General features: G+C 41.0%; 8 protein-coding genes across 19 annotated transcripts; 5 read left to right on the forward strand and 3 right to left on the reverse strand.

The window, feature by feature from the left end:
- Positions 1–33,226: 33,226 nt before the first annotated feature.
- On the forward strand, positions 33,227–40,442 carry dnd1 (DND microRNA-mediated repression inhibitor 1). Of its 2 annotated transcripts, XM_020086495.2 has the most exons (6): positions 33,227–33,513; positions 34,234–34,368; positions 34,830–34,935; positions 37,575–37,900; positions 38,676–38,808; positions 39,678–40,442. In XM_020086495.2, the coding sequence occupies exons 1-6, from the start codon at positions 33,367–33,369 to the stop codon at positions 40,211–40,213; spliced, it is 1,383 nt and encodes a 460-aa protein (XP_019942054.2). In that variant the 5' UTR covers positions 33,227–33,366; the 3' UTR covers positions 40,214–40,442. The 2 variants fall into 2 exon arrangements, with proteins under 2 accessions (XP_019942054.2, XP_019942063.2); XM_020086504.2 differs by lacking the exon at positions 34,234–34,368.
- Positions 40,443–41,376: 934 nt separating this feature from the next.
- On the reverse strand, positions 41,377–51,015 carry hars (histidyl-tRNA synthetase). Of its 2 annotated transcripts, XM_020085204.2 has the most exons (14): positions 50,819–51,007; positions 49,366–49,744; positions 49,166–49,255; positions 48,537–48,656; positions 48,363–48,458; positions 47,001–47,126; positions 46,738–46,845; positions 46,554–46,652; positions 46,260–46,353; positions 44,645–44,772; positions 43,871–44,143; positions 43,048–43,164; positions 42,700–42,846; positions 41,377–41,955 (listed from the first exon to the last, which is right to left on the reverse strand). In XM_020085204.2, exons 2-14 carry the CDS (start codon positions 49,474–49,476, stop codon positions 41,896–41,898), a joined length of 1,569 nt encoding a protein of 522 aa, XP_019940763.2. In that variant the 5' UTR covers positions 49,477–49,744; positions 50,819–51,007; the 3' UTR covers positions 41,377–41,895. The 2 variants fall into 2 exon arrangements, with proteins under 2 accessions (XP_019940763.2, XP_019940772.2); XM_020085213.2 differs by lacking the exon at positions 49,366–49,744 and having other exon boundaries at positions 50,819–51,015.
- A 4,704-nt stretch (positions 51,016–55,719) lies between these two features.
- On the forward strand, positions 55,720–64,333 carry ugl (ureidoglycolate lyase). The gene is made up of 15 exons (XM_020079296.2): positions 55,720–55,769; positions 56,736–56,864; positions 56,959–57,177; positions 57,864–57,954; positions 58,107–58,183; positions 59,446–59,556; positions 59,656–59,715; positions 60,866–61,022; positions 61,150–61,348; positions 61,540–61,618; positions 62,322–62,414; positions 62,672–62,744; positions 62,839–62,906; positions 63,121–63,245; positions 63,917–64,333. Exons 1-15 carry the CDS (start codon positions 55,764–55,766, stop codon positions 64,086–64,088), a joined length of 1,659 nt encoding a protein of 552 aa, XP_019934855.2. The 5' UTR covers positions 55,720–55,763; the 3' UTR covers positions 64,089–64,333.
- Positions 64,334–68,457: 4,124 nt separating this feature from the next.
- On the reverse strand, positions 68,458–80,673 carry LOC109627488 (N-alpha-acetyltransferase 15, NatA auxiliary subunit-like). The gene is made up of 20 exons (XM_020084021.2): positions 80,324–80,673; positions 79,391–79,475; positions 78,322–78,426; positions 77,418–77,575; positions 77,018–77,152; positions 76,279–76,432; positions 76,051–76,170; positions 74,403–74,498; positions 73,825–73,931; positions 73,655–73,727; positions 73,334–73,503; positions 73,083–73,235; positions 72,691–72,819; positions 72,234–72,447; positions 71,424–71,617; positions 71,222–71,330; positions 71,012–71,110; positions 70,221–70,364; positions 69,605–69,702; positions 68,458–69,160 (listed from the first exon to the last, which is right to left on the reverse strand). The coding sequence occupies exons 1-20, from the start codon at positions 80,375–80,377 to the stop codon at positions 68,951–68,953; spliced, it is 2,607 nt and encodes an 868-aa protein (XP_019939580.1). The 5' UTR covers positions 80,378–80,673; the 3' UTR covers positions 68,458–68,950.
- A 689-nt stretch (positions 80,674–81,362) lies between these two features.
- ndufc1 (NADH:ubiquinone oxidoreductase subunit C1) lies at positions 81,363–84,055 on the forward strand. 2 transcript variants are annotated; one of them, XM_020079318.2, is made up of 4 exons: positions 81,363–81,522; positions 82,245–82,348; positions 83,670–83,745; positions 83,947–84,055. In XM_020079318.2, the coding sequence occupies exons 1-3, from the start codon at positions 81,477–81,479 to the stop codon at positions 83,727–83,729; spliced, it is 210 nt and encodes a 69-aa protein (XP_019934877.1). In that variant the 5' UTR covers positions 81,363–81,476; the 3' UTR covers positions 83,730–83,745; positions 83,947–84,055. The 2 variants fall into 2 exon arrangements, with proteins under 2 accessions (XP_019934877.1, XP_019934868.1); XM_020079309.2 differs by having other exon boundaries at positions 83,670–83,741.
- Positions 84,056–86,362: 2,307 nt separating this feature from the next.
- Positions 86,363–100,610, forward strand: mgarpa (mitochondria localized glutamic acid rich protein a). Of its 3 annotated transcripts, XM_069531815.1 has the most exons (8): positions 86,363–86,566; positions 89,589–89,689; positions 89,833–89,938; positions 91,622–91,639; positions 95,070–95,372; positions 97,368–98,503; positions 99,075–99,121; positions 99,314–100,610. In XM_069531815.1, exons 1-7 carry the CDS (start codon positions 86,491–86,493, stop codon positions 99,108–99,110), a joined length of 1,776 nt encoding a protein of 591 aa, XP_069387916.1. In that variant the 5' UTR covers positions 86,363–86,490; the 3' UTR covers positions 99,111–99,121; positions 99,314–100,610. The 3 variants fall into 3 exon arrangements, with proteins under 3 accessions (XP_069387916.1, XP_069387915.1, XP_069387917.1); XM_069531814.1 differs by lacking the exon at positions 99,075–99,121 and having other exon boundaries at positions 86,364–86,566; XM_069531816.1 differs by lacking the exons at positions 95,070–95,372; positions 97,368–98,503; positions 99,075–99,121; positions 99,314–100,610 and adding an exon at positions 92,869–93,790 and having other exon boundaries at positions 86,370–86,566.
- Positions 100,611–104,192: 3,582 nt separating this feature from the next.
- Positions 104,193–113,043, forward strand: elf2a (E74-like factor 2a (ets domain transcription factor)). Of its 4 annotated transcripts, none has more exons than XM_020084383.2 (9): positions 104,193–104,498; positions 105,772–105,855; positions 106,293–106,569; positions 108,180–108,287; positions 109,036–109,152; positions 110,205–110,288; positions 111,017–111,209; positions 111,301–111,549; positions 111,860–113,043. In XM_020084383.2, exons 2-9 carry the CDS (start codon positions 105,781–105,783, stop codon positions 112,428–112,430), a joined length of 1,674 nt encoding a protein of 557 aa, XP_019939942.1. In that variant the 5' UTR covers positions 104,193–104,498; positions 105,772–105,780; the 3' UTR covers positions 112,431–113,043. The 4 variants fall into 4 exon arrangements, with proteins under 4 accessions (XP_019939942.1, XP_019939961.1, XP_019939951.1 ...); XM_020084402.2 differs by having other exon boundaries at positions 105,803–105,855; XM_020084392.2 differs by having other exon boundaries at positions 104,196–104,498; positions 109,039–109,152.
- Positions 113,044–116,016: 2,973 nt separating this feature from the next.
- Positions 116,017–125,836, reverse strand: nocta (nocturnin a). Of its 4 annotated transcripts, XM_069531820.1 has the most exons (4): positions 125,588–125,836; positions 125,259–125,512; positions 117,435–117,731; positions 116,017–117,259 (listed from the first exon to the last, which is right to left on the reverse strand). In XM_069531820.1, exons 1-4 carry the CDS (start codon positions 125,677–125,679, stop codon positions 116,376–116,378), a joined length of 1,527 nt encoding a protein of 508 aa, XP_069387921.1. In that variant the 5' UTR covers positions 125,680–125,836; the 3' UTR covers positions 116,017–116,375. The 4 variants fall into 4 exon arrangements, with proteins under 4 accessions (XP_069387921.1, XP_019935115.2, XP_069387923.1 ...); XM_020079556.2 differs by having other exon boundaries at positions 125,259–125,597; XM_069531822.1 differs by lacking the exons at positions 125,259–125,512; positions 125,588–125,836 and adding an exon at positions 121,180–121,321.
- Between the last annotated feature and the right edge of the window lie 17,410 nt (positions 125,837–143,246).

Consider the following 143,246-nt stretch of genomic DNA (forward strand, 5'->3'; position numbering starts at 1 on the left):
TGCAAGTTTTTTTTCTTCTGTTCAAATCCTGGGACATTTTGTTAAAATATTCCTTTTACACAAAATTCATTTTGATTTATATCTGAAGATATTCTAAATTACATACTTAAAATTCAGGGGTGCCATTAAAATTAACCAGGATGTGCTGAATCACACAGACACAAGAATGTGTCCTTCAGAGAATGAGCTGAAGGTGAGATTCATTTTCCGGTATTAGCACAAAATAAGATCAACACAGATAACCCTAACCCACTCTTAGTGCTTTTGCATGCATTTCAATGAGGGAAACCAGGCTACATGGGTAGTCAGACACCATGTTTTAAATGTAAGCAAGCTGCTGAAAATCTGCAGATACACAGCAGATCAGTAACTAGACTTCAGAATCAGAATCAGAAAAGCTTTTATTGCCAAGTAGGTTTTACACATACATGGAATTTGTTTTGACGTTGTTGGTGCATGCAGACATCTCTTAATATAAGAAGATTTAAAAAAAACAATTAAAATTTAACAATATGAATATAAAAATATATACACAGTATGTTTTTGCAGGTAAAAAAGGAAAAATAGGAAGAGCAGCACAGCTGAGTAAGTACAGTGCTCACAGTACGCAGAGTATTTCCAATGTAAGTATATAGCTGACCGTTAATGTAACACATAGATTTGTGAATGCAGTGTCAATGTGACATATGGAGGCAGAGGTGGAGTGTGAAAGAGTGTCAGGGTGGGTTCCGGGCTTTGTTGATAAGGCGAGTAGCGGATGGGAAAAAACTTCTTGTGGCGTGAGGTTTTGGTCCTGATGGACCGCAGCCTCCTGCCAGAGGGGAGTGTCTGAAAGAGTTTGTGACCGGGGTGGGTGGGATCAGCCACCATCTTTCCTGCATGCTTCTGAGTCCTGGAGGTGTACCGGTCCTGGAGCGACAGTAGATTGCAGCCAATCACCTTCTCTGCCGACCGAATGACACGCTGCAGTCTGCTCCCCTTCTCAATTAAAAGTACTGGATCTGATCATGACTTGACTCCATGCTGAGGAACTTAGATTGGACCTGGTCTAAAAATGTACTTGGTACAGCAGTGATCCACTGGTGTTTGTTTCACAGTGACGATGACCAACCCTATCAAGATTGACATGGCAGAGGCATCCCATCATTGTCAGTAGAGTGGGGGAAAAAAACTAAATAATCAGGGAGCAGTGGTGCAGATCCAAGTGAGCTTGAAATACCAAATATCCTTACCAAATCTCACAGACAATTTCACATGAAATTTCTCCCACTCAACCTCTTCCTATATCTCACTTTTTTTCTTAGTTTTATTTCTATCCACCCATGCCTACTTCCTCTCCTCACCTCTTCTCCTCCTCCTCACTCCCCGATCTCCCCCACCTCTCTCTCATTCTCTCTCTCATTCTCTTCTCCAGGTTGCCTTCAGTCTCTTCACCTCTTTCTCTCTTTGCCATTTTATAGGCTTGTTAGTTCCACTTGAAATGCCAAATGACATACAATCTAAACCCAGTGAGCTGCTACCTCATTGCCCTCATAGAGCTGCAGAGACTAAACAAACAGGATATAAGATGAAACACGCACACAGTCCACCCCTGCCCGCCCACCATAATTCCTCATATAGGATTAAAGCACACACAAGCTGTGTCACAACAAACACAGTCATTTTTTACCTTTGAATTCATTTCAGGGTGTGAAGAGGTACTGAGCAAGGTTAGACCAGTTACTGTGGCTGTAATGTATTATGCCTTTCATGTTTGCATTTGATTCATCCCTTGTATAAATTGTGTTTTTATTTGCATTTCCAAGAATATTTTCTATCAGCTTTTCACTGTTACATCATAGTCTAAATCAGTGGTAACCAACCTTTTCAAGCCCGAGATGACTTCTTAATTCCAAACGTAAACTGAAATCTACCATTCTGATATCTTCCAAAAAACCCACTTAGGGTGTTCATATCTATTATTTTGCTATTTCTGTTACAACTGACTATACGTAAGAGCATACATAAACATAAAGAAAGACAGTAATGCAACTTTATCTATTCAGTGCACAATGTTCACATTAATATCTTTTCAACACAAACTATTCATATTTACAGCAGCTGTTAAATGCACAATAATAAGCTTCTAAGTTTAGCAACAAGTTCTATGACGGAGCTGCTTCAATAGGGTTTCCCTTTAAAAATGGCCATAACAACTGTATTTTCTTGTATAAAAGTACTACTTATGTACTCAAGTAAACCACTACTATACAGTATAAAGCCATACAACTTCCACTCCCTACACATACTTCACAACAAAACCCTTTTTTAAACAAATGAATTGATTCAGTAAACAGAAATGCTGCAGTGCATTTCCATTTCCATTTTGAAATGGGTACAGGTAGTGTTGCATGCATGTATGTTTGTGACATGAATTCAACAGATAAACATTAAAACTCCAGTGAAAGATCATTTTCTCTATTCTGCTGTGAACTGCAAGCAATGTTTATCTGTTGAATATCTCACAAACATTAAGATATACTTCCTGAACCCATTTCAATACAAAAGCATTCTAGTTTTTCTTTTGAATCCATTCATTGGTTTTGGGCTGTGATTGTTATTGTTAGACTGGAATATGCTGATCGGTTTCATACTGTTGTGTCCTGGCATTTAGTCAAGTACATAACCCAGCAAATGAAATGCAGCAGTTATACCAGCAGGTCTGCTGCAGAACTACAGCAGGCACACTGCCAGTGTGAACAACAAACAGCCACACAACCATTTTGCGACGCAACCAGCGGTAATTTCCGTGATTCATTGAAAACGCCAGGCATTCTACTCAGCCTGTGTAATTTCACATTGTTATGATTTCAGCCTGACTCGGACCATGATCCTCTCCTGGAGTTTTTGGATCCCAGCACTGCTTTGCTGCAGGAGCCAGCATCGGGTACCTCAGGTGGTCGGAATAAGAGCGCACACTCCAGCCACAAGCCTTCCTCTTTCCCAGTTTTGCAAATTAGCAGCCTGAGCAAGCTGTGATCCAACTCTGACAGAGTTTGTGCATCTGTCTGGGAAATACTCTGCCTCCCGTTGGTCCCCTCACAGTCCCTGCAAAAAAAGGACAGGAAAGCAAGCGTACTCAAAGCCCCCTAGCATAAAGCGACACAATGTGAGATTCACTCTTGGATATATTCGGCCTCTTTCCAACAGTTGGGATGCGCACTTCACTGTTGTCAAAACCAGTTCTGGTCCGAGCCTCCCCATGAATAGACTTGTGCATTTGTTGACAGGCTGGCAGAGAAGAAATTGGCAACCTCAGAAGCCAAAACCCATGTTGACTGACAAGGTAGGTATTTACATAAATATGACAGGTTTGTTTTATTTGTTGTGACACTGGAGATGACAATTAACATAAAAAGAATGAAAGACTCTTGAATAAGTAGTCAGCAGTTATCAATGTGCGAACATGAATTTGTTTGGCTAACTTGCCAACTCTTTTGAAATGGGTATACCTGGCTTCTGATGATAAACTATTGCGTTGATAACTTTACTTATACCTCTTTTACACCAAAGCAGTTATATCCATTTTTTTTAAAATGCAAGTATTGCAATTGCACGTTTTTTTTACCCCCATGTTTGACATCACAAGCACAGTATGAGTTCACCCTGGTTTTCACGTTTCCACTGCTTATCTGAGCCAGAGCCGATTAAAACCTGTGGCTACTGCAAAATCATTGACACAGGAGTAAATGGAGATTGTATCTATTTCCATTGCAGACAAAAGTCAAGTGGGATATTCATTCTTGTTTGATTTCCAACTCAGTCACATTCTGTTTTCCTCTTCATCGTTTCCTTCGACAATGTCCTCTGGTTACTTTGGTGGCTCTGCCAAGATGGCCACACTGAGAATGGCGAGTTAGTTGTCTCTTATAGCTAGCTGTTAGCTCCAGGCTCTGGTTGTGTTTGTGTGATGAATGCCATAAACCAGGTTGTAATGTTCCAACATGGCAGGAGAGCAAAGTGCAAGTTCCAGGCATCCAGGTAGCACGGACGATGATAAACATGCCATTCTCCCTATTCTAAGATTGTGTACCATCAGACTGGTTTTGAAGCTGTTACTATAAGGTATAAAAACTACCTAATGTTCCCTCAAGAAGAGAAAGATCTCTTCTCTATCTCTCTCCTCTCTCATGCACGCACTTCTGCTTCTGTTCCATGCCACTTCACCACAGAAAATACTTTGATCACCACCTTTCAATCTCTGACGGGAGACGAGCTTTTAGGGGTGTAATCATGCCAGGAGAGGAACTTTACTGATAATTACCAATCAAATGTTTCATTAGATTATAATGTATATAATGTTATAGTAAGAAACCATGAAGAAACTGATTTATAGATTGTTTTCCTTTATAATATATTTGTTTAGGTTAGGTTATTTTGTTGGTTTGACTGGTTGTTTTTGTTGGATGCGATGTTGCATCATGGAAAAATGAAACAGTAATTGGAAACCAGTCCTCATGAAAGCGTTCATGAAAAATGTTGATTAAAGTTTTACAAAAAAATCAATAAAAACATAATTAAAAAACATTAACAACCAGGTTGATCATAAAAAACATGTAAAACCCCAGCTCCCCGACCAAACATCTGCTGCCACTGTTTTGCTCTTGGCTCGGGGCCTTGATGAGTGACTGTTCCATGCTACTATCAGGGCTATCACCACTCTGTCTGTCAGTGTGTGTTGGATGCGTGTGTTTGTTTTCTATGGTGGGGGGTGTGGGGTGAACAAACATGTTCTTTTGAGTCAGTAGCTGCAGAGCTAATATTGACCAGCACGCTCTGCGACATGCTGCAGGTCACATTAAACACAGTAGCAACAGAGAACGAGGAGCCAACGACACGCCTTATCACCTGGGTGAATTAGCCTCCGTCTGTCAGACTGATCAGCAACACACCACACAATGAGAGGGAGGGAGAGAGGGGGTGAACACAAGCTACAATCATACAGTGCATGCTGCAGAAGTTCATATTGTATATTTGAATCTGGATTATGTTAGCCAGGCATTTAATTTTCTCGAGCCAATTGTTGGTCTGGAATCTCTCTGTAAATTTTCAATTTTAGAGATCTGCTTGACCAGTAAGGGAGATCACATCTGTATACCTTTGCAAGCAAGAAAACATGAGCTTGCTGATTGACCGGGTTTCCATGGCTTGAGGTGTGACGCATTTTGAAATTTTCCCCCCTTTTTAGGTGTGTATTTTTAAGACCTCAGTACAGATAACTGCTTTTTTAGACTGGGTATAAAAAACAAAAATAAATAAATAGAATAAGAAATAACGTAGGTGGTCGTGTAAGATTATTCAAATAAACTGAAGCGACTGCTGCAAGTTTATCTCATTCAGCATCTTGACACTTTTCATCAGCATGCAGGATCATAACTTAACCTGTGTGACTCCCTGAAGTCTGAAGCGTGATGTCGTAGGACGTCATGCATAACGATTTCACAGGCGGCGACATTTGACCACAGGCTGCACCCCACCGGACACTCACAGCACATGAGGCGGCAGAACAAGTGAGTGAGAATGGAGAGATGAAATACACAAGATGGACAATAGAAAGAGAAAAGGAGGGGCTGAAAAGGCCAGAATTAAAAAAATCTAAGCTTGAGTTTTTAATGATTGTTTGTAATGATAAATGTTTTTTTAATTTTGATTTAATGTCTTGAGTCAGTACCAGAACCAAGTAATGTGTAAGGCACAGGTGAGCTGTTGTACGACAGTGTGTGAACTGGCTAATTTGTTTCAATCACCACTATTTATACCAGCATATAACTAGTGGCCGATTGTGCCTTTTATCGATAATAGTAGAATGGTAAAGAACACCAACATCAAAAAGGGTGTAGGATGAAAATAATGGGAAATAATACTGGATGTTTGCATCAAAACACGTTTGCATGCTACATATGCTCAAGCCTTCCACATTGCTGTTTTTGTTGGCATTGTGATTTAACTTAGGTATAGATGAGTCTCATAAAACCACTGTAGGAAGTGAGAAAGAGAGAGCAGAGTTCAGTCAGGGACTGATCACAGAGGCAACAATAGCTCAGCAGCAGAGCACTGAACAACAACCCAAGGAAAAGACAGATGACGCTGTTGACGGCTTTGCAGCGGTTTCAGTCACCGGATTTAGATATGTTCTTTTGTTATCACCCACAACAGCCACCGAAACATCCCATACCAAATGTTTTCAACTGAAAAGAAAATTGAACCGCAAGTGGTTGTCTTACTGTAAAAAAGACTCTCTCTGTACTGTACTGTCTGTTTTGCATTTGCATCTTGGGTAAGTTATAGCCCTTTTATTAAAGGAGGTATGAAAGCCTGGAAGCATATGCACCAAAGGAAAGAGGAACGTGGAAAAAGTAAGATCCACAGAGCTAGTGCAGATGTTTATTTTATGAATGTAAAAAAGGTAGATGTAGGAAGAAGCCTGTTGACTGGCAACCAAATGTCATTTCATAACAAGCAAGTGAAGAAGAAACGTCAAGTGATAGAGCATGCAGTGGATGTCATAAAAGTTATCAGTAAATGGGGCCTTAGCTACAGGGGAGATCAAGAGGCCGCCTATAGCTTAAAAAAATGGCAAACATCCTAAGAATTATTCTACTCTTGAGCAAATATGATGTTTGCCTCCAACAGCATGTAATCAGTTGAATGGAGAAAAGTAAGAGGCAGCGTGAAACTGGGGCAAAGGGCAAAGGATCTCTTGTTATCCTGCTGTTAAAAGACATCATAAACAAAGTTGCAGATGTCAGAGGCCAACTTACAAACACCAGCTTTTTTTCATCAGATTTAGCCTGTCTGGACCCTAGAGACTAAAGTGAGTTAAAATGGGCTTCCCAACTCAGTTCCTGGGTACAGTTGGCACACTATATAGTGAGCTGTTTAGCCTTGCTTTCCAGTGGGACAGACTAAAAAGGTCCTGTCTGGAGGGTTACTCTGTCAGTAAGATGCCACAGGGAAGTGAGGACCAGGATGCTGTACTAAGCAAACCTGCTGCTCTTGTAAAGGTGGTGTCATTCATTCATGTTACACTAATGCCAGGTAAATCAGATTATGGCTGTTCTTAGAAATGTATAATGTGAACAACAAATATAGTAACGAAGTTTATACTTATGTTTCAGGGTTGTATATCTTTAGTAGTTCAGTCAGTTGTACAATCACCCATTTTTCCTTTTGTTCTCATGATGTTTAAATGTAGTGTCATAAACTCTGGAGCAAATCAAACAAACACTAAGTTACTTCATGTACTACTGATCAGGTCCTGATAATTGATGGGTGAGTGAGAGCAGGTCAGAGTGGACAGATGTCAGAGGCCAACAGTCCAGCAGGCAGGACAAAATATCTTGAGAATTTGTATAATTTAATACATTTTAAAAACAATAATGATGATTATGATGATAATTTACACAATTTATCACTATCATCTTTTTTCTTTTTTTTCTTTGGGAGGGTGGACCCTATTACCCCCTATTGACCAGCCCTCCTGACACGAACTGTAAATGAGAATCACAAAGTCTTGACCATGAATTCAGAAATCAAAACAGATAACTCCGGCACCGGGACTACAGGACCACAACGACCACCATCACCATTGTCTGCATTTATTACAAGAACTCAGCAATTCATTAATATATCTAGTCATGTTGTAGATCTATACATTGTTATTGTTATGGTTAGCCTTGATTTTGATGGTGCCAAATTGTTACCGGTCTCTCTCTCTCCACCTCATCTCTCTTCTCTCCCCCGCTTTCCACCCATCTCTCCTTTCCTCCCCCCTTACTTTTCTTTCCTCACCCCAACCGGTCGAGGCAGATGACCGCCCACATTGAGCCTGGTTCTGCCAGAGGTTTCTCCCTGTTAATGAGGGAGTTTTTCCTCTCCACAGTCGCCTGTGCTTGCTCATTGTGGGAACTGTTGGGTTTCTCTATGTTAATATTGTTTTAAGGTCTTGACCTTTAAATGTAAAGTGCCTTGAGATAATGTAAATTATGAATTGGCGCTATATAAATAAAATTGAATTGAATTGAATTGAATTGAAAACAACAATTGATAATGATAATAGCCAGCATGTGTTGAACAGTGCAGACAGAAAACAACAGCTCTGTTCTGTTCTCCACCATCATCCAAAACAATTCTGTATCTGAGCTTTCTGTTGTTGTAATCAAATAACCGAAGAAGCACAAAAGACGATTTGATTCTAACCAGGCAAACCTGAGCTCATCTTTTCCTAGAAAAAGCTGTTGCTAACCAGCTGAGTGATTACTTAGATAGGAATGGTTTGTTGGAAAACAGAAACAGCACTGTTAAAAGTTACTAATGACCTTTTCATGGCATCAGATGATGGACTTGTCTCTGTACTCATCCTGTTGGATCTTAGTGCAGCATTTGACACCAGAGATCATAAGATTCTGTTACAGAGACTGGAAAAACATGTAGGGATCAAAGGAACGGCACTAGACTGGTTTAAATCATATTTATCAGATAGATTTCAATTTGTTATCATCAACAATGACTCCTCCATGCACATGCAAGTTAGTCATGGAGTTCCATAAGGTTCTGTCCTTGGGACGATACTCCTCTCCTTATATATGCTCCCCTTAGGCAACATCATCATCAGAAAGCACCACATACACTTCCATTGTTACGCAGACGTCACCCAGCTGTACATTTCTCTGAGGCATGATGAATCTAATCACTTAGTTCAACTTCAGGAATGTCTCAAGAACATCAAGGCCTGGATGACCCAAAACTTCTTACTTCTAAATTCAGACAAAACTGAGGTTGCTGTAATTGGCCCTAAACATCTCAGAGAATCACTGTCTGACCAGATATTCACCTTGGATGGTGTTAGTTTGGCCTCCAGCTCCACTGTGAGGAACCTTGGAGTTATGTTTGACCAGGACATGTCATTTGACCAACACATAAAACAAGTCTCTAGGACAGCTTTCTTCCACCTGCACAATATTTAGAAAATTAGAAACATCCTGTCTCAGAAAGATGCTGAGAAACTAGTCCATGCATTTGTTACCTCTAGACTAGATTACTGTAATTCTTCATTATCAGGATGTCCCAGGAAGGGGCTGACAGGAACTAGGAGAGATCATATTACTCCTGTCTTAGCTTCTCTACATTGGCTCCTTGTAAAATTCAGAATAGAATTCAAGATCCTGCTCCTCACATTTAAAGCCTTTAACAATCAAGCCCCTTCATATAACAAAGAGCTCATATTATCCAGTTGTCTCAGGGTGCTGCACAAAAGATCTTAAAAAAGACAAAATCCAACTTTTTCCACATCAAGCAAGCATGAGCAACAGCGGGCAGGAAAAACTCCCAAGTGGAAGAAACCTCTGTTGAAAAGGGAGCCAGTGAAGGAAAGCTAAGACAGGAGTAATGTGATCCTGTCTTCCGGTTCCTGTGAGTACTCGTGCAGCAGCATTCTGCAATAGCTGAAGGGTTCTTAGGGATCTGCTGGAAGGGAGTTGCAGTAGTCTAGCATAGACGTAACAAAGGCATGAATCAATTTTTCAGAATCTTGTTTTGACAGGATGTGTCTGATTCTCTTTATATTACGCAGATGAAAGAAAGCTATTCTGGAGGTTTGACTAATTTGTTGGCTAAATGACAGATCTTCATCAAAGAGAACTCCTAGGTTCTTCACAGTGAGTTCAGAACCAGGCGGATGTCATCTAGGTTCACCGACTGGTTCGACAAAGTTTCTCTGAGATGCCTAGGACCCAGGATTATGACCTCAGTTTTGTCTGTGTTTAACAATAAGAAATTCTGGGTCATCCAGGCCTTGATGCACTTAAGACAGAAAAGTTATATTTTCTAATAATATTGCCTAATGGTAACATGTATAAATTAAAGAGCATTGGACCAAGAACCGAACCTTGTGGAACTCCATGATTAACTTTAGTGCAGCGTTTGAGTTTCTGAAAGGCTGCCTCTGCTTCAGGGGTCCAACGAAATGTCATAGAGGTGGAGATGAGGGTGGTTAGAGGCGTTGCTAGTCAGCTGTAGCTGTGGATAAACCTGTAGAAATTGGAAAACCCCAAGAAACGTTGTAGCAATTTCAGGTTGGTGGGTGCTGACCACTCAGTGACTGCCATGACCGTGGCTGGATCCAACACCCCACTCAAAATGTCTGATTGGGGTGTTGAATGCTGTCTTCCATTCATCCCCCTCACGGATGCGGACAAGGTGGTAGGTGTTCCGGAGGTCAAGTTTTGTGAATATAGTGGCACCATGGAGAGGGACAAAAGCAGAAATAATTAGTAGCAAAGGATACTTATTCTTCACAGTGATATTGCTTAGCCCACGGAAGTCTATACATGGCCTAAACGTCACATCTTTTTTACCAACAAAGAAGAAACCAGCACCTACCAGTGACGACGAAGGCCTCATAATACCTGCAGCCAGGGAATCTTGAATGTACGTCTCCATAGCTTCGTGCTCAGGGCGAGAGATGTTACACAGTCGGCTCCTGGGAAGAGGAGCTCCAGGCAGGAGGTCGATGTTGCAGTCACACGGTCGGTGCGGCAGCAGCGACAGGGTGTGGTGATGGCTGAACACAGGAGCAAGGTTGTGGTACTCAGGGGGTACCAATGACAGGTCCGGGTTTCTGAGATGGACTGAGGTACAGACAAAACAGGAACAAGAGCAGAATGTAGACAGTTTAAGTGACAAAAATAAATCCTAGATGTTACTTTTCCAGTGGATGTGTGGGTTACCAAGCACCAGCAGAGTGTAAGGACAGTCAATAACATGTAGGCTGATCTTCTCCTCATGATTACCGGACCGTAACAGCGTCACTGGAACTCTCTTGCGATCCACCTGAGTAAACCATTAAGGGCTTTGGCTTCCAGGGGGGAAGCAAGGAACTCAGTCTCAATTCCCAGTTGTAGGGTCAGACTATGGTCAATTAAACTTCATCATACTAATGACATGTATTACAGAATGCATGATTTCCAGTGGCTGACAAAATAGGCATACCTGGCAATGCTTTGAATCTAGCACTACAAGGAAAAGCCAGTCACCAGTCAATCAAGCTCCTGAAGTTCGCAGAGGACACCACCTCATCGGACTCATCTCTGGTTGGTACGAGTCTGCATACAGGTGGCAGACTGACCTCCAGTGGACACTGTGGAGTCATACCTTCAGCACTCAGGACCTGAATTAGGAGCTGAACATCGCCGAACACCTTAGTGACTCTTGTGGTCAGACTGATTATCTGGGCACAAGTGAAAGTAACAAATCCAGTACATTGATAGGGACGATTGTCCGTTGTCCCTACATTGACCATTGGCCTGAACAACACATAGGGAAGATAGTGGTTCAACAGACAGGCTAGACTCTGGCAAATCAAAGTGGGTGGTTTGACCAAAGAACTGTTCAGAACAGGTGAAAGCAGACCTAACTAATATACCCGCCAGGTATGCACAATGCCATTGTACCTCAAAACCTGATGGTGCCAGTAGGGCTCCTCAGCACCAGGGAAGTGTCTGATTAATCAAAGATAGTAGTCTGACAATCCAACCAAACTGAACAGATGAAATTTCTCTGAAACATGACCTCATATGTTGATTGGACTATATCTACTTTGTCTGCACTATGGTTTCATTTCACCTCACATTCAAAATGGCAAGAAAGTAGACAAAACTATGAAGTAAAACTAGATTTTGTGTCTGTATTCTCAAGTTCTGAGATTTTTTGGAAAACATTTCAAACTAAAGCCAAAAACAATCTTTATTGATATTTCCCCAAAAAAGCATTCCATTGGGGTGGCTGGTAGCATAGTGGGTTGTGCCAGCACCACATGTGTAGAGGCTCCAGTCCTTGCTGCAGTGGGCCCCAGCTCAAATCCCGCATCAGCCAGCCCCTTACTGCATGTCATTCCTCTCACTCTGCTCCCTGCTTCCTGTCTCTCCTTCAATGTGCTGTCATTAAAGACACAAAAAGCCCAAATATATATATATTTTTAAAAAAGCATTCCATTATTACAAAGCCATTTCCAAACCTGGAAAGCAGTTCATCTAACTAACTTTTCTAGTTAACCCTGTGTAGATACAATATCATGTTTACAGTATTTTTACATTCACAGATATTCTCTGTGGATAAAGGTGTTTTTAGCCAGCTAACCTTGGGAGGAAAATCAGCTTGCAGAAATATTACATTTTAAAACAGGTTTTTTTTTAACTCTTTTACACACTGATCACCTCTGACCCTCGATGAATTTATGTATGGGATTGTGATCATGTAGGAATAAATCATTTATCAGTAGCCTACTACTTCGTGTCTGTAGAAAACAGCTATGAAATAGCAGGAAATAACTGCAGAAAAACACTATGTTCCAATGTCACTCCACCATGAAAAGAAAAGGGACATTAATCTAAAATATATGCCCAATTTATGACTACTAAACAGTACCATGTGATTAATCAGTATGATATAAAAGAATAGAAAAGGATACTTACAGGCCTACTGAGAAAGAGAAAAAAAAGTAGACTTGATTTATATATTTGCCACTTATTTCAGACGTCAATAATTAAGGGGGAACTAAAACACCCTTGTTGCATTAGTGTGCAATAACTGTTGCTGGTGTATAATTGTATTTTAAAAGACTTAAGTAATTACATTACAAAGGAAACAGAAGCCAATTTACCTTTTCCCGAAACTGATGAGAAAGGTTCCTAATTACATCAGTGAAAATGAGGATATTGTTTAAATGCCTCTGTGTTATGTATTTAAATCAGAGGGTGATTATAAAAACTGCATGAACGAGAGGGTTTGTCTGTAAACAGGCTGGAAGAAAGAACCTGTGGGGTTCATCTGTAGCCTTTGCCCTGTGAGCCGAATATGTAAACGTTTTATATTGCAGACTGACTGTCTCCTCCCGAGGAGCATTGGGCATTTTAAATAATATCTCATCTCGGATTATCAAACCAAAGTGTTTAAAATGTATAAAGGTAGAGAAATATTTAAAAAATATAACAATGTTGTTCTGTTCCAAAAATAAAATATTCCCTCTGTATGACAACATATTTTGAACAAAACCTGGCCAGCAATCATGTGGTTATAATTAAGGGTATTCGTGAGTCTGATTTAGATGATGTGCATTTTAGATCTAAAAGTAAATTAATCATAAATCATTCATGAAGAATTGTTTTTTTCTCCTGTTTTTATAAAACCAGACTGAAAACTTCCAATGACTGAGTGACGACACTTCCTCATTGGTCGGCCAGCATTTCTATTACATGATTGGAACATTTTCAGACAGCATTGCAAACTTAGCACCTTTGTTGCTTGATGCTAGACTCAAGTCCATATAGCTAATATCACAATTTTTCAACTAAATGTTTTCTCCCATATCTACTTTCTGTAGACAACAGCAGTGACCTGCAAGCACAAGGTCAAGCTTATCCTCCTCATACACCTAATAAATGACATAGAATTGAATTGACATCTTACTTGTCTCTATAACTGAAATCACAGCACAGCAGTTGTCCTTTTGTGTCAGTAAGAGTTTGGAAATGGCTTGGATATCACTGCTGGTCAACCTTTCATCTTAATTGACTGTTTCAGTGACAGATTTTGATTTCATTTTTGTACAATGAGAGAAGTCTATGGTGAAAACCTAGGTTACAAATACATGGTTGTGGACTAATCCAATAACCTTCACCTTGGCTATGACTCTTAAACAGTGCAGGTGAGGGAGGTGTGAGTCGAGGCAAATATTTGTCTCTACCTCATTATTGTCTCCACAGACTCAGCCTTCTCTGCTCAGTCATTTGTTAATCAACTAATCATTTTACATCCACATGCAAATTCAATATCAAAATCAAGGTCGACCCTTTATCCGTTTTTTTCATTTCTTATTTTTAAACTAAGCATAAAATCCAAACTACAAAAAACAAACCATTACTTGTTTTTTGGAATCAGATTCATAAATGAATAATTAATCATTATTAATTATTACTTGTTTTTTAATTTTCCAATTTAGTTTTTCTATTTGAATATGAAAAGAGCAAATGATACTCAGACTCTTTTTGTTTTGTGATATCCATTTCTGAACGGAAAACCTCATGACCAAAAGATACACGGACCATGGACAGGCCATCCCAACATCAAGGTCTCTTCATCACTGAGCAGCTGTTGAACTGCAGTCAAATGACTCAAGTTGTTTCAAAGTCTTTAAAGAGTTTTTGCAGCCAGGCTCTGGATCGTGTGTATCGGTGGGGAATGAAGATTGAAAAGTGATGGAGAGTGACAGCTGACAGATTGCAGACGCTCGGAGCTCACCCTCAGGTGAGACTGGGGAAGACAGATCACCCCCACTGATGTTTAGGAGAGGAAGATGGAGAGCACAGCTGTGTTTGTATTTGAGTGTGTGTGTGTGTGTGTGTGTGTGTGTGTGTGTGTGTGTGTGTGTGTGTGTGTGTGTGTGTGTGTGTGTGGACAGAGAGAAAATGGGAGGCAATGAGCATGCAGTATAAGCATGTACATGTGCAAGCTAAAGTGCGTACATGGGAGTGTGTGCGTGTGTTTGACAGTTTTGGTCTGTGTGTCTGTTTGCACAAGGGTGTGTGTGTGTGTGTGTGTGTGTGTGTGTCTGATTGCACAAGGGTGTGTGTGTGTATGTGTGTGTCAAACAAGGCCCGGCGGCACAGGATCTGCCGTCGCTAAGCAGCTGACACACTAAAAGACTGACAGATTTTCACAAACTAATTTGACTCTGAGGATGACAACACGAGACACTCAGGAAACTTTTCACATCCTGCCAGTGGAAAATACACTGCGGTGCTCTTGATGATGATAATTAACTAACCAGCAAAACTTCAGACCCACAAACACACAACTAGTTGTGATTCCTTGCCTTCAGGTGATATTACATTGATTTACATTAATTTCCTGGAGACTGTGTGAATAGATTTAGGTCCCTACAACATGAGCAATGGCTAAACCACACACAGGCGCATATGCACACACACACACACACACACCTACGCACACACACACACACACAAAGAATATGACATTGTATGAGAGAACACACACTTCTTGTTGACGGAGAAGGTTTTTCTCAGTGTGAGAGACAGTTAGATCACCTGCAGACATGACAGCTCTGTCACTACCTGATCAGGACCTTCTATCACACTTAAGCACATATTATTTATGTCAGTTGATTTAAGAGCCATACTGTTGATGCCCGAGGCAGGAAGTTTGTGACTAACAAGATAAGGGTCCTAACTCATTCAGTGGGGTGTGATACAAGTGTGTGTGGATCATTGTCTGAAAGCTGTCAAAACTTTGTTGAGACTAACACAACCACAATATTGCACACACACACACACACAAATATATGTATATATATATTTGTTTGTATAGTTAAGTCACAATTCAACTGTGTGACATATAACATATTGTTGGATGGAGGAGAATGTTATTGCGTGTTTTAATTCATCAACTTGTAGACAAACTAATAAAAAATATTAATAACAAACATTTTAATAACTTATGTAACCCACATCATCATTCCAATAAGTGTTTCACCGTATAAATAGCTTCTACACCTAACAATAAACTAGCTGGTTTATGCTGAATGTTGAAATGTGTAGAATTTGTGCAGATATTAGTCTTTACCTGCATGTACATTAAAAACACACAATGTCCCATCCAAACAGACATTTAAAAGAAATGTTTACATCAAATATGCAAAGGCTGTTTGAACAAATCAGGAGTAAGACTTTGACCTGTATTTATTAGAACCACAGCTTTCATTGTTTCAGTGTAGCTATCTGCAGCAGCACTACAGCACCAAACACAGGGAATCTTCTATATCTATATGTATATATACATTTAATGCATTCTTCCCTGACCAATACCACCCACCCGTTATGTTTCCTGGTAATCTGCTCAGTAATTCTCTGAGAAATCATTGAAAATGTTGAAAAACACAATGTTAAAGAGAATGAAAAAATGATTCTCTGGATCTGCCCCATTATCCGGATCTGCACCAAAATGTAATGGTTGCTTCCCTGGGTCATGCCCTGCCCCTCCATAATCCATTTTGTGGATATCGGATATCCTGCTCACTAACTAACAAACAAACAGAGCAGATGAAAACATAACCAGCTTGGCGAAAGTACAGTTTCTCTTCAGATCAATGATGTCCATTCATATTGTTGAGCAAGTGATGCCAGTCAGTTCACTTAAAGTATTATAACATGTCAGATGTCAGTTAGAGGGCAGACTGAACTCCTGCCCGTTGCGAGTTGTCTTGAGTTACAAAGATGTGTCACACATAAATGACCATATTTTGATTTGTCAAAAGTTTAGAGGAAATACAAATGGTGAGAACATTTTCAGGTTGTCGGCCACCTGTTCAAAGATACAATCTGGAGTTGAAATCCTGCAGTCACATTTGTTCGGATGGCACAGTAGCAATTATGCGCAAAGTGCATGTGCTACTTGAGTGTGGGAAAAGGGGAAATACTGACATAACATATATGTACTGTATAATTCACCTCACAGCAGAGGAATGAGTTAAGTGTTTTTATGAATGATGCAGTTGAGGTGATTCATTTTATTCAGTCCAGCCCGATCGATCACAGATTGTTTCAAAACATTTGTCATGACCATGAGCAGCTACTGTCATAGCAGCATCTCCGGAAATATACGGAAACTGGTTGAACTTCACATTGAGGTGATTTGCTGAAACACCATCAGTGTTGGAGGACACACCGTGGCTTTGCACATCTGGAATATTGCTCATTTCTATAACATGTTTGACCAAGTGCATGGATTCCACTGGAAGGTGCGGATGGAGTTGTGAGCTGTTTCCCGCTGCCACTTGCACATCTTGTGGTGAAAATACAAATATGTCCAATCTTGACACTCATTTCAAACAGTACTTTAATTATATTTAAGGAGAGTCAGGACAACTGTTGGATGAGTAACTCATTCCAGTTAAAAGCTGCCTCCCTACGAGACGGCATGAAAATCCAATGGATCTGGCCATTTGTTAAACATGGCACGTGTTTTTGTGATGTTGAACAGAAATATCCTGAATAATACTTTTAATGAACGTTTGCCTGTTGGATCTACTTATATGTGTCAAGTGACCTTCTCAGCCTAGACTCTCGTCAAAACCGAGCAGTGGAAAAGGCTGAATGTGGAGAATAGCCGGGTAACAGCTGTTGCCACGCAGCCCCCGGAACTATCAGAGCTAATAAAAGACAAACAAGCTTTAAGGGTCTCATTAAAGCTCACGTGACTAATGAAAAGTTGTCTGAATATTATTTTTAGCTCATAATAAAGGTAAATGTCTTTATATTGTAGATCTACAAGAATTACGCCAAGCCTAGAATCCTCCCCTCATTTACTGGGCCAGTCACTTCCACAACGTCACTTCCTCCCTTCAAGCTTAGCTAATTGCTCAAGCTAATCTTCCCCGCTCTAAATACACAGTGATACACACAAACCAGGTACTCGGTTTTGGTTGTTGGTGTATGAGTGCTATGTGAGGTTTGGCAGTCGAGCCGCCAGGTAAAGTCCATCTATGGCAGTTAGGTGTTTTATTTCATTTCTGCTTTGTTTTCTTTCTTTTTAATTTGCATCATGTCAATTTATTTTACCTCAAATTAATTTGTGTGTACCTTTTTGTTTTATTTTGCTTCATTGCCTTTTTGTTAGTTACTTGCAAGCAAACCAACTAAATTTTTGTTTTTGTGCATGCTTTATGCTTCATTTGTTTTATTCCAGTGTTTATCCAGACTGTGCGGCTGAGGTGCAGATGTTGGTTGGTGTTGGGGTGCACTGGGGAGGTTGGTTTGCAGTGTGTGTGTGTGTGTGTGTGTGTGTGTATGCAGGTGCAGGGGAGCTTGTGTTATCTTTATCCTTTTTTACTGTATTGTTTTAATAAATGTCTTACTCTTTCCTGCCTTTTAACTTGAGTGCACATTGTTTTATTGAACATGTTGGTTGCTGCTAAACATGTATTGTGTAAATCTGACTTGTGTTAAATAAATTATCGTACATTTGACCTAGAACTCACACCTCTGACCATTTTTTGCAATTATCTGTAGTTTAGGCAGGAATAGTAAGTGGTCCAGGGGACCAGGCAGAGGTGGACTGTGTTGTTATCTTACCCTCCAGTTGGTCGGATCACACTTAGAACAAACTGTGGCTCCTGATTTATATTTAGACCACAGATCTGTCCAAGCTGACTTCAACAAAGAATGTTTTAGTTTTAAACCAGTTCCATGATAAATCAGATATATTTACCATTATCAACAGACAATGTAGTGAAAGCTGTTAGGGGTTGCATAAATAAACTTCAGCTTCTGGGCCCAGATGTGTTAACTGTAGACCTGCACTGACTTATATATTTGGCATAATCTGCAGCAGCAGTATGTATTTGCATCTGGACACATTAAAGGCTTAATAAAAGATGCCCCTAGCTCTATCGATATTAATGCTTATATTGTGTCTCTGTGGTTTCTCTCTCCTGGAGGTGAATTGAATGTCAGTTGTGGTGCTAGTGTTCGTAAAATGAAATCTCGTGCCAGTTTTTCCCAATTAGCATAGGTAAACGCCCCACCAGTGCCCATACATGGGCATGAGACAAACACAGAAATCATAGAAACTGAAAAGAGCATTTAAGAAGCCAGGAATGATTGAACAAAAATCTAAAGATGGTGCTGCACCAGACTCAAACTGTAAAGAGTTTGTTATATTTTGTAACGTCAGTAAGTCGCTTTGGATAAAAGCATCAGCTAAAGAAATGAACACACATTCATACACTGCATCTATTAGCACGGGTATTTTTGTTCTATTATATTTTTGGGTGACCTAACCCTTTAAGAATGGTTGGTGAATGAGGCCCATTGTTTCTGTTGCTGGTGATGATCAACCATACACACTGCTTTCACTGCAGGGACTATTTATTTGGTAAAAAAGTAGGTTCAGTCAAAAGATGAAAACCAAGGTTCTGTTGATTCATTTTCATTACTTTCAATAGCACAAGTCTAACTTTATTAAATCCTCTTGTACAGACATGGAGGCAGGAGTCTCAGAGGATATCTCAAAAAGTGGGTAAATAAAACCAGAACTCTATGCACTGTGCCTTTCAAAGATGGCAACACTAAGAATAACCTCAATGATTGAATATGTGATGAAATAAAATCACATTAAAGAGGGAGACACTTAAAAATGGTTCTTAAAGAAAGTTCACCACTTTAATAAAAAGTCAGAAGTAAACAGCCAGCACAGTAAAACTAATTTGAATGACTTTGCAAAGCAGCTATAGGTATCAGGCCTCTGCTCTGTGAGGCACCAAGGCCAAAGAAACAAGCCCAGAAACACATTCACTGGGACATCCACTACCAAGGAGCTTACATCCACTCATCAACCACACCACACTCACACAGCCCCTCTTGTGGGAAATAACAAGGTTGACACACAATGGCGTGTAGCAGAGTAACTTAGCAACAACATGAAAAGGGCAGGAATTAAATACCCCACAAACACTCACACACACATACACTGCCGTGTAAATCTAACCTCTATATTAACTCCGTAGGGACCCTCAGATGGTCAATAAAAATGCCCTGAGACCTTGATGCAGATCTGATTGTCCTAAAAGTGGCCTGGGCTGCTTATCTGCTGGGTGGAGATAGGCTACAGTAATTCACTTAGATCCCAGATATTTAAGATAAAGTCCCCTGCTGGGAACACAACAACAACGAGACAGACATGGCAGGAGGAAGCACTGTATTCCCAACTCAGTATCGTCCGTGACAAACCTTGTCCTCTTCCCCCCTCCTTCTCCTTTTGTTTTTCTCGGCTATCTTTCGCATCTAGGTTCCTCTCGCCATCACCTCACTCAAACACCATTCCTTGTCTCATGGATGAACCCACCCTCTTCCTCCCTTCTGCCTCCTCTTCCTTCTCATCTCCAACCTTGCATCTCTCTCTCAGTTTTTTGCCACAATAAACCAAGTGAACCACCTCATTCACTAAATGCATTACTTTAAAAAAATCCATAAAAGAAATCAGTATTTTGTGTCGTTTAATTTCTTACTAACCTGCTCCCTCAGTTCCCCAATCCTCCCCTAAATGAAAGGAGGGTGGTGGCAGTGTGTGTGTGTGTGTGTGTGTGTGTGCATGTGTGCGTGTGTTTCTGTAAACCTTCCAAGCAGCATCAATGCTACATCCTCACACTCACACACTGAGCCGACCTCTTCATTCTGTCCTTCGTGCTGTTTTGATTACATTTTGTTTAAAGACGTATCCAGGCCCTTTGTTTAAGTAAAAGTATCAATAGGCATATACATCAACAAAAAAAATTAAAAATTAAAAATCAAATAATCAATAAAATCAAATAATTCAATAACTACTGGGTGTCTCCGTTCAAATAGCCTACTGCACACCTTAATGTGTTGCTGTTTTTGTTTTGTACAGCACCAGGGTGTTTGAACATTCTGATGAAATACATCTCGTACATACAGTCTTTACATGTCAGTTATTACTGACACGTCAGGGCATGAGGACACTTTGTGTATCCAAACAACTGTACACATGTGACATTAACATATTGAGGATTACATGTGGGAAACTTTAAGCTAATAAGCTACTCATCCGTCTTCAGACATCTCTCATTACCTGGCCAAGTCACACAACTACCAGCAGCATAGAGCATAAGAGCCACCCAATCTCTCCTAAGAAGGGATTTAAATCAAGCTACAGATTTGGTGTGTCTGAATTCAGTAGGCTGTGTTCCACAGTGTGGACTCTCTTGCAGCAAAACCCTGATGTCACAAAAGACATCTTCAGTCATGAGCTGCAGATAAAGCCCAGAGAATTGGGTCTGTACTTTACCCGCATTTTACCTTTCACACACAGTGGTTCTGTTCACACATGCAGCACATTCACACCGTCATCAGCTCTTATCAGTGTCTTCTACGTGTAGGGCTCCACTTTTTCACCAGGAGATATTTGTTTTTGCGTCTTGACTGCTGTGTTCTCACATCAGATTCCGGAGGCTCTGACTCGGACATTAGCATTCGCACATTCACCTCCTGCCGAGAAAGTGCAGAGAATTTCTGGAGTTCAGTGCATGTCTGACAGCAGTTCATCTGTGATCTGGGAGTGACCAGCAGTGCTCCATCTGTGAATCTTAATGGTTGAGAGGTCACATACCAGGTCCGTAAGACATGGAGGTGTTGGAATGAGTGAGTTTAAGGCCTTAAAGGTTCAGTGTGTAGAATTTAGTGATATCTAGTTTTGAAATTGCATGTTGCAGCTGAACACCCCTCACCTCACCCTCTCCTTTCAAACATGAAAAATAAACTGTGGTAGCTTCAGTTATCATAAAAACTCAAAAGGTGTTTAGTTTGTTCAGTCTGGACTAATGTAAAAAACATGGCGGCCTCCGTAGAGAGGGTCCCCTCCATGTAAATATAAAGTATTTAAATATAAAGGGCCTTTTCTGGGGTAAAGAAAACTACAATGAACTAGTGAAAACATCATGAGGATTATTCTACATTACATTTCTGCCTTTCACCTAAATCTTACACACTGGACCTTTAACAGTGACCAGTGAAATTTAAAAGTCGAGATGCACCATTTTTGGGGAAGCGCTGGCTGTTACCTGAGTAAAGCGTGTTCCAGTTTGTGTATGTATGTGAATCTTTGTGTAAATCAACAGTTGTTTAAAATGAGCTAGTTTCAGAGATGATCTTGAGCTGGAGGAAACATTTTTACTTGTTCATCAAACAGGGGTTACAGTTATATTCCCATAATTCTCAAGCAGCCTCTCACAACATGTACAAGCCCATTTGCGATTTCAACAGTGTAACATATGAACACGAGCACTGATCAGTTGAGGCGTACATGCTGCACAGAAGTGCTCCCTTGGGGCAGTTTTATTTCAGTGTTTCCACTTATGGCTCTTCAAGGCCACATGAATGTGTATGTGCTCCTCGTGATATCAAAGACATTTATTTCCTTCTCCGTGCCGAAAGATATTTGCTGCGACTGCTAATGTAAAAAGGCTCAACTGTAAAAAAAAAATAGCAGCGAGGCAACTATTAGGCACAATTTAAAATCTGAGTCTGAATCTGCTTCACTTAACATTAACAGCGAGTTAAGTGTTTTTTTTAATGACTCCACAATTACAGGAGGCCAACACAAGATACTGTGTTTTGGGGCAGAAGAAGTAGTGTCGAGACTTGAGACTTGCACAGGCCTAAAATTGATACATAAACCTTTCCTCGATATACCATAAGTTATATTATTCCTTATTTCACCCTCACTGATTATTTACTTTCCACGATAAGGCCAAGGTTATCAAAGATACAAGTATAGCTCCCTGCAGGTAGACCAGAGAAGTGTAATATGGGTATCTGCAACACATCATGCAGATCTGTTTGTCAATATTATGAAAATGACACATAAAATGAAAACTATGTCGTGAGCTCATTAGCAACAGAAAAAAAAAAGCTTTAAAATCAACTCGTCGTTTTTCTCTGCGCCTGTATTTACGTCATTGTCGCAGGATTATGACGTACAACAACCCGTTTCTTTTTTACACTTAGTATTAATACTTTTATATAAAAACAAACTCGTTGAATGGCAATGTTAATTTAGAAATGAACTTGGTGCAGTAAACAATGTTTACATGTGTACAACAGGTCGGGCTGTTCCTGCTGCCCTCTCTCGTGTCATCTCTCCGCTGCAAGTGCAATGCATGCTGGTATATGGTGCTCGGTTAGTGACCATTGGTTGTACATTACTTTTCACAATGCATTGTGGATAAACAATAAGTCACTATATAGGATACAAAAAATTTCACTTAACGTTCGGACAGGACAAAAAGATGGCAAATTCGCTATAGTGGACAATATAGTGATAAGTGAGGAATTTTGGACACAACCTTTGTTTGCATGTAGCCTTGAGAAGTTAGTTCGTGCCATAATGCAGCTGCAGTGCGGGGCATCTATAGAGCTCAACAGTGTGGATCCAGATGTAAAAATCTCATTCATTTTCAGAAAAGAGGGGTTTGATTATCAGCCATAATATTGTAACCATCCAAGGTAGATTTACCACAAGTCATGTGTGTGACATCCTCTGTCATTGACCCTCAACAAGAGTGAGAAAAAAAACACATTAATAGGGAAAAACATAGAGACCTCAGAACACATCAACAAAATAACAGTATTTACCAAATTGAACAGAAACAAATGTTTTTGGCATCACAATTTAATACAAATATAAAAATCATTTCAAGCCCCCTATTGTGGAATGGACACAATCATTTTTTCTCCCTGTATATTCCTCACATTATCATATTATTTTAACATTACAGTCTTTTTTGTTTCTTTTTCATTTTCAATCAAATCTGTTCTGTTGTTATTTCTGTGAGTAACGGATGATAATATGTTTCCTGTGTATGAATTGAAAACATCTTTTCTCAGGATGTGTCATTCTGTTGTCGACTGAGAACTTTATTATAACTGTCAGTGCACAGCCAACAGCCCAGATAACTAGATTATATTGTAACACCATATTAACAACAAGATTCAATTCAAGGAAAAACACACTGGAAGTTTTTGGAAAGGAATTATTCCCACTTGTTAATGGGATGCATGGTTTCTTCACTTTTAAAATAAATGCATACACAGTCTTGTACTGTTTGCTTTTTTTTTCTGGTTCTGAATGAAATGTTTTATGGTCATTGTGTGGCTGAATTGGAAATTTACTTCTTGAACTGCAGCCGTTCTAAAAGTGGCACGATTTATTGGCTGAGGCAAACATAGAAAAAAGACGTTTCTTAATAAATCTCCCCGGTGAACTAGGCAATTAAAGTCAGGATAACATAACACGATTCATTCTTTTGTTAGTGTGACAAAACTCTTCAGGTCCAGTCACTAGATTTTTCTAGAGCTGTCGACTGCATCTCATCATCATCAGATGATCAGAGAACCTTTGGTCATGTGTTAATATGTAGTAGCTCATATGAGAGTAACAGGTATGTGAGACATGATATCATCCTGTTTTAAGAATACTGTGGTTAAATGTTGCATTTAGTTTGACCGTTAGACCAAACTGGACAGCTTTGCTTTGTGGGCAATCCAGCACAAGTGTTTTAGAGCAGAATGTCTGTCTTCCAGAAAGTCACTAAACTGTGCTGAGTTTCAGAAGATCAGAGAACAGTTTTAATGGTCTAATAATTCTATCTGGCACAATAACCAAATCATTGTACTTCATTTATTTCGGATTAAGACTTTTGTATGACTCTCTTGACTTCTTCTGACCATGCACAGATCCGTCCAACACTCCATGGCATGATTCTTGCTATGATGTTTTAGTTTCAATGCAAACTATGAATCAATGAGTGTATTTATAGTTTGTGTGTCCGTTGGTTTTATTATGACTGCTCCAGTTAGAAGATAGTACTTTCCTCTTGTCCCAACTCTAAACCTGAGTCCTGATTATGAGCTCAACCCTGCAAAGATTTAAGTTGTGTCCAAAATGTCGTCTCACAAGGCTGGAAAAACACACAGTACAAACGTACACAAACCGCAGAGCACAGACGGTTGTTACTGAATAAAACATTTGAGACACGGGTACACAGAGTTTTTTACCAGCTGAAGCCAGGCTGCAGGAGCGGGCTGGGCCTTGATGTGCAGATGTGACGGGGAACTGAATGAACAGCGGGAGACTTTCCCCTCTCAGTGCAGACACTCAGATAGCACTGTCTGTCTCACCTCACACGGTCACTGCAGACAGACAGCCCAGACAAGTCAAACATTTGATCAGTGTGTGTGCATATGAAGAACTTTTAGTGGTTTGCATGTTGCCTGCTGTAAGTTTTACAGGAAGTGACAGACAGTACTTTTCAATTTTACCTTTCAGTCTCCATGTAAATTGGGTAAAGAGCATATAACTGTCTGTAAACCAATAATAGATGAAATATTCAGATTATTTACCTCAGTTCAAGTATCAACTGCATGCTGTTATAATAGATTCAGAATCTTAACATTGAAATACATAGACACGATTGCAATAATAGTTTGACCTATTTTTTGAAAATGCATTCATTATCTTTCCGGCAGAGGGTTAGATGTTCAGACTGATACCACTTTTCATATCAGCCTGGTTAATAAGAAGCTCCAGCCAGTTAGCTTAGCTTAGTTTCAAGATTTTTAAAAGAGGATATGAAGGCTCTGTTCAAATAAAACAAAAATATACAGCAGCTGCTCTATATGTTTGTTTGTCATATTTTTTTAATTCCAACTGTACAAAAAGATGAACATTTCCTTAACAATATTATCAGCAAAATCTAATAAAACACAATAAAATATTTTTTGTTTGATTTCATGTAAATAATTCACTGCCTCCTGGTCATTCCTGTACTTTTCAATGGATGCAGTAACATTAATTATATACATATTACTTATTGATTATTATTATATCATTTGGGCTACTCATATCTGCTCTGCCAAACTCATCTGCTCCTCTCACTTTCTCTAAGGGGGGATGTGTCATAGAAGCAGCTGTTTATAGCTTGCAGCACTTTCTCTCTCTCTTTCTCTCTCTCTCTCGATAACCCATTCACTTCATAAATTTGACACCCCGTCATGAAAATATCATTTACCTCCTAATTCCAGAAACGTCTGTCTTTCTGTATGTTAATTGCATAATCTTTCATTTATATCAGCTTCTCTGGGAAGTGCAGTGTCGAATTTGGTGCAATATGTATATATAAATAAAAAATAAAAAATATAAATAAAAACACGACACATATTTGACCCACACACCACTATTTGCCTACCACAGATTATTTTAGAGCTAATCCACCACACATGAGCATAAATCTTATAAGAAGGAGGCTGTGGAGGGTTAGGGAGGCGCAGCAGCATGAGCGTGTCAGGTTATACTGCCCACAGTGTACACCTGCATGGATGATAATGACAATGATTGGATGTTTAATAAGCCAGTCATGGTAGACAATACTGCAAACCACTGGAGCCAATCAGTCAACACAATCTCACCTTCAGTGCTCTGCCTGAACTGACTCTGTGCTTCATTTATCTTCTGTCTGACTCTGGAACAATACAGTGCAAAGTTTTCCCGAAATATTTGAGTCATCCTTAAAGTACCTGCAGTGCGAATAGTCTAATTATGGATGTGATGTTTCTGTCGCACAAATAATAATCAATCAAAACTCTCTCTTTCTAGGTTCTCACCTCCTAAAGAAGTGTGTGTGTGTGTGTGTGTGTGTGTGTGTGCATGTGTGACTGAAGCAGCAGAGAGAGACTGTGTGTGTGTGACTGAAACAAATAGCTCAGCTGAAAATCAAAGTCAGTGGTGTGGCTGGATTTTGCTTCCCTGTTCTCTGTATAATGCAGCATTTTGCTTGCTGAAAGTGTTTGTGTCGCTGACAAAGCAATAGTCAGTTCCACACGTCTGTACTTTATCCTGCAGCACGCTGCACACAGACAGAAGGCTCTGTGTAGACGATACATGTCCTCTCCTTTTTTGACCTTACTGTTTTAAATCTTTTGTTACTTTATGTTTGAATCTTAAATATGAACTTTCTCTCTGAGCAAAACACAACACTGATGATGTGGTGGTCTCACAAAGTGGCTACCAAGGGGCTGTGACAACTGGCTAAAGAAAAAACCGTTCGGATGAATAAGGCATTAAATCAATCATCATATGAATAAATATAGACAAAATATCATGTTAAATATAACCATGGAATGAACACAAATTATTGCTGGTTATTTTTAATTCCAGCAGTTGTATTCTTCTATGTTATGTTATTTTATGCTATGTTATGCTAGGCTATGTTACATTACATTGGGTTGCATTACTTTACGTTACGTAATGTTACATGTGTGTTATCAACAGCATGTGGCTGATGTCAAGTTTGGCAGACAGTCACAAGTCAATCAGTCACTCAAAATGTATTAGTATAGACCATATTCACAAATCACAGCTTGTCTCATAGGGATAACAAGGTGTGACATCCCCTGCCCTGAACCCTCAGCAAGAGCAAACAATAAATAAACAAGCAAATAAAGAAGTGTTGGATTTCAAGCACTATTTTTTACTCTAACCATGTTGTATACAATGTGTTATTTAAGAGTAACTTAAAGGTACAGTGTGTAGAATTTAGTGATATCTAGTGTTGAAATTGCATGTTGCAGCTGAACACCCCTCACCTCACCCTCTCCTTCCAAACATGAAAAAGAACCTGTGGTAGCTTCAAATTTATAAAAACTCATAAGGTGTTTAGTTTGTCCAGTCTGGATTAATGTCAAAAACATGGCGGCCTCCGTAGACAGGATAATATAAAGTATTTAAATATAAAGGGCCCTTCTGGGGTAAAGAAAACTACAATTCATACAATTTAGATGAAATAAACTAGAGAAAACATCATGAGGATTATTCTACATTCAATTTCTGCCAATAGTTCCCTTCACCTAAATCTTACACACTGGACCTTTACAGTTTTTCTGAATTGCTAAAACACTAATTCCTGTTGTGTGAATCAATTGCTCAGTTGTCTAAACTCATTCACTGAATTGAGCATCATTTTGACAAAACCATAAACTATCTTCACCTAGTAAAACACTACTTGCAGATCTCAGTCCTTCCTTTCCAAAACTCTAAACACATTCTCTTGCAATAAAACACAGTTCTCACTGTGATGCACTTGTAATGGTAAATAATGGTAAAACCAGTGGCAAAATATGAACACAAATGAAACACACGTGTCATCCATTGAACACAACGATTCAAAATTTATCACACTTGTTTCTCTTCATGTCATGACAGCATGACAACCAATATAATTTCAGAGTGCAAGCAGTTTGGTCCTGCAAGCTCATGACAACAATGGATCAGAGACACAGAGGACGAGTGCGTGTAAGAGGAGGTAGAGGTGGAGGACAAGAAGGAGGCAGAGGAAGACGAGGGAGAGGAAGACCAAGAGAGGCAATTTCTGATGGTGGTAATATAACACTGTGTGCTGCTAAAAGCAACTGGGGTGTTCTTCACCATTGTGCCACTGTGGGGCCATATACTGTAACACCCAGCACCTTCTCACCTTTCTCGGTGCTCTTAGAGATGTGTTGTCTGCAAATGAACAGCAGGAACATGAGATGATGGAGCGGCATATTTATGTTATGATTTGGGACAATGTTAGTTTTCACCGCGCTGTCCAAGTCAGAGAATGGTTCAATATGAATCAGAATATCATTACAGTAACCTCTACTTGCCACTGTACTCTCCCTTCCTCAATGCAACAGAGGAGTTTTTGTCCACTTGGAGATGGAAGGTGTATGAGCGACAGCCCTACACCAGGCTTACAGTAAACTTCTTGAGGCCATGGAACTTTGCCTGTGATGACATCGGTGAGGAGATGTGTCAGGGCTGGGTACGGCACACTAGGGTTTTTTCCCCCTTTGCCTGACATGGGCAAATATAACGTGTGATGTGGATGAAGTGCTGTGGCCTGACCCAGCCCAAAGACAGGATGATGCTAAATGAAGCTCAATGATCAACTGTGTAAAGTACTTTATTGTGACCAATAAACATGTCTCCATGAGCAACATTCCTTGACCACGGTGTTTTCAATTTTTTGGTGTAGTGTTTAATGACAGCTCAGCAGTTTTTATATATTGACCGACTCGTGCAAGATCTGACAACATCATGACAAATAAGGCACTGGGTTAGAGTCAACAGAGAGTGATCAAAGGTTGATCAACTCAGAAACAGGATCCAGAGAGTCTAGTTCCAGAGGCAGAGTGAGGAAGAATACTGCCTGCTAGTCGGGTCGTGACAGGGAAATGGAGGTGGAGGAGCGTTGGCTTAGTGTGGCTGGCAGACAGAGGTGAATAGATGATTCCCATTAAAGAGAAACAACAGGATACAGTCAGGTGGGCAGGCAGGTATGAGTTCAGACTGATAAAAACGGTTCAGAGGCATTGAGGCTTTGTGATGGTGAAGAAGTGGTGGTCGAGTCGAGTCGATCTTCGAATACGGAGGAGGCAGAGGAGTTGACTGAGGCAGAGCAGGTGTGCAGAGGAGACACCCTGGATGTAGCATAGACACAGGTGTGTCTGTAGCACTGCACGACATTTCAAAAAACAAGTACTATATGAATACAGTTTTCAACAATGTAAGAACCGACTTACAAAGCCTGATAGTAATGACTTTGTCTGCCAGCTTGATGTGTCCTGTGATCCACGCTTCATTAAAAATGCCCAGAAGACAATTCAAACTACAATTAGGGTTTATGGCTATTTTAGGCTACAATAAAGTTTCAAAATAAATGACTCACTCTGCCTGTAGACAAATGAATGAATGATCAACATGAATTTACTACGTTATCGAAGACTTTAGCATTTAATGTCTTACTTTTCAGAACATTATCGTCATTGCCGTTTTACGTTGCCACTTCTTGCCAAGTCTTGCCAGCGCCAGGTCAGGAACATGCTCTGCTCATTCTCATAGCACAGAGGCATGATGGGAACACTACTGCACATATCCAGTGGGCCGAATGTACACAAAAAAAACCTCAAAAGCTACAAACTGTTTCGTCTCATGCACCAGGTGAGCAATACTTATAGAATTGAATGGACACCATTTTTCTGGTATCAAGGTCTTAATATACATCCATGCTTGTACCTAGCAAATATTATTTATTAAGTATAGTATAGTCAGTCAATCAATTTTCAGATTTGGCTTGAAGCATTAGTAACCAGGATAACAGAAACCCAACTATTTTTGATTATTAGTTTATTTAACCTTTAATCCCACCCATCCCAATTCTAGGTCTCTTTTCCTGCCATACTCTCCAGTTATCTTTCACTTTAGACACAAATTCTTCAATTTTTCTAGTTGTTGTTGTGTTTATTCTTTCTTAACTTTGTTTACCCCTTTCACAGAATTGGTATAGTATCATATTATAAAGCTACGTATATCTATCTCACTTGACTAATGCAGGTGATGAGTATCAATCAACAACATTACACATGTATCAGACTGGTATAACCAGGAATGACTGAGCACAGAACTATATACAGAATATGTATATATATAGTTCTCCAATAACATTTTAATCCAAGTGGGATCATTAACCTTCAACATTTATTCTATATAAACTGTGGTTCCGTGTGCAGTAAGAACTTGGGGGTTATGAAGTCACTCGTACAAATTGTCACTGAACTTTTAAGTCAGACATTTCTCATTGCAGAGATGATTCAACACTGACACCTTGTGGAATTCTACATACATTACATGAGACGAGATTCTCGTCTCATAGAAGTAGTAGAACTAGCAGTAGCAGTAGTATACATCCTGATGTAAAACTTGCATTGTGCTACAGTGGATACAAAAAGTCTATACACCTCTGTTAAAATGTTAGGTTGTTGTGATGTACCTTTAATGTGACCTGTAGCCTGTGCAATTCAATTAAAAAACAAACTGAAATCTTTTAGGGAATATCTTTAAACTAAAAAACTATATTACTGTGGTGTATAAGTAAAATATCTATAAGTGTCCAGACCCCTGTATGATTTGGGATATGGCTGTGTTCAGAATTAACTAATCACAGTCAAACTCAGTCAGCACAGACCTGCCATCAATTAAAGGGAATCTGATTACCCACAAATAAATTCAGCTGTTCTAGTAAGATTTTCTTGACATTTACTTGTTGCATCTTTCAGCAAAAGTCATGGTCCACAAAGAGGCATTAGATTTAATATCACTGAATGCTTTTTAATCCATTTTAAAAGACCAGGAAATGTCGATATTGACCAATTTTGCAGGTTGTCTTGAAAAAAACAAAAACAAGATGTACCATTGAGAACAGTACAAGTGGAGTGACATTACTAAGAACAGGACATCACTCCAATATGAAAAGACTAGAAGAAAACTGGTCTGGGAGGCTGCCCAGAGGCCTACAGCAACTTTAAAGAAGCAGCAGGTTTTTCTGGCAAGTTCTGGGCTATGGGATACAGTGGCAAGACTGAATCATTATCTTACAAAGAAAACCTACATCAAGTCTCCCAAAAGCATGAGGGGAAATGTGTTGTGTTTGGGGGTGTTTTTCTTCAGCTCGAAACAAACACCGGTTAATTTTGGCACGAAACCCTAAATGCTCTGCTAAAAACCTACAACAACGACCCAAAGCATACCTTCAAATCAACTGATGAATGGCTTCATCAGAAGAGGATTCATGTTTTGGAATGGCACATCCAGAGCCCACACATGCATCCAATTGAAGGTCTGTGGGGTGACTTGAAGAGGGCAGTGCAGAGGAGCTGCCCTCGCAATCTCACAGATCTGGAGTGCTTCTGGAAGGAAGAGTGGGCAAAGATTGCCAAGTCCAGATGTGCCATGCTGATAGGCTCCTACCCAAAAAGACTAAATGCTGTCACAAATTAAAAAGGTGCTTCGACAAAGTATTAGTTTAAGGGTGAACACACTTATGCAACCGCATTATCATATATTTTTTTCTGAATTATAGCTGGAAAAAGTTCTGATGTGATTTATCTTAATCTCTTTTTTTTTTACATCACAACAACTTGGCATTTTAACAGGGGTGTGTGGATTTCTTTTATATCCACTGCATTCATTTTCCTCCTGCTCTTTCTCTCTGTTGGGTCTCTGTTTTTAATATCATAAAAAAAATCCACCATCCTGATGTTACCTGAGATCACTTCTGGTGTGATTTTGGCTGTGTGAATAAATTGATTTGAATAAAATCACAAATTTGTACTTTTTGGTCTCAACTTTCTTCACTTATTATTGAAACTGTTTGTTTTAGTGCCTGTTGTGTTGGCTGGTGGAGTGAAAACACCATGTTCCACTGTTTCTCTGTTTAATTCTTCCTTCTCATTTACCTTGATAACTTTATATGATGACCTCTTCAATGTCATTATATTTACAGCAATTTTAACCCTGCCTCATTTTGGCGATGTAGACTACAGTACATCAGCAGACGTAGTTCTGATTATAGTCAAATAAATCAGTGATGGTGCAACATTTCTCCTTTACAAACAGAACTGCATTTAAAGATCACATATGACATGTATTCTCTCTGGGGTAATATTCACTCTGTCTGTTCTCTGTCACTTTGTCTTGGTTATGCTTTAGGCAGCATCTGCCATCCTTCAGAAGGGTAATGATTTAATTAATGTGCTGAAAATAGTTTGCATAAGAAAATCTAGGCTACCGAGTGAGTGTGACAGGAGCTGGTGGCTCATTAGCTATAGTCACTTAGTGGATTACTGTGTAAATAAAAAAACTCACCCACTCTGGAACCTTTCATGTTTCAAACAGATTCTCCCCACTCAGCGATGCACCCGCTGAGAAACCAGCTCTGGTAATTTGACTATAGTCAGATATATTCCTGGGGCCAGTGGGGGCGGCACTGAACCTTATTTAAAACTGCTGGCTGGGGATAAACCTAAATACAGTCAAATTTATTTGGCAGTAACAACAGCTGATTATGCCAGGTCCCAAAAAACGAATGTTGAGTCAATGCGTATGCTGTCTGGGCCCCTGGGAGACGGCATTCATCCCACTTTGGATGGAGCGGCTCTCATATCTGAATATGAATGATTTTACAGTCAACACCATGACGGTCGAGAGTTGAGACCAGGAGGCAGAGTGTCAGTCTCCCTCAATTCTGTGCATGTCTAAAACGGTCTAAACACTGTGGAAACTGTGTCTGCCCTGGACCAACTAAATGAATGATATCAAAAGTAAACAGACGAGGACTAATACATACAAACCTAATAAAAAACACTCTCATCTAATGTCTGATAAGTGATCATCACATTGATGTATTGTTATGAATGAAACCTGGCTCTAACAAGAAGAATATGTGAGTTTAATTGACCCAACATCAACACAATACTCATATGGTTTTACTCGATACACAGAGGTGGAGGGGTCACAACATCAGATTGACCCTTTGACCTAAATGTACTCATAGTTCATCTGAAAGCTTGAGCCTCCTACGCCCAAGCTGAACATTTCAGAAACTCCTGGGTTGGGAATTACTGTCCTGAGCCTCAGCTGACTTGTTTCCTAATGTGTCAACAGAAGCTGGGTTCCATCTTGGAGAGTGATGGTTGTGCAACATGTGTCCACTGAAAGTTTGGTGTTGGGTGATTGAATGTGATCACCTGCAGCCCCTGGACTCCACTCCTCAGGTCCTACCTGACCCACCCCCCACCTCTCTCCTGCAGCCTCCAGGTACGAACTCGCTTCCTACCTTGAATGTGGAGGTGAAGGCGGGTCGAGTGGATGAGGGTGTGGGCACAGGGCTTAGTGAGGAGTGAAGGGTGCCACTGTCCAATAATGGGACCGATCCAGATGCAGCCGCGGGGCGACAGAGAGGCGTCACAGAACCCAGCGATGGAGGAGGAGGTGATGGAGGCCGCGCAGAGCCAGGTAACGTCTCCCAGGTCCTCTCCTCGGGTCACCGCGGTGGTTCGCCCCTGTAGGTGTGGAGCAGAAGCTGCCGTGCGTCGTCTCCTCTGCGGCAGCTTTCGTGTCTCGCTTCACCAGCTGTTTGTAAAACACGTGGAGTCGAACAGGCTCTGCACCGGGACTCGTGATGACTTGTTCCCAAACCGAGCCGCTCCCTCCGTCGCTGTCTTGTTCCCCTCCGCGGTGTCTCTGTCTCTTTCTGAGGCCAGCAGCAGCTCCACCAGCAGCTCCAGCAGCTCCAGCAGCAGCAGACTGGCTCCAACACCTGCCCCTCACACACCTCACGAAGCTGCCGCCATGTTTCCTGCTGTAGTTTTAACAGGAGACACACATTCACCCTGATGCTGCCCCTGCTCTGAACACACTCTTACACTGTGGTTAAGCTTGTAACACTACTAAAGAGTTTGGACTTGAGGTGATTAGATCCAATTAGAATAAATTAGTGACCAAACACCACAGTTGTGATGTGATCATTCAAAAAAAGTTCTGCATTACTACATAATATGACATCATGTTCTGACTTAGTGATGCCTTGATGTCGTCATCCCTGCCATGCCATCATCAGTTTTTTTGGATCTATATAAGATTTAGTTTTTGTCTATAGCATGACATCTTTTATCAAATGCCATGACATTATATCTGGTTAATATAAGCTTCAACTTGTCTCTGGATTATTTGCAGAGATATCCTCGAAATGTGTTCCTTAGATATTTTTGTGGACCATGGCCTTTGACTGATCCACTCCATAACGTCATCTGGAGATATGTGCCCAGTAGTGACATTTTTTTCTCACCAATAACCAGTGCTAGTTATCAGGTAAGAGAAGGTGTTCTATACAGTCATCAATCATTTGTTGAAACAGTCTTAACGTTCTCTAGACTGCAGTGCAATTGTTACAATTATAAGAGTCTTGCACTTACTTAAACCAGGACATTTAAATGAATTAAAGTTTAATCTGTTAACAGTTAATGTGTTCAAGTGTTCTTATCAGAAAAAAAGTTCTGGCACCTTTTAGTCACTGGAACCATTTTAAAAGTGTAAATTTAACAACAGTATCTGAAAAAACTCAATCCATACCCAACCGGAATCACAACCTAATAATGACCAAAACCCAGGGTATGGTCTACCCAATACTATTATATTAACGTACAATCCAGTTATATATTAGAATTCAATACTAATAAACAGGGTACGTGAATCAGACCAAATTGGCTAAGTTCTGATTATCTGTCACAGGTGCTGTCTCTGAGGAAGTGTTCCCTCTGTTTTTCTGACAGGTCCTGAACTTTGAGCCGGTGCCAGCGCTGGAAACCTGGCTGAAAACAACCAATACACAACTGATTCAAGTAAACGGCCAGAGGAAGTATGGAGGACCACCTGAGGGTGAGAAGCTGCTGCTGCTGCTCAGTGAAAATACTGCGGCTCAAATTTATAGTGACAAAATAGAAAGGTTGCAAATGCTCGTGGGTGTAAGAAGTGAAGCAAAAATCATTTTATTTGTCATTTCACTTTTTTTCTTTTTATCATATGTCCTAAAAACATGCTGCTGTTGCTGCAGTTGATATTCAAGAGAAAGTCTTGGGCCATGATTAAACTAGGGGGAGGGTGATGCATCAGTACTCACTTAAAAACAGAATACTGTTCTAGGATAGTTTATATCACCAATCCATTAAGTTTGGACATTTTAGGTTTGGACTTTGCAGTCTGGGGTCAGAAAATGAGTCCAAGTCATTTATTTATCAAGCATGGTAGCCCATGATCATCAAATGACAATGGGCATGACAAAGATGAACACATATGTTGAGATCAGATCCAATTATTGCAAAGAGTATAAATGGAATGAGAGGTGTTGGAGGCAGCTGAGCGTCATGCACCACCCTGAGGGCGGCAGAGAGACCAGTGTGTCGTGGTGGTGGCTGAGCTCGCCAACAATCTGGTAAACATGTTGGCTGGAGCTTCATTTAACAGCAGACCACCCTCCTAAGGGCTAAGTGGTCCTGTTGGTCCTCAGCATGTGGCTCTGGTGCGCTCTGATGGCTAGGGAAGATGACACATAGTGACCCACTCGCACCACTTGTGCTCTGCTTCTACAAGATAAAGAGATTTACAGCATTTGTTTGCAATTGTATCATTTGTAAGTTGAAGTGTTTGGTGCCTGATGTGTGATAGTTTTGTACAGGGACTACACACAGTGCAAGCTCAGTGCAACAAAAGTGAGTGTACCTGGGACTTTCAAGCCTGGGTTGAGTCTAATGCAGCGAGGCTCTACATTTGACAGAACCAGTAACAAACAATAGTGAGACTTCATAAGGATGGGACAGGGTTCTGGACTTCAGTCAGCTCCTGATTATAAGCCCAAACACAGTGTCAGCAGCGGTTAGGAGGTACAGGACGACATACTCCTAATAACACTAGACGCAGTGATTTCGATTTTGTGAAGTTTTCACTCAAAACCCTGGCTCACACTCAAATTGACCCTGCTCCTGCGTACATTTTCAGCTTCAGCTCTTCTCCTCGCACCTACCCTGTCTTTGTGCTTGTGAAACGTCTGCTCTTGAACTTCTCCTCTGCTCTCTGATTTATTTTCTTTTGCTCTCTTATTTGTTTGTGTCTGTCAGAATTCACCAACCAATAGAATGCCAGGTGTAGGGATGATGGATGACATTTCCCTGCCCTTGAATTGGTTACTTTTGCTGATGGTGTTGTTCCCAATATATACAAAGGGGAAAAGAAACAGGGCATGCCAACTTCTGTGTTGTTTTTATAGTTGCTAGCAATAGTGTTCTCTTGACGTTAAAACATGATATCCTTGACTTTGGGGCTCCAGAAGTATATCTGGTCAACATGGGGCGGTGTTTACTAATGAGGAGCAGACTGTTATATTAGAAAATATGAGGAGAACAAACACATTATCTAGACTAAAAGAAACAGGTACAGCTGCTAAATGCAGGAAGGACAGCAGGTAATGTGTGGACATGTATAAGTCAATATTTTTATAGTTACACTTTCCTATCATTGCATTAATGTATTCTCATTGGGTGTTTAGCTGTTCAGCATTAGTTACGGTGATTTAACCAAGAAGGAAAAAAAAGAGCTTCGCAAATCCTGCTATGTAGTACAGGCCGCAGGGATCTGCTGAACTCCTGCTCCATGAAGTTGTGTAATGATAAAGCCATTCTATTGGTTGGGGAAATTTCACAGACCTGTTTCACAATTAAATCTGTGTAGATGACAAATCTGAGAGAAGAAGCAGGGCAAGAGCTGAAGCTGGAGTGCAGGAAATCTAAGCACAAGCAAAATATATTGGAGTGCGAGAGCAGGGTTTTGAGTGACAGTGTAACATAATCTGAACGTGAAATCAAGTCCTACTCTCCAACTAAAATACTACGGTCTTGAATCAACCTCCATAAGTGCAGTGGCTATTACTAATGGCAGCGGCAGTAAGAGAGTAAAATGAAAATCAACTTATTTTCATTGGATTTTGTTATTGCTTTACTGAAATGTAGATCAATAAACACAGGTCATTTTTATTCTGTAAGAATGCAGATTGATGGTTAAGTCAGACTCTGTAATACTTACAGTGAATTAGGTTAAAGAAAACAATATGAAAGTATTAGTCTGCATTTAAAATAATCCTGACCTGTGCGCATGTTCTCATCAGGGTGTGTATCATCTTGAACTAATGATCATTTTTTAATGAGACATTGTTTTTGCTGCATTCATAATAATTTCTCAAATGGAATAATGTTTGAAATTCGGCAGTGACCATATAAAATGTTATGATGCTCTGATAAAGTTAGTGCATGATGTGATACTTCATTGAAAATGGTGCTTCAGTAAATGTCTCTTTAGATGCCTGGAATCGTTAGACAGGTCCTATATTTCAAAAGGTCAAATAACTGCAGGCTGATTCTTTAAAGGACAAAGTATTAAAGCCAATGCTCCAAGTATTTACTTGACCTGATGATAAAGTGATAGATAAAGGAAATGATCAGGCTCCCATCTGTCCATGTTGCTGTCAGTGTGGAACGGCCCCATCCCAGGAGCCAACTGCGAGGTCTTCATCAGCCAGATCCCACGGGACGTCTACGAGGACCGGCTGATTCCCCTGTTCAGCTCTGTGGGGCCTCTCTGGGAGTTTAGGCTCATGATGAACTTCAGCGGGCAGAACCGTGGCTTTGCATATGCTAAATACAGCTCCTCGGGTTTGGCTGCTGAAGCAATCTGCCTGCTCGACGGCTACATGCTGGAGCAAGGCTCCTGCATCAAGGTCCGCCTGAGTATAGAGAAGAGACACCTCTGCATTGAGGATCTGCCGGCCACCACCAGGCAAGAGGAGCTGCTGGAGGTACAATGGCACCGAGTTATCTTTGTGATAGCATGACAGGAACTCATCGGCTACATTATCTATCAATCAATCAATCAAAATTAGATTTTATAGCCCATTTTCACAAATCACAATTTGTCTCATAGGACAAGGTGTGACATCCTCTGCCCTAAACCCTCAACAAGAGTGAGGAAAAACTTAAGGGACACTGAGCCGAAACTAATTCAGCCTTGTTATAGATCCTCAGGACTTCTCAGTACTTCTGCCAACTCATCCTTAATTAATGAAATAGTCAATTAATTTAAAAAGAACACTTTGTGCACCTTGCCTTCCTTTTTTGTTCTTTAGTGCCCAGGTTTTGCAGGTTGTTACCATGGAAACGTAGCTCCTATGCATCATTATCTCTGCCAATTATTTGTTTGTCTGTTAGTAAGCAAGATTGCACAAAAACTACTGCATGGATTACCACGAAACTTGGTGGAAAGATGTGGTATGGGTCAGGAAAGAACCCATTACATTTCAGTGCAGATCTGGATCAGGGGGCCGATCCAGTAAAAACAATTTCACTTAAACATTGTGAGATGTTGTTCAACATTTTGGTGATTTCTCAGAGAATATTTCATGGATCTTGATTTAAAAATCAGGCACGTTGGAGAGACTAATATTTATGTGTGTGCAAATCCAGATCTAGTGAATTTAAACGTGGTTTCTTAAGGGCACTGTTGAGACTTGGTGGAGCATCTCTGAAATGAAAAAAAAAAAAAGTGAAACTCATGAAACTCATTTATTTGTGCAGGTTCTGCGTGTGCTGACTGAGGGCGTGCAGAAAGTGTCTCTGACAGCCGGGCCTGGTATCGAGGGGGTGTCGGCCATAGTAGCCTTCTCATCCCACTACACTGCTTCTATGGCCAAGAAGATGCTGGTTGAAGGTAGGTGAGCTGATGCTGATGGAGTTACATGTAAACATGTTCCCATGTATGTTGTCCACTTCTAAAATTGTGTTTGTCTGTACTGGAAATGTTTAATGCCTACACCAGTCATGTGCTGTGCTACCTCGTTGAAATGTAACAATGTTAAATGTAGGAACTCATCTGGTAGAAACACAGCTGATGTAAAGTTGTTCTGCTGTGCATTGTTGTGTGTGTGTGTGTATTTTTAGACTCCACTGCATAGTCATTTTTTCAAGTGAACAAAAAGAGGCTCAATGCAGATCTCTCAGACCTTCAACATTGTGTTATGGCTCTGGCTATCTCTGTTAAATATAATAAAGAAATCCCCCTCGACAAACCTTGTCCTAACAATCAGCAGTCATGGGCTCTTTTAAGCAGCTGCATAGCTCTCTGACTATGAAGGTAACAGATGCCCACAGAGCTGGAGCTGCTATTAGAAGACAGCAATGTGTTGTCAGGTAGCGGCATGGTCAGTTTGTAATGTAATGAATAGAAGGTTTTCAGGAACTGTGGAGGTCAAGTTAAGGTTTGGACGAAAACTGCTGATAGGATTGTAGTAAAATAAACCAAACCCATGGTTGTCTGCAAAAGAGGAAGATTTATCAGACTATTTTTAATACTAATAACTATTAGTTCTTATTCATCCAGCATAAAGAAAGTCCTCAGGCAGTGTCTACTAATAACAAAGTGGGTTTAGTACCAAGCAAGAAGTAATGCAACACATTAAAGTAATATGTTTGCGAGTTAAATATTTTAAAGCAAAAATATCATGAATGTGACTTTCTGAATTATTCTGTACAGAACAGGTGTCTTCCTCACTGCTGTACTTCCTTACTTCTTGTGTCCAGTGTTCAAGAAGCAGTTTGCACTGAATATCTCAATCGTATGGCATCCAGACGAATCGCTGTCTCCAAACAAGCCTCCGAAGAGCCCTCTGGCATCTCCCCTGAAGCCACCATGCCACATCCTGAAGTCTCCACAGCCCTCAGTCCCGCCTCCACATCTCGCCCATCATTCACCCACCCCCCCAAGTTTCTGCAGAGCAGTGGGCGGACCTACGACCTTTTCACACCCTCACTGTCCCCACCACTTCACTTTTTCCTCTTCGCAGGGGGACCGAGTGCCTGTTGAATCCCCAGTGATGCTCCTGAGTAAGGTGTGTGAGGTGACGGGGGTTGGTCAGCCACGCTATGAGATGTCCTACAGCCACACTGGAAGAAATGGATTCCTCTACTTCGACTACACAGTGTGTATCCCCAGGATAACCACTCCTTTCAAAGGGCTGGTCATGACCTTGCCAGGACCCACTGCCAGCACCGTGCAGGAGGAAGCTGGGCAGGCTGCAGCCCAACAGGTCCTGAAGAGAATTTACAACAACCAGTGATCCGAGTGACGAGCTCATCAACGAGAGCCTCCTCCTGTAGCACTGTTCCAAGACAAATGTTAATGTTGTTGAGGTTTGTTAGTTCATTTCTGCATGTTTTTATTAGAGTAATAGTTTGTCTTGTTTAAGATGTGTGGTTTGTTTAAAATGTGTGGTTTGTTTAATGCATGCGTTCTGTGTGTTAGTTTTGGATTGTTCCTCATTTTAATAAATGAGAATTTAAAAAGAATGCAATGGTGTTGCTCCTTTATAGAGACGTGAGTGAGTTGGATGAAAGATGAACTACCCTGTGCTACTGTGTAGTCAGGAGCAAGGAAAAAATTTTTTCATTTACCCTGATAATTTACCTGTAGCACAGCACATACTGTTGTATACACACACAAGTCAAGCTATTTTTAGGAGTTCCTTATTAACTAGTTACTTTCCTTTTCACTATTAACAGGAATCATCAGAACGTAAAAATAAGGGTTCTGTGAACTGCTCACTTCCTTTTTTGGAACTGGGTGGGCAGAGGTCGAGCAGGGAGCGTGAGGTTCCAACCCTTTGTCTTCTGTTGTGGTAGAAGTTGGCCATTGTTGGCTTGCAAGTTTGTTTTGGTTCAGTGTGTCAGATTTATGTGTATATAAAATGATCCTTGTGATGTTTGCAGTAGTTTTATTTAAATTGTACTAATTGTTGTTTTCTTAACCCTAGAATGACCCTTTATATTTAAATACTTCATATTTAAATACTTTATATTTACATCAGTAGTGGGTCCTCTTTGCGGAGGCCGTCATGTTTTTACAGTAGCCCAAACTGGACAAACTAAACATCTTTTGAGTTTTTATGACAACTGAAGGCTACCACGAGTTCTCTGTCATGTTTGGAAGAGGAGGGAAGACATGACACTTCACCACTAGATGTTACTAAATTCTACACACTTAACCTTTAAAGAAATCCAGTAAGAGATTTTAGAGTGGTTTAACCTGGTTTGGAATTTAAATAATGATCATAGAGTCACTTAAACCAATTTACAATAAAGAGAAAATATGAAACTTATTCACCAGGTTATTAGCATGTCCCCTTCTAAAACAATAATATTAAACCTCAGCATGGCTTGATTACACTAAGCATGCAAAGAATGTTTTCATTGTCAGCACAGCAATCACGATGAAGTATTGTGATGACTGATGAATGTGTTTATTTTAATCACAGGACAGAAGCAGCATGTTTGATACAGGAAAAAATGAAGCGTTTTTGTTGAGAGTTCAATTTGAACTGCAGCATCTTATTTACTAACTACCTGAAACCATTAGATGAGTCCTGAGCAGATAGAACACAATTGTACAATGATGACACTGAAAGTAAATAAATGTCTTTCAGAATCATATTACATTTCACTATAAGTGTATCATGTCTTTTGGATGTTCTTTCAAGACTGTGTTCGCTTTTAAGAGGCACATCATCTCAGACAGCTTCACTGCTTTTGGCTTCATGCTCTGTCACAACATGTAACAAGCACCACCTGCTCCATGTAACACCACTCGAAGTAGCTGCTGTGCAAATGAATGGATGTGTGTTCTCAGAGCTGCATGATTTCCAACATGCTCTGTAAAGGACTAGACGAAAAAGTGATTCTGCAGAGTGTGTGTGTTTAGGCCAATCAGACGTTGTAGAAGTTCAGATGTTGAAGAATAAAGCAACTAGGCCTCAGACGTCCTCCTCCTTATCTCGCCAATGAGATCGGCTCTGGAAATATCAAACTGGACAGAAAAGACACAATAGAGGCAGCAAGATTAGTCCTGAACCATCTTCTGACCAATATCACTTAGACAGACAGACCCCAACACTGTATATCTCACATAACTCATAGGCCCCTGTATAGCATTCAGTTAAATAGCAAGGCTAAAAGTAGCTGCAATGGATAAAATCCTTATTTATGGTGTGCACCATTTCAATGGCAAGATTGAATTCTCATGGAAGAGAATATCGTGTGTACAGCCTGAGCAGGTAAATTGACTCCTGACATTGGTTTCTTTTGTTATTGGACTGAGAAACTAGTAACTGGGAAGATGGTTCACTTTTACTGCCAAGCTCATGATGCACTACATGGTATGAAGTGTTTAATCCTAGAAATCCATTAATACAAATAATCCCAACCCCAGCAATGTCCAATACAACCAGTTTTTGAAGGGGGAGTTACAGCTGTACATCAAAATCTCAGAGTTAACAACTGTACATGATGTCATGGTATTAGAATCATATTGTCCAACCAATTGAAACACTGCACTTTGTATAGTGCAGGTGACACCAGTGAATTTGGTTCACATCAAGCAGCTGCAGACATGTTTTATGATGATTTTTTTAAACTTGTGAAGATAGCTGGATATCATTTATGAAATGAGTTACACACTTATGTGTACTGTGTGTGTGTGTGTGTGTGTGTGTGTGTGTGTGTGTGTGTGTGTGTGTGTGTGTGTGTGTGTGTGTGCGTGTGCATGCAGTACCTCCTCTCTGGTGGCCACAATGCGTAGTTTCACCACTCCATCTTTAAGCTCCTGTTCTCCCAGTATGGCCACCAGGGGGATGCCTGACTCCTCACAGTGCTGCAGCTGACTTAGCAGTTTGGGGTTCTTCTTTTGCATAACCTCTGCCTGGACATACACACACAGAAGTCAATTCCCTGTACCTTTTAGAGCTTCACTGTCATCGTAATCATCACGGGACAGACTGTCAAAGCCTGCTCCTCAAGGGATGAAGAGGACTAAGTAAGTGGGTAAGTAATAATGATCAAAATGTTAAATGTAATGAAACATGTCACACCATGTTAAAGGAATCAATAACAATGTGCAAACCTTAATGCCAGCATTCCAGAGCTCAGTGATGAGTTTGAGTCTCTCCTCCAGCAGGTTCTTCTGAGCAGACGCCACCATCACCTGAACCTCTGTGGTACGGATCTTCACTGCTGACGCCTGAACAACACAACAAAGTTACAGTCTGGACACACACTCAATACATCGATACACTAATTGAGATGTCAACTTAAAAAATTGGAGGAAGACAACTCAAACAGGACAGATTGGCATTAGTGTGTAGGATGTAGTGGCATCTAGTTGTGATGCCGATTGCAACCAACTGTATAATGACAGATGTGTCCGGCCATGTCTAATACTCAAATCTAAAACTAGAGCCCAAACCATACTGGTTATTCTTGCTCTACATAGGTTGCTAAAGGTTGTTGGTCCATTTAGATGATAGGCATTTTTTGTGTTTCTGACAACCTGCTCAGGGATGAAAAGGACTATAAACAGTACAAGTGTATAAATGAAGAGGTTGTGTTCTTTGCTGGATCAATAAAGACATTCCTATATCACCCCAAGCATCTTTTCTGCTGAATGTTTTATAAAAAAGAAAAGTTATGTCAGTCAACATCTACACCGATACTGATATATCTGTAATAGGCTAATATAAAGTTAAAATAAAACTGCCTAATTGATAGATCAGTCAATTTGTAATTGAGACTTTCTCTAGCGTCAGTGTTTGGTTTGTCCATTCCATTCTGGTCTACTGTAGAATCATGGCACTGAAACAAAATGTACATAAACCCAATGATTCTGAATACACATAAATGTAAACATAATCAGGAATATTCTATTTTCACTATTTATTTCAGATTACCTCAGCCTTCTGCTCCATGATGGAGAAGATCCTCTCAATACCGATGCTCACGCCCACACACGGCACTTTCCTGCCCTTAGGGTCGAACATGCCAACAAGGCCATCGTAGCGACCCCCTCCAGCCACGCTGCCCACACTGACGCTCTCCTCTGAAGGTGCCCCGTTTTGGGCTTCGTTGGAGACTGCGGCCACACCTGCCTGAGTCAGCACTGCCTCGTAAATAATTCCTGTATAATAATCCAGTCCACGGGCCAGACTGAGGTCAAATACCACCTGGAGATGTAAGAAAAAAAGACCTGAGTATTTGACAAGGTACAACAAAGTATCAAGGAGTGAGTACGATGAAACAAAATAAATGTAAACACTTTTCTTTAAAGGTTCAGTGCAGAATTTAGTGATGTCTAGAGGTGAAGTTTCATGTTGCAGCTGAATACCCCTCACTTCACCCTCCCATTCCAAACATGAAGGAGAACCTGTGGGAGCCTTCAGTTGGCATAAAAACTCAAGTGTTTGGTTTGTCCAGTTTATACGACTGTTAAAAACATGGCGGCCTCCGTAGAGAGGACTCGCTCCTGATGTAAATATGAAATATTTAAATACAAAGGACCCATTCTAGGGTAAAGAAAGCAACAATTCATACAATTCAGATGAAACACACTTGTGAAAACATCACTAGGATTATTTTATATTAAATTTCTGCCAAAAATACCTTTCACCTAAATCTTACAGACTGAACCTTTAATTATTACTATATAACTATGATGCATTTCTCACCTTGTCTGTGACCTGGAAGAGTTGCAGGTAACTGAAGAGCAGCTTGATGTCTGTGAGGCCAGCGCAGGCCTGCTTACTCTGAGACATTTTCTGGTCCTGAAGGAGGCGCTCTGCTAAGTCCATTCCGCCTGCAACACAAAGTTGCCTGTTTACACGTGGAAATTCATTTGGAATTGTTCATCAGCTCGTCTTTAATTGCATCTGTCTGCTGTTTGATTTTGAGCAGGTAGTTCACAGTCTGTCTCTAAATACAGCTTCCTTAAGTCTTAAGATGAAGCCTAAAACCTCAGGTTGAGGTAAGCCTGGAATCATCCTTTAGGCGAACTCTGTGTAAACCACATTTTTGTTAGAAAACTCGAACGATCTTTCGCTAAAGAGGTATTTTGGTTCTGTATCAGTGTTTATCCCCGTCCATACTAACACTCCTAAAAACACATACCACATAGACACTCATGCACACAGGGCATGTGCATGTGAATGTAAACAAAAATACATGTGAGTCCTGCTGGACACAGGAATTGTCTCCGATTGCTAAAATGATATCTCGTCTTCTACTAATGAAAGCAGTTGTATTAATGTAAAATGAAGAAATTGACTGCACAGCAGCTGCTAGCAAAGAAAACAGGGTCAGCAACATTCGTAATTGACTATCAATGTTGCATTTTACACTGATAGCCGAGGGTAAGGCTGATCGTTTTCTTCTGGAAAGGCTGTCATGTTAGGGGAGCTTGATGAATCAGTGTAGGCTACATCATGTCCAATAAGACCAAATCAGCAACTGGCTATGAGCGTCTACTTCATCGTTTCTAAACATCTCCATTTTTGCCCGCGGAGAATAAAATGGGTGTGGCAGCCTTATCCAATTTTTACATTTTAGCAGCTCTAAAACTTCAGAGTATTGTGGACTCCAGGCGTATCCCTAGTAGAGTTGATGCGTTTGCAAAAGTATGGTTTAAGCACTAGTTAGCCAACAGGTCTAGACTGCTGTGGAAACTCCCATGATGCACTGAGCACTTCTCTCTTCCTCTGTCTATCCTCATTCTGCACGTGACTCCAGAGCTGACACTGCTACTCAACATGTAATATTGTAAGGTCTCAAACTTGTAAAGGTCTCGACCTTATCATGTAAAGTTTCTTGATATCATGAATGTTGTGGTTTGATGCTACACAAATAAAACTGGGTTGAATTAAATGTTCAGATGTGTTTCTAATATTCTGCTCCCCTCAAGTAAATGGGAAGGAAACGTTGTCTCGGTATAATGTAGCACAAAATCATACCACCTTTAACTAAGAGCTCAGTAATGAACTATGTGACTTTAAATATTTCTGGTGACGTGAACAAAAACTGACTTCATAAAAGATGATAAAACGACCTCTGATTGGCCACTTTAGAAAACATCAAATCAGTCAAGTATTACAGTACAGACATCAAAAACGTATTGCAGTAAACAATTTCAATGTGAAGGAGGTACCAAGGACTGTGCTGCTGACAGGTTCAACAGGTCTGAGGCCAGTGAGTAAGTGAAGGTTGGAGTTGTTGAGGATCAAACAGATGAATGGTTTCTCATGTCAATGTGCCACCGATGTCTCTGATCTTGTGTGAATTGAGACTCACCCTTCATACTGACGTACTCCCCAATCTGGTCGGCAGCCTCCTCTGACAAGCCCTTCTCATTCACCATCTCCTTCTTTACGTCCTCCCACGCCATCTAGAGGAGGAGCATGAAGAATTGGGTCAGTGTCCAACAGCGACTGGTGACTGAGAGAATGTGAAAGACACTATTGACGAGTGTCTGGCCCTCATCATTGCAGTGCATGCATATCTACCTGAACTTGTTTCTATAAATGAAGAGATGAGTGAGTCTAGAACTGCAAAGCTCAGTATGTGTGTAGCAGTAAGTCTCAATACCTTGTCCAGTTTGTCCACAGTTGAACAGATGGTACGAAACTTGTCATCCGGAACACCACACACAGCAAACATACCATCCAGAATGCGTCTGTCATTGACCTGGAGGTGGGGGGGTACGGTTACAGAGCTGATGCTTAGAGGTCATACCACATAGCAGTCATTCTACTGAATAGATGTAGCTAACCTTGATACAGAAGTCTCCGAGCTCCAACTCACTGAGAATTTCATGGACAATCTTCAGACACTCAGCATCTGGAATCATGGCATCATACTGTCCTGCTATGTCAAAATCCTGACACACACAGAGGAAAAACAAAACGATTCATTTAAGTTTCGCAGCAGGTTTTTAAAGTGTATTTAACCAGATTCCTATGCATCTAATAAATCAGTAAGCAACACGGTGGCCGAGGGCCCTGCCAGGAGCGAAAACACCCCAGGAGTACTTACACATTGATAAAACTCTCGGTAGCGTCCACGGGTCATGGCTGGGTTGTCACGGCGATAGACCTTAGCAATGTGGTAGCGCTTGATGTTGGTTATTTTGTTCATTGCCAGGTAGCGGGCAAAGGGCACCTGAAAGAGGTTGAGTCAAGGAAAACCCCACTCCGCTTTGGAAGGATAGAAACATGCAGCACATAAAAGAGATAAACCTGTCAAAACTTTCTTATTGAATTCACATAAGTCAATGTCTCAGTATTTTTTTAATTAAAGCACAGAAAACTCTAACTTTTGGAGATCTAAAGAACAAGCTATCAGCTCTTCTTCTGTGGAATCATCTTCAGTTTTAGTTCAGAGCTTCTCTTTCCTCCTCTTCATCACATTGTCTCATCAATACATGTTACTAACTTGACTTCTTCCCTGGAGTTCTTGTGCTTTAGTGTTCGAGGATTGCTGCTGCAGCCACACTGTGGATCATAATCGTGGACTGTGGTGGTATCTGATAATGTATTTATGATTACAAGAAGGGGGCAGCAGCGGCTGAGGGGGTAGAGCGGTTGTTCTCTACCCGGAGAGTCGTTCAGTCTTCCCCATCTCCAAGATACTGAACCCCAAATTTGCCTCATAGACAAAATGCTGTCATTGCAGCTCCTTTCATCTCTGTCAGACTTTTTATTTTGTATTAAAAACTTGAAACATTCATACATTTATCCATTTAAGTTAGACACTGTCTTTTCTTATGAATGTTGTAACCAGTGTTTTGTGCTCTGTTACATGCGACATCTACTGCACTTCTGTCCATCCTGGGAGATCCTTCACTGTCGACTATCTGTACATTTTATTTGATCCTAATAAAAGGGTTTATTTGGCCATTTTTACTTACTCTTGGTAAGGGCAGAGGATCACACACCTTTTAAACCCTATGTATGTGATTTTTAATATACAAATAAAATGGATTGCTTGCTTCTATTACAGCATTTTTTCCCCCATTCCAAATGCACTATCTACAGTACTTCCTGCAGTATAATATTGAACTAATAATGCATCGGAGGGTGTAGTGTTTGTTCCAACACCCTTTGTATTAACAGAGGATTTCTACAGTGCAAATCAAAAGTGGTAGAACCTATTGGAATGACCTGGTTTTATGCATAAGTTGTAAATATTTATTTATCTTCATCCAAGTCACAAATACTGACTGAGCTAATAATATACAACAATTATAATCATACATGCTGATGATGAGGGTTGAAGATTAAACTATGTGTCCTTTAGGTAAATACGTTTAGTGTGGGGTTCTGATGTGTATCAAATAAAAGGCATCAGTAACTATCTTGAGTGTGTATACAAATATAAAACGCACATGAAGGATACAGTGAGGTCATATCTGAGGGACAGCAGCTCTCCTCCTTGGTCTTTAAGGTCGTAGATGAGCTTGGAATCTTCTCCATATTTCCCTGTCAATGTTTCCTACGCACAGCAGGAAAATGAATCAACTTTCATATTTGTATGCCCGATAGGTTTGTTTTAATTGTGTTGAAAATCTACCTTCAGTTCAAAAACGGGTGTGTCGATGGTCTCTGCTCCGTGACGTTTGAAGCAGCTGATGATGATGTTGAAGACCTTCTCTCTGATGGCCATCTGCTTGGGGTTGTAGTCCCTCGTTCCCTGAGAGACAGATATTCACCGTGATCAGTCAGATTTTACCCAAACATGTTGAAGAAAATCAGAGAATTAGGTGTGGGCCACACTGCCTGTGATACATTTGGGGCTGTCATGGAAAAGCTTGATTTTAATTTCAGTGCCCACATAAAGATAAGACTAGAGCCACAGCACAGCTGTGTGAGACTTGACCGACACCTCGCTGCTTTTGCACGTCCTCTGGAGTTACATTTTTCACACCTGACCCGAGTAATTCCCAGAACAAGGATCTGTTGATATTCATACTGATCATAACAGCAACATTAGGCAACACTTTAACTTGCACTACAGTTTCAATGTCTAGGCTTTATCTGAAAATGTTATTATATTATTAAATATCGGATTTTTTAACAATTTTGGCAAAAGGAGAAAGTGGAGGCTGTGTGTGTTATTCAGACACAAATCTTGGTTTAATATGAGACTTCTTTCTGGTGTGTGATATGTGCGTGCCTTGTTTGTGAAAACAGTAGCCTTACCTTTGCTGTCTTGAGGACAAACTGATGTTTGCCATCATCCCCTCCTAACCGAGCCTTCAGTTCCAGCAGTTTGGCTACCTCTTCATCAATCTGCAACAAACACACATGAAGATCAGAACTTAAACACTTCCTACAAAACTCAGGCACCATTAGTGAAAAACCTGTAAAAATACAGAAGACATCCTATTACAGGAAATTACCTGAGAAACAGTGATCCCCGGAAAAGAATGCAGAAATCGGACACGTGATGCAGTCCGAATGGCCGCCAGACCAGAGCAAGCACGAACACAAAACATGCCCAGCATGTCCATCCCACAGAACGGCGAATATTGAAAAAAGAAGTGTTGTACAAGAAAAAATTCAGGGGGACATCAGAGGTACAGCATTATCCAATGGTATTTCCCAGGTCCAGCCCAAGCAGCGAATCACAATGGTGAGTAGAGGTAGAGTTGTGCAGTAACGTCCAGGAGTGTTGGATTCCCCAGATGTTGATGATGGTGATGATGAGGGTCAAGGTGGGCGGAGGTCACCCAGAGTCAGGCAGGAAGAACAGGAGAAAAGTGGTAAGCAACCCTAGCACTAGGGGAGGGCGGGGCATGACCCATCATCATCATCACAGCATGGAGGATAGAACATGAGATGTACCAAGTCAATCAAAGCAGCCAGCCCAATACAACCCTCACAAATTCACAGAGACACACACAGAGGTAGACAGGGCTGTGTTCTGAAGTGTGTGTGTGTGTGTGTGTTGGATTGAGTGTATCTACTGTGTCTGGGATTTTAAAGTTTAGTCCAGAAGCTTACAGAAAACAGAACTGAGGACTGTGACAGGCAAAACCACAGGTAGCACAATGATCCCACTTCCTCTCTGATGTACTGCAGGAGAAGATCCTGAACATTATGAGAATCCGATAACTTATATAAACCTTGAGATTAATGCTGTGGTAAAGCCTGGCACTGAAGTAGTTTAATATTCTTTGCATTAGCAGATAATAGAGAAGGCTTTAAACAGTTGGATCTATTTGTCCTTTGGTGCTAACATGGCAGATCTGGTCAAATATTAGGGAGGAACCTACTGGATTAACTACAAACTCATAATTTCTGCCAATCAACATGGTATTAAAGCGGGTTAGGAAGTCGATTCTAAACATTTTGAAAGTCAAACAGAGTTTATTCTATGTAACTTTGGAGGTCATCTAACTCCCTCAGGTTTTCTGGACTGAACAAATAGAAGCCAGTTAGCCTCTCCTTTCTAAAGACTGATGAGGAGTGTAGACACAGAGTCAGCAGCAGCTGCTGCTACATGAACAGTTCATAGGTTGATGTGACAGCAGGACTCTGATAGAGACAAGGACCTACAGCATGGCTCACACTCAGAGACATGAACTGCTGATTCACTTATCACTGGACACAAATCTACCAAGAAAACCACACGGGACCGGAAGAGAGGGCGCAATATTTAGACACGCAGACACTTTGGTGCAGAGCCCCGGCGTTTGGTGGGGGCTTCAGCTAGTTAGCTTAGCTCCGCGCTGTGAATGAAGCGACATGTACCGGGGCTGGTAGCTAGCTAGTCCCTGCGTTAGATCCCAAATGGACACGCTGTACACCGCATGCTCAGAACTTGCATCAGCATCCACCCTGAGTACCCACCTGCTCTTTGCTCGCCTTCTCCGTCTTCAGCTTCCGGACCACTTCACCTTGGCTTTTAATCGCTTCTTGTATCTGAGCCTTGTCCTCCATTGCTTTTCTCTGGTCGTGTGTATTTGACGATTCTCACGACCCCATTCACAGCACTGGCTGTCAAGTCTCGGGTAGCGGAAAGCGGAAACGGAAATATTTGAAACTTCCGTTTCATTCATTTTCCAAATAAAAGATGTACTGGTTGAGGTTTGAAGCGAAAGTCCCTGAATTACCAGAGACTGTTGTTGGGGAAAACACCTTTCTCCCGATTGGTTGGTCAAATGTCAAAGAGATGAATAAAATACTAATCAGAATAGTAAGGACACTAATGGACACTGTTGGACACTGACTGTAACAATTCTCAAACTGAGACTGAAACTGCAATACAAATGTCCACAATCTGTTTTCAAGACACAGGAGGACAGAAGTGTGTCCCCCAAACTGCAGATTCACTTTTATTTATCCTACATATATACATACATACATACATACATACATATCCTACATATATGCTCTTTTATGTAAATTTAAAAAAATGTTTGTACTTATTACACTTGTCTGTACTGCTGGAACAAAATAATTTCCCTTTGGAGATGAATAAAGTATCTATCTATCTATCTATCTATCTATCTATCTATCTATCTATCTATCTATCTATTTATCTATCTATCTATCTATCTATCTATCTATCTATCTATCTATCTATCTATCTATTTATCTATCTATCTATCTATCTATCTATCTATTTATCTATCTATCTATCTATCTATCTATTTATCTATCTATCTATCTATCTATCTATCTATCTATCTATCTATTTATCTATCTATCTATCTATCTATCTATTTATCTATCTATCTATCTATCTATCTATCTATCTATCTATTTATCTATCTATCTATCTATCTATCTATCTATCTATCTATCTATCTATCTATCTATCTATCTATTTATCTATCTATCTATTTATCTATCTATCTATCTATCTATCTATCTATTTATCTATCTATCTATCTATCTATCTATCTATCTATTTATCTATTTATCTATCTATCTATCTATCTATCTATCTATCTATCTATCTATCTATCTATCTATCTATCTATCTATCTATCTTTTGTTTTACTGCCAAGTAAGAAGAAGAAGAAGAGCCACGCCCCCCTCCGTGCCAAGTCTAGGCATGCGCGAGGTTCAGACCCAAACAACAGGAGAACATGGCGGTACAATGGCTACCACGAGCAGTGAGCCCTGAATGAAAATGAATAAAACAGTTCTGTTTCACTTTAGATATAAATTGATAACCCTACACAGTGGCGGGGGTTTGAAGCTAACGCTAGCTAGACAACTTTTTAGTTTATTTTTTAGTTTTATCAGAAAAGATGTCATTCATCTACTGTGACGTTGAGATGGTTTGAGCTGACGAGCTTCAGGGTGAATTCATATGAATTCTTATCAATAGTGTTGATAAAACAGTAGCAGGCTTCATTCATTCACTGTTCACACCCAACTTGATAAGAGTTGGATTTAAATGGCAGCGCATCAAGCACTGTACACTTTGTTCACATCAGCCTGTCAAGTGTAGTTTAATAAAGTTGCAAAAATGAAAATACTAATTTGTATTATTTGTAGTTTGAGAGTAAGGTCCATGTTTTTAACACACATCAATAAAGCGTTCCACTGTGATCATAGTTGGCTTTGTTAATAAGCAGTGCGAGCAATCTTCATGACAAATAAAGGACACCCCACCTGATTAAATGGAGGTGTGACGTGTCACTACTTCCAGAGCAGCTTCAATTCTCCTTACCTAGTCTGTGGAACTCTACTGGAGGGATGAACTGCCTCTTAGTCCCTTTTTATATACAGTACAACCTCTATTTAATTAGTTAATGCCATTGAGATCAATATATGGGATGTTTGGTCACTGTATAAAGAATATGAGTTGCTGAATCTTAAAATTGCATTTAGTGTTGAAATGTTTTAATGTCACTATGTTGTGCTTTGTCGTTTTAGAGCCACATTACCATTAAAAAGTCGAATGAAGCGCGGGTACCTGTACACAAAGCTGGGAACTTGTTTCAATGTCCTTTCTGCATTGAAACGCAATTTAAACCAGCAAGGAAGGATAAGGTTGAGGACCATTTAGAAGGACATCATAATAGGGCAGTCATCGTGGAAGGTAACATTATTTTCTTGTGAATATGAATGTTTTTATTGTAAATGTTTTTTTGCAAATAAAGATCCGAATATAATACCTGCCTTAGTATTAAACTGCTTAACTGCTAAATGTCTATTATTTATAATATGCATGGCTATATATATATGTATAGTTTTATATAAAACTATATATATATATATATATATATATATATATATATATATATATATATATATATATATCATCTTAATATAATAGTCAACAATACATTTTTAAAAAGCTCATAAATCAGTCTTATTAAAAATGGCCTTAAAGGTTTTGAAAAGCATTCAATTTAACTCTGTTACCTGTTGCCACCCTGTGGACAATAATAATAATAAAGCCAATGCATTTTTCGCACAACTTTGATGACCAGGCAATCATGAGCTTACCCTTATGCCAAACATTGAGAAACATACTCCAGGTAAATGTTACTGAAATATTTATTCAAATATCAATCAAGGAATGTATTTGTCATTGTACAGCACTGGGTTTTCTTTCTATTGGCTGTACTCAGGTCTCTTAATATTAATGAGATTACCTGATTTAATCATGGTTGTGTTTATAAATGATGGAATATCTTTTGGAGGAGGTTCACCCCTCCAATACAGTTCCACAGACTTGGCAGGGAGCATTGAAGCTGTTCTAAAGGCTTGTAGCAATACTAAGGCTCCTTCCTGAAAATACTTCATAACGGTTTTACTTGTAATCTGTGCATATATGCAGGGGGTGTCACTGACAAAAACTCCACAATGTATACATGTATACATACAACAAAGTATAATAACAGAGTGCCCTTTCATGTAATATTCGTCTATGTCATTTGTAAATCCACCAATAAACATGCATAGCCCTTAACAACCATTGAATACAAACAATTTTTGCATCTAAAGCATTTCCTAATCTACACTCAAACCAATAAACTATATTAAAATGAATGAATACTTGCTTATGAAGTCCATGTGTCCTGCAATGCCCTGTCATTAATAGAAGGACACTGAACATCTAGTATTCTAATCTGAGTGGAGATATAAAGGTCCAGTGTGTAAGATTTAAGTGAACGATATTTATAAGCTGTTCTTACCAGTTTGTAATCATCTTAATTGTACAAATTGTTTTCTTTACAGTAGTCCAAACTGTACAAACTAAACATCTTTTGAGTTTTTATGACAACTGAAGGCTGCTACAGGGGAGGGTGAGTTGAAAGGTGTTCAGCTGCAACATGCAACTTCATCACTAGATGTCACTAAATTCTACACACTGAACCTTAATTTAAAATCAATGACATTTGCTACAAAGTATTAAACTTGCAGATGAAGCATTTAAAGCTGATGGGAAAAGTGTTACATACAGTGTCCTACCATAAAAACGTCTTTAAAACTCAAGTGCTGAGACATTGCCAGTTTTATGTTTGTCATCACGAAACACTGATGGTCGTTGATTTCTTTTATGTTGAATGTTAAGATTTCATGTGGGCAGAGCAAGCGTCACCCAGTCTTTCAAATCAATGGTCAGCTATGGAACTGCAATGCGGCCTGTAATGCCGGTCAGTAATGTGTGTCCATGTCAGTAGTAGTGTGTGTATCATTCAACAGCAGGTGGGCAAGATGGGAGATGCAAATTTAACAAAAATGACTGGAGGAGGTGTTATGGCCCCCTCTGGTGTCCAACCCTTTTCTCCACAGTTTTATTTATTTAAATCAAGGGTGGCCCTTCCTGCTCCACTGTTGGCTAGTAAAGTGGTGTAAGATGTGTGTGTGTGTGTATATATATATATATATATATATATATATATATGCGTGTATGTATGTTTATTGTATTGTATCTGTGTATTTGCATGTGAGTAGACATACAGCTGTTTTAGATTAATGTTTATTATGTAGGCATCAGCTCTTTTAACTTAACACATATGAATTACAACATGATTATTCTGTTTAAAGTCAGGATAAACTGTATATTTAAGAAGTATTACTAATTGGACCTATTCTTTTCTCCTTAAATATGTGTCACATTACTCTTTTGATCCAAATCTAATAAAATGATCCTGCCTGCAGGACAACTAGTTTGATTATCTCAAACAAGTTGTCCTGCAGGCGTGTTATTAATAACTACCAGACACCTTCAAGTCAGCACTGTGGGAGTATAAATTCCCCAAAAAAGGTTGGTCTGGTTCTGTTGGATATTTTCTGTTAAAATGGGGTTCTTTCTTTTCACTGTCACCATTTTCCTCATGGGGGGAACTGTTAGATGTAGTTATTGTAGAATAGATATAAATGATGTACGGTCTCTGAGAGAGAAATCACCCCTCATAACCCATGCCCAAAAAAAGGACATAACTCGTGATGAGCAGTCTCTATGGCCTCATCTTAAGGGACCACATGCCAAGAAGGCTGAGAACCACTGACACTATACAGAAGACAAGAAATTGTTTAAGACAGAGAGGAGCATGTTGTTCTCTCTCCTGGAAACAATGGACTCTCATACAATGACTCTCCCAAAGCAAACAGTATCTGTAGGCAATGTGATTTTGATTTAGGCCACACGTTCATCCAAAGTGATTTTCCGATATTTAGAGATACAAAAATACTAATCATAAAAGTCATAGTATTGGACCTTCAACTCACCACCTCATACAAGCAAACATACTCCTGTTCAAACATTCAACACAGTGCTATAACCAAAGTCCACTTTTGTTGAGTGAGCAGAGAGATCACCATCAGCATGTCTGTAAGTATCACCATATTACCCTATTGTGTACTTATATAGACATTATAAACTCGACGGGAGACTATACTTTAGTAAATGAAAACATACAACAACAAAGTGAGGAAGAGGTGGATTTCAGAGCAGTTTTACAGAGCTGCTTTCAGATGTTGCTGCCAGCGGCACAGCTAAGCTAATTGGTTTTGTTTCTGCCTTAGACCAAACTCGCATACAGACTCAGAGGTACAGGCTCTTGCTTTTCATGAGTCTTGCTTTTGACCCACACCCCTGCAGTCCTGCTCAGTCTTTCATATGAGAAAAAACTGCACATCTCTGTCAACTGGAGGTCGTATTGCTCTTATCATGTGGCCAATGTAATAAATGCAAGTTTAAACTTAAAGCTCCAGTGTGTAAGATGTAGGAGAAAGGGATCTATTGGCAGACATTTAATGTAGAATAATCCTCATGATGTTTTCACTAGTTCATTTCATCTAAATTGTATGAATTGTAGTTTACTTTACCCCAGAAAAGGCTCTTTATATTTAAATACTTTATATTTAAATACTTTATATTTACATCGAGGGGGTCCTCTCTACGGAGGCTGCCATGTTTTTTATATTAGTCCAGACTGGACAAACTAAACACCTTTTGAGTTTTTATGACAACTGAAGCTACCACAGGTTCTTTTTCATGTTTGGAAGGAGAGGGTGAGGTGAGGGGTGTTCAGCTGCAACATGCAACTTCAACACTAGATATCACTAAAGTCTACACACTGTACCTTTAAACTAGAATTCTCAAATACTCCACATGAAGTGAGTGTGAGAGCCATGTCATCCAGCATTAGTATGTCTTTTAAATTTACATTCACAACTAGTCAAATGTGTCTTTAATTTAAAATGTCCTTTTTTTTGTATGGGTCTTCAATCTCTGGGACCCCTCCACCTTTCTGTGATTATGAAGATCACCCCGAATAAAAGTTTTTGTCCACAGGGCTCCGTCAACATAGAAGTGTCTCCCCCTCCCTCAGGCCTTGAAGCAGAGTATGAGACACTCTTCACCACTGATTCTCTCCTCTTCCTTCATGAGCTCATCTCCACATTTGATGAGGAGGTGAATCAGGTGAGACAAATGTAAAAACCCTTTTTATTGAATGAATGGACTTGTTTATGTTTAATTCAGGGTGAGGCGTTTACTCTTCTCTACACTCCCTCAGTGTCTGTGGCTACGAGTTGCCAAAAAGGCCAACTTGGAGCTGTCAGGTCACCTGCCAGGTTTCCTGGAAGACACCATACACATCAGAAGCGACCCAACCTGGAGGGTGCTCCCCGTACCCCCGAGACTCCAGAGAAGACATGTGGATATTGGGGATTTAGCCCCATGCAATAGTCAATGCTTTGTCAAAGCTCTCAACTCACCAGCACAAGGCATTCAGGTACTTTCATTTACCTGTGACCATACAAGACTAACCCAGTAACTGTATCATGGGCTGTACTGTTAAATTAATTTAATTTAATGTTTAATTTGATTAATTCTGCTCATCAGACTATTGGACATCTGTTGCTTAGAGTTAAGCTTGTGTCTACTTGAATTTACTTGAAATGGAATAATCTGGACTGAGATAATCACAGAAAGACAACACAAAACAGTTCAAATAACCTAAACCAGTGAAGGGGACTGTTTCCTGATTTGATCCTAGGTGGTGTAGAAATACAGGAAATTTGCTCCGACCATGCAGATCACGATATATAATGCATAATAATCATACAATATAAATGCAAAATAATGATATTAAATAACATTTAATAATTTTCTGTCGATTCAGTATACACTGCCATGAAGGCAGAAATACACACTAAAGCACCAAATGTGGACATAGCAATAACCTTTGAGTCTGTGTGTGAATGGTCTGAAACACTGTACATCATTGATTTTTGTCTTTTCATAGGATTTGGTGGCGAAGAAAAAAGTACCTGCAACCTTATCCTTAAAGTATCAGAATCAAATTGTGAAGAAAAGTTCCTGCTAGTTGACACGTTAGCCAACAGATCGGTGTCCTCTGTCACCGCAGCCTGAACATGTGGAAAGTGACATTTGAAGTCCTCTCTTTGTTTTCGACAGGTCGATTTTGATGATGGGAATTGCCCTACATACTACAACCAGATCAAAGGCATTCACAATGTTGTTAAAGCGGTGCACAACCAGTTTCCTGGTAAGTTAATATTGGTACAGCTTTGCTACATGGACAAGAGTATTTGTGCAGATGCATGGTGTGAGTATTCCAGATGTGGATCAGAGCAACAGTCACAAAGCGCGGTTTCTAATGCACCTCTCTTTTCATCTGCTTCTCTCCACGTGTTACAGACGTTCCACACATATCTCAGGCTCCTGTGCTGATGCTGCGTCCCCGTGCTTGGAACATGGTGGAGCACAACATGATGGTAGTGAAGCGTTTTCCACTCCAATAATTTATTGAAACCTTTATTTCTATGCTGGTTTGAAAACCACAAAGTGGTTTATTTGATAGTGACCTTCATCAATGGCTTGATCTTCTAATGAGATGCTATAGGCCATTGATTACTTTTGGTTGGTTTGATCATTGACATGCAGAAGCTCTTGTTCCACACTCCAGTCCTAATGTGGTCAGTTATGACAGGAAGTTTCAATCAAGATGTAATAGCTAGAATGGATATACATTCAAATTGTAGACATGATTTAAGTCTAGTCACAAACAACATTCTTCATAAAAAAAATTACGTTTACATTCACATGTTTTTATTATACCCGCAATTCAGTGTTGAAATACTGAACTAATATTCAGCTGACATTGGGCGAGAGGCAGGGTACACCCTTTGTTCATCAGTCTATCACAGGGCTGACATATAGATTCATTCACACTCCCATTCACAGCTATGGGCAATTTAGCGTCTCCAATTAATCTAAGCTGAACATCTTTGGACTACAGAGGAAGTAGGAATACATGAAAAAATCCCATGCAGGCACTGGGGGAACATGCAAACTCAACAGAGAACAAAATACATAATGACTGGTGAGAATATCATTTTAGATACAAAATAAAGAAAAAGTAGTAAAAAATAGGATCCATGTGGTTTTTACGCAATTTACTTTTGAGACTACTTAGCCATAAAAAAGCACCTTTCACAAGACCTCATTTGGACAGATCACACAGGCAAGTTTTGTGGTGAGTCTAAAAGAACCAGAACGGAGGGGAAACACCAGACTCTTCGAGCTTTCCTCCCTGGAAATCTCTTCAGTGAAACAACAGAGGATCACTGCCGAGTTAGATAATGCACACCATGCATGGCTATACCAAAAGGTGAGAATTAGTTTGAGCAAGTTCTTTTGGCTAAAACCAGCAGGGATCATCATCATCATCATCACCATCATTTTTCCCACTATCTGACATTAGGTGCTCTCCACATCTGGCTAAAACAACAGATCACTCAGTAAAAAGAGAATTCATTTGTGGCCATTTTAATCTTAATCTTTTTAGATACCAGCCATTTTCTGGTTCAGGCAGTTCAAAGGAGGATTCATTATTTTTCAAATGAATGTGAATTGAATACAATCGGACAACATAAATTCAGTGTTGTGTTAATTTGTTGTCATTTAGGTGTTATAGGCAAAATCCGTGCATGGTTGATCAAAATAAAAACAACTTTCCTGTTCTTCTGTTGGTCAGGTGGAGGGCAAGGAGGCTCCTGGTCCTCTCTTTGACTTTGGACTCCTCATGTTTCACTGTGGAAAGAGACTGTTTGAAAACGAGAGTGGACCCTTTTTCTACCTATCAAAAGTAACACAGACACACACACACACACACACACACACACACACACACACATATATGGATAATTTGTGTAATTTGAACATCATCAATTGTATCTTGTTTCAGATAGAAAGCTTCATGGAGGCCAGACTATGGAACAAGATATTTGTCTGGACGCAACAGAAGGTCTGCACATGCCTCACTGTCTTTGTTTCTGACTGTGTTAAAAGTTTATGATATTCATTCACACCCAATTCAACAAAAATACAAAAAAATTCACTTTCAGTAATTTAAAGATCAGGTTTACATTCGGTATATATTTACATATTTGGGTGTAAGCCACATTCACCCATACTTGTGCTACATTCTTCTATAATGTAGCACTTCTCTTTCACTTATACATCCCATTCACACACTGACAGCACAGTCATTCAGAGAAATTCAGGTGTGTTTTCCCCAAGGACACTGCAACATGCTGACTGGGGGAGCTGGGGATTGAACCAGTTAGTGGATGATCCGATCTATTACATGCGCTACAATTCATAACGTAATGAGAAAAAAAACGGTTCAGCGGTCTGGTACTTATTTTGTTTCGAATGAGGGATGACACAGACCTACACAGCTCAGTCTGCTTCATGAATCTCGAAATGGGGAGGCAGCCAGAGTTAACTGAGTGAATGTCAGTGCTCTGCTTGTACCTTGCTTGTAACATTTTAAAAACGGTGGGTCCATCCCAGATGCATCTAACACATGTGCCATCTGTTGTTAAGTGAGGGGGTCACTGGTCTGATTTAGCCTGCAGGCACAGATCAGAAAAAAACGTTACTTAGTTGTTACTATAGTTGTGAAAAACTTAAACACATACATACATCCAACCTCCGAATCCAATCATAACATACAAACCTGTCCTTCTAATACAGTATATTATTTTTTGGGTAAAAATTTTAAATCTAAAAGTTTTATGGCTTTTTAAAACTTTATTGTGTTTTTTTAAGTCCCTAATAGTCTCTAATATTTCACTTTACATGACCTTAGTCAAACACTTAGGATGCAGACTCTCTCTGGCGCTTGTAATGTGCATCTTGCATCACATGCTATTTCAAGATGATCTAACATCCTCTAGGTCACGTTTAGTGATGTAGAGATTCTATTTTTAAATGGCCTTTTCATTAAATATGTTGGCATTTCAATGTATAATTCGTTTTTTGATTTGTTTTTAACATTTTTGAATATTGTAATTCTCCTATTGGTAGTTACTTAAAAGAAATTGTGGGTTTTTTTGTTGTGTGTGTGTGTGTGTGTGTGTGTGTGTGTGTGTGTGTGTGTGTGTGTGTAGCTTGGCCTTCCCATTGGCAGCATTAAGGCAACGGTGCTAATTGAAAACATATTAGCAGCTTTTGAGATGGAGGAGATTCTTTATGAGCTGCGAGACCATTCAGCGGGACTCAACTGTGGTGTCTGGGATTACTCTGCCTCCGTTGTCAATAAGTTTGGTGAGACAAACATTCTGGCATTCTAGCAGTATTTTTGTAATGAACAAACAGAACACATATTTGGCCGTAATAAACAAAGGCCATGTCTCCCTGACTGAAGTCAAGCGGCCTTGTGTCCTTCCTCCAGGACATCGACAGGCCTTCTTGCTGCCTGACCGCAGGAAATATGTCAACATTGACACAACCTTCCTGCGCAGCTACATGGACCTGTTGATCCAGACATGTCATCGGCGGGGAGCACTGGCCACAGGAGGCATGTCTGCTTTCCTTCTACCTCAGGACCCCCTCTCTGAGTCCCACAGGACAGTGTTGGCTACTGTCACCAGGCATGAACTGTTCACACACATACATGTCCTTGAAAATTCAAGTTAAAATCATTGCAGTGAAGAAATGTAAAGTATGCCTGCGAAGTTTGCACAGGGCCGTTATCTGTACCAACATAGTTTATAGGTATCACCGATGTACATTTACGTCTGTATGAAATATGTCAACCTGACAGTTTGTTCCCACAATTCAGACAGAAGCTGATCGAGATCAAGGCAGGTGTGGATGGTTTCATGGTATATGATCTGAACCTGATTGAGCCCATGCAGACAGTAAGTACAGGATAATGAGCCATATAAAGCCCCATATTAACACAGAGAAGCCAGTAAAGTGCCTTCCATTTCTCCTCATCATCTAAACCTTGACTGGGCTTCAACTGTGGTGCATTCACCAGACTGGATATGATATGGGAAGACACACAGCTATAAGGTATTGCAGCTGACTGATTCTATGCTCTCAGAGAAAACACCAAGCCTGCTGCTTTGAAGATGGAGTTCATCAATCTAAATCTTAAATCTTAACTGAGCAGTAAGGGTCTCATCAGCCTGGTCAGTAATCAGTAGTATCATCTATCCAGCATTTTTTTTTTTTTTTATCCGATCACATATAAATTAAATAAATTAAATAACACACTTAACTCCTGATGCAGCTGCCTCTCCCTCATCATAGAGTGGGCCGCCTGCACAGAATAGGCAATTAAGAGAGGGACAGAGCCCAAGGGCACATGCAGAGAGGAATGGCAACCACAAAAAAAAATACAGGTGCAAAGCTGAAGCTAAGTATTGAGTAAATGGTTTGTAATAAAAAATTAAAAAAAACTTTTAGTCAAATTCTGTTTTCACTTTGTTGCTATGGGGCATTGAATTTAGATTGATGAGGAGAGAAGAAGTGTCATCATGAGACTGCAACATTACCAAGCCTGAAGAAGGTAACAGGTCTGAATGTATGTTTATGGTCATTCTTCACCTCGTCCAGCTCTTCAAACTTCATACTGAAGGTGATAATCAGCTTCACCAGCTTCGAAATGATGTCACTGTGACTCCTGAGGATCTACTCTCTGTACCTTTGGTGAGTCAACCAGAACTGAATTCTGGGAAAACTGAATGTTTTACTCTCTGTAGTCATTTGTAGGAAATGAAAATCCCAAATCCACCATACATTCATTTAATTTCTACTGGAGGCATGATTCTTTCTAAAGCCATGTCTGACATCTTAGACGTTCATAAGATGAAAATATAATACTGACATATTGGCTTTATGTAAAATAAAGATATGCTGGTTGTGTTGTGTGCTATGCTAACAAAGCAGTGTGTCTGTTCCCTTAGGGAGGAATCACCCTTGATGGTTTGAAGTATAACATTGCAGTTGGTGTCCTCTTTATTAATGCTTGGCTCTCGGGTTAGTGCATTCATGTTTTCTTGCTCTCCTCATTTTCAGTAGCAGACCAGATGAAGTGAGTGACATCATAGTTGTTGTGCTCTGTTTCCTGTAGGGGAAGGTGTCTTTTTCTACAGAGGCTGCGTTGAAGATTCAGCCACAGCAGATATTTCCAGATCACAGGTGGGTTTTAGTCCACCGCAGAGGAGATACTTCTAAATATATCTTTGTTAAATCAACCGATCAACATTCTGTCAGCATTCCCAACAGCATCACTGTGGGTATAACTTACAAATTAAAGAGCATCTACCTAAATCCTCTTAATTTATTTTTGATTTTTATGAAATACATTAATAGGAGTTATTAATATTTTGCATTGTAATCGTGTGTGTGTCAGGTGTGGCAGTGGATCCGTCATCATCCTCAGTTGGAGGATGACAGCAGGGTGGTGAGCAGGCAGCTGGTGACTGACCTCATGAAGGAGGTCATGGTGGAGCTCAGCAGTCTGTGCCATTCTTTAAGGTAAGCAGTCCTTACGCAACATCTTTTAGCACAAATGTGATGAGTGATCAGGACACGGTGAAAAACTCAGTGGGCATCACTTGTGGTCTTGAACATACTTTTATCAAACACATTGTGTCATAACCTACAACATTTTGTGGAAGCAAGATGTTACAAGTACTCTTATTTTGCTTATGCACTAGTACTTCCTGTAGTAAGTCTGTATTCACTGGGTATCTCATAATCAACAGTCAGAACAACAGATCTGTTGTCGTTTTCACATGTAAGAATAAGAACTAATGAGACAAGAGACACTTGTGTTGACATCACACTGTGTGGGTCTTAGGGAGACTTACTAGCAAGGTAGTTTTGATTACCTCAGGTTAGAGGTGTCTGTATGTCTGTCCTGACATTTCCTCAGGGTGATAACATCACAGCTGTGTATGATGGTAAATGGCCTGTATTGATGTATGAATGTGCTGTTGAGATCCAAATGAAGCCCAAGCATGAGGGTTGAACTCATTGGTTGGAATGAAATGTTGACTTGTGTGATGCCAGCACAATATTTTCTTTATTTCTAATTTCAACACCTCAAACAAACCCCACACCCAGACTTCTATTGATTTTTCAAAAAGACAAATGAACCTGGAGATCTGTCTTGCCCAGTTGCTCAGGTTGTCTGTCTCCTTCAGGGAAACGCAGAGGCTACTCACAGCAGCGGATATGTTCCTGGAGATGGTCCTCAAGAGAGATTTCCCAGAGTTCATCACCACCTACTTGAATGAGGACCACACCTTTCTCAGCTCTCAGAGCACAAGACAGGCGGCCGCTCTGGATAAACATGGGCACCATTCCAACCTGTGAAGGGCGAGCTGGAACACAGCTTTTTGTAAACACTTTTGGACATTTTTCATTGAATGGACTTTGCAGATTTGTGCTCCATGTCTGCATCGCTCTGTCACTGGCTGCATGGATCTGATGATGGAAACTACACTTGGGTTTCAAATAATCTGCAGATGTGAGATTTATTGCCTCAATTTCTGGTAAACTCTTGAATGAATTTAAATCAATAACCTTCCCTTGTTAGAAATAAACAAATGCCTATCATACTGAAGTTTGAGTTTCTGTGAAGACTTGGAAAACAATACAATCCATAGACGGCTGCATACTGTTTTCATCGTGTGTGTGTGTGTGTCATTGTACAGATGACCCTGCAGACAAATACGTCAAAAAGATCTACCTCTGAGGCAGCTTTCTTCAACATCAGGCCATCTTACCACAAGATCACACCTAGCCATAAAGAACTGCTGCGTATTCATGGGTCTGAACATTAGCATGTTGACTGGCATCGTGGCTGCTGTGACATTTTGAATCGTGGACCTGAAAATACTGTATCACATCAAGAGAAGCCCGTTCTAAGGAAACTAAAAAGAAACAGGTCATTGCTAACGGATATCAGTGAGGACTGATGTATTTGAGATATGTATCCACACACAGAAGGAGACTGTTGAGTGAACTATAACATGAACAAACATCATGGTTGCTGAATAAGGTGGTGTCCTGCATTTGTTCAGAGAAGGGTTTTCATGTGGTAGATTCCCCAGAGGATCAAACTGAAGAGGTGCAGACTAACAAGGCAACAACTCCCGTCATCTGCAGCTCCCTCGGTACTGTCCTCCATGCCCCAGCAGCGCCATCATGTGGCAGAGCAGAGCATTACAGGAGATGTACAGGTAGTTACCTTGTCAAACAGCAGCTCGTGTTCCGAACAACGTTCCTCCAACATCACCACCACAATGTAACCGTTAAGTTTTGCAAACATTGCTTTATTAATCCATTTGTCAGTTTGTAATATATAAATTACTTTTAAAAATGTGAGAAGCAGATGCACCTACAAGAAAGACATGGCATGAAAACACAGTTATAGAAAACCTAATCTGTGTTTACAGAAGCCATCGGAGCCAGCCAATGTCCACTTCTCCTACCATCCTCTTTGTCTCTGCATATCATATGTTTCTGTTGTTTTTTTCCATTACAGAACAAACAGTGGACAGGGCCTTTTTTATTGTTTAAAAAAAAGTTAAGTGGGCATCGCCTTCTTGCATGTGCTCCCTTTTCTGTCTCTCCTGTGGTGATCAGTCCATCCAGATCAGTGCAGTGTGGGGGGGGCGAGTCTCAGCAGCCATGGCCCAGGAGCTGGAGGGGGATGGGATGGGGATAGTGGTGTGTTGGCGGACTAAGGCGTCTGGCAGCGTGTTCACACCTCCTCTTCCTTCTCCTCCATTCCTCTTGACCAGCCTCACATTTCGTTTACCATGTCATCGTGTTCTCCTGCCGAAAGGTCGCCGTTGGCGCTGACTGTGGTGCTGTTGTCTTGGTAACCAGGAGGCATAAAAGCCAAGCTGTAGGGGTAGATCTTATGGCAGGCGGCTCGGTAAGTCTCAGCAGCCTTCTTCTGCCCCTCGCCCAGCTGCCCCCCACGCAAAGCCTCCAGCACCTCAGTGCAGACCTGCAACACACACACAGTTAGTTCCTTACATTCAGGGAAATGAGATCCGTGGGTTAGCCAGCATATCTTTAGGCTAAACCTGTGGTAGACCCCATGGAAACCTGTGGTGCACATCCTGAATTGCAGCTCAAGGTTCTTTTGATCCTGTTCTGGGAGCCCCAAAAATATACCTTAGTCTACAACCTGGTGTCATTTGTGTTTCTTAACAACATTAGACTAAACTGAAGATTTGTGCTATGACGTATACACAAATTCTACAGATACTATTTAGGGGAGGTAAAGTAAGCAGTCCTTACTCAACATCTTTTAGCACAAATGTGATGAGTGATCAGGACACGGTGAAAAACTCAGTGGTCATCACTTGTGGTCTTGAACATACTTTTTATAACACATTTTGTCATCACCTACAACATTTTGTGGAAGCAAGATGTTACAAGTACTCTTATTTTGCTTATACACTAAATGGGGAAGATAAATAAAAATATATTTAAATATAAATACAACAGAGTAAATATTAAGTAGAAAATAAATTTATAACAAATTGAAATAAAAACCAAAATGCGCAATAATGATGAGGTACAGTATGGTTCAAGACTGATTCCAAACATTTGTTGGTGAGAAAAATGATCAAGCTGAGGAGCATTATATAAAGCTAACAAACTATCGGCTTTGGTTTCAGTTTCACCCAAAGCTAGCCTGATGGTAGTGAACAAAAATGAAACCCTGAAAGCCCTTTGTCTTGCACTTAAGCCTTAATTCAAAGTATCTGGAACTTTTAGTCCTAAGCACCATGGTTCACCTGCGTTTTCACCATGATCTAAACACCAGGAATGATTCTGCTGATGTTTACACAGCAAATAACAAGCTCTTCGACTGCATATAGAGAGCGCACTACACTACACACAATATCAAAAACATGGAGGACATTTCGATGTTTCTGCTGTTGATCAGAAAGGAGAGAAGCACGAGTGAGGAAACTGATTTTAGTAGATATCGGGAGGATTGCCTGCAGACTGAAATAAAACGCACTTGACCAATCAGGAATCTTCAGCACTGACCCCACCTGAAAGGTTCCTTTCCTATATTTTCACAAAGTTTGACTGTTTTCGAGGCGCACTAGTACTTACTGTAGTAAGTCTGTATTCACTGGGTATCTCATAATCAACAGTCAGAACAATAGATCTGGTGTCGTTTTCACCTGTAAGAAGAAAAACTAATGAGACAAGAGACACTTGTGTTGACATCACACTGTGTGGGTCTTAGGGAGACTTACTAGCAAGGTAGTTTTGATTACCTCAGGTTAGAGGTGTCTGTATGTCTGTCCTGACATTTCCTCAGGGTGATAACATCACAGCTGTGTATGATGGTAAATGGCCTGTATTGATGTATGAATGTGCTGTTGAGATCCAAATGAAGCCCAAGCATGAGGGTTGAACTCATTGGTTGGAATGAAATGTTGACTTGTGTGATGCCAGCACAATATTTTCTTTATTTCTAATTTCAACACCTGAAACAAACCCCACACCAAGACTTTTATTGTTTTTTCAAAAAGACAAATGAACCTGGACATCTGTCTTGCCCAGTTGCTCAGGTTGTCTGTCTCCTTCAGGGAAACGCAGAGGCTACTCACAGCAGCGGATATGTTCCTGGAGATGGTCCTCAAGAGAGATTTCCCAGAGTTCATCACCACCTACTTGAATGAGGACCACACCTTTCTCAGCTCTCAGAGCACAAGACAGGCGGCCGCTCTGGATAAACATGGGCACCATTCCAACCTGTGAAGGGCGAGCTGGAACACAGGTTTTTGTAAACACTTTTGGACATTTTTCATTGAATGGACTTTGCAGATTTGTGCTCCATGTCTGCATCGCTCTGTCACTGGCTGCATGGATCTGATGATGGAAACTACACTTGGGTTTCAAATAATCTGCAGATGTGAGATTTATTGCCTCAATTTCTGTTAAACTCTTGAATGAATTTAAATCAATAACCTTCCCTTGTTAGAAATAAACAAATACCTATCATACTGACGTTTGGGTTTCTGTGAAGACTTGGAAAACAATACAATCCATAGACGACTGCATACTGTTTTCATCGTGTGTGTGTGTGTGTGTCATTGTACAGATGGCCCTGCAGGCAAATACGTCAAAAAGATCTACCACTGAGGCAGCTTTCTTCAACATCAGGCCATCTTACCACAAGATCACACCTAGCCATAAAGAACTGCTGCGTATTCATGGGTCTGAACATTAGCATGTTGACTGGCATCGTGGCTGCTGTGACATTTTGAATCGTGGACCTGAAAATACTGTATCACATCAAGAGAAGCCCGTTCTAAGGAAACTAAAAAGAAACAGGTCATTGCTAACGGATATCAGTGAGGACTGATGTATTTGAGATATGTATCCACACGCAGAAGGAGACTGTTGAGTGAACTATAACATGAACAAACTTCATGGTTGCTGAATAAGGTGGTGTCCTGCATTTGTTCAGAGAAGGGTTTTCATGTGGTAGATTCCCCAGAGGATCAAACTGAAGAGGTGCAGACTAACAAGGCAACAACTCCCGTCATCTGCAGCTCCCTCGGTACTGTCCTCCATGCCCCAGCAGCGCCATCATGTGGCAGAGCAGAGCATTACAGGAGATGTACAGGTAGTTACCTTGTCAAACAGCAGCTCGTGTTCCGAACAACGTTCCTCCAACATCACCACCACAATGTAACCGTTAAGTTTTGCAAACATTGCTTTATTAATCCATTTGTCAGTTTGTAATATATAAATTACTTTTAAAAATGTGAGAAGCAGATGCACCTACAAGAAAGACATGGCATGAAAACACAGTTATAGAAAACCTAATCTGTGTTTACAGAAGCCATCGGAGCCAGCCAATGTCCACTTCTCCTACCATCCTCTTTGTCTCTGCATATCATATGTTTCTGTTGTTTTTTTCCATTACAGAACAAACAGTGGACAGGGCCTTTTTTATTGTTTAAAAAAAGTTAAGTGGGCATCGCCTTCTTGCATGTGCTCCCTTTTCTGTCTCTCCTGTGGTGATCAGTCCATCCAGATCAGTGCAGTGTGGGGGGGGCGAGTCTCAGCAGCCATGGCCCAGGAGCTGGAGGGGGTTGGGATGGGGATAGTGGTGTGTTGGCGGACTAAGGCGTCTGGCAGCGTGTTCACACCTCCTCTTCCTTCTCCTCCATTCCTCTTGACCAGCCTCACATTTCGTTTACCATGTCATCGTGTTCTCCTGCCGAAAGGTCGCCGTTGGCGCTGACTGTGGTGCTGTTGTCTTGGTAACCAGGAGGCATAAAAGCCAAGCTGTAGGGGTAGATCTTATGGCAGGCGGCTCGGTAAGTCTCAGCAGCCTTCTTCTGCCCCTCGCCCAGCTGCCCCCCACGCAAAGCCTCCAGCACCTCAGTGCAGACCTGCAACACACACACAGTTAGTTCCTTACATTCAGGGAAATGAGATCCGTGGGTTAGCCAGCATATCTTTAGGCTAAACCTGTGGTAGACCCCATGGAAACCTGTGGTGCGCATCCTGAAGTGCAGCTCAAGGTTCTTTTGAACCGGTTCTCGGAGCCCCAAAAATATGCCTTAGTCTACAACCTGACCAACTAACCATGTTTTGAGGTGTCATTTGTGTTTCTTAACAAGATTAGACTAAACTGAAGATTTGTGCTATGACGTATATACAAATTCTACAGATACTATTTAGGGAAGAAAAATCAAAGATGAACCATTTACAAATGCACTGAGTAACATCATACTTGTTAATTGATGATAAAGCTGCTGACGGGCTATGTGCAGACATACGTGTAGCTCACTTCATATTTCAGTAATGCAGGTTCTTAAGAATTTGTCTCTTACCTGGGAGCCTCTTCCAGTCAATGACTCATCCAGGGCCGTGGCAATCTCACAAGCCATCTTATCAGAGGAGGGCTCCAGGTAGACCATCATCTTAGCAGCTGCAAACACAGACACGTTTTACTGACAGCTGTTTTACATGTTGGATGAGAGTCCAGGGCACTCGTGACAGCACCTCGGCCCCGATATTAACATCCATCCTGAGAGGTTCCATCACAGGTGAACAGTGTTAAATATTATCTGTTAAGTCGGACTGTGTTTGTGTCCGTGTCATCATTAGCGAGCGAGAGAGAGGAGTCAGGAGGGACTGAATGGATCTGTGAAACTGTAGCAGGACTGAAGACAACAGCTGAGAGGGCAGCCTTTCATGTGGCCCAGGTCGGATGTGGGCTCACTTCACACAGCTAAAGGAACGTGGCCACATGCCTCCCAGACCACCTCTGAACGTGCTCTGAGTGATCAGATCTCAGGACGCTGTTAGGTACATTCAGACTTGAATTTAGCACTTTAGTTAATCTGTGGTACGGAAGTATGCAAACTGACACAACAACATTTTTGAGAGGAGGGGGGAATTAAAAAGGATGATGAAAGATGTCGCGTGTGTGCACATGTTACATACCAGCCAGTCGGTGTGGGATGGAGTTGGAGTGTTGGCTCAGATAGCTCTTGTTGAAGCTCTGAGGATTGTTCTCCCCAAACAATCTGGAGATCTCCTGCTTCAACACCGTCCTCACCGCCTCCGCCAAGTCTGCTCCCTCACTCACTGCACACAACCAAATTAATCTTTCAACAAAATCATCAAAAACTCATGCAACTAATCGTTTAGAATGTGCACACTGTGGCACCGCATCCTGAGGTGCGGGCAGTAAATCAGCCAAAGCTGTGCCTTTTGTCGTTCACTTGACAACGTTGTCTCTTCTAGAGTTTGAAAAATGGCGGAGACAAACACTGCCACAGATACAGCAGAGACAAGTAGTCAAACGTGTGGCAACACTTCACATTTAAACCTTCAGAGAAGATGATTAGATGCAAAATGTACAAAGCTGATAATAAATGGAACAGCAGCTGGTCTGCAGTGAAACAGGAGGCTCATTCAGCAGGACAAGCTGCTGTAACATTTGTTAACCAAGTTTGATTACCTAAATTAACTTTACAGATAACAACAGCAATTCAACGAGGCGTTAGGGCTGTGACGGTAACCGCATTAACGCAATACTGCATGCGAAGCCTACCACGGGATTGAGCTCATTACCGGGAGGGTACCAAGCCCAGGGAGCCATGCACTGCTCCACAAGCAGAGAGCACAGGACCAGGGCACAGACTGAGGGACCCTGCAATAATATGCAGTGAGAGAAAAATCCATACCGTCACAGCCCTACTAGGTGTACAGTGATTCTCCTTCATGCTCACCTCCTTTGAAGAAGCGCACTAGACACTGGTGAAGCCACGGGTTGGAAGGTTCTATGGTTACAGCTCCCTTTATCGACTGCAGCATCAACAGATACTTCTCTGGAGGAGAGAAGAGAATCAAACATGATATTAGTTGGAGTAATTAAAGGTGGACATGTGTTTTTTCCTGATCATAGCAGTATGTTTTACTGCTCTCTGTACGCAACTGACCTTTCCTGAAGTAGATCTCGAAGGCCAGGAGGTGAGTCTCAATTTTGTTGCGCACTAAGTTCTTCAGAGGGATCAAGAACTTCACTGCCTCCTCCAGAGGATTCTCCGGCTGGCAAAACGAGTTAAACATGTCCCATTACTGAACCGAGCCTGTGTATTTATACAGCACAGCTACTGAAAGAGCTGGTGAATGTGAGCCCACCTTAGCCAGTTTGTCTGGTATTAGCTCCTCCTTTGGCCCACCTATCTCCTCATCATCATCCTCCTTCTTCTTTTTCTGGTTCTTCAGCTGCTTCTCCTTCTCAGCAATCTTCTTCTCCTCCTCTAGCTGTGCCTTCTTCTGGGCTCGTCGCTGTTTGTTTCTCAGCTTCTTCAGCTCCTTGTCTGTCAGGTTCTCTACAGAGAGCAAAATGGTAAAAGGAATTGTTAGTTCTTTTCAGTGCTACTTTTAAGATGCCACTGTCACCAATTGTCCCACTGGAGATTCCTGGAACTATAGAAACAGGAAGTAAAGTAGGAACTTTATTTACATAACTTTTGTGCATTCCACTTTAATCAAGCACAACAGCATGATGATGGTGGGTTTCTGATCAGCTATATACCTTTGTTGAATCCCCCCCATGTCTTTGTCCTCTTCCCTGTCATCTATCTACATTCTGTCCTCAAGACAATCAACAACTGTTCTACACTTCACAAAAACATGAAATCACATAAGCTGACTAAAAACTGTTTGTCTCTCTCTCACACACATCTCTCTATAGTTGTGAGGACACTCATTGACATAATGCATTCCCTAGCCCCTTACCCAAACCTTAACCATCACAACTAAATACCTAACCCTTGCCCTAACCTAAACTTAATTGTAACAATAAAACCAAGTCTTAACCCTCAAACAGCCCATTGAATTTGTGAGGACCAGACAAAATCCCCCAACGTCAAAATGTCCTCACAATGTCCTCACAATGTCCTCATTACTATAAATAGACATGTGCGCGAACACACACAGTCTGACCGTTGTCTGCCTGGCTCTCCTTGTTGTCGTCAGTCAGAGGCTTGTCGTGCAGGGCCAAGTAGATCTGGATGGCTGTTCGAGCAGCTTTGTAGAAGAAGGGATGCTGCCGCAGGACGTCCTCTAGCTTCAGCAGGTCCACGTAGGAACGCAACGTCATCTTCCTCATGCAGTAGGTGTGGAAGTCAAACTGGTCGTCTGTGATTTCCACAAAATGCTGATGAAGAGGAGGAGGAGAAGAGAGTGAAGACAGAAGAGCAACACTATATTTAGGTATGCAGGTGTTAGAAGTGATGTTTTGATCACCACTGCACTTTGATTTGAATACATCTCATACAAAACATCCACAGCCAGGGGAACAGAAATCTATTAGTCTGTAAGGAATCACTTGAATACTTCAGGTTGTATTTTTTAAATTCAACAAGGTCAAATGTAGACAGTGGTGACAGCGGAGACTCACCCTCTCAATCTCGTGGCACTTCTTCAGAGCCTCTCCAAACTTGTTCATGGCCTTGTAGGCCAAGGCACACTCAGTCTGGAACCACATGCACTGCATCTCATTCAGGTTCTCCACTGCAGAGGTCCCCTCCTACACAAAACGCACAGAGACATCATCATGTAGAGCAGGAGTCAAGGCTTGAACTGGTCGAGGCAGATGTCCGCCCACGGTGAGCCTGGTTCTGAAAGGTTTCTTCCACTTCTTGATAGTTTTCTCTCCAAAGTTGTCAAAGTGCTGCTCAACCTTCTATGTAAAATGCCTTGAGATCATTTATAATGATTTGGCTCTGAACAAATTGAAAGGAATCTAAATCTAAACCAATATTTCAAACAAACACACAATGCGTCTCTTACCCGTGTGAACTTGGAGCACATCTCCTCTGCTTCTTTGATGAGGCTGGCTTTCAGCATGTACTTTGCACACTTAGAGTTAATGAAGCGGTCGGCTGTGTCCAGTGCCTGAGCCTCATCCATCCATCGAGCCGCTTCCTTTACGTTGCCTGCGTGCTGTGGATACCGGGGCACAGGTTTGAGGATGGGGAAACGTTTAAACACCAGAAACAGTAAGAACATGTGTGTCATTCCTGTGTGAGTTTGTACTAAACCTTGTAGATCTTGGCCTTGATGAGGAAGAGCTCGATGAGTGTGGGTGTGCTGTCGATGGCAGTATTGATGTACTCCAGAGCAAGGCAGGGTTGTTCAATGAAGTCAAAGTGCTGTGCCAGGAAATATTGTACCCACAACAGGGTGGTAGGGGGCTCTTCCTTCCCGTTATCTGTACACACATTTCACATCAGACACAATGAGCGTGTGGTTTACAGCACAGATACACACATGTCTATCTCTATATGGGATTTCGATGGTTTGTGTTACAAATACACCAAATAAATACTGTAAATGTCAAATGTCAAGCAAGCACCACTCACCATTTTTACTAAACATTCGACAGCTTTTTAAACAGCTTTCATAGCCAACTACTAAATCCTCAATGAGTGTAACCTGCATGAGAAGAAAACAAGTACAACTGTTGTATTTCAAACCACCAGGGACTGGGATTTAAATGTGGAGCCAAAAATGTAACTTTCATTCTGCTCACCTTTTCTTTGTCAGTGTAAAGGGATTTGAGGGTAGTGAAAACAGGTGGGCAGCCTTTACTGAAGTTCATCCTCAGGTAGCTGTCCAGACATTCACAAAACTTCTCCCCTGGCCGGCACAACACACAGTGAAGGTAAACAGAAGACACATTTGTACGTTTGATCCACTTCAAACCACTGTGATATGGAGAGAACGTAAAATGTTTTATTGCTGCAACATAGCTGCAGTTATCGCCAAGAACACAGAGGCTGAATCATTTCTTTTTTGTTGTCATCATCAGTGGTCAATACAAGTTAAAGTCTTGAGAGGGTCAACACCAATATTTCAATCACAGACAGGCTGAGCTTCACATCCTGTGGTCAGTCAGTCTTCATTTTAGGCCCAATCCTGTTTGTCATTATAAGTGAGTGAAAAACTACGTATGCATCCCTAAATAAAATATAAATATTCAACCACATCAGCACATGGAATTCTCACTATGTACATGTTAGTCATCTGAGACAGAATATTTTCACAGCTCATTATATCCCTGCTGTGACACAGCCCACATGGTGGTGCGACAGGATGTTCAATGTTTACCTGTGAGGAAACTAAGAGGCAGCCTTCGTGGAACCAGGCCTTTAGGAAACTTGACCCACGATTCCTCGTAGATCTTCTGTCGCTCCTCTATACTGCCTGGAGAAACACACACACAGTCACAGTGAGGAGAAAATACATTGTTTACATTTACCCCCACATTCAAACTGAAGTCATCTTGACCAACCACCACCATATTAAAAGATGACGAAATGCAGAGTCCTATTTCCATGGAGGTGAGATGACAAGTCCAAACAGTGTTCTGATTGGAATCAGTTGTGCCTGCGTGTGTGGTATTCTGGAGGTCAGTGCAGACTCGGCAGATAAGACGTGACCTGCGGGTTAAGTCTGGAGAATTGGATCCAGACTTGAGCCGCAGTTTGCCCTTTCACACATGAAGGGAGGTTCTCTGCACAGACGCGTTCATAGCAGCAACAATTATTGCATTATATTATTCAAGCGAGGGGTGGTGCAGCCGGGTGCAGCAGGCAGAGGCACGAAGTAATGTATTAACTCCGATGTGGAGATCACATCATTTTGTTAACACACCTGCATCAGCTCTTACCCCACATACTCTCTAAGGTGCAGCACACAAGTCTAAACTGAATTAAGGTCAAATCAGTGAGGAGAGCACTGAGCAGTGTCATTCACTAACTATTGCAGTCAGATCTTTTAATTAAAAACTTAACAGCACAATTGTTCTAACAGTAACAGTTTAAAATGCATGATATAATGAACATTTATCATCTTTCTGCAGACTTTATACTCGGGGGCCAGGTGGAGGAAGTCCCAAGTTTAATGGTTTCTTCAACTAAACTAAACAAATTCATGAAGAAAATGTGCAGCAACAATGGAATAATGCTTAAAATGTACATAAATTATGTTAACATCAGAACAGTCGACTGACATTAAAAAAATAATCTTTCTTGTTCATCCTGCCACAACCCCCTCCATAGCTTTAAGCTTTTACAGGTCACATGTACCTATCCAGGATCAATGATCTATTTTCACAGGGTGTTCACATGTACTTTAGGGACAAGAACAGAGGCACCGGTGAAGTCCAGACACTGAAAGGCAGACAATGAGACACTTGTTCTTTTCATGAACATTCCCTTGTTTAGCTGTGTTGTTTCTGAAGATAAATGGGTAGTTCCTGTTGTTGTCTTTGCCATACTGGTGACACTGGAACTCTTCCCCAAAGCCTCCACATTACTGTAGACAGATCCACACAGCGCTCTTATCCCCAAACATCCATTTATCTTCAGGTGCATCCTTTTTGGTGTTATAAGTAAGTATTTTAGAAAAACTAAAAAATACCAAGAGTACGTTTTTAGAAATTAAAATCCAGGGCAGTTTCCATTTAAAATTTGTTTTTTCCAGATTCATTAAAAGTCACTGTGACTTTTACTTTTGACCACCAAAGTCTAATCAGTTAATCTGAGTCCAAGTGAATGTTTGTGCCAAATGTGAAAGGTATCGTGTGAGATATCATGTTCACAAGAATGGACAGGCATACATGTGTACGGCAACAGAAAAAAACAATGCCACAGGCCACTGCCCATCGTGGAGGCATAAAAAGGGAACCACAAGTGCCTGAAAAAATACAAAAGTCAAGTGGAAGCCCATAGTGTGTCATGAGGATAGAGCTCACCTGGCTTTAAGGCTTTTTCCAGGCCCTGGTAATAGGCCCAGTTCTCAGGGTTCCTCTCCTGGAGTCTCCTATAGACCTCTAAAGCCTCCTCTGGCCTCTCCAGCCTTAACAGCAGTTCTCCTACACACACACACACACACATACATACACAGAAACAGCTAAACGAATGCTCTTCAGGACCAACCACATTCATAGTGTTGCTGTATGACACACAACAGTTGAGCTCACCTCTTGTCTCTTCCACAGCCAGTTTGTCACAGATCTGTTTTTCATAGTTGTTGAGGTGATCAAGAGCCTCCTTGTGGAGACTGGCCTCCCTCAGAACCTGGTTCTGATACAGCAACAGCTCACTGTACTCATAGTCCACCTTGTCCGGAGAGGTCTGACACACACAGACATGCGAGTCGAGTCATTCTTTTAGAATTATTTTTTACTTCTTTGACTACTTACAGGATCATTTGTGTTTATTGGAAATTCTACATTTTGTAGGGAAACACTGGAGAAGACAGTGCTGTTGTGTGTGGGACACTTCAATGTCACATTATTGGTTTGTGTCATCACCAACCGGTGGAGCATTGTGGGACTGTTCATTTTTGTTGAAACCATATGTTATAGATTGTTAATTCAACTGTCAGAATTTGGAAACACTAGTCGTTCTCAGACACTAACTCCAGAGACTGTCCACACAATTGGGTCTTGACATTCTCCAGAGTTTGCCTTTCACATATGAACAGGCAGCAGGAGATTCTCTGCACAGCGCTCAGTTGAGGGGTCGTGCAGCAGGCAGGACAAACAGCGTATAAATTCGGCTGCGGAGATCACGTGTATTTGTTTACAGCACATCGACAACAGCATCTGCCCTCTCCTGTCTTCTTTCTAGCGGTGAGAGTGGATCTGATATTTGCCTTGAGTTATGTTTAAAGGAAATCTGCTCAGTTCTGCTGAGCAGTCCACCACTTTGTCTTACCTGTTGTGTTTTGCGGAATTCCTCCACGATCTTGGCAGCCATCTCAAAGTCCTCTAACAGGTGATAGGCCACAGCGTATCCAATCCACGAGGCGCGCTGGGCAGGACGGAGCTGCAGCAGCTGGTACCGAGTCTCCTGCAGAGAGACAACCATCCCAATACAACCAATTACAGGCAATTGTTTATGATACATTTTCCAGTTCCTCAACTCTCAGCCTCTCCTGTGTCTATCTTCACCATCTATCTTTGCCATCTTGTGCAGCAGGATGAGTCTCTGTCTGACCACAGTTGCACATCCCGACCCGGTTTATCCATTCTGATCCTGTGGCCCTCCATCTAGACTTTTTTTTTTTTTTTAATCTGAAAGCTGTTTAAATTCATCTCTGTGAGGTGATCCTCACCCTGTATCCCTCTAGGTCTCTCATCTGGATCTGCAGCAGGGAGAGGTCTCGCAGGATCTGCAGGTTGTCCTTGTCCCACTTCAGAGCGTTGCGGTAACACTTGATGGCCTCATCGTACTTTTTGTCCGAGCGCTGCAGCAGGCCATACACATGCCAGCCTGGGAGGGTGAGTTCAGGAAAAAACACACACGAAAACGACACACACTACCTGGTGTTAATACCAGACCTGCAAACTAGGGTTGTGCAGATGGAGTCTGATAATGGTTAGAGCAATCATCCAATATCAAGACATTAACCTCCCATCATGTATAAAATGATTGTTGAGGTGGGCCACTCTAGTGTGTGAGGCACCATTTCTGTGTTCCTGTGACATCAGTACCGTCAGAGTGAGAACAGCATCTGTTTCTTTTTTCATTCATTACAAAGTATGACTTCCTCTTATCTACTATTTACCTTGACATTTATTTAAATAATACACTTTCCTTGAGGGCCTATTCGTCCGCTTTATTCATGCTGCAGGTTTGCAATGATTCGAGAACCTTCAATTCTATAAATGTTACTCTTTACACGTGTACAAGTTAAACTTTTGTTATTAAAAATATTGTATTGTATTCAATAACTTGTATTTTTTATGTGACTGACAGTCGTCCATTGTAAAGAGCATATTTTAGTCATGTTGGTTAATGGTCATTTACAAGTGCCTGAAATGTATCAAAAAGGGGATCCCTATGTGTCACTATGGAGAAGACTGCCAAACGCTACTGCCAACTCATCATGGGTGACATCAGTGACAAGATGGTGGTGGGGCAGCAGCGTATTTTTTCAGCAGCAGTCTCTAACAATCTGTCATGTGGAAATGTGTAACATGAAAGCTGGGAGCCCTGGAAGAGTGATGAAAGGATACAGACGTGACTCTTAAGGTCATTGCGCAGGCCTCGTCTCACCAGCTCGTAGGCCTCCTCCTTCTTCCCCAGACAGTTGAGGGTTAAACCCTTCATGGCCAGCGTCTCTGGAACAGGGGTGAGGAGGGGTGAGACATTAAGGGAAATCAAAGCTGAAAAGAATTGTCAAGAATGACACTGACTATGTTGACAAACTCAATTCATATATATTATAATATAGAAGGGTCAATGTAACACTGTACTGTCCGAAGTCTCATATGAAACATAACATTAGAGTAGGTCTTGGTTGCTGGAGGTATTCATACTCTCCACAATGGGACTGAGGCTTTTCCCACAGAATGCTACTACACTGTAAGAAATGGGGGACACAATCCACAGCCCTTGTTCCATGTAAAAATGCACTTGGCTGAGGAGCATTTCAAACTTCAACTTGCCCGCTGAGCTAAACTCGACCACAGAAAGGCTTAGTCGCTGCAATTCAAGGGTTTTGGGCACAGTGCCTGAAGCCAAATGACAGTGAACGGGCACTGAAGAGACATATCAGAATGAATGTAAAAGGTGGAGAGGTCACACAAAAATGTAGGCTGGCAAGAATAGTGACCTGCCAAACAACCATTAGTGTTTGGCGGAAAGTTCGTGATGCAGTGGCTTATCGCCAAACTAATAACAGAGAACAGATGAATTATAGATGTTCACCACCAACTCTGGATGAGAGAACCATCAACTCAGATTAGCAAGTAGCAAATCATGGATGAGGTAAACCTCGAAGAACAAATGACATCAAAAATGTATCAAGGATTAATTATTGTGAATGTTAACTGCAACTGTAGAGAGAATGTGTAACTAATACAGCCTAATATTACATTGAAAGTGCTAACCTGGCTAACTGACATAGGTGATCAAACATTAAGTAATATTAGTCAGTGACGTTAGTTATAAGCTTACTTGAGAGTAACATTGTGTAACAACAACTCGTATACGTTCTCCTCAAACGCAGGGGGAACAGTGAAAGCGAGGCACAATGGTGTCCTGAGCAGTTCACTGACAGTAAACAAGTCGCTCTTCTCTTACCTCCATGCTCTGCAAACTTTGGGTTGCCCAGGATCTGTTTGCAGAACTTCAGGCCATTCCGGTACTGCTTGTGCTCGTAACATCTCTGCAACAGAGGAGGGAGCAGATTTCACATGGGGCGTCTGAGGCCGACAGTCTGTCATCAGGGGTCAGTGTGCAAGGACAAGGACGTGACTGATAATGCACTGAATGTAAAAACTGTGTGACAAGGAGCCACCCAGCTTACTGATGCTTTCTGCTGTGTGTGAGAAAAGCAGGAGGTGCACCAGACCCTGCCTCCTCCTCAGGACAGTGACACTGAGATAACTGGAGAAAAGCATCATGAGAGAACAGTGCACATGATGGAGCGCTGCTGATGACGTGAGACGGCATATTAACACAATGGCTCCGTATAGAAGTGACTGCTGCAGCTTTAGTGCTCAGTATTTGTCAAATTGTATTTGTTTTTAATGTTTTTAACAATCACTGTCAAAAAGTGAGACTCAGATCAACATTCAATTTCTAAGTAGGTGCAGGATAGCTGTCTGACTCCACACTGGTGTTAACGACCAGTGTTTCTGTGGGCTACACGGGACAGATGTGAATATAACTCCACTGACACGTTTCCAGGCTGAAGGTATGAAGTACTGCTCGAGTGCTGAAGTATCTCCAGCTAAGTTGTGTGTGGCTGTCACTCACACACTTCAGGTGAAACAAGGCCAAAGCACAGCTAGGACAACACATGACAGTTTGCTAACCAGCCGTTCTGCTTCCCTAGCACCGCTGCTCCAACCCCTGCTCGCTAACACAGGAATGATCACTACGCTGGGTTTGGCGCACTGGATATCTTGGCTTAATTCACGAGCAACTCCCTCGCTACTTGCCACAACTGGTGGCTACTTGGCAAACTAGCTTTAGCTCGCAAGCTAACGTCATCTCAGGCATGTAGCCTACCAAAATCCTCTTGAAGAGGGCATTCTCCTTCGGCGGGAGGCTGATTGAGGGCATGGTGCTGGCTTCCTACGCCTCCGTCTGTCCACACATGAATAATATCCTCCAGGAGTCAGGGGTCCTGGTCTGTCTCTGTCTCTTCTGGCTCCTCTCTCACGTGTTGAAGCCGAGGCCCCCTTCTGAGCAAAATGGCCGACGTGCATGCCAGGCTGTTCTGAGTCTGCGTGTCTGTCACTGCTCGGAGACCTCGGAGGACAGATGCTGCCATGTCTCAGGGTTTTATTTGAAGATGCATTTAATCAATAAAGAACACAACTTCTCCAGGTTTAGATGAAAGTACTAGGAGAAGTGCTCCCCTATGTTCTACCCTGTGATCAAACCTATACATTTAGAAACACTTGGCTACTCAGCAAATTGTCACTTGAAATGACTTGATCATTTTTAACTAATTGTGCAGCTCTTAATGTTGCTTAAATATTTTAAAGGAGAGATGAAACTCTTCACATCATCATCAGAAAGGCAGATATATGTATAAAGTAAATACTTACACAGAGGTGCATTCAAGGTACAGGACAGGGACATTAAAAGACAACACAGAGACAAAATTCAAATAAATCAATTTCAAATCAGAGAGAAACTACTTTCAATCATAAGAAAACAGGTAAAGGACACAAAGAAATGTTGAATGAGTGAAATAATACAAATAAAATAGATGGAGGTGTAAAATAATAACATTCAAATACAATGATATTATGATAATTATAATAATTTGACAAATAATTAGATATTATGTTTGTTAAAGGCACTTTTGGATAAAAGAACAATTCAGTTTGCAGACAAGATTTTTGGTGACAATGTTCAATTCCACTTAGATTTCATTTAGTGGCATGAATTATGTCAAACCGAGTTACACCCGCTTCAAATAGAGGAAGTCCATGTATCTTTTTAGTTATATTTACAACTGTCATCAAATAACAGGCTTTTATAAAAAAATTACATTATTATTATTTATTTAAAGAAAGAAAGAAACCTAGAACTTCTGAGATCGATTTATCTGTGATCTCTGGATCATCTACTCAGCCTTGCCAGGAAGGTTAATCGACCGCGGTGCGGCAGGATCGCAGATTGGGACGCAGGGGTCTGTCTTTCAGTCACAATGGCTTTCAACCGGTTTTTATTGAGAGCTGCTCTCGACAGCAGAGGTGAGTGGACATCATGATCGTGTCTGCACACACTAAGACTGTGTGTTTTAGCTCACTGTTCACACCGCCGGCGTCGTTGTTAATTTTTAAGCCTGACCTTAGCTTAGCATCCCTGTAGCATTGCAGTCAGACAGGCCACCTTTCTCCTCAGAGTTGTGTTATAGTGTAAAACGATGTGTACCCAGGGCCAACACATTCCTACACGAGCTGATGGAATACAGTCAAATACAGAGATATTAATATGGGATAACAGCCAGGCCAGTCACATGGGTCACCAGTCTCTGCTTCATTCATATCACATCATATGACTATTTTAATGTTCATGGCTGGGTCATGTCCTGGCTACATATTAAAGCTTCGGGATGTGGTCAAAAATTATATCGACTTATGTCACACAATCACATTATATTAAGTGTTTAGACTGATATCTGCTCCTGAGTTGAGATTGTAGTTGTAGATTATTCTTCAGAGAACGACAAACAAACAGCTAAACATTTTTCTAATCAGCAGGAGATCAATTATGTGTTACACCTCCTCACTGTGCTTGCACAATCATAAGCATTACATTGGCATGTCTATAGTGAAGCTTCACTATTTTGCCATTGATGTTATGGTGATAATTATTGATACTGTTATTGCCCATCACTATCCCATATACATAGTCTATATGTATTTTCATGAGACTCTGGGTGGTTCTTCATGCTGTTGTGGTGTTTTTTCAGTTGGATCCAGATCCATATTCACGGGCAGCAAGCCTGACACTGCCAACCCCAACTGGCTGCGAGTTGGACTTGCCTTTGGAAGTTCTGTTTTCCTTTGGGGCCTGGTAAGTGATGCCATCATTTCACCTACACACAGTATCTACTAATTCCAGGAATCTGTTTCTGTAACACATATCTCAAGAACTGTTTATCTTAATGGCTTCACACTCTGCATGTGTATTTTCAATGGCCCGAGCAAGTGCGGTATGTGATACACTGAGGCGAACAGCGCTTAAAAGCAGTGGCAGCTGGGACTCATCAAGATTAGTGATGTTGTGGCAACTGATTCCAATTCTCCAGTTCAGTGTCCTGTGTACTGAGTCAAGCTTCACTGAACTGTGAATAAAGAGGTGGACAGCTCTTTGTGCAGCAGCGGGGGGGTTCAGGGTTCTGTGGGCTGAATTCAGCGGCCTGTCTTTACTTGCTGCAGATCAATTACTGTAGATCACTTTTACACTTGAACCAAAGCAGCAACCAGCATTACGACATTCTAAACAGCCAGGTTTAGAATGGGCACTGTACTAGAAATATTAATTGCATGCATTATGTTTTCCTGGGTTTCTCTCAGTCTACTCTGTTTATACATCAAACATACCTTAATTTACTTATACATGCCTTATAAGTAACTTCTTTCTTCTCGCATTATCTCACCCAGGAGAGGGCAGCAATGCACAGCAATTATAAATAAACTGAAATATGTCTTTTAAACTGTTGTAAACTGATCAGAGAATGCTGGACCTCAAATTCAGAAGAATAGCTGTGACAATTGCAAATGCAACAGACCTGCAATTCAGCCTCCTTTCATGATGATTAAAATGTTTAGTTCTTGAATCTGAATCTGTTTGAAAGATGTTTTAATTAATTTAAATCGTCAGCTGTAGCTGTTGAACTGCTATGTTATACTGAGATGTGTTCCTAATATATTGACCATCCCATTCATATGACTCAAGATTGACAAAGTATGAATATGCTTGTTTATATTTATGGGAAATATTGAAAAGTGTGCGGATAATCAGAGGCTTTCATTTCTCATGCTGTTCTGAGCTGCACTGATAGAATAAGTCAGATCACAAACACTGTCAGGAATTTTTTCGCGATCCAAAATTTTGCGATGATGAAGCAAATATGTAATCTTTACATCGATGTGGAACCCAGACCCAAACGGCTCAACCTACAGACACAATCAACACTGCATTTGCATGGGTCCTCAACAATACACACATGAAGTTTGATCAGTGCTGTCAAAATAATCGGACACACTCATTAATGTAGATCTGGAGGACGGTTAAGATTTGTGAATTGTGGATGGTAATTCTAATATAAATAATGTGTTATAACCAGATGGTACATTAAATTACTTGTGGCATTGTTGTCTTCTACCTGCAGCTCTTTAGGCAACACAGCACAGACGTACATGAGTACAAAGCTAGAAACGGACTGGAATAACCCAACATGCTGGTATGTGAGTGCCTTTTTATCTTGATCATAATACATTTATACTGAATAAAAATTAAAGTCATTCATAATTATTTAATCTGATGCATATATTGCCAAATAGTATGATTGGCATTCTGTATGTTCAGTATGAAATAGACAGTCTTAGGTGTATAAATGAATAACATAAATAAAACATGATACTTAATGTGGTTCTTTTCCTGTGCAGGGGCTCGTCACGTCCTCTGGGATTCACCCGTTTCTCCACTTGTTTCTTTTTCCACTGCTCCTGATTCCTGTATTCTCTGTAAAATAAAGATATATTATGTCAAATAAGATCCAAGGCTTGATCATTGTGTTCACACAAACCCACAGTTGCTGGTATGTTACAAGTGATATACATTATATATGTATGAGATACTTATATTCCAAACATCTTTTCCAATATAAGTGTGGCTTAAATCAAATGTTATAGCTTGTAGCTATCACATATCCTGCAGGAATATCTCATATCACTTCTGGAACAAGTTTTAGTTTACATATTTCTGCTGATTATTTTCTGTTTATTTGCCCACAGTATCCACTCAATATTTCCTACCTTTTTAAATTTCACAAACAAACATGTCCGCACCAGAGCCCAATCTACAGTGTTCAACTCCAGGACGGTAACCTGATGCTTCAAACATTTGGAACAATGAGGTGAACTCTGTGGTGATTGTTGAACGCTGACAACATTTGGGTAAAAAGAATGCAGCTGGTGAAGACGGACACATCTGTAGATGTACGGAAATCCTCAGATTGTCACAAATATTCCAATTGTAAAATCAATAGGCTGCAGTTAGATTACTCCAGATTAAATGATGCATTAAACTGCTCATAATTTATCTGGGTTTGTTGAGACAGTGTAGAAAACTACATGGATTTAAATAGACAGCTTCATATATTTTTCAGCTAAGACTATGTTTCAGAAAGAAAATTACAGACTGTTCACATAAATAATGTAGCATTAAATGTGACTGTATCTTTTATCTACTTCTTTCTACAGAACCTGATTTAATGTCGCATCTGATGGAGGTTGCCAAACAAGACACATGGCCATTTTATAGGCTCAATGCCACACTTGTTGCTTCAACCTACCCTGTCACTAAAGCTGCACTCCTCTGAGGAACCAGCCATTGCTAAAATTGCTACTGGTGCACACACAGGAATGTCAGTGCAGGCAACATATTTAGAACTGTCATATTGTGAAAAAGAGAGAGAGACACTAAAAGTCCTGGGCTGAGTTCTAATTGTCTATTTTGCTTATGGTTCCTAAATTAACGAAATGACCCAGATCTTTCTCTGTGGCAGCCATGATACGAGCTGGTGAATTCTCTGTAAGGAAAGAAGCTTTAATGCTACCTATAATATATCCTTAGGAATAGGTATAGGAAAAATGGTACAATCCTCAATGAAAGCAAAGGTGAAAAGGCCTTAATTACATTCACGCAGCAACATCTAAAGAGACACAACAAAAGAGTCGCCCCAGACCCCAGATCTTCAGAGTTTCTACAGACTTTCTTCAGATGTCCCCTGTGTAAAGTCCACAGAAAGTCTGGAGAATCAGACGTGTGCTAAATTCAATGCAAGTAAGTGGTTGATGACACTTATGAAATGCAACAGATGCAAAACAAAAAGACAGTACATATCTCCTGATGAAAAAGTGGTGTCACAAACACAGAAAACGCAGACAAAGATGTCAAGAGAGTTTGTGGTGATAAGAGCTGACACTGGTGCTTTGAAGGATCTCTGCAGCGGATGTTACTTCCTGTCTCTGCCTGCTGCACCACCTCTCACCTGAAGGATTTGTTGTTATTGTGGACATGTCTGAGCAGAGAACCCATTGCTGCATTGTGCATGTATGAAAGGCAAACTGCGGAGAAAGTCCCGACCAGGGGCAGACTGGGACAATAATTCAGGCCGGGAATTTGACTCGTTTCCAGACCACCCTTTTCACAAAAAGCACCAGACCTCTAAATTTGTAGGCTAACCCTATTTGCTGATGTAACTGTTACCGGACTAGTAAACAAGTAGATGGCGCAGTAACTCAGTGCCCTCATGTTTTCAGTGATGTAATCTTTGTCAAGTGCCATAAGAATCTCCCTCTCTGTTGCCACAACCAAAACAGTGATAATATGATATTTCAAGGGCTTTTACTTTGAAATGTTTACTTCAGAGTGAGACTCTGAGATGATGAACAGTCATTGTGAAATGAGTCTGTGGAAACAGGTAGTTTCTCATTGACAGTCTGTTGCTTGAATTTAATTTGTATTCATTATAAAGTGTATTCAAACAGTGGTAAAGAGAAATCATAATATACTCAGTCGTAATTTTGGCCTGGACCCACTTCTCAGGAGATCCTCAGCAGGACATGTTTGAAAATTGCTCACGACGTCTAACATCGAGCTGAAGCAACAGTGGGAACGGAGAATTATTATATCACATATTATATTATATGCCGCTACTTTCCCCTTGCCTCTTCCGGGGTGTTAACCGCTCCTCATACATGTTGGCGTTGCCCTGTGGCATTAACTACTCTCCATACCGCGGCACGGCGTAGTTAAGTCTATATATACTGCAGCAGGCAGAGCCGGGGTGTCCGCCCTCCTCTTCCTCTGACGCGTCTGTGAACACACACACACTCACACACTCACACACAGACACACACACCGCAGCTCTTCATCCAGCCCGAGCTGAAGCTGCAGACTCCCAGCGTCTCCTGAGCGGAGCAGAGATGTTTTCCTGCAGAGCGGCCTGGCAGCGGTGCGGACCTCTAGCCCGCAGAGCAGCGTACAGGCTGCAGCGGGATGGTGAGTTCCATCAGCGGCATCCACACACACTCACACAGACACTCACACTCACTCACACACACACACACACACACACACATAGACTGGTGGATGAATGTGTTTCACCATAAGCTCTGTACTGCAGCTCTTTGTCATCCGCCCCCCCCCCCCCCCCCTGCTCCTGACTGGGAATAGTACACCGTGTCCTCATGTCATAGACGTATCCCAGAAACACACAATGACATTGGCTGCATTTTGACGGGTTTGTTTTAAAGGCGTTCGTGGTGCATTTGTCACTTCATGTCGAATATACACGTACGTGTTGTGTATTTGTAGAGCGAACACAGTGAAGTGTGTGATAGTGTGTTTCATGAGCACACGTCAAACCCTTGCATAACCTCTGTATAGCCCTGGTTGTTGCCTCCCTTTATATAACGTGTGTTACAGTTGAAACCTGTGTAAACCGCTGCACACGGAGCACACAGCTAAAGGACGTGTCAGGCCTCGTCTTCGGGACACGGCTGTCTTCTACATGTCCTTGATGAGGAACAGCAATGCATTGCGTGTACACACACACGTGTGTGACCTTCACTAGTCTGTGGGTCGCGTGGAGACATGGTTGCCGCTGTCAATCACGTGGTGTTCGCCCCGTGAGCACGCTCCCGAAGAGGCCGAGGCACTATCTCGTGGTGGGTGCGAGCGTGCGCCACCAGCCGGTGGGTGGTGGCTGCTGCGGTCCCTGCTGACTTCACATGAGCTCGGACTATGAGTGGAAATAGCTGCCAATGACTAATATTAGAGGTCCATGTATTAGAGAATCTGTTTCCTGGAGCTTTCAGCTGAGGAAATGTTTGTCCTTGAGTCCTGCACTCAAAAGGTCACTGATGTGGTTGGCTAACACTTTAAAGTTCTCCCTCTAATTAGTCCCATTTATGATGAGGGATGTGCTGATGCTGATATTATATCCCCCCTTTTCCCTATCTGATTAATGCACTGTCCCATGTCCTCTCCCTTGGCCCGTACCCCTAGATATAAGGTGTGTCCCCCTCCAAATGGAGCCACAAAGGAGAGGGATAAAAAATCTTCCCCTAGACTTGGGACACCACTCGCTATGTCATCAGAAAACTCTATGGTTAAAAGGTTAGAAGGGCTAGATGGCCACTACCCCTCCATCACATAGAGAAATGAGACAACACTACCCCTTCACTGCAACGTGCAAACTGTAGGAGTAGGGCCAAGTGGTAGGGCTAAGGGGTGAATTGAGACAGGGCCATGTTGTGACTGCTTCTACTGCTGCGTCTGTCAAATCCTGACAAAAAGTCCAAGCCTAAAAAAAGATGGCAGCACAAGCCCGTTGTCTTGCTGCCAGAAACTATGGGGCACCTCCTTAACAGATTACATCACAGTAAAATCCACTCCCATCCCATATGGGCACCCTCTACCCTCTACTGAGACCACTGCTCCTCTGCAGTGGTCTCACTTAACCAGAGGAGGGTATCATGGTCTAATCCTGTGACTTGTTGACCTTCATCCCCTCCACTGGTCCTGGCTGAGTGCTCACCACCTTATCCTTTCAACTCGTGCCTTCAACCCTGAGCCGATTAGCCAGTATAAATATCTGTGATGGAAATCGTGTCCGATGCCTGGACACTGGATTTGTTCCTGACAATATGAGGAGGTTAATACCCTCAATACTCCACAGTAACTCTCCAGTGACCTTAAATTGTACACTTGTTAAACTACGAATTAGTTTTACACTGTTTGCTGGAGGCCTTGAGGACATAAAGTCAAAGTGTTCATTACTTTGACGGTTATGAGTTAATTTATGCTGTATGAGTTCTGGTGTTTATAACCTTGTATATACTCATTTTAAGTGATGATATAAGTAAAACTGACTCGCCAGTGTTGTGGGTATCCCAAGTCTTTGTCTAGTATGGTTTGGTTTATGCAAGGCAGCCTGTCCACAAGGTCTACAGTCTTTTACTTTGACATTGAGGTTTGCAGACACTTTGTTGGAACCTGTTTGTGGCTACACTTTCAGTGAAACCTGTTGTTGTCAGGAGTGAAAACAAAACTTGCTTGCCTACTTTTTTTTGTTGCCAAACATTCCATCATAGAAGAAATCATGTGCCACTTTAAATCATTGAAGTTGTACTCGGTCAAATGAAACCGAATGTGACGTCTGCTCCGGAAACTGGAATTTTCTTTTCTCCACTTTTTCCACCTGAAATTACAGTATTCTATTCCACTGTACCCTTTGGTTTCAAGGGTGTGGAGCAGGGAGCATCACCCTGCAGGTTTAAAACAAGTGATGACAGGCATATTTTTAGCAATCTAAATCAAATGCGTTAAATCCAATCAGAGTGAGAGGCGTCATGGGCCAGTCATGCGTCAAGGTCCTTTTATACTGAGAGCTGATGGGCCTGTGCAGCACGTCTTGTTTCATTCAGGATCCGTCCAAGCTAGTTGATGATGGTAACGTCTTGAGGTTCTGAGACCATTCTAACGTCCATTCATTGGTTGATCAAACTCTCAGTAACTAACTCCTACCTCTTTCGCCTTCTGTCTTTTAGCCTGTCAACCATCTACGTCATCAGGTGTTCTATTTTCAAAAGCTAACTTAAGAGCTAACTTTTCTTTTATTGGAATTGCTTTGTTTTACATTCTGTTGTACTCAGTATGCCCTTAAATATAATTGAAATTTCTGGATGGTTTTCATTCAACACCAGACGTTTCAGTTTTTTTACTCACCTCAATACATCTCTTTGAGTATTTTATATTGTTTCTTAATTTCCCACTTAATCCTCATCTCTTTTGGCTGTTCTATATTTTACGATTCATATTTTTCATTGTGGTTAATCTTTTTCTATCCTACCTGTTGTTTCTTTATTGTAATTTTGTAATATATGATGGTGTTTAAGTTATTCATTTATTTGGGTCTTTTAATTATAACTGAGACAAACACACAGTAAATACTAAATCTTCTGAGTCATCAAATTTGAGAAGGATGTGACATTTTTTCTTTTTTCTATACCTGTTTCAGTTGTGCAGCGACGTCCAATGTCGTCACTTCCTGGCGGCTCCGGGGAGAACATACTCTACACCGTACTGTGCGGTGGAGCCTTTGTCGGTGCTGTGTCATATGTAAGTTATATATGATGATAACTTACACACTTAATAAGGCTTTCAACAAAGTGTTAAACCATCCAACGCCAGATGAAAAAGTCTGAATCGTCTCAGTAATGAGAGATTAAAATAACAGGTTGGGACTGTTCCTCTGTCCTCAGGCATATATGACCGTGTCCTCCGACCATGAGAGGTACAACAGTAATGTTGCAGAAATCAGAGCCAGGCCCAAGCAAGAGTGGGAACCTAAACCATGGCCCCCGAAGAGTAAGTATCCTTCACCTGCTACTTAGATTTTTCAACTCCTTTTCCATAAAACAGGTGGTTATCAACAGCACATCCCTCAACTGATAGTAAAGCATGAGCAAAGTAATCTTATACGTCTGTGCTCTCTTGTTCTTGTCACCTAGGTGTCATTCAGGGCACCCACTTTAATTTAAGAGAATCCAACAAATCCTTTTAGAAATGTTCTCTTCCCTTATTGCTTTATGTTCAAAATATTCAGGTTATACATCTGTTTTTTTTAAGCTGATCAGTCACAACCTTCAATTAAAATGACAAAATGATTTTATTAATTCTATAAGTACATCTTATATTCAACATGGCTACTCAGTTGTGAATGTTTGCTATGGGCTGGGCTTTAGAGGAACAGTGATGAGCGTTTTCTTACATTTTATAGACCAAATGATTAATCTGTATCATGAAAATAATCAACAGATACATTTTTAATTAAGGTTATTCTAAGCTGGAGTCTAAAGGAAGAATATTTTGACATTCAATTACATAGAAAAGAAAACTGCTGCTGAATAAACTGCAAGAGTTTATTCAAGAGAAAAAAACTTCCTTTTTTTAAAAATTTATAATATCATTGGATGGTGAACTGCTGCCAAATGATTAGTGGCAAATAAACCCCCTCTATGATTAGGAGATAAGCACATGTGGCTGAAAGCTCTGGTAAAGTTAATAAGTGGACCTTGAGTTTTAACCAACAAAAAGCACTATGGCTGGACGTCCTCCTGCTGTGTTTTAAAGTCTGCTCACCATTTCACTGGACGTCAGTGTCAGTGTGTACTGTTCACAGTGAAAGAAATACTATTCTTGGGAACAACCAATGTGGTTCTGTCAAAACGCTCCCTCAATCTTTACTGTACCTCCTGGATTTCTTTTTCTTTTATAAACCAAGGCTGATTTCCTCTGAATGTAAACATCCTCGGGTCCTGTCTGATTTTATCAGCTGTTGTGATAAGTGTTTATGATTTGTTATGGCTAGCTGGATCTTATCTGCTCCTTATTCTGTTCAAGATAGTTTAATGAGTTTGAATAAACTAAATATAGAAATCACCACTGCACTGATACCAGCAGCACAGTCACTATTCAGAAAGATGAATCCACTGAAAGTGATCTGGCTTCTACAGAGTCATGCCCCACCGCTGTGATCAGAATGAACCAGGTAGTTTTTAATCTTAAATAAAAACAGCAATCACATGTAGAACTGAAAAATCCACACAGTTCCACTGACCTGTCACAACATCTTAAATCGAAACAAATGTAGGGCTGAACACTAAACACTAAACCCAAATTCCTGCAGTTTGCGTATTTCAACTGGTTCCAACTACTATATAATCTTTTATAATCTGTAAGATAATGTCCACTGTTATAGTTCAGTAAGCTGACTCAGCAGAACCATAGATGTTGTCTTACAGTCCACTGACCAAATACTCAGGTTTTATTCATCAGAAACAACCTTTTCATCTGTGAATAAAGCAGTCCACTACACAATACAATAGAGTATGTGTAGTGATTTGAAAATGTGTTTAAGCTGCCTGAAGAAACCAACCTGTATATTCCTCCACATTAACCTCAACATTTCATGACTGCCTCAAGCTCATTGTGTGACTCGAGTGGCTGTAAGTCATTGAAACTGACTCTGGTGTTTGTGTTTGCTTGCAGGTAGGGATGAAGAAGAGGGTAAGTTGTGACATCACAGACATTTTCTTTATTCATCACCACTGCCTGATATCACTCACTGAAATGTTTGACATGGTTTCAATGAAATGACAGCATGGGCTTGATCTTTGGATTCTTAAGTTTCAATGAGCACCGTCACAAAGAATAATCTCATGAATCCCTTTTTGAATCAGTCAAGGTTCTAAAATTACAGCCAACAGTGGGAAAGAAAGTACACGGATGACTTAAAAGTAAAAGTAGACCAACGAGGCCATGTGGATCACAGCTTCTGTGCTTTCAAATGCTATTATTCAAAAAGAGCAGAGCAAGTTTAGTAAGTAAAAATAAAACCTCAACTGAGCGAGGAGCATATGAGAAAATCAAAGCTTGTATCTTCTATCTTTCTGTGTAAGGACAAAAAGCATAGATGTAACAGCCACATATACACATTGCGCAAATGTTTATTTCTAAGTAATAACTTGATAAGATGCCCTAAATAATTTTGGAGCTTCCCAGTTCTGTTGGACCAGCTCAGTCTTTGGCCTGATTAACTTTCCATAGTGAAATTCATCCCTGCCCTCTGGCTGTACACACTTTGAAATCCTCCTAACGCTTGATTACACTTACACTGTTCACTTTGACAAACTTGTCATCCTGTGTAATCAGTCCACTGATTTTAATGTGCTGACCACAGGGCTCGGTCCCTGAACCGATCCCCTCGTGTGACACCACTCAGTCCCTCGCCTCTCTCCCTCTGACTCTTTTCCTTATACCTCTTGTTACAACTGGATTTGTTTCTACTAAGAACTTGGAATTTGAAGGCCCTGTGCTCCAGTTCAGACTGCTGACTTGTTACAGTTGCCTCATATCTAAAGGCCAGTTTGTGGTTTCTGCTTGCCGTCCGACAAATGCAGACATTTCTGCTCATTATACAATCAGACATGTTCCACACATGTTGCTCGCTACAAAACATGATTCCGAGCTCCTGACATAGGCCCATGATGGAATTTACATCATGTGAATCTTTGTGGAGGCGGAAACTATGAATTTGGCCTCTAGACTTTTTCTCATAGAGCACTCAACATCGATATCAAATGTATCACTCCAGCAGCTTCTCTCCATTTTTCACAAATTCATGTACACAGTCTCTGTGTTTGAATTAAGATTGACATTGTGTAAATTGAACTTAAATTTCTTAAAGCTAAATCTCTTCTTCTCTTTCTCTAACTTTGTGTCTTTACTCTTTTCAGTGTAATGCTAAAGCTAAGGTCCTCTGTGGCCGCAAAGGATATCCATCATAGAACTGGAATCTTTGGATCTGACCGAGAAAACAAATCCCTCTCTCCTCCTTTCCTCTTCTCCTGTACTGCTAAGAAACAAAGAGTCTTCTACTCGTCCTAAAACCTCTGGACAATACTGTGAAGGACATTGATTCTACACTCGTGTCTACAGTGTTTACCTCTTGCCGCTAAATGAAATCTGAAGAAAATATGTGAACTGGACAGAAATATCCACAAATTACTTCTGTCCGATTTCTTTTTCAATGGACTATATTACTTTTACTACATGCAGATTTTCACTGTTAACAAAAACCTTTCTTTCTGTGGGACATTGGCTAACACATTAGCATCCACTGCTGTGACTGATAGCGTTTCACTAGTTTTAATCCGAAGTAAGGAAACTTAATTGATCTGGCGGTTGTCATATAAAATCAAATTGTTTTCTATTAGCAAATCTTTTACAGCAGCAGTACCTTTGACTGTCACCAACACATTTCTTTTTAAGCTCTTAAGATGTTCTGAAATGTTAAAATGAAACTTGCTTCCTGAAACAACAACAATTGCTTTGGCAACTATGGTTGCAACAGTGTATTTAGACTTTTCAACCGCCCGTTTTCTTCCCCATAGCACTTGTTGCCCTGTCATACAGACTGATAATGAAAAATAATTTAAACTAATGTGCAAGAGTTTACATTCAGCCCATCATCATAAAATGTCATCGTGCCAACATGGAGGTTATTATCACTCACAGCAGTCGACGCTCAGGTGTTGAGCAGCAGAGTTTGGATTCCTGGACGTGTCTCACATGACTTGGTGCATTTGTGTTGATGGTTAAATTTTGAAAAAATGGTGACAGGATCTGAGTGAAAGATTAAAACGCACAACCTATCAAGGCTGTTTCAGTTTTTTGTTTGACTGCCAGACTCACTTTCACAGTTCCAGATAAATCATAGCTTGTTAATTGGATGGTAAGAACCAGATTCAACTTCACCCCCTCTGCCCTACACCTTAACCCCCCCCCCCACTCCTCTCCTTGCCCCTCCCTCTCCCCCCCTCCCTCATGTCTGTGTCGTGCTCTTTCCTGTCTTTCAGTTTGCATGCATTTGTGTGGTGATTTTGTATTTTTTAGATGAAGTATTCACTGACGGTGGTAAGGTTTGGGGTGGCATGTAAAAAAAAAAAACAATGCTAGGAGGGTGTTAGTGACTGCTGGTAGTTATGTTTCCATCCAACTGTTCTCCTGCTGCTCATATGGACAGTGTTTCTCACCAGAGAATTGCATGTATCAATAAACCAGTGAATCCTACAGAGACATGGGACATCATTAGGTGGACATGTAATGTAACAAATTGCCTTATGTCCTCTACTTTCTCAGGCTGTTCCAAAAAAAAAAAAAAAATAGTTTGGATAATATTTAATACGAAGCTTCTTAAATGAATTTCAACTAAATACAGTATGAAGCCTAATACTAGACAGAGTCGTGAATGTTACTGTCAGGTTGTAGTTTAAAAAGTTATCAAACAGCTGTTTTTCAAAATTCTTCCACATGTAATTTATCACAATATTTAGTGATATGATTATCTGTTTAAAATGTTATTTTCTGTCATTAACAAGAAAGTTTTTTCAGCCTTAATGAAGTTGTTGCTCTCTGGAGCTTCAGTAGGTGATCAAAGGATGGGCACAAGTGGGCAGTATGGAGAATGTTATTTTAATACTCAGTTCAGTCCAGTTAATGGTCAAATATTCAATTAGTTTTAAGTTGGTTGAGTTTAAGATCAAATGTAACATTTGAATCTGCATTTTTATAAAAAAAGATTTGAATTACTCAACATTTTTCCATTTTGTAGTTTAACACCTTGGATGGAAATTTAGCTACTGATAATATCTACATATTCTTGTATAAAGCTGCTTTTGAAAGATACTCAAGATGTCTTAAACATTTGGAAATAGTGATGCTTTGCTACATTTATCATTTAACTGCTTTACATGCAGCCTTTCACGCTGCATGGGTCTGTAGAATGCACACATTGGCCGCACAAGTGATAAATAATGTGTAGGTTGGTTGGCTGCAGAGCTGTAGAGTGAACTTCAAGACTGTTGGCTGCTCACTGTTGCAGATGACATAATGTGTGTGGTCTGCTTATACTCTTCTTCTGGTCATTGTGTTACAGGCGGAGAGGAGGAAGCAGCAGAAGAAGATGCAGCAGCTGAGGCTGCAGAGGAAGAGGCCGAGGTCGGGGAAACGGAGGACGCTCCAGCTGCTGAGAGCGAGGCTGAAACCCTTGTGGAGGAAGTTGCAGAGGTAGTCGCTGAGGCTGCCGAAGTGGTCGCTGAGGTGGCGGAGGATGTTGCAGAGGCTGCGAAGGAGGTGGAGAGTGTTGCAGAAGAAATAGCCGAAGTAGCTGAAAGTATTGAAGAGGCCGCCCAAGCTGTCGCAGAACCCGCCGTCGCTGCCGAGGAGCCAGAAAGCAATGGTACGACTTCTTCATCTGAGGAGGAGGCAGCTACTTCTTAAGTCTGACATAGTACAGATATACGACAGGGAGGGACACACACACTACCAGTTACACACCTAACTCTACACCACTGTAAACAAGGAGCCTGACAGACCTTTTCCCTCTCACAACACTTACAGTCACTGGCTTTAGAACCACTAGAGGTTAGCTGCTTCTCCTTAGGTGCCTGGGTTCACTTCTTCTCCTATGTTGTCCTGAAAAAGTATATTTTCTCATTTATTTATTGAAGTGGGTGTGAAGGGCAGCACTGTGTGCAAATCTTTTCTTCAGGGATCTCAAGGTATCTTGAGATTTGTCTGGTGTGGAGCATAGATCACGGTGTATGATGTCTATATTTGTTCCAGTTATTATTTGGCCTCGAGATCCATCTTCTCAGCCAGGCCCGTGATTTACAGCTGCACACCACAGTAACACGTTTCCAGTAAGACATTTCCAAAGTGGCAGTGAGGTCGTATGCAACGCTCATTTTTAGTTATGGGTGAAATAAATGTGATCACTACATCAAGCATATTGGCCCTGATTTTGCACTGGTAACTAAAAACCTGCTTATTCCTCTGAGACTACCTTATGTCAGGTTACAGCAAATGCAACAACAAAATAACAAGCAGAAAATCCCCTCGAATGTGACATTGTCAGTATCGTTTTGTTTGGAAGTTTTATGATATTTGATAAAACGCTGTGTTTCTTTGAAATAAACCTCTGTAATGCTGTACAACTCTGCCAGGTACCACAGAGCAGGTGTTGTGTACATCAAATGGTAAAATTTGAAATTGAAAGAATTAGATGGCTTTGTACTCTGTAACGGCTACAGTGTTGTTGGTTGTTTTTTTCTTTTCGTAAGTGTAATGTGAGACTGTCGGACAAATCATATGATTAGAGAAGCTGCTAAAAAAACTCATCAGTTATCCAAGTTATTGAAACAATATGTGATCATATTTTTATTTTGCTTATAACTGGATAAGGAGCACTGTGAAGAGTTAACGGTAATACAGCAGGCCATACAATAAAGCTTTTCTCAAACTGGAAAGATATACTGCCGTCTTTAATTTGTCTGACTTGATCTTTTTTTTTTACACTTGTTAGTAAGGACACTCTCCTTTCATTCCGTCATAGCAAACCTCTGGTCCCCGCCTTTCACCACAGCAGAAACAACAAACACAATGAGGCTCTCCTTTGCATTTTCCTATCAACACTTTCTGCATGTCACTTTCCTACACAGTAGGACCTCTGTAGTCATCAAGGCACCAAGGTGACAGTCTGGGGTTACTGGCATTATAAATATTTTAAATCTGTTTTGCTGATAAATTTGGTGATTCATAGTTTCCTATAGATGCTGTATTGATATAAAACTGCTCTAAAATTTCAGTGCTGAAATGCCAAAGATGTCATGTCAGTTTTTCCACCAGGGAGAACTTTTTTATTTGAACTATAAAATGTCCAAATCATCCATACTGTGTCCTCAACACCTCCTCACGGTCAAATTTAAGACATCTTTGTAAAAACAATGTGTTTAGCAAAACACAAACTATAAGCTGTATTGGACACTTAAGTACTTTCCTCAGATTTATTCATTTATTTGGTTAAAAATCAATGTATCCAAACACTACCTAAGCGTACATATTATTAATACATGTGATGCTTTTGCTTTGGTCCGTTCACCATTTCTGTGGCAACCTTTTCATACATTAGTCTGCCAGTACTCTAGCTTATTGCACTTTTGGGGCCCTGCTAACTATTGCACCTTTCCTGGCACACTTATGTTTCTCATCAACTCTTCTGTGGGTTGACCTTGCACCTGCATGTACTCACAATGTCCCAAACACATCTGCTCACGCTAATACTAGAAGGGTTTCACAAGCTGCCTTGGTGAAGTACCTCGAGTTGTGTGAACTAAATGTGGGAAAATATAACTAGCATCAGTGATGTTTGGATGGCTGGATTTTTTTGTTGCAGTGCTGCCGGTAGCTGCCTCTATTGAAGAGTTACAGAAGACAGCTGAAGTACAGGATGAGTTGGTACCTGCAGAAGAAGCTCCTGCACAAGTGGAGGTTATACCAGCAGAAGAAGCAGCAGCTGCACCAGTGGTTGAAGAGGTCATCGCCCCAGTGGAAGTTGCATCTGTGCTTGAAGAGGCCCCTGCACCAGTAGAAGCTGCTCCGGCAGAAGAAGCGGCTGCACCAACAGAAGAGGCCGTTGCACCAGTGGATACTCTACCAGTTGAAGTTGTAACTCTAGAAGAGACGCCTGCACCAGTTGTTGAGGAGGCCCCTGCACCAATTGAGACTGCACCAGTTGTTGAGGAGGCCCCTGCACCAGTGGAGGCTGCACCAGTTGTTGAGGAGGCCTCTGCACCAGTGGAGGGTGCACCAGTTGTTGAGGAGGCCTCTGCACCAGTGGAGGCTGCACCAGTTGTTGAGGAGGCCCCTGCACCAGTGGAGGCTGCACCAGTTGTTGAGGAGGCCCCTGCACCAGTGGAGGCTGCACCAGTTGTTGAGGAGGCCCCTGCACCTGTAGAGGCTGCACCAGTTGTTGAGGAGGCCCCTGCACCTGTAGAGGCTGCACCAGTTGTTGAGGAGGCCCCTGCACCAGTGGAGGCTGCACCAGTTGTTGAGGAGGCCCCTGCACCAGTGGAGGCTGCACCAGTTGTTGAGGAGGCCCCTGCACCTGTGGATGCTGCACCAGTTGTAGAAATCTCTGCACCAGTAGATGAGCCAGCAGAAGAGACCTTGGTACCACCTGTGGAGGCTCCTGCACCAGTGGTAGAAGAGGCTAAACCAGTGGAAGCGGCACAAGATGCATCGGCTCCAGTAGAACCTGAAGTTTCCTCAGCTATAGCTGAAGAACCAGTCACTGCTACAGCTGTAGAGGAGGTTGCAGTAGTCGTCACTGCAGAAGCAGCCAGTGCTGTGGTGGAGGAAGCAGCTGCAGCCCCTGTTGAGTCCCTGGCAGAAGAGCCTCAGAGAGAGTACATTGTTGTTGTTCTGGAAGGAACACCAAAAGCAGAGAAGAGGCCTAAGGTGCTGGGAGTGGGGCCAATGAGTGGTAGAATCATCCCAGTGCCAGATGATGACGACCCCCAAACTTCTGAGGTAACTATGTCAGACTGATCACGTGGACTCAATGAGAATGTTGATCAATACATGTCGTGCATTCAGAAAGTGTTCAGCTCCCTTCACTTTCTCACAATTTATGTTGCAGCCAAGTTGCATATAGATAAAAATGCTTCTCATTTATCAACACTCAGTACCCCATAATGACAAAATACAAATTAGAAATTTAAAAATATGTTTGCAAATGCATTAATATATACTGTATGTTGACATAACTATTCATACACTTTATCTTGAAACAATTTTAATGTTTGTCATTATAGGGTATCAAGTGTAGATTGATGAGGTAAAACATGGTTTTGGATTTTGGCATAGGGCTGCAACATAAAACTGTGACATTTTAAAAGGATGTGATAACTTCCATGAACTCTAAGTAACAAGTTACAAGAACACAATTTGTACATTGTCCAACCTTACTTGTTCAGTATAACAAAAGGTTCAAGTGACCAATTTTCACTATATGGATTCTTAAGTATAACATATATATACTTGCTGTAATAAAATCCCCCCACACCTACTCTAACATGGATTTTTAAATTGTGTTACTCAGGGTAAGCGACGTCTTCTTAGGATGCAAATGCAGTAGTCGCAATGAAGGTACTGAGCTTTGGCTATTTCTCCCATGGTAGAGAAGGCTGTGAACATGATGTATCTTAACATCCCTTCCCCTCACGTCCTCATTGCAGATTTATATACACACTAAGGATGTAGAAAACCGTCTTGGATGTGTTTATATAGACACTTTGTACAGTCCTGTTAACATATGTTTTCCTGTCCTCCATCAAACAGTAAACGGCTCCTAAATGATTGAACGACTGTCTCGTACAGAAGATGAGGATGTGCCTTTCTCCAACACGTTCCCGTTGTCCTTTTACCCTGAAACCCAAGGACCTAATGTGCAGTTTCACCACAAAGACACACAATAGAGACAGTGTTTAGATCAGTACCTGTCATCCAACTATTTTAGCAGTTGTCCACATCACTGTGACACTCCACACTGACCTTTTATGTCTTCACTCTATAGTCTCATGATGAGCCCGGTCAGAAGTATAATAGATCTCTGATTCACCAATCAGTAACCCTTCTTATAACTGTCTGTTTACAGATGTGGACATAAGTGAGCCGTTCAGTCTCCCTTTATTCTTACTGTTACAGTTAACTGCCTCAAAAATCACTCCAGTGGAAAACCTTACTACTCACCCCTGCATCCTGTTCACCCAATCACTGGCCAGCCACTGCAGTGTTACCTCTTCAATGGAGTCACCAGCATTCTTTACATGACCCAACCTCAGGTCTTCCCTCTGCTTCTCTTGGTGTGAAAATGAACAGCTGGAAACACCTGTTTATCTATTATGATGAAATACTACAATGTGCAGAGTAGCTGTGTTGTTACCTCAGTTTTCCTCAGTCTTTGAAATGACACTTCAGACCTCTTTCTTTTTTTCACTGCGTAAAGTGTTTGTTCCTTCTTGTGGATGATCTGATGACTATACAGTAATGTGCTAATGTACAGTAACATCAGCAGCATGCTTCAGTAAGGAGAAGGCGGGAGAAAAGTATAATTGGCAAGCTGATGTGTAAGTTATTGCTTCCGTCCTTTCTGAGTCAGTGTTGTTGTTTGGCTCTGGCAGTCAGACCTGTCAGTTAAAGGCCTGCAGCAAGTGTGAACAGTTAGGACCCATGTGCTAGTGTGACATGAAACGTGTGTTTGGGAAGTATTGCAGTATGTCTGAACAAAAGTCTCTGGTGTGAAATGCTTTGACAGCTCTCTCCTTGATCTCTAATCTTTAATTTCCTATTTCACATGCTCTCCCCTCTTATATTGAATTTCTGTTGTTCTTAGCTGTGCATACACAATGTGAAACTGACATGAGATGATTGAAGGAAGAATTGAACATGATTGTAAGCGTAAATTAAAAAATGGAAATGAGTTTCAAAAAGTTGCGCTGCGTCTGTCACTGATGTTCACAGGCAGGTTTCTGTAATGAGATGTGAGTAGAAGCCTTTGTCTAAACGAAGGGCAGCAACTGTCTGTGAGACATTACTGGTTTTCTTGTTTTATTAAATAAAAAGGGATTCAATATTTTGTCTGTTGCATTGTCATTTTTCCCAGTAACACTTGAGTGCACTTACAGTCTTCATCTGACAGTGCTTGTCAAGGAAAAAAAACAACATTTAAGACAGGTGGATCGAGGGACAGAGCGGGGGGGGGGGGTTCTGCTGAAATAGAACAATAGTGTATTCTATCTTGCTGCTGTCTCAGCAGTTGTGTTTGCTAAAAACAAAGCAGTGCTCCACTCAAAACCCTTTACTACCTCTTACCTGACCTGAAGGAGCACATTTTGGTTGGTTTTAGCAAATTTACATTGAATGTGGTAAAACTTCCAGAAAGCTTCTGTCTGATGGAAACTCACATAACTTAACTGTCAGTGTTAGTTAGAGGACATGTTTAACATGCAGAGATAGATGAGTGTTGTACTCACTGGTTCACAGTGCCAGATACAGGACCAATCACGATTCAGCAACATTTAACTCGGACTCTGATGAGAAGTGGTGGCTTGTTTGGTCACTGACAATCGTATCTGATCAAAGCCTCCGAATACACACACACAGTCCAAGTGAGTTAGCCAAGCTTAGTTTTTGAATGTCATTTTTTTATATTTAGATACTTGTAAAGCTGTGTACTTAATCATGAACATTTAATATTACATAGTGGATTTTGTGTGAGGACTAAAACCGTTCTATGATGTCTATCAACCAACATGCGAAACGTTGATCTCATGACATCTTTGGGGGGGAAATAAAAAGAATTAATTAATCATTTCTTTTTTGAAGCAACAGAATTCTTTTCTTTTTTTAAAGCTTCCTAGGTTTTTCCGTCATACTCCTAGTTACTGTAGCTTTCTCTCTGTCATTATCGTCACTCCCATCTCTAGTTCTAGTAATACAGTCATTGCTGACATATGACACAGCATTCCTTGTGCACCAGCAAGAGAATGTCACCACAGACACCCAAAACCAGCTAAAGTCAGAGATTTCACTGGCTTCTTCAGCTTTGAATGTACCACATGTTAAAGCCCTTCACTCCAGGTTCAACAGAGTTAAAAAATGTGTTGACCAAAGTGATTCAATTTTAACAAAAAAATCATTCCCTATAAAATTAGGGCCTAAACTCAATGAAGATTGTTTAAGCAATGAAGAAATAAAAGCTTCATCCTGACACATTGATCAGATATGAATGTGTCCTCGGGTGTGTTTGCATCTGCTCACGTGTGGTTGGATCACCCGGGACTTGTTAATACCAGGTACGAACAGGGTGTTTGTCTGGGTTAGGATATTGTAAACTCCTGTTGGAAACAAAGATAAGTGGAGTTTCATTTGTGTCGTTTAAACTGAACTGAAAAATTACATTTGTGAAATGGCTCATTTCCTGCAGTGGTGGAGTAAGTCTTATTATTACTTCAATTAAGTGGTAACTCAAGAAGTTAATGCTGTAACACAACAACACTACATCACCATTTAAGTTCCTGCACTGAAAATGTTGCACGGGGTAAAGTACTCATGTGTTTGATAAATGTATTTAAGTATCATATATTGTGTCTTTATCATGTATTAATGTCTACATGGAACGTCTGTAAGATCATCATTAGTTTTCTAAATAAAAAATCATTCAATAATGTATTATGTTATCATAATTCAGCAATCACAAAAATATGTTTTTACAGTATGCACAGTAATGGAGTAGAGATAAAGATGCATAAAATGGAAATACTAAAGTTAAGGTACTGCATATTTGTACTTGAGTACAGAACTTCAGTAAATCATTTAAGTTACCTGGCACCACTGTCTTTCTGAAACAACATCCTTATCTGTGGAAACTGATGTCCTGATTTATAAAGGCTGGAGGAAGTAAAGTTATTGAAGAGCTAAGGTTAGTTACATCTCATTTTATCTCCATTTGATAGATCAGGCCATAGCTAGTAGTAAATGAATCTAGAAGATTATTAATAATCTTACAAGGAGGAGCTGTGTTCAGGAGATTCAGGTCAATGCACAGTGACGGTTAACTGAAGACAATCTTTTATCTTTTATGTTGTTTTCTCTAAGTCTATGAGTCACAAAAAAATAATTACAATACCAGATGCTGCAGGTCAGTCTTCTATACACTGCTCCAAAAATGTAAGGGAACAACTTCACACATAGGATCTCAATGAACAAAATATTCATGTTGAGGGGGATCTCCTCCCAGACCTGGATCAGGGCATCAGTGAGCTCCTGCACAGTATTTGGTGCTACTTGGCAGCACCGGATACACCATTACATAACGTCCCAGACACGCTCAATTGGATTCAGGCCTGCGAAATGTGAGTGCCAGTCAATGGCATCAATGCCTTTGTCATCCAGGAACTGCCTTCACACTCTAGCCAAATTAGGCTGGGCATTGTCCTGCCACAGAACGAACCCAGGGCCCAGTGCGCCACTGTGAGGTCTGACAGTCACTCTGAGGATTTCATCCGACCACTGAACAGCAGCCAAGGTACCACTGGCTCACACATGGAGGTCTGTGCAACCCTCTATGCCTCCACTGACCATCAATTACCCACCACCAAACCAATGATGCTGGATGATGTAGCAGGCATTTGCCACAGCATTCCCTGACTCTTTTACGCCTGCCAAGTGTGCTTATTATAAACCAGCCCTCATCTGTGAAGAGAACGGGGCACCAGTGGTGAACCTGACAGTTTGCTCAGAAACTTGCACACCAGTATTCTGCTGGAGGTCATTTTGTCTGGCTCTGGCTGCTCTGCACTGCTCCTCCTGTTCCTTTTTGCACAAAAGAGCAGATAACAGTCCTGCTGTGGGGTTGTTGACCTTCTACAGCCCTGTCCAGCTCTTCTTGTGTAATGGCCCGTCTCCTGGTATCCCCTACATGCTCTTTTGACTGTGCTTGGAAAACACACAGCAAACTTAAATTATTGCGATGGCACGCATAGATGGGTCATCCTGGAGAAGCTGGACTACCTGTGCAACCTGATTGGGCTGCAGGTACCGCCTCATGCTATCATACGTCGTAAGAATGGCCAAGAACAAAATACAAAACTCAAGAAAAGTCAAACAGGAAGTATAAGGAGAGAAAACTGATCTGTAGCAATCTGTCTTGCTGGTTCCTCTCCGGTCCCCTTTTTGTTACTTTCAATTTGCACCTAAGCAGGTGAAATTGATTCACAACCGCTTACGCTTCCTAATGGAGTTTCCTGTCCCAGAAGTTTAATCGAGTTGGTGTTGTACTGTGATGATTAAGTGTTCCCTTCATTGTTCCCTTGAGCAGTGTATAATGCAGGGGTATGATCAGAATGTCCATTTTTTCATGAATGTATTACTTAGATGTGTATTGTTGCATTTAGTATTTAGATTCGGTCAATACCACTTATCCTCATTCTTTTCTCAGTACTATAAAAATGAAGATGGCTTTTCATTAGATGGGATAAATCATAGGGAGCAGCTTTCCTCACATTACTCAATGCTTGTCACAGACTGTTCATAGCCAAACAATCAACCATCACAAAGGTCTCTTACGATCCTAACATTTGCGTCCACACGGCTCTGCCTGTCTTCACTGTGATGATGTCACACATGCGATCATTCTGATGGGGTTTGTCCTCATGACGTCACAAACGTCTGCGCTCTGGTTGTAGAGAAGAGGCGGCGCGCCGGAAAGCTACAGGATAGCAAGAAGCTAGCAGGTGTGAACACAACCTGGAGGTCTGCAGCGGCGTCCACCGGCTCCGGGCTCACGCGTTACGGTCTCCAGGTGTCGTTACGGCGATTCCCGTCGGACGGAGCAGCAGCGAGCGCCTGTTCACACGAGCGAAGTCCGCGCTCTGGTCGCGACAGCTCGGCTAACAGTAGCTAGCATCAGGCCCAGCTAGTGCTAGCAGTGAGGCTTACTTTCCGTTACCAAAAGCAAAACAAGGTAAGCGGAGGAAACTCGTTGTGTGGACATATCGACAGTCTCCCGCAGACTCACAGCACACAGGGGTCATTTGCTCTGCTGGCCGGCCAGCCACAGTGGTCTCCGCCTTTAAATGGTGTTTTCGCTAGCTCTATGCTAACTGAGTCGAGCTCAACAACTAACCCTAATGACGGCGGCCGTTGAGAGTTCTTGTTGTAGTGGGTGTCTCCTCTTTAAAGAAGCAGCCAGTGTTGTTTTGTATTTTATTCATAACGGACTGTACTTCGAGTGCGTTACATAGAAGTTAGGTTGGTTTCGTTTTGCTATATATCCGAATTATGAGCTAACTAGTTAGCAGGAGAGTGTCAGCGAGACGAGAAAGTAAACATTAGCCCGTGTGAGGAGAAGGGTCAGCTCCTGTCAGCTCCTCTCGGCTCCTCTCAGCTCCTCCAACCACCCGGTCGTGTTTGACATTCTAGACGCTGTCATGGGTTCGATCTCTCTGTGTTAGTGTTGAATACAGTCGAGCTGGCTTCAGCCAACCGTACTCTTCTCTGCATCCCGCGCTGATTGTTTACAGTGAGGTGGATGAACTGTTGGAGGAAGACCCTCTGTCCTATAATCCTAAACCCAGACCGGCTGCTGCTCTCAGCCACTCACTCTGTGTCCGAGTACACAAGATCCTGTGCTCTGGACTTCTCAGCCCTCAATTTGTAAATATACTTCCGAGCAGTATTTCATATCTTTGTTCAGTATAATCTATTATGCTCAGTCTCCACCCACCACACTGTGGCACCAGACGATAAGATGTCATCAATATCTGCTAAAGTGCCATGAATACCCATCACACTTTACAATCCAGCACTTCATCAAGTCCCAGAATATAACATAACACATTTATACATAATTATAATAGTCATACTTGTTATTAAAGTTTAATCAATTATTGATGGTCCCTTGCTTTTTTAGTTGTTTATGGCTTTCCTTACTTTGTCTAAATAAATGTCTGTTATTAGATCACTTATGAATTGAATTTAGCTTAAGCCTGAAGTATAACAAATATTGTTTTGCCTGGATTGTAAAATGTTCTGTCCTCACTAGAAAGACCACAGCATTACTGGTACTAGGTCATGAGGAGAGAAGGCGCCCATGGAACTTTCACATGACCACTGCTTTGCACACAAACACACTCCAAACTTCTTTATAAATAAAAAAAGTTACTCATAATGTAAATCGTTCAGGTGCTTGTGCTGCCTTTTCCATCCTGACCCACTGTGCTGTTTTGTTTTGGTAGGAATGAGTAATGACTTCTGTGGTTGTGTCAGATGGTGGAGGGAACATAGTGGAGTATGTCACCGTCATAGAGGAACCCCAGCAGGTGAGTCCACGCCATAGCTTACAGATGCAGGCAGGAAAGCGAAACACAAGGTTAGAAAGAGTAGTGAGAAAGAGGAGAAGTTGGCAGTAGAATGAATGCAGCTCTGTTCTCTTGTGACGTACCAAAGTTAAAGAGGTCTTCACACCAGTTGTGCTTAATATAGATGAAACCTTAAGTAATGTGATTAGTTATTCCTGTGTTAACCTACTATTTCATGTCAAATATTTGAGGCTGTATTCACTGTGAAAAGTGCTGTAACTGAGCACTAAATAAATGCCTTGAATAATTAATTCAGTGCAAGTATTACTTGGAAGGGTATCTCCACAAGATGTGTAATCATTGCTTCTGTAAGGTGTTATACTGTTGAGAACTGCAAACATGTCGACATCACCAAAAATCTTTTGTATCTTTGTAAAATCTTTACAAACTGTGTTCAGTGTGAGCAGCATCCAGAGGAGGAGGAGGAGGAGGTGATTCAGCAGGAGGTAGAGGCGGTGATCATGGAGGGTGGAGAGGAGGTGGAGGAAGATGTGGATGAGGAGGAGGGCGTGGTGCTGCAAGATGAGGGCTGTCCAGCTGTGATTGTGGAGGAGGTGCCCAGTGCCCAGGTGGAGGAGTGCTACTCAGCTCAGGTCCTGGTCTACGATGACGAAACATATCTGATGCAGGATGTGGCTGAGGAGCAAGAGGTGGTCACTGAGGTGGCTGAGACTGGTGAGTGGGTTGAATTCTTGGAATGTGTAATTTGCCTTGTAAATCGTGGGTCGATTTATGGGTATTTGTTGAAGTTCTTCTGCAGGGTTGGAATGGGATGCATTGTAACTTTTCAGACCTCTGATCAATAATTCCACTTTCATTCACACACATTTAATTTCCCCTCCAGCTCTAGTTGTTAATTCCGGCCCCAAACGCTGTTCAAATGCCACAGTAAGAACTGTTTGTGGCTGCTTGTTTTCCCTCTACTATGATTTTAATGCTGGAAGTGAATCTATTGATTGTCCCAAGTGAACACAACAAGAATCAAGTTTAAAAAGACGAAGTCATTTTCTCTGTTTTAGAAACAAACATCCAGCAAAGTTTTTGCTGTCACCGGTGCTAAATTAATATTTTATAAACAGTTCCAGGGCCTGAACAGCGCAAGAACCTGCAACCTTTTTTCTTGAAAAAAACACAACACACAACAAAATTACAGTTTGTGATAAGCATTTTATTGTTTAAAGTATACTTAACTTAAATATATAAATATGAGTAAGTACGAAACTCTTTACAAATGTATAAACTAAAATCACATAATAAATAAAACTTAACCCAGCTACAATAATTAAACACCAAATAACAGTTTCAGTCTTTAATACAGTAATAAACTCCAAACTAGTCATCATTTGACATCATCGACTAGACATCTTTTTACTGTCGAGGCCTGAGACAGCCACACTACTGATGCTTCTCATGAGTCATGCAAGAAAACATGGTGCATCCCTCTGCCTTCCAATGTATCCATGTGTCACCAGATACTTCTTTAAGTTTGACGTATTCCTCCCTTGTCCACTCTCGCTGCAAATTCCCCGTCTGCATCAGTGCAAAATACCATCTAAATTAATAAAATAGTTTACAGTGAACTTTGTGATTTGCAACACATCGTATAGCCATGTCACCATATATATTCATGATAATAATGTAATACTAATCCAGGTCTGAAATGAAACTCCATATGACTGTCTGAAATCTGTGCAACTTAGTTTCATTTCATACTCGTCTATTTGCAATGCTTGACACAGAGATGTTCTGTCTTTGCAGTTGTGTATTAAATGGTACATTTTATTTTATTTGATGTATTTATATAGAGTTTTTCTAGTCTTGATGACCACTCAAAGCACTTTACGTTACAGTTTGCCGTTCACACACATTCATTCAGTGCATCTATTAGCAGCACCTTTTTTCCTATGAGGGGCAATTTGGGGTTTAGTATCTTGCTCAAGGACACTTTGGCATACAGGTGGGGAAGACTGGGATCGAACTGCCGACGTTTTGGTTGGAGGACGTCGCTCCACCCCTTAGCCACAGCAGTAGACTACCCCCTGCTGGTCTAAATTATGTCTGACCCTTTAGACTAGATCGCAGGAAACAGGAAGGGAGGAACATGACACAAACCCAAAACAAGGAAGTCAACATTTCAAAGTAGCTGAGGTTGCAGAAATGTATTGCTGTCTGTGTTTGCCTCATTTTCAGACCAGAAACAGGATATTTATGTTGGTCTTGTCTTACTGCCTCCTCAGCGAGTGTACTGTGTGTGCTGACAAAGGTTTGTGTGTTCCTCTTCTCAGTGGAGATGTCAGGTCATGACATGGTGTGTTTTGACAAAACGTTTGAAGCAGCTGAAGCTCTTCTCCACATGGAGTCTCCTGGAGGACTTCACAGTGAACGTAACACAGGTACCACACAGCCAGTAACACACAGGAGTCTGAGCTTTAACGAGTGGCTTGTGTTTTTTGTGAAATTTTAATTTTGGAATTTTTTGAAATTGTCAAATTTTAATTTGCCCTTTTCCACTGAAGGTTATTTTGTTATGTTGGTATGATGTTAATTAAAACCTAAGGCACAGAATAAAAACATGCTAAAACCTTTGCATAGTTTAAAAAAATAACAAAAAAACCTGAGGGTTTTCTAAAGAATATACAGATTTGCCAACGTTTACAAAAGCTCATAAGGAAGCAGATAGAGATATGGAATAAAAAAAATTAACATATCCCTTAACTTCATGAACATTGTTTAAAAGATCTATAAGTAGGTGGGTCCTATGTGTGATCCAAATAATACTTTCTGCTTCTATGTGGCTTTATTAATTGTCAGCACTGGTAATATACAGGTAGACCAACAATTTCATCCATGTGTGCATACGCACACTTCACTCTGAAGAGAACTGTATCTGTTATGAAGAATATCTCAGCCAGTACTATTCCTTGAATTGTGAGGTAGAAGTTTATGACCATGAGACTTTTAATGTGAAGATCAGCTATCATGAGTCTCTCTCTTATACACACATACAGAAACAAGTCTACATCATTATTTACAGGACTCCTGGCTTTTCGGCCATCTTAATAATAACAATTATAATAAAAAACCCAGATACAATGTCTATATCAGACGTTATAGTGTGACTTTTTTTTTGATTGACCCCAGCAGAGGATGTGATGATGGAGACGGTGGTGGAGGTGTCAACAGAGTGTGGGCCCATAGAGGAGGAGTCCTTCCCAATCCCTCCTGACTGTGAACCTGCTGCCAAGAAGAAGAGAGGAAGTCAGTATCCCTGCTACACACAGGCCTGTTCAGATCTGCTGTTGACATCTGAACACAAGTGTTCAGTTCTGAGATTATCACTTCACACCTGACATTAGACATTTGTGTCTCCACATCAACAAATCAATGAACAAAAAAATCTGTGGGCCTAGGAGCTACCAGAGCATAACATAAATGACTTCCCTCTTTCCCCACTCCCAAGTATAACCAGTGCCATGCAGATTTTTGCAGTCCAACAAATTATTTATTTTTTTACAAATCCTTGGCACCAAAACGTCAGGAAGAGCACAGCCAAAATAACAAACAAAACAATCTATAATAGCAAACTAACTTCCCTTCTCCAAAAAGAAAAAGAAAATACAGGGATCTTACCTGCCTACCTAACCAAGAACAGGAGAAAAGGGTACAAAAAACAAAAAGGCTTCTCTTCACTACAACTAGTCAGGGCCGCTTCAAACAACAATCAACATGGTAATAAACCGAAAACACTTGTACAATATATATATTATGAGGGGATTACCAACAAAGGCACGGCCGCAAAGGGAGCCAGGATAAAGAACCGAGACCACTGGCAAGGTCAGGTGAGCCTTTTTAAAATGAGCTCCATCAGGCCATCCTCCAATCCCCTGCCAGACCTGAAACACAGACACAGGAAACTACACCACCCCCAGGCAGGGAAGGAGAACAACACAACACATGAACACACACAATATGACTCAGAGCCATAACAGATACTTAGATAAAATAGAGGATGACCATTTGTTTGTCAATGTTAATATTGTGGCATTGTCCACAGATAATTGTTTTAAAAAAAAAAAAAAAAAAAAAATCCTGAAGATTTGGATTCACTGTGAGGGCAGACCCAACAGAAATCAGAGGGAATATGTCAATATTTTATAAATAATTATTGTTATTGTTTTAATAATCAATCACATCTGTAATGATTCTACAGTAACATTTGTGAGATTAAAGACTAATTCATAAACAAGTGTGTTATAATTTCTGGGTATTGTTTTCACTACTATCCCTGTGTGTGTGTGTTTTGAATGTAGGTGCACGTAAGCCGAAGTCACACCAGCCTGCCTCCAATGGCTCCTTTGACTTGGGGATCAAGAAGAGACAGAGGGAGGGCAAAGGTTTGTATCAGCTATCTGTGTGAAGTTGTAAACCGCCTGCACTATTCTGACTGCTGGTCTAAATTCTCTTCTGTGTTATAAAATGGAGTGGGAAATAAAAGAACGTGTGAGGAACATTGAATCCACATAATTCTATTCAATCTGTACAAAGAAAAAGAGTACAAAAAAAAAAGTACAAAATAAGATTTGGTTCATTATGAAACTGGTGGGACAAATTAGAGGGAATAAATGGGAAACAGTGGATCATGGAGAGTTTAGGAAAGTATTCTTCTGCCAGTGTGATGTGGGATCAACTCCACATGCCCACTGGGTCCCTGATGTGGATAAGCAGGTAAAGCTTATGTAAAATAGTTCAGCCTTTTTATATGTGTTCTATTTACTGAAGAGAATGAGAGCCTGACATTTAAGCTACTTCAGACATGCATTGGACTCTGGAGAAAGTTAACTCTTGCATCAGCATCATTGATGTTGGTCCAACAGAACTTAAAATATCACCTGTGGTTGTAAAACTGTGGCCACAGTCTGTTCCTGTGTTCTTGCATCAGTAATAGTGCGACGTGTTCCACTAGGCCTGAAAACCAACTCAAGCAGATACATTGTTCCCTTTAGTTCACTTCACTTCACTTGAACTTGAAGCATCCTTAAGGAGGAGTTGGCCTGTGTGAGTCTTTTTATATCAGTTGTGTGGTGCTTCAGAAGTTTATGTGGCTGTGCTTTGTGTCTTCCAGGCAACACCACCTACCTGTGGGAGTTTCTGCTGGAGCTGCTGCAGGATAAAAACACCTGTCCACGCTACATTAAGTGGATGCAGAGAGAGAAGGGCATCTTCAAGCTGGTCGACTCCAAGGCTGTGTCCAAACTTTGGGGGAAACACAAGAACAAGCCCGACATGAACTACGAGACCATGGGTCGAGCCCTGAGGTCACCCTGTCTTCTCCACAAATGCCTCATAGTGCTGACTGCTGTCTGTCTCTGTCACCCGTAATAACTTAGCTTTGATGTGCGTGTTTAGGTATTACTACCAGCGTGGCATCCTGGCGAAGGTGGAGGGTCAGCGTCTGGCCTACCAGTTCAAAGACATGCCTAAGAACATTCGTGTGATCGACGAGGAGGAAGAGGGCGAGGAGTTGGAAGACAGTGAGGGCGTGGCCCAGCACCCAGCTCACCAGCAGGGTCCTGTCAGCCTGGGCACAAACTCCAGTGCTGCCATCCCAGCGCAGCAGACCTATGTCACTGTCATCCCCAGCAATGCCACGACAAGGTCTGAGAAGTCTATTTGGCTTTCACATGTGTTCACAACCAAATTTGATGTGATTTGCTCAGTGTTGATCTGTAAAACTGGTTTATTTAGTTTTTACTTCTCAAACTACATTTCAGCAGCAAAGAAGCAATTTCATTAAATTATATTGTCCAGTTCGTCATTACATTAGAAGATCACAATGATTAGTCTTGTCAGTACAGATGTATTGGGTTTAACCTGAAACTTCTTGGAAACATGTTAATTTACTTGCTGTTGTATTAGATGAGAAGACTAAGAAATGTACCTCTCTGCCCTGTGCCTCCTCCTGCAGACCTTTCCGAGCCATGCCAGTGGTCATGACCAACTCTCTAGGTCAGGTGACGTTAAACTCCTCGTCCATTCTCACCACCACCACAGGAGTCCCGGTAAGTGTAGCGAACACCTCCTCCAGCACTCCCCCCAAACTGGTGATCCAGGCTCTGCCCACCGTACTATCCACCGGCTCCAAAGCAGGAGAGAAGATCACCATCATCACCATCCCAGCGAACCAGCTCGCCTCGCTCATGCAGGCCAATTCTGCAGGCCAGCTCACGCAGCTCATCCAGGCCAAACAGCTGCCACCACAGGCCACCTCTAAGCCTGCAGCCGGCACTTCACCTACGATCCAGGTAATGGCTGGTCGGTCAGCACCGCAGCTCATCCTGGCCAAACCAGCGGCGGTGGCTCAGCGATTGCCTCAGCTCCAGGTGAGCCAGCCTCACCCCGCCCTGGCAAAAATCTCCACGCAGCCCCTGAAGCCCTCCGACTGTCAGCCCGAGGCAGCACAATCAGAAGTAATAGTGGTCGAGGTGCCGCGCCCCACCAGCCCACCGTCAGCATCAGGAAAGACCTCGTCATCCTGAGGGGGTGGTAGTACAGGAAATGACTGTGGACGCTGCCGTGGAGGTGCAGGGCACATCCCACACCTCCCCCTCCTCAGAGCAGAGCTGCTCTCTCATTGGCTCTCAGACTCTCAACCTGATGTTGGTTTCCAAGGAGACTGAAGCCACACAAAGGATTAAAGGGACTGTTGGAAACACACTCACGCAGGTGGTTCAGAGCTCAGAAGACATGGGCAGCCTTAGATTGTACATGAAAAGCTCCTTTTGTAATCAAACCTAATATAAAAGCCCAATGAGACTTTGTTGTAAACAAAAATGTAAAAAGCATTTTTTGATACTCAGCAGGTATGTAACAGTACAGGCGTCGTTTGACTTCATCTCTTTCTTTCCTCTTTTTTCAGTCTAATTGTTTGTCTGCAGAGTTCTGTTACTCCACAGCACTGTCACCTTCTCCCAACTTACAGCATCTTTTTCTACTGGTCTTTGAAAGAGAGTAAAAGGATGTCTGCATGGAGATGGAAGAACTTAATGGTGTGCTCCACATTAGAAGTATGATATACTATTTTTCTTGTACTATCAATGTATTGAAGTAGATTTTACTTAATATGTGTATTATAAAAGAAGACAAATGGTACTTGTAACTGTCTGATGTTGTTTTATTAAGCCATCGGAAAAGTCACATCAACTCAAGTCTGTTTCAAGAAACTCTGCAGCTGAACGAACACAGTAAACTGCACTGGTCAGTCCACACAGAGGCACTGTGCTGCTGGGAATGAGCTGGTCTCTGGTCACTTCCATGGCCCCGGTATTAACGTCTGTCCTGAGACATCCGAGCAGTGCCAGCTCTGACTCTCACACCTTCACGTTCTCTTCACACCTCTCTTCCTCCCTCTTTATTCAAATAGATGCACATCAAATCTGTTCACAAAGATCACATGATGTTTTTAGCCAGTCTGATTGACAGATGTACTGTATGTGGTGTGCATTTGTGTGTGAGAGGGAGTGAATGGAGCCTGGAGGGGCTGAATGCTTCAGATTTCAAACAAAAAAAAAATCATCATGTGCAAATCAGTCTATGAGAAACAATGAGAAGAGTAAAAATACTTTCGGTCATTGTGAAATTCCAGCAGGTCACAGAACGTTACCTAATGAGGTGGTCGTGAAAGTGACCGAGGAAACTTTCATGTTCACACAGCTAATAGAATGTGTCCCAGACCTAGGGGATGGTCTGTGTGGTCTGACTGATCAGATATTAAATGTGTCCTCAGTGCGTCAACTGGTGATGGGATGATGTTAATACCAACAGGGTCTATGTGAGACCCCTAGTCTCAGTGTGTCGACCAGCTTTGTGCGGGGAGATTATTACTGTTTACTTGTTTAACTTAACATTTCTTAGCTTTGCAAAAGCAGGAACTTGTAGACGAACAGTCATTACAGTATTTCACACTGACCCAAAATCTGAAGGGACGACAAATATTTACATTCACTTATCAGAACAGAAAACAGAAAGTATAAAAATAAACACATCTAAGGGTGCCTCCTGGATTTACATGTGGGATAGTACTGTTTAGAAGTGGAAACACACTTGGACTCACAAATGATGTGACAATGAAAAAGTTTGAAATGTCACAGTAGCATCAGTGAGTTCACTGCATACTGTGTCCCCAAGCTCAGCACAGCTGCACTGAACCTGCAAGAGGACAAAACACAAACACATGAAGATCTTCAACACCCTGACGGAACATGTAACAACAGGGATGGAGCATTGAGCACAGTGGAGTGCACACGTTGTTATACACTCTTTTAAAACATCAGATAAAGAGACCCTGATCTCTTGGTTGTACGAAACAAAAGAAAAAAACATTGTTCACAGCTGGTAGAAATAAATTGTAAATATATGTACGTTTGCAAGAATGCATCAAAGGAGATGTGTGATGGAGGAGATGGAAGGTTTAAATGAGATTTAAGCAACCATTCTAATCAATGTCTTAAATCATGGAATGCTCTCATTCATGACTGTACATCTCCAGCCTCTCTTAACAATATGTACGTTAATGTGATGTATACCATGCTGTATTACAGCTGTAGTATAATGCCCTGGGTGGCACAGTGGTAGAGGGGTTCTTGGTTTGAATCCCGGCTCAGCCAGGGATCTTTCTGTGGGGGTTTGCGTGGTCTCTTCGTGTCTGTGTATCCCGGTTCTCCAGCTCCCTTCCATAGTCCACAGACATGCAGATTGGGGTAAAATGAATTGTCCATGTCAGACTGCGTGTACACACAGTGGTCCCCCGAGGGTAACTGGGCCGGTGGACAAACAGGAGAGGCAGCCGGTGTGGTCTATCTCCAGGTCATGTTCTGAGTTGCACTGAACAGAAAAGCCCAGGTGTAAAGACTGGTTATCTGAGTTACCATAGTATTTCTGTCTAGCTTCAACCAGTCAGCTACACAGAACTGAGTAAAAATTCTGTTTCTGAAAAACTCAAACAAATAATCATGTCAAAGTCAAAGTCAGTGAGATCACATTTATTCATTCAGTTTGAACTGAGCAATAAGTTACCTCAGTTACAGGAAACATCCTGTTGGAAACAAACTTGATGAAATATGAGAAATGTTGGTTATCTTTAGGATTACAGACATTTCTGTCATATCACTCACAGAGGTACAGCTCACAGAGCAGGACTCCTGCTACCTGCCCTGCTAAACTGTCAGTTTATCTGATGTTGGTGGATTGTGGACTGGGATGGTGGACTGGGATTGTGATGGCAGCTGATCGTGGACTCTGATTACAACAAGATGTTGTGATAAACATTAGTCTACTCAGATATTCTACCATTACTGGCAATAACTCCTAAATTTCTATTGTCATTGCTGCTTCCTTTATTTTTATACTTCTACCGCTGTGATAAAGTTAAAGAAACATATAAATCAATCTCCTGCCCCCTCACACTCTGCCCACAACTGTGTCCTCTAAATGTATATACAGTATATTCATAAGACTGTTCAAGGGAGGAATGATGCAGACCATCCACTGCTCGTCTATAGGACTGTTTTTAAATGCCCCCACTGGAAGGTGTTTAAGGTTCTTGTAAGGACACTGATGGTGCGTAGTGTGTGTGTACTCGTTTTTGTTGCCTCCTTAGGACCTTGTCTGGACCAGTAGACTGGTGTGTGCCGGGAGATAGAGCGGGTCGTACATTAGCCGGAAGGTCGGTGGTTTGATCACCCATCTCCCTCAGTCTGCATGCGGAAGTGTTCTTGGGTAAGATACTGAACCACAAAATGCCCCTGATGAGTGCCAGCATTGTGTGATTGAAGTATGTTAGTGTGTGTGAACTGGTAATAGACTGTAAAGAGCTTTGAGTGGTCTTCAAGACTTGAAAACCATTTACTTCCTGGGGCCCTATGAGGCAAAACATCATTTCCTGGTTAATGTTAGGGTTAAGATGTGAGCTGTGGTTAGGTTAGTTAGGTATGATTTGGCCATGGTTAAGTTAAGGGATAAGGTTTTTACTAGGCTGTTCACAGTCAATGGAAGTGTGTGTATGTTGACAAAAACTAAACTGATCACAACACAGACCATCAGTCAGGAAGTCAAACAGGCACAGTATGAGTAAAATACATTTCTTTATTTATATTTTAAAAGTTAGCACTTCTCATGTCGTCATGTTGTCACAGCAACAACACTGTCATGGTTACCATTGTAAAACTGAAGAACCACCTCAGATTACTTAAGTGCAAGGTAAATAATTTAAAGACTATTAAAATCTGTTGATTATGGTAAAACCAAATTAAAGTATAAATTATAATTAAATAAAAATTAAGTTAAAAGAGTCTCATGTGCGTGTTGGAAACAAATAACTGCAGTAATTTTCCAGTCTTCAAACCCTAGCTACTAAGAAACTGAGCATGTTATTTAACGCTCATTATACAGTACATTCTGGATCAGCATTCTCCCCCCTGCTTCCCCTATTGGTCCAGAGCTGCTATGATCGAAAGCCTATGGGGTTCCTCCCTGAAGCTGATGTCACAGAGCAGTGATAAATGGTCAGAGGGGTAGTGGTAGGAGGGCAGGCGGTCTGGGCCTATCTGCTCTTCAGTGGGAATGTCCAACAGGCAGTCCACACTCAAAGTATTATGGGTATACCAGATGTAGTCAAGCGTACTGCAGCTCTCTCCAGAGGGACGGATTTTCCACGTGGTATAGGCTGGCTCTGTCTGCCTGTCAGAGCTCAGCAGCTTGTACGCAGAGTTCAGGCCGAGGGAGGAAGAGCTGAAGCGCCTGTAAACATCCTCTGAGGGCTCTGCGTTAAAGTCCCCACACACTATTAAAGGGACGATGGCGGATGCTGACTCGCTCTGACTGCCAGCCCGGGACGTAATTCTGCGTAAGCTCTGCAGCAGGTCAGCACCCTGCGCACCCCGCAGCCTCTCCCACCCACTGCGAGCTTTCAGATGAGTGACAGCCACACACAGCTGCCGACCAGTTACCCTGCAAACCAGGGTCTGAACAATGGCTACCTGGTTGGTGGGCAGCCTCATGGCTGACAGCCGCAGGTGAGCTGCAGCCTGGAGGGAGAAGCGTGAGTGGCGGTAAAATATAGCGCAGCCGTCAGGACCGTTATTCTGCTCTACATCCAGGCAGGGAGACCAGGGTTTTGGCAGGAAGCTTCCGTGGTAACCCAGGCTGGTCATGATTGGTTGGAAAGTGTCATAGTAGTGGTCCACTTCCTGGAGACAGAGGATGTCTGGTCTGTAGGTGAGAATCTCTTCCAGGATCAAGTACTTTCTTTCCTGCCAGTTGAGAGCATCCAGTGGACAGCGGATGAAGCCGTCCTTCCCCTCGCCAAGAGCTGGAAACACAAACACTGATGTTATAATGCTGGCAGCTTGGTGAAGACATCTTTGTTTAGCATACCTGCAGGCTGACATTTGGTAACTGGCACTAAACAGTGTGCAGTTGAGCATGACACAAATACTGTTTCATTTTATTTTCAGGTATTCGTTTATTAACCAAGTTAAATGTACCTTGTGCCAGTATATTCCACTGCATGACCCGTATGGAAGGGTTGTGCTTGTGGTGGTATGGTGCTGTGTCGCTGGGATGGACCAGATCCCGGTGTGGCCGGGCCGGTCGACTCTGCAGGGCATCCTCGCACTCTCTGAGCAGCTGGTCCGGGTCTACCTCGGCCAGCTCCTGGTCCATGTCCTGGTCTGGGCTCTCCTCCGGGTACAGCTCTGGTTGGGCCAAGGATGAGCTGTTCAGTGACTGGGTCAGAGTACCAAACAACCTGCTGCTGCTGCTGCTGGCCCCCATTGGACTAACTGGTGGAGCAGAACCAAGAAAGGAAAATGTGTGGTCAGCAAGGGTCTTTTATGTGCTTTGAACCTTGTACTTGTTGCTAACATTAGCCAACATAAGTGACTGGTCATACCAGACCCAGAGAAAAAAGAATCTACAAAACCAAACTGCAGAGTCCACTTCATAGATACTTTCAATGACTTCAAACATCATGAAGATCTTTGGATTTTTATCTTGGAAGTTCATCAGGCTAAAGAATGACCTCTCTCAGTTCATCATCCTGTCTTACAGGCAGAGTGAGGGACACCATGCTGGGTTCAGCTGACAGGACTGTCCCCCATCACTGCCAACTTAAACAAAGACATGTAACGATACAAAGGTTCTGTTGCTTTTTTAGAACATAGTGACTGGATTATGTAATCTGTTAGTAACGTTTGTTCAGACCACTCAGTGAACTGCTGAGAAAACTAACTGAAAATGTAAACATTGTAAAGGCAAATTTATATTTTGAATGTTCGCCAGTCTGCTTGGGTTCACTATGGTCCTTATGTAAATGTTGCTATCTACCCATGTTTGATAGGGTCCATGCATGTGCAGCCTAAAATGTGTGACATGCTGACATTACCATCCAGGTGCAACCATTCCACCTGCTGGAATAGAATCTAAGATCAGGTATGTATGTGTTTCATGCCAGACATGGCCCCTCATTATTGTATAAATGAAAGTGCACAAACAAGTACACAACTCACAGTGGACACAGAATGCAGAAATTTTGATCAACTCTTAATATCTGTAGGAACCGGGCCTACACCCGACTCACAGGACTGGGGTAGTGACTGTGCACATCACTTCAGAGCTCTGTGACTTACTATGCCCTGCAATGTATGTACTTTATAAATCAGTTATTTATTTGTTTACATAAACATGTTGCACAACTTATTTACAAGTAAACCTGTTGTTGCTAAAGAAAGTGCTCATTCTTTCCATAAGGATACAATACGAGGATTTCAACAAACAACACGAGTGTAAAAGGGTGTAGAAGGGAAATGAAACCTCTATGGTGAGTGTCTCCTGCAACCTCAACAGTGTATGTAAAGTTCAGTCATATTCTAGGATAATTACAGAGCAGCAGATATGAAATATCTAATCCTGTAATCTATTTAAGTTCAACTCAAACTCTAGGACATGGTTAGATCAGCCTGTGTGTGACTTAAAGTCACCTCTGCACATTGTGAAGCTGACAATTTCAAGTGTAAAGCTAAGCATCTTTGAAATCTGTGGCTATTGGTGATAGTCTAGTACCTGAATTTTCAGAAGCAAAACAACATTTTCCCCCTACCTTTCTAAAAAACTGTTTTTGTTCATAAAAAAAACATACTCAAGTTAGCTTAAATCAAACAATTGAAAGTAGATATTTATATAGAGTGCTTCAGTTATCCAGTTTTCTGACAGTTTTCAGAAAATACTGAGGTATAATACAACTGTTCTGTTTCTGCCTGTTCTCTGTGGTTTCTACAGGAACCTGTCACTGCATGGAGGAGAACAGTGCACCAGTCATGCATGAAAGGAATATATTCAGACAAAGGCTGGTGGAGTATTTTGTGGAGAATCACGTCAGAAGTTGGTCGTGGATGAACTCGGCACATATCGGTTTTTGACTGGTGCGATAAAAATAAATAGTTGCCAAATCAAGGTCATTAATATCAATCAATCAAATTTTATTTGTATAGTCCATATGCTCAAATCACAATTTGTCTCACAGGGCTTAAGAAGGTTTAACAACAGAAAGAAAATGTAGACGCCTCAGAGGGAGCCACATGTGAGGGATCCCTCATCCAGGACGGACAGAAGTCCAATAACTGATACAAATATCAAACCTCATTATTTGTCCTGCTTGCTGACTTTAACACAGTAAGTCACTGTAAATTAATGTCTTACCTATGGTCGCCATATCAACTCTAATGCTTTCTTCCCTCTTCTTTCTAGGTGTGATGAACCCAGTCCTCCTCTGTCTCTGTCATTCACTCCTGCCCTCTTCCCTTTATCCTCTTTCATTTCATGAGCATGGCTGAATCACGGTCTCTCTGTACGTCTACAAAGTGACTCATCCCTTATCCGTCTCATCCTTCATTATACGCCTGTCTCCCTCTCCCCCTGAATCATCAGTTTTCAACCCTCCCCCGCTCCTCCTCGCTGGCCTTTAGACAGTATGACCTCTCTACATCTCAGGCGTATTAATAATCAGGATCACCATAGTGACGATAGATGATTATTGTGAAGAACAAGAAGCATCTTAGGATTGTGCAAGCAAAAGCATGTTCAGGGAAAGTGGGTGGGATTTTGATAAGAATGAGCATGTTGTCCAACAGGTGGGGATGGCAGGACTATCCAACGCGTACACACACACACGCACGCACACACACGCACTCTCTAGTTAGCTCGGGATAGGGGAGGGAGGGAGAAGAGAGTGTGTGGGTTGTTCTCTTTGTTACTGACACACAGTAAATTCACTACTCTGATTTCAGTGCTCACCATTTACAGTTAGACACCTTCTGGACCTGAGTGGCAAAAATAGTCCATAAAATCCCAGAGAAAGATTGTAATACCCCACTACACATTCACTTTCCTATAATGTGTAGCTCTGTTCATATTGAAAGGTAAAATTGAGGGGGTGCATAGTTTATTTGAGCTTAAATAACTTCTAGCTTTTCGGCATTTTGTGACCCTAACAAAACTGTTCATAAGATACACCTGCACAATGTTATGGAATCTAATACAGGAGGCCTGTAATATCCCTTAATTTGAAATCAATACCGTTCAGCATTACATTTCACAGAAACAGTTCTGAGAGGAAAAAACATTCACCTCTCCTTCAGTTGAGAGAAAACTGGGTCACTACAAAACCAGTAGTGGGGCTGAAACCTCAGAAGAAAGCTAAGTAAATAGGATATCTCCTGCTCTTTTTCATTAACACTGTCAAAAACGGCCTCAACTGTTCACCATGCTCACAATGACAATATTAATGTTGGGATTATTAGCACAAAACGCACACCAAGTTCAATTTGAGTGTGTTATCATGCTAGTATTTAGCACTAAACACAACATAGGATGATAGGAACGTCCATTTGCAGGTAATCCATTTTAAACTAAAGTACTGGACAACTTATGATGTACAACAAACGAATAAAGGTTTTGATGAAACAACTTTTTTCACATTAAGTCTCATGGATTATGAATGTCTTGCTGGGCAGCCGATCCAATATTTGTTAAAATATTGTTAAAATACAAAACGATCAACCTCCAGCCAGATCACTGTCATCCCAACACATCAGCCTCAAAACAGGATCCAGCCACTCTGTTCAGGGACACAAGTTCACAGACTCAAAGATTATCTCCAGATATATGAGGCAGCTAGATTAGTTTCAATTCAACTATAACTCAGCCTTCACAAATATAAACATATATACTTACATGAAACAAAACTGAGGAAGGAAGCACAAACACAATTTTTTCAGCCTGTCTGACGATTGTCCACCCAACATTCTTCTCTCCTGCCTCAGTCATCCCCTTCTCTTCCTGCTTCCAGCTGAACAGAGTGGGAGCAGGCAGTCATCTGGACGTGGGTACAGAGGGACAGTGTGACTCAGTCCCAGTAAATGCTGATGCAGGTGAAGGAGTGACTCCGTCATTGACTGGCCCATTCAACAATGCTCTCAGCCTCTCTCTCTCTCTCTCTCTCTTTCTCTCCAGGGGTCCCACACATTTTCACTAGTTAACCATCATATGAAAGTTAAACTGCAATAATCATGGCACACATAAGAAATTCAATATATCAATTCCATGTGTACAAATGCTACTTTGCCATTTTGTTCAAAGTGAAAATTAGAACATGTCATAAGCCACATGAAGAAAACCCCGGGTCTGTCCACATGTGAACTTGTCTGTTGCAGACATTGATGTTTTCAATCCAACAATGCAGACAGAATTCCTTGGCCTTGGTTCAATTCTCTCGAGGGGCAGAACGGTCTTTAAAGAGCAATTACATTTTGATTTAGTCCCACAACATAATAATGAGGGCTGGCTCCCCTGTACTGCTAATATTGACGCTCTCTCAGCAAAGCTCACATGCAGTACACAATCTCTTTCAACTCCAAACCAAAGTTTATAATGGCCATGAAATATCAAACTTCCACCCGCTCAGGATGTCTCACACTGACTAGATAGACTTTTTGACCAGGCAGCATGAAGACGGCTGGTGGGCTGTTAACTAAAGGTGAAAGTGAAGGAGCATAATGTTACCATGAGATCACTGTTACATTTTGTAATTCATTTTATAACATACAACTATCTAATTAGTTTAAATATTATGATCATGGGTTAATATTTAATCACGGAAGCTTTGTTTTTGTTTCAATCTCCTTTTCTCCTTGTTTCTTATTATTTGTTGTCAGAGTAATGAAAAGAGACACCTTTAATGCTGTTTCCTGCAGTGCTCAGCCATACCACCGCTGGTTCACGGAAACGTTTCCAGACACACTGAACTGGAATCTCCACTTATCGCATTACTTGGGCTCTTCCTGTAGCAACAAGTAAATATGTTTGCTGGAAATAATGTGTGTTGGAGCACAACGCTGGTTGTGGATTCTCAGACTTTAGACCTCGTCATTACAGAATGTGCTGAGCTTAACTCAGATGCACTGAACTTTAAGAGTTGGCGAGTTGATCTGAAAAGTAGGTGGACACAGAGTGATGTTGTTGCTGTAGATATATATAAATATAAATAAGCCTTTATTACACATTTACAGATTTGAATGTTAGTTACTGCAGATTTGCAGATTTAACACAGCAATGAACTTAAAACAAGATCAGCAACCAAAAAGTCTGTCTTAAAAGTTTGATGACTCTTGGGAAGTGTGGACAATGGATAAAAACATAGCCAAGCTAATGTGTTTTAGAACAACAATGTATTGTGTATTGTATTAGTACATGTATCACTCATACACCACATTCACGTGTTTAAGTGACAACTCACCATTAGCACATACGTTAGATTAAGACAACAAAACAGACAAGCCCAGAAAAAATACACCAAAAACTGAATTTATTAAGCTGAAAACCTACAAACCAGGGTAGTGTCACGCTGAGCAGCTCCTTTTCCCTGTCTTCACCAAATCTAGTTTTATTAAGATCCAGAGTCCAAGCTACTGTTGAGTAATAAGCCAGCATGTGCTGCTGGTTACACACAGATCAAATTGTAGGTCATATTGTCCGTGCTGTGGAAACCACATGACAATAAACTTGATTACAACAGTGACATATTAGATTAAGTGGCAGGGCGAGAAGTGAATGACAGACTATCCTGCAAATGGCAAGTTAATCAGACACTTAGCTGAAACTGCTGAATTCCACTGAAGCAAAGACACAGACCGACCCTTAGACAACCACTATTCGACTATTCGTTTTTCTCTACATTTACGAATGCAATAAATGTATTTGACCAAAATCCCATGATTGTATCCGTGTACACAGCTCACATCATTGTCATGAGACCCAGTTTAGGATACACTTGACCACCAACCAAACTTGGTCTAGAGAAGTCATTCATCTATTTTATGTTACCTGAAGACCATCATGTGTTTTCTTACATGCTGAGGGTGAGGGGAGGGGCATTCAGATCATTTAAATTTGCAACCTCAACACTAGATGCCACTGAATCCTCCATACTGAACCTTTAACTCAAGACATATAAAAAAAGAGAAGGCTAAATAGGCCTGACTAATTGCTGTCACCATGGTATGTGACCCATGACTTCTTTACTGGATTGTTATGTAACTGAGCCAATCCCATTACACATGATGGCCAGTAACAATCTGCATGGAGTTACATTAAGACTTTTAGCCTCCAGAGGACCGAAACAGAGGAACGATTACAGCAGCTAATTTAAGGCACCATTTTCCAGTTGACCCAGGCCATGAGGGAATGTGCAGGATGATGTATGTAATGGTGTTTGGGTGGGGGTGACCTGACTGACGGCTGAGACCTGACCTGTTTCCTTGTGACAATACTTAAAATAGACAACCTTGCTAGAACTGCTTAAAGACCCGCTGGTTCGTGACTGGCTCACGTCAAGAGTTTTTGAAAACTTGTTGAAGTTGAGTTTTCCTACAGTTATGTTTAAGATTATAAGATTAAAAAAAACTCTGTTTATCACATAATGGCAGAGAACACTTTTAAAGTATGTCAATAAAATAGATTTTTAAAAATATTTTTGCTGAATGCAACCCCTTTGAATACAGAACCTTAACGTATCTATAATTTAAGTTTGACCTCTAAACAGATTGGAATGGAATCTCCAGTGTTTGGATCAGTAGATCTATTTAAATGTGATACATTGAATAATTCATATCTTCCGCTGTTCAAGGTAGCCACAGGCTGTGCATAGGGCTAGGTGAAATGGCCAGGTATATTATCAGTTTAAATTAAATCAAATTTAGCATTTTTATTTGATCTCATGGACACACACATTGTTTAGATGAGTAACACTGAATCAAAACATAAAGACTGTTTGGAGGTCAAATTCACAGGTAGATCTTACTTACAAGTTTGAGGGGTATATTCAATTGAATTAAAGTTACTGCCTCACAGTCATATACCTCCATCAACCAGTCAAACTGCAGTTACATCTACATCCATCCAGACTGATGCAGTATTTGTATGTGGATAAAAGATTTCAGCACTTTGTTATTTTATCCTCCTCAGCATGTGTGTGTGAAATGTTGTCATAAGCTGTGTAGGATTTCTTTAGTGAAGGCAAGAAACGAGTTTTGTGAGAAAGCTGATCAGTTCATCTGCACCGACTTTGAAGGAATTCCTTCAAGGCTTTTATATATTGTATTCAAGAACTGGGACAGACAGATGACCAATGCTGAAACACAACGCCTCCCTGCCACAGCTGCTCCAAGTGCAGAGACACAAAAATATACATACCACATGTATGGCATTTCACCTTGTGCCTGTGCTGGATTGATTCATACTCAGGGATGTTATGTTTGCACATTTCTTGTGGGACTAACAAATGACTTCTTATTTTATAAGTCTTCTAATAACTGGACTCAACAGAACAGAAGGTTATGTTATCATCAATATAGGAAGTTGTGATAGGTCCAGGAAGGTGTGTGTGTGTGGGGGGGATCATATTACATCATCAGCTTCACATGTTGACTACAAACACATGGTCTGCCTGATTTACAGGACGCTGTAATCCAGTGTACAGCTGAGGACAGAGCTGGACTCCTGAGGAGGAGGAGGAGGGGGAGGAGGAGAAGGAAGAGGAGGAGGAAGAGGAGGAGGGGGAGGAGGAGAAGGAAGAGGAGGAGGAAGAGGAGGAGGGGGGGTTTGATTCTCGATCATCGACACAATCGATGAAATGACTACACAGACCAATGACGAGTAGTGACTACACAAACCAGATGCAGATCAGTGAAATCCTTTCAAACATCCTGATGCATGGCCCCACATTAAACTGAGCAGTACGCTGAGGTGAACAGTACCTGGTGCGGCTCTTGAGGATGACGTTCCGCTCGGCTTCAGTTGGGGACCGGTCCTCTTGACTCCCATTTCACTTCCGCCGACACCGGAGCAGCGCCGTCCCGCCGGGTTTGAGGCAGGAAGCCGTCCCCTGGCTGCCGGTGCCCCCCGCGAGCACAGCTGGTTCAACAGAGCCGAGCAGCGACGAGCCGGATTCATGTTGGACCGAATCCACCAGACACACACGCGCGTAGATTCACACGAGCTAAAACATGGACTGTAAGGTGGACGATGTGACGCGTGTCCCTGAACAGAAGCCGGTTAAAGTTACATCAGTTTCCTGGTGACTCACCAAACACCGGTTACTGATGGGCTGGGACGAAATGGTACGGTCCGCGTCGCTTTAAAGAGGGAACCACAACACGTTAGAATCCACCGTGTCATACACAGGTTCACAAGAGTGGTGAGAATGTACGAGACTCTCTTAGTTTCTGCCGGAAACGGAAAGAAGTCTGGATCTAAAATAAGCTACATCAGGAATCACACCCCCCCCCTTGATAACTAGTGGTTCGAGCTGCACTGATGCTTATACCACAAAGGCGGGAACAAAGTGTTAACCTTTCATAAACTAGCCAATCAGCGTCCAGTAGCATGTGAGACCGCAATGACGTACACCACACGGACACCCACGTCGTTTCCTACGCTATTGACGCAGAGTTCTCCCGAACAGCAGGAACAGTCTGGTGTGATCAGCTGACGAGCTGCAGCTCTGTCAACCTGAAGAATAAACAAGAACAACAAGAGCAGCACCAGTTCCCCATCTCTTCTTATTGTGATTATTATCATGGTTATTATTATTATTATTATTATCAGTAGTAGTAATAGTAGTGTTTATTTATTGCAGAAGTTTCATTAAGTTATTGTGACAGATGTCAGTGCAGTGTCTCAATACCAGTTTACCTGAATGATAATTCAATTCAATTCAATTTTATTTATATAGCGCCAATTCATAATTTACATTATCTCGAGGCACTTGACATTTAAAGGTCAAGACCTTAAAACAATATTAACATAGAGAAACCCAACAGTTCCCACAATGAGCAAGCACAGGCGACTGTGGAGAGGAAAAACTCCCTCATTAACAGGGAGAAACCTCTGGCAGAACCAGGCTCAATGTGGGCGGTCATCTGCCTCGACCGGTTGGGGTGAGGAAAGAAAAGGAAGGGGGGAGGAAAGGAGAGATGGGTGGAAAGCGGGGGAGAGAAGACAGAGATGAGGTGGAGAGAGAGAGACCGGGAACAATTGGGCAGCATCAGTATCAGGGCTGACTATAACAATAACAATGTAGTGATCTACAACAGGATTAGATATATTAATGAAATTACTGAGTTATTGTAATTAATGATAACAATGGTGATGGTGGTTGTTGTTGTCCTGCAGTCCTGGATGTTAGAATAGCAGTAAGTAGATATATTTTTTAGTACCGACGTGAACACATTTAGATTCATTCCATTTGAATTAGTCTTGTCTTGCTTTTCGGCAGGATGTAGTTCATATTTAAGAGTAATTGATGATGAATGTGAGATGAGTCCAGCCTGTGCCTGTGTGTGTGTTCGTTTAGGCATCGTCATGTAGTTCATTCATAGTTGTACATAGTCAGAGCATCCTGAGGTCCAGGGAACGACTCCTGTGTCAGTGGCCTGTCCATACCTGGTTCTAGGCTTCATTATTTTTTTAATTGCCAATTTTTATAACTTGGCAATACAGTTGAACCAATTTATTCATTTCATAGAAGTGTTTAATACTTTACTTTTGCAGAGCTATGAATTATTGTGTCGCTCTCTCTCCCGTGTTCTGTATTACTGGGATTAACTGGGAGCAAACTAATGTTCTAAGGCCGTTAGGTAAGTAGACAAAGGGTCAGTTTCAAGATCCACTTTCTCTGTGAATTATTCACCAACTCAAACACAGAACAGAGCCTCCACAGTTCCATGTGTTCTGGGTTTGTTTTCAAAGTATGCTTTCTGTAAAGTCACTGTCATACGTGTATGTCACAACACTGGAAAACAGAAGCAAAGAAAACAAACAGGGCACTGAGCACAAATGTATTTACAATTGTCAGGCTTGGGACTTTAGGGTCAAATAATTTCACAAAATGACGATTCATGGGAAAACTAGAATGTTCTTTTTGATCATAAAGAAACTGTGAGCAGGGTTTCTGAAATATGCCAGATATTCAGAAAAATTATAACAATTGTATGGGCAATTATAATAAAATATAAAATAATAATAAAATATAAATATTTTTTAAATTATTTTATTTTCATGGCAAATAAGCAAACAGACAATGCCGACTAGTGACATATATTAAAGGAGGTACTTTTTATTTTGCTTGACACATTAATGTTCTTCAGTAATCAAAAGATGCTGCAATGTATACATTTACCCACTGTACTACCGTCACACTGATGCCACAATCTTGTTATTGTCACTGTCAGGGTCCATATAGGAAGTCCAATGAACACATTTTACACTTTCTCTGTACATTCTGTTCTCGCCATTCATTAACCCCATCTGTCTGCTCCGTTATGCAATGTGTTTACGCACACACACACACACACACACGCACACACACACACACTTAAATTGTATTTTATATATATTGTTTACTGGAGTAAAACACTGAATATTGAATAATAACATTGGGTCAAGCATGACTCCATGATTAATGTATATAAATACTAGTGTACACAAACTACAGATCATATACATGTTTTCTCTCAATGGCAACTATATTAACTACATTTTGTGAGTTTTGTGAGTGACTTCAGAAATACAATATGGTCTATGTGTGTAATTTAATCTTTAATGTGTTTTTAATAACTGTTTCTTTGTGTGAGTATCTCCAAGAAAAGGTAAGACATGAGCCTCTGATTGAAAGGTGAACAGAACTGATTTTCGTGATGGGAACATGATTGACTGCCATCTCCTGGTGGAACAGTGCAATACCCTTCCCTCGATCCAGTTATATTTGATCCATAAAACAAACTTAAAGTTAGTGTCTGTGGGGAGATTTCATTTATTTGCCAGAAAAAGGCATATACCTCAATTTCAACACATCTATCTATCTATCTATTTATCTCACAGTAGTCAATTATTTGTCAATCAGAATATTCAGTCTGCTCCTCTAGATTCTCTTGTGTTTTGTTCTGAGGGTAGGTTCAATGAAAGGGGTTAGGGTTATATAATAGCAGTACTAATCAAATTCAAATCCCACCCATTAGTCCCGTTAGATGGATGCATCACCCGTCAGTGCCCTGCAATCAATTTCATCATTATCACATTGCTGTTGTCTCGCATCTTTCAGTCCCTCCTGCCTGATCACCGGCAATGTGTTTTTACTGGCTGCCAGCCCTTCATCCCACCTGCCAGCCTGCTTTCAAATCAACCTGATTGTCGGTCAGACACGCTGAAAATGAACAGAGGATCCTGATTCTATAGCCAGTCCCCCTACTCCATTTATCCTTCTTTGCATCCCTTCATCCATGTCAGTCTCACAACAGAAAATCACAAACTATCAGGGGGGAAGACATTAAAGCAATTACTGAACACAGATCTGCAGTTACGCTTAATTTTGCAATAGCTTAATAAAATGTGGCAGACTGTACTTTGCATTAAATTTGACAAACACTAGATTTAATATCTTGTCTGTTGAATAGCCACAGTTAATCCTAATTAGACACCATTCACATACGTGATGGTGTGATTAAAAACTGCAATGTATTCAGTGTGATATCCAAAACAATACTACTTAGATACAATAACGTGATTTTACACAAACTTGAAACCAAATAGGAGATCCTTATACACCATTTTAAAGTCTAATTAGAATTGATGAACACTGATGTAAAATACATCACATTTAATGCTTCCACCATGAGCCTGTGAACCTCATTAAGACCACACAGGATGTAATTAGACAAATGTAATGCCATATTATATCAGGCATACAATGTATAAAGATGGACAACATGACAGCTCCCAAAAGTGAAGCCAAAACATCTGCCTAATAAATCATAAACCTGCCCCTTCATGTTGGTGGAGGGCACATGGACCAAACTACAAAGTCAAAGTACACATTTCAAATAGATTTTTAAATTTGGCATTATTTTAGCCCTTACAGCCTTATAATAGTTTATAACACTGAGAACTCAGAAGTCTTTACAGTTATTTTATACATTTGTGCACAGCACATCAACACTGTATCACAAAAAAGCTTTTGAATCTTGTAATTAAATCAACAATTCTACCCTCAAAACTACCAAATATCTGAATGTTAGGTGTTACACAATGAGGCTCGGTGTGTATTGTGGACAATTAAAAATGATCAAGGTGCTCCAAAAAAAGTTCAATTGTTGCCTTAAAAATTTGAGCTTTGTTTCAACACACAATACAAGTTGTTTGATTAGTGATCATTTATTGTTCAAACTTGATATGCTGAGTTAACACAACTAACCATGTTACGTTAGCCATGAATAACAACATTCTCTTGTGAAAGAGACACACAATTCCACACTATTTCAACTCACATTTTCAAGTAAAGATAACAAATTTTATTCATACCAAATGCCTTTTCAATTTATGTTAACTTAGGTTTCAAGTTGACAAATTAGGTTGACAAATTATTTTAGTTTTTATCCCTTATCTTGACGAATAATGACAATATTACCAGTTTCCTTTCAGCCATCATCTCTGTTGAATCCATTTTTGTCTGATGACTGATTTGACACGAGTGTAAAAGCTAATGTAAATGAAAGTATTTATTTCCAAGACCTTTGCAGGTTAACAGATGTATCAAAGTCAGGCTGTATATAATATAATATATATATTATATATAATATATAATAGACGGAGCCTCCTGTCCTTATACTCAACAATGGCATAAGTCTTGGAGGGGACATATGGAAGTTGGTGAAAACTACAGGCATTACTTTGTCTGGGCAATGAGACAAAGGTTGTCACAACCTGCATCACCATTGCCATGTTTGTTATTGTCAGAAACTCTTGACTTTGCACTGCCCTCTAGTGGATGTATTATTTAACAACCATGCCAACATAAAGCACACATGGAAGTAGGTGGGCAGTGACAGTTACATAGTTTGAAATCGACATTTCTCTTTTTGTGCGTACAGGCAAGATAAATGTGCCCCAAGTAGAAGAAAAGTTGACCCCGTCAACACTTAATAAAAAGTCCTGAGACTGTGATGGTGGTTTGCAGAAGAATATTAAAACAAATTATAAATAATCTGCCTGAGCAGAAAGCAATCGAGACTATTAGCTCTAATCAGTCAATCAAATCCTGAAACTGCTGAATGTTTGCATCTAACATATATCGAATATGTTAAATAAAAATAATCTGCCTGAGCAGAGAAGTAGAAGAAATAGATAACAAAGTACATAGATATTTCCGTTTGTACTTTAGGAATGTTTCTTAAACCTTGTACTAAGGCAGAGGCTTGGTCTGGTCTCTGAAGAAATTCTGAGGAATACTTCACGGCTTCTGGAGACTAAAGATTCACACAGTGGATGATCCCCATAAGCTGCATGGCACATCTTTAATGTTGTGTAGCAGCAATGGTCTACTCAACCACAACTGCCACATTGAAGACGTTGTCACAATCAGCATCAGTAGACCAAGATGCATCTGCTTCATGGCTTCATCCAAATTGGCAACATGAGCCTTGAAAAGCAGAAATAGTAGTGTGACCTTTTTCATCTGCATGTTCATGGGCTTTACGAGACAAATTCAAATTTCAGACATCACAATCGTCAAAAGTAAAGCAGCAAGTCCCTCCCACATATTGTCCATTGGTTGTTCCCAAAACAGTCTGAACGTACAGCATTTATCCTTTCAATGCACTCTCTCTGGTGGTTGAGACATGAAAATTCACCCCAAAATACAAACCCTAGCCAGATTGTATGATGGTAGCATTAACACAGCCATAAGAATATAAAAAAAACAAAGATTTCTGGAATTGTTATGGTCCTAAATCCCACAACCTATGAATCTTGCTGGATACATAGACCAAGCAGAGCAGCAGTCCTCCTCTCACATGTGTCCTACAAGACAAAGAAACATTAAGCATTTAAGCAACAAACATAAGAACTGATGTCTAATTTTATGGCAGTTAGCTCCTCCACCCACATCTTTCTTAGGCAGTCCAAGATGTCTTTGAATGACGGACAGAAAATATGAGTCAAACATATTTCTGAATAGGACCCAATATTTATACACAGTATTTGACACAACATGCTTCAAACCTCTGTCCGGATTTAATTTACATTTGTATGACTGATTACCTTTCTCTCATGGTACAGAGCTGTCAATCTGGAAATGACTGCTATGATGAGTGACTGATCTCCAATAATCTTTTTTCTGTGCTGGAAAAATGTAGTGGCCATCAGGTTTATACCAGCAATCAATCGGGGTTTACTGAAATTCCACATGGGATTGGAGGACTGTTAGACTGTTAAGGTAAATGCATCTTCCTCATTTGTGATTCTTGTCGTAATGACTCCCTTTTGTTTTTTCAATGAAGTTGGCTAAACTGCAAAACTTTCAACTCCATCTTATTCACAGTTGCAACCATAAAGTTCAGAATCCAACAAAGAGATTTTGTATCTGACTCCTCACCACTGTCTTGTGGGGTCCCACAGGGTTCAGTTCTGGGGCCTGTGATATTCTCTCTGTATTTGCTGCCATTGAGGGAGATCATAAAAAAAGATAATATATCATCTTTTTGCTGACAAAATTACTATTTAAAGTTAAATCAGGGTTTTACAATATGTAAGCTCCTCAACTTTTATACAGATATCAGAGATTGGACGGCTTTGGAGTTTTTTAATGTTGCTCCAGTCCTCACGTCTCCTCATTGGCTCCTTGTCACTAATACAATTCAATCCAAAATTCTGTCTTCCAAGAAAAGTATTGCACCATCAAGCCCCTGGATATTTACATTTACATTTAGGGCATATAGCAGACGCTTTTGTGCAAAGCGACTTACAATAAGTACATTTGTCACAGGATATCTAACTGATCTACTCCACAATTAATCCACTCGCTTTCTCAGGTCCAGTAATTTAAATCCATTTTATATCCAGTATGTGTCTAGCTGTTTAAAACTTTTCATGGCACTGTAAAGCATTTTATGTCTCTTGTCTGTAAAAAGTGATAAATAAACTTAAAGCTCCAGTGTGTAAGATTTAGGTGAAAGGGAACTATTGGCAGAAATATAATGTAGAATAATCCTCATGATGTTTTCACTAGTTCATTTCATCTAAATTGTATGAATTGTAGTTTTCTTCACCCCAGAAAAGGCTCTTTATATTTAAATACTTTATATTTACATCGAGGGGACCCTCTCTACGGAGGCCGCCATGTTTTTTACATTAGTCCAGACTGAACAAACTAAACACCTTTTGAGTTTTTATGACAACTGAAGCTACCACAGGTTCTTTTTCATGTTTGAAAGGAGAGGGTGAGGTGAGGGGTGTTCAGCTGCAACATGCAATTTCAACACTAGATATAACAAAATTCTACACACTGTACCTTTAAGTTACTGACTTACTTAAGTATTTTCTTAACCAAATGGGCTTATATAGATTATATGTTGCCAATAACTCTGGTCTCATAGCTGTATCAACCAATAATTCTGTGTCTGTTCTGTCTGATCGACTCTCTCTTCTTCTCCTGTAGCTGTTTTGGTGTCTCATCTGTCTGTCGCATCCCTCATCCTTTGAACACACCAACCGATTAAAGATTCAATTCAGATTAAACAAAACAAACCATTAATGTGTGACTCACTCTCATTGAGTCTAAATTACTTATCAATACCCAATTTTTTCACGATGTTCATCTTCAGTCATTTCTGACAATTCTCCTGCTCTTGTTCTTTGTCCTTTTTTCACCCCTGGCCTTGACTGTATAAGTGTGGATGTGAGAGACAAAAGCTGTTCCCTAACTTGTTCTCAGCATTGTTAATCCATGTGCTGAATCAAAAACTTGTGTCCGTCTGTCTCACTCTTCCTTTGGAACCAGGGGCCTTTACTACGAAGAAGGATCTGCAGTTATCGACGTAACTTTAGGTTTAAGTCTGGGGTTTCAGTGCTACAAAGCTGGTTAACTTCTTAACAGGGTAAATAAATTATGCTGAACTGCAAACCTGCTCTATGTTATGAAAGTTTTCTGGAAGCTGGTGAAAGGAGAACTCAGGCAGAAGATGATTTTATGCAGAAGATTTTAATGTTGACTTGATGCATCAAGGAGAGCAGAAGGTGCAACAATATACAAACACTAACAGAGTAACATGAGCAATTGTCACCCTCAAGTCTGAAGAGTTCTCCTACAGCATCCACATATATCTTCCTCTACTTGTGTCACCCATTCTAACAGCATATCCATGAATGGCTAGAACTGCTGTCACTCTCTATGTTACATGTAGGTGTTCACATCCTATTGGATAGTTAAGTTTAAATATGCATTCCTAAACCACATTGTGTCATCACGTCTTGCCACCGGTGAAATATGCAAAACAGTGGAAGTTGGTGAGAGTTGAAGTTGGTGCCTCTCTGTCTGGAGCATCTGAGTTAGATATGAAAGTCTCTAAGCATAGACACTACAATGCACTGTTAGTTGGTCCTTTATCTATAACCTGACCTTGTGTACTGCTTAGAGAGAGAAGGGAGTATATGTGGAATTAGTCAGGCACTCTTCTCTTAATGGTGAACAGATATAATGTAATATACATAATACGGTATATAGTGGCATATACAGTGATGTGTGAGGAATACGAAAACTCCTCAACACTCCAGAGCAGGTTAAATTCTAAAGAATAGATCAAAAACCCACCAACTACCCAACAATCAATATACAGCATCCTGACAGGGACAAAAGAGTTTTGTGAGAGAGAACAAAGAGGAGTAGATCTTTTTTAGAATTGGAATCATTTTGCTGCTCCAGACTTTCATGTGTCTGTTCTGGATTTAAAACAGAGCTTCTAACAAAATAAATAGACTGTGCGATAATTAACTGAAATAAAAAGGAGAGCATCTGATGTCTTTTATTAGAAAAATGATCCCCATACTGTTCAGTATTTCCCACGAACAATCCAGTTTGATCGATCTCATCACATATATTAGCTACTTCTCAGCTCTCTGCTTTGGCAGCAGAAACGGACTGATGTGACATAACCCTCTGTTCATAATAGTTTGTTAATGATCAGCCAAACACACAAAAAACTCACTTAATAATGAACTTAATAAATATGTTCTCATCTACAGTATATCCTTGGGTTGACGAAGTCAAAAATTGCATTTTACCTCTCCAGAACAGAACTTTACTCCTGAAATACTTGCAACAAGCTAGCTAGCTCCAGTTGATCTTTTCAACAGCACACTGGCGTGTGTTGTGTAATTCGACTTATGTATGATGGATGACATAACTATAATCACAAGTGTATGAAATATTTGTTGAAATGTGGTAATTGGTTTCAGGACAAAGGTGAATAAAAAGTTACAGGAGACTGGCAGCATGGAGAATAAATGCACAGAGGAGGATTTACAGAAGCATATAGCTGTCACACAAGAAAAATAAAAAAAAGATCAGTATCAGGTCGTATTGAGAAATGTTTCAAATCACGCTACAAATGGAAAAGTATCTGGTTATCATATCATTAGGTCTGGAGTGGAATCTGCAGCGGGCTCAAAACATTGATGCTCCACTGTTAATTCCAGCTGATCAATGAGAAATGACTCTACCTCCAGATGGTCGGACTGATTCTTCCTTCTGTACTGCCCCATGCATTTTAAAATTCTCCTTAGTATGCATACTTATCACATTGTCATCCACTGTGCTCACTAACAGACACATCTCATGAAGACTTTTTCCTATTCTCCACTGCTCTCCACACACGTTTCATTTCATCATGTCTCGTTATAATGTTAAACTTTTCACATCATAACCAATTTCCAAAAATCCAAAACAACTTAGTCAATCATGAGATTCTCCTCCAGAGGGCATTGTTGCACCACAGGTTACATTGTTTGCCATTGCCTGTAGAGGCTTAGTAAACTGTAAATGAAACACACACACACACACACACACACATACACACAGACACAGAAACAAAGTGTTGTTGATTGTCATTCAGAAGCAATCTGGGTATGACCAATCATTTTACCAAACACAAATGATTCAGATAAACACAAAGACAAGGAAGGCAACCAGGTTGCAACACCAGTTTCCACATTCTCACACACACACACACACACACACACACACACACACACACACGAAGACAGTGGTTGTTGTTTGGTCTTATAGAATCTCTGATGACTGACATCACTGGGGCTTAGAGATGACACATTTGGAGTACAGTTGCTACGGTAACCCTAGAGGCCTCCGTGAGTCACCACAGTTATTTGGATTCATTTACCCCTGGAGGCAGAGCCCTGTCGCCTGATCACTTTGTTGTACAGGTGGATGGGGGAGGCACAGAGGAGACCTGTGGGAGCGGCAGAAGTTGCACCCGTTATTATGAATCAGTCTTGACACCAAAATATACAAAGAAATGCTTCTTTTTCTGTTTTCTCTGATCCTAGCAATTACTCTCAATGGAACAGGTACAACCACAAACACACATCCAGCACTCTTGGGGTTTTTAACAGTGTAGTGTTAGCACTTGACCATGAGCAGTTAAGCTGCACTGAGCGGTCCAAGGTTTTTTTCCATTGGGCCATATAGCAAGGACATTTGTTATTGACAAATAAAGTTCCGCTAACACTGTGATGATCTCAATGAATTTCCTTTCACAAAAGATCCCACAGGTTTGTCAATAAAACGCTTCAAAGGTGAAGCAGCAAGAGTAGGATAGGCTGGGTTTGCATCAGCAGTAACTCCACATAGCTGACACAGCTGAGACAACCAGTATCTGACAGTACAAGCAGGAACACAGGAGTGAAGCTTAGCTGCAAAACACACATATCCAAGACAGAACTACAGAAACACGGAGGTTAATGTTAACAGTGTAGCTGCTGAGGACAGGGCTGAGGGTGATGTGATGATGTGGGCCTGCAACACTGACCAGAACAGTGCAGGTGAGCTCAGTTATCTCCTGCTGTGGTTCAGGGGTGAAATGGAAATGGCTTGTACATCCACTGTCCAGCATGTGATGAGTGACATGAGGTCAATGAATCAGTCGCGACCGTTTGCTGTAGAATTCTGTTCTGAATTCAGCTGACTCACAGATGACATTATTTCCTCTCCAACACAGAAATGATGCATCACATGTCACAAGTCACTTGTTCCAGACACAGAACAATTCATTCACACACACCCTTCCTCCCTGCACATTTTTTTGGTCGAGGCGTAACCCCCACAGAGACACTGAAATATGAGCACAGACACCTCACTTTTTCATTACACAACATCCACCTTGCCTGTGTCGACTTGTTTAGTGACAAATCTCCGCCACAGGGGTTAGAGTGGGTCGTCCTTTAACCAGTAGGTTGGCGGTTCAATCCCATTCCTTCTTCCCCTAAGCGTCCTTGGGCAAGATACTGAATCCCAAATAGGCCCTGACGGCTGTGTCACTCTCAGAAAAAGTTCTGCCCATAGATACACTATATGAATTTGTGTGTGAATAGGCGAATGGCAACGCTGTACTGTAAAGCTATTGGAAAGAAAAAACATTTGTCACCATATTGTCCAGTTGCTGTGTGATTTTTTGTGACAGGTGCCTTTCTGACTTTTGTGATGATTGTCTTACCGTCTGTTTGGAGTCATGATTATCTGGCAGTGTGGGAGGATTTGAATCAGAATATCCAAAATCAACAATCCAACTGAATGTGAGCTTCATCATCCCGATTCGTATGATTGATTCTCTGAACAAACATTCTTACCAACAGATTAGCAAAGCAGCAGAGTGCAGTCAGCAGCCCTCTACCAGTATTCAGAGCAGCTATTAACAGGTCAAATGGATGATACGTCACTAACTAATTAACTAATTAGTTGGCTTCAAGAATTCTATAATCTTTAGCTGTTGGGCTGGACATTTTGCCAGATTCCATGTCAATCATCTCATGAGGGGGGAGGCCATCCAAAATGACATTTGTGGGACTTAACCACAACACCAGGCCTATTGGACTTCTTGGGAATCACTTGCAGATCCATTTCCTTTAGGGTTTCATGTTTAACTCATTCCAATCCACAGAAATGTAAGCTGAAGCGGCAGATGATAAATAATTGTAACTTCCTGTAGAAAATGCATTCTGCCATTGTTGAAATTACTCTACAGTTAACATTTTTAATCAGTTTTTAAGTTGAAAATATGAGAAAAAAAAAATCATAAACAGGCCACATGACATATCACATCAAGTCAGATATTTTGCCAGTGATCAGCGGTTTAATTTAATTCCTGTAGCCTTTACAGCTTTGAAAGAGATTAGTTTTAAGATATTGGTGATTTTATGCAATGTCTTTTCTATTATGAAAGATTTGAACAAAGATTGCTAAAAGCTATTATAGCTTAGTCATGTTTGACATTTAAACATGAAACAATAAGAGAGAGCGATATAGAGATACTGTCATTTGTCATGAAATTTGTACATTAAATGTGATTTTGATCTTCTGATCATCAAAGTGACAAGTGTGAACAAACACTTGGTTAATAACGCACAAAAGACTCTAATCTGTCAAGTCTTTATTGAACACACCCATGAAACTAGCTGGCAGCGAGTGTTAACATGTCTGGTGTTGACGGCTCCCCGAGCTCATCCCACAGCTGAGCTCATTCTCTGTTGGGTTAAAGCTTGAGCTCTGACTGGTCCACACCAGAAGGTGGATTTTCTTTGTTTGAAGTCATTCTGTGCCACATTTATTGAAGCGTCATTGTTCTTCTGCATCACCAGCTTCTACTGAGCTGCAGCTGGCAGACAGCCACTCTGACATTATTCTTTAGACAGATGAGCAGAGATGTTAAACAGCTCTTCTGATTCCTTTAAGCCTTGTAGCCTTTACTCTGGGCTTTTTTTCACCTCACTGATTATCCTGCTTTGTGTCCATGGACTCCTCTCTGCTTGTTTTCCACTTGTAGTGAGAGTAGTACACAGTAAATCATCTCCATTCATAGACAGTGTGTCTGAATGTGGATAGATGAATATCTAAACTCTTTATTTATGTCAAATTATACTTCACAGTACAAGCCACATTCACTGTTTTCCTCTCAAAGACCACACTGCCAGCACAGGGACAATTAGAGGTTCTCTGTACTGCCCAAGGACATTAATGCATGCGGACTGGAGTATTCATGATTATATTCTTAGGGCCTCCTTGACTGTTTTGGTGGTTGACTTGAGTTCTTGGGAAAGTATCTAAACTGTTGCAGCACCTGTTCCCCTACAGGTTTCAATAGTTCCTCAGCGATGATGTGCCTCGCTTGTGGCTATCAAAAGCTAATACTTTTTGTGGCACCTTGCCTGGGAGCCATTCCTAGGAGGGGACTTGTTACCATGATAAATCACCAGTGACTTATGCTGAACCACTTGAGATAAGAGATCAAAACCTGTCTTTGACTGACATTGACCAATCAGAGTTAATCACGTTACATCTTAATTATTATTTGTGTATCATATCATTATAATAATTATATCAACATAATTAATAATTGTAATAATGTAAATATATATTTTTCTGTCAATGCAGATCCAGACAATATAATGATAATGAACTTAAGCTTTGCCTTCATTGCGTTGAACCTACAAACAAGGCCAGACATTAGGGAAAGCAGAGAAAGCAGTAACATGTAAACCAAACACAACACATGTAAAACATAAGAAGTTAACACAGTTTATTTCTAGAGCTTCTATGATGAATTCCAGATGTCCATCTCTATTAAGAATAACCAGAGACTGTTTCACACATCAAATCATTCAACATCAGGATACAAAAAGAAAGAGAGAGTAAAATCAACAGTACAATTTTTCAATGCCTGCCAATTCCAGCAGAAACTCCACTGGTAGACAAAGCTGCATCTGAAAAAGTTTTTTCCTTCCTTTAAATTGATGTATCAGGATCTGTAGGAAAGCTGTAAAAGAACGGTAAGAAAATAAGTAATAAATGACACAGTGGTCTTCTCCTGTAATAACTTATTTTACATCCTGAGGTGGTGGGAAGTTCACTAAATGAAATAAATAAAAATACATAAATATAGGAAGACTCATCAATTACAACTATGATCTTAGGCATGAAGAGATACCAATATGGATCTTTCTGTAACAATGTTAATGCTACTATACAAACAACCGGCTCAATACAAACATTGTATTTCTGGTGCATAGTAATAAAACTAATCTATCAAAAAATTCATGCAAACACAATGTTATGGAAGTTTTCTGGATGCTGGTGAAAGGAGAACTCAGAAGCTGATGTCTTAAGATTGTCAGAAGATTTTAATGTAGACTTGATGCATCACATTTCACCCATGATTTGGATCATGATTATGTGGTTCATGTTCCCCATTCAGTTTTGCATATGTTGAACTACTCAGCACATGACAGCAGCTTGTCAATGTGGCTATTAAATGATCATTCACAAGCCCCCACCTAAAATTAAAGCTCTCACCACTTCTAAACCCAGACACTCTTCTTCCTATGACAAATGAAAATGATGAACATGACTGTGTTGTGGTTATTTAACCAGAGACCAGATTTGTTGCAGACACCAATAACAAATACTGATTTGATTCTGTACATGGACGGGTCAGTAAGCAGACCGTCTGATAAAATAAAAAATAAATAAAAAATATTACTACGCTGTAATAACTGAATAAAAAGTATTGGAGGCATGAGCATTACCTTCTGGTACCTCTGCTCAAGCCAAAGTATTGTAGGCCCTTACAAAAACTTGCCTTCTGGCTAAAGAACAAAGTTGCAACCGTTTACACTGATTCTGGATACTGTATGCTTTTGGTGTTGATTGAAGTAAATGAAATAGTTGAGCGGTTGTCCAGTCTGTCCACAATCCCTTTTGTCCCGTTGCCCACTGTTCTGCACAGCTCATCACAGGTGATTCATACATGGATCAATGAGATAAATCAATGAGATAATAAGATCACAAAGGTTTGCACCAGGCATCACACAAGGTTCACACACTTTAGTGGAAAGATGCATTACTTTTCAGCAAACTAGGAGAAAGTGCAGCACAGGGAAACACAATAATTTGTTACCTTCGTCAGGTCCATTCATAAATATGGAAATAGATTTTGTAAATATGCAAAGTTAGAGCTACAAATACTTGCTAGTAATAGTAAACCAGGTTCAAGCTTCCCAACTAGGAGACAGGATGCAAAAATAAATAGTACCCTTAAGAGGATGCTGTTAGCTATAAATATCTCAGATCAGAGAATGAAAGAAAAGAAACACTGACCAAAATGATCATGACCACTGATTTGAAGTGGCCTCACACATTACCTATTGTGCTTATTACATTCAAAGCACACCTAGTGCAAGCCCACCTTTGACACCCCATGAAAACTCTGCTGTGGACTGATGTGGTGGGTAGATGGGTACATGTAAGAGGATGATAATAAACTAACTAACTAACTAAACTAAACCAGACCTTGTTTCATTTACAGGTATCAGGCAAACTGCAAAACCTTCAAATGAACTTATTTACCCCCTTCATTCGAGATTATGAACTGATCAAATGTGGAAAGTGTCTCTATCTCATATAGATGAAATGGCCTGTTCCGGACGCTGTTAACAACCAGAATAGCTCTTAGGGTCCAAGGTAGAGCAGAATGGATCCATGCTTCAAGATGCATGGCAGCCCTTCCCCCAGACATCCATGGGGAGGTGACATATAGAGCACAGACTCTATATAAAGAGGTATAGAGGGAAACGGGGTGGAGGTAGCAGGACTTCACCCCTGTGGGTGGGGCCATCCATGATTGTTTTTATCTGGAGACAAATCCCTAATGCTTTCCATGATTTCTGTTACAACTGTGATTTCTAGTAATCAGGCAGTGAACTTTAGTCTAATAAGTGTGTCTCTGTTGCTTTAATTGCATAGATAATTAAGACGTTAGACATGATTTAGAGGGAAGTTCATTAGATGTCCCTTCATTACTGTACACATTGCTGTGAGCCCTTTAGTACCCCAGTCCCTGAAGTTGCGGTCACTTAAGCTTGACTTAAATCTGTCATCATATGCAAACCAACTTATCTGTTTTTTGTCTCCTCCTCTTTTATGTTTGACAAATCAAACCAGATATTCAATGTGTGCAAAGTTATTGGATCTATCGACTCTTGTAATGACTTCATTAATTTAGAATTGCCAATCAGGGACTGGGTTGGAATGTCTGCCATTACCCTCTCAATGTCTTTCCACCTAGCACTATAATCCTTGTCACACCACTTGACTAATGGTCCAAGTTGTGCAGAGCGATAATAGTCTTTCAAGTTTGGAGGTTTCTCCAACTACTGTATTTTATCTGTGGTTTTTACCATTCCAAATAAATCAGGAGATCATTTTGTCCCAGGTTTTGAACTTTTCTTGTGGAATCTTAATAGGAAGAGAGAGAAAGAAATAAAGTAGTTTTGGGGAAATGTTCATTTTAATTACTTCAATTCTTGATGGAGGGGTTGTCAAAGAATGCATGAGTGCAGTTGCTGAAACACTTTTCGAGGGAAAACAAAAACAAGAGCTTTGTGATAAAATAAAGCAAATACCCAGCATCATCTGCCACAAAGAAAAGTGAAATATTAACTCAGGATGTGCTAAGCCAGCTAGATGAAGCCATGCATAAGGCTCCATGTGTAGGCTTAGCTGTGGATGAGTCCACTGACGTGTGTGATAATGCTCAGTTGTTAGTGTATGTCAGGTTTTTCAACACAGACCAGAAAGCATTATGTGAAGACCTGTTAGGTGTGACTCCACTTCGGACCAGTACAAGAGGAGAAGACATCCACCTGGCCATTAATAAGATGTTAACAAAGAGAGGAATAGAGCCAAAACAAGTGGTCTTAATAACCACAGATGGAGCCCCTGCTATGATGGGGAGAGAGAAAGGAGCTGTAGCAAGACTGAAAGAGGACAATCCTGAGCTCATACATTGCATCATTCATCAATCTGTCCTCTGCACCTCCCTGTCAGATGAGCATGCTGAGGTGATGAATACAATGATAGAGAAGTCGATGCCAGTGCTGATGATCTTTTGCAATGTGAGATGACTCAGCAAAGGCAGGGTGTTAGAGCGCTTTTGGTCCATCAGGCGGGAGGCAACAGCTTTCTTGGCAGAGCTACGAAGTCAGAAGGCAATACAGTTTTCTCTCTTTTTAGAAAATGAGAAACAGATGGATAATGTGGCCTTTTTGGTTGATATCATTTCACATCTGAATGAACTGAATTTGAGGCTACAGGGAAAGGACAATTCAATTTGTGAACTGATGACAGCTGTCCGCTCCTTTCAGAGGAAACTTGAGGTGTTCAAGGAAGACCTGCAGGGAGACTGTGCACACTTCCAAGCAGTGCAGGTTACATTTTGTTAACTTTATTGATAAGCTGATTGTAAACTTCAACAACCGTTTTGACAGCTTCAGCTTTAGACAGCAGCTCACCATGTTCATTCAGAACCCATTTCTCATCACAGATGTCAGGGGGTTCTCAAAGGAAGTCACACAGCACTATAATTGGGTAAATGCTGGGCCTCTCCAGATGCAATTGGTTGATCTCCAAGCAGATGTGGCCTTGAAAGAGCAAATGGTCTCTGAGACAGCTTTCTCAGGTCTGAGGAAAGTGGCCCTGTACATCTTGACCATGTTTGGCTCCACATACAACTCCGAAGCAGCTTTCTCAACAATGAACATTATTAAAACTAAAAATCGTTCAAGGCTCACCAATGAGCACCTCCACATTTGCACGAGAGTGGCCCTGACTCCATCAAGCCGAGATTTAA

The sequence above is a fragment of the Paralichthys olivaceus genome, chromosome 9 (assembly GCF_024713975.1).
Source record: "Paralichthys olivaceus isolate ysfri-2021 chromosome 9, ASM2471397v2, whole genome shotgun sequence".
Lineage (NCBI taxonomy): Eukaryota > Metazoa > Chordata > Actinopteri > Pleuronectiformes > Paralichthyidae > Paralichthys > Paralichthys olivaceus.

Bases quoted from the DNA above. Each gene is read 5' to 3' on its own strand.
- ugl (XM_020079296.2), top strand. The intron at 58,184-59,445 runs GTAGTGAAGCGT...TCTGTTGGTCAG, and splicing joins TGGTGGAGCACAACATGATG to GTGGAGGGCAAGGAGGCTCC. The intron at 61,349-61,539 runs GCATGAACTGTT...CCCACAATTCAG, and splicing joins GTGTTGGCTACTGTCACCAG to ACAGAAGCTGATCGAGATCA.
- mgarpa (XM_069531815.1), top strand. From the start codon at position 86,491: ATGTTTTCCTGCAGAGCGGCCTGGCAGCGGTGCGGACCTCTAGCCCGC. The intron at 86,567-89,588 runs GTGAGTTCCATC...TACCTGTTTCAG, and splicing joins GTACAGGCTGCAGCGGGATG to TTGTGCAGCGACGTCCAATG. The intron at 95,373-97,367 runs GTACGACTTCTT...TTTTTGTTGCAG, and splicing joins CGAGGAGCCAGAAAGCAATG to TGCTGCCGGTAGCTGCCTCT.
- nocta (XM_069531820.1), bottom strand. From the start codon at position 125,679: ATGACACGGTGGATTCTAACGTGTTGTGGTTCCCTCTTTAAAGCGACG. The intron at 117,732-125,258 runs GTACTGTTCACC...CTGCTCCACCAG, and splicing joins ATCCTCAAGAGCCGCACCAG to TTAGTCCAATGGGGGCCAGC. The intron at 117,260-117,434 runs GTACATTTAACT...TTGTGTTTCCAG, and splicing joins GTGGAATATACTGGCACAAG to CTCTTGGCGAGGGGAAGGAC.
- dnd1 (XM_020086495.2), top strand. From the start codon at position 33,367: ATGAGGGTGTGGGCACAGGGCTTAGTGAGGAGTGAAGGGTGCCACTGT. The intron at 34,369-34,829 runs GTAAGAGAAGGT...TTTTTCTGACAG, and splicing joins TAACCAGTGCTAGTTATCAG to GTCCTGAACTTTGAGCCGGT. The intron at 37,901-38,675 runs GTACAATGGCAC...TTATTTGTGCAG, and splicing joins GGCAAGAGGAGCTGCTGGAG to GTTCTGCGTGTGCTGACTGA.
- LOC109627488 (XM_020084021.2), bottom strand. From the start codon at position 80,377: ATGCCCTCAATCAGCCTCCCGCCGAAGGAGAATGCCCTCTTCAAGAGG. The intron at 77,576-78,321 runs GTATCCTTTCAT...TCACCCTCCCAG, and splicing joins TGACCTTAAGAGTCACGTCT to GCTGGCATGTGTATGGCCTG. The intron at 71,331-71,423 runs GTGGGCTCACAT...TCGTTTTGCCAG, and splicing joins TACCAGACAAACTGGCTAAG to CCGGAGAATCCTCTGGAGGA.
- hars (XM_020085204.2), bottom strand. From the start codon at position 49,476: ATGGACATGCTGGGCATGTTTTGTGTTCGTGCTTGCTCTGGTCTGGCG. The intron at 46,653-46,737 runs GTTAGCTACATC...CCCCACCTCCAG, and splicing joins TCGGAGACTTCTGTATCAAG to GTCAATGACAGACGCATTCT. The intron at 44,773-46,259 runs GTGAGTCTCAAT...TTTGTGTTGCAG, and splicing joins GGAGTACGTCAGTATGAAGG to GCGGAATGGACTTAGCAGAG.
- elf2a (XM_020084383.2), top strand. From the start codon at position 105,781: ATGACTTCTGTGGTTGTGTCAGATGGTGGAGGGAACATAGTGGAGTAT. The intron at 105,856-106,292 runs GTGAGTCCACGC...AACTGTGTTCAG, and splicing joins TCATAGAGGAACCCCAGCAG to TGTGAGCAGCATCCAGAGGA. The intron at 110,289-111,016 runs GTTTGTATCAGC...TGTGTCTTCCAG, and splicing joins GAGACAGAGGGAGGGCAAAG to GCAACACCACCTACCTGTGG.
- ndufc1 (XM_020079318.2), top strand. From the start codon at position 81,477: ATGGCTTTCAACCGGTTTTTATTGAGAGCTGCTCTCGACAGCAGAG. The intron at 81,523-82,244 runs GTGAGTGGACAT...GTGTTTTTTCAG, and splicing joins AGCTGCTCTCGACAGCAGAG to TTGGATCCAGATCCATATTC. The intron at 82,349-83,669 runs GTAAGTGATGCC...TTCTACCTGCAG, and splicing joins CTGTTTTCCTTTGGGGCCTG to CTCTTTAGGCAACACAGCAC.